Here is a 144,179-nt window from a genome sequence, read left to right as displayed (position 1 = left end):
CAGCTCACACTGCCACTCAGTTTAGTGTCATCTGCAAACTTGGGGATATTACACTCAATTCCATCATCTAAATCATTAATATATATTGAAAAAAGCTGGGGTCCCAGCACTGAACCCTGCGGCACTCCACTAGTCACTGCCTGACATTCTGAAAAGGACCTGTTAATCCCAACTCTCTGCTTCCTGTCTGCCAACCAGTTCTCTATCCACGTCAGTACATTACCCCCAATACCATGTGCTTTGATTTTGCACACCAATCTCTTGTGTGGGACGTTGTAAAAAGCCTTTTGAAAGTCCAAATACACCACATCCACTGGTTCTCCCTCGTCCACTCTATTAGTTACATCCTCAAAAAATTCCAGAAGATTTGTCAAGCATGATTTCCCCTTCATAAATCCATGCTGACTTGGACCAATCCTATCACTGCTTTCCAAATGTGCTGCTATTTCATCCTTCATGATTGACTCCAACATTTACCCCATCACTGATGTCAGGCTAACCAGTCTATAATTACCCATTTTCTCCTTCCCACCTTTTTAAAAAAGTTGTGTTACATTAGCAACCCTCCAGTCCATAGGAACTGATCCAGAGTCGATAGACTGTTGGAAAATTATCACCAATGCATCCACTATTTCTAGGGCCACTTCCTTAAGTACTCTGGGATGCAGGATAACTTCTTTCTCGACAGAACTTTCCAAACTTGGTGTTGAACTTAGACTCATTCTAGGCTGAGCCTGAGGAGAGTTTTTCTCCTAGGGCAACCCTTGATCTACATTTGGACTGTCTATAACTTCAGACTATTTGTCTGCCTGACATGGACTCAGATTAAATTCTGACTTTCTCTTGGACTTGTTTCTAGTAACTCTGATGTAGGATTTGCAACTAGCATTCTACTTGTAACAGGACTATCTGACTCATTAGAAATAATCGAATCATTCCAACTTTCAACTCCTTCCACATCTGTAGGTAAAATATGATCAATGTGAACAAACCTAACCTGTTCATGATCAAACATCTTGACCAAATATGAGAAAGGGCCACATATCTTCACTATTCTTCATGGTAACCACTTTAAGCATTTATGGTGATGGTTCTTCATTCTAACCTTCTGATTCAATTTAACACTTCTCTCTCTTATTCTACCTCTATCATGATTCTCTTTCTGTCTTAATTGTTTCTCTTCTACTGACTGTGCCAAGTTTGGCTTTAACAACAAGAACCTGGTTTGTGGCTGTTGTTTGAGAAACAACTCTGCTAGTGTTATCCCAGTAGTTGCATGAGGAATATTATGATAATAATTAGAAAGTTTGCCAGTTTGTGCCCAACGACAGATGCTATTTCTTTCAATTTGTATCCAACTTTTGCTTGATGAGAACACGTTTTACAATTTGTACTGTGCACTCTGCTGCACCATTTTAATAGGGAGGTACAGTGGAACTTTGGTATGTTTCACACCATTTCTGCTCATGAACTGTGCAAATTCTTCTGAACAAAATTGCAGCCCATTATCAGACACAATTTCTTCTGGGAGGCCATATGAAGAAAACGATCTTCTCAATTTGTCTCGTGTTTAAGTTGTTGTTATTTTCCATATTAGAAACATCTCTACCTACTTCAAATGACTATCAATCACAATGAACAATTGTAGGTTTTCTAGCTTAGCAAAATCTACGTGTAGCTTTTGTCACAAGTTGGGAGTCCACTTCCATGTTTATAATGGTTCTGATGGTGGTTTCTTGCTTATCATTTGACATGTTGTACACTGACCAACACCATCTTCAGTGTGCAAGTGCAACCTTCGGCCGAGTTAGGAAAAGAGTGTTCGATGACGAGGATCTCAAACCCTGCACTAAGCTCAAGGTCTACAGTGCAGTAGTGATGCCCGCCCTCCTATATGCTTCAGAAACAAGGACTATATACAGTCGGCAACTCAAAGCACTAGACAAATACCACCAACGCTACCGCCGCACAATCCTGCAAATTCATTGGCAGGATAGGCACCCCTACATCAGCATTCTCTCTCAGGCCAATATCCCCAGCAACGAAACATTGACCATGCTTGACCAGCTCTGCTTTGCAGGCCACATTGTCCACATGCCCGATGCTAGACTCCCAAAACAAACATTTTACTCTGAGCTACGTCATGGCAGGAGAGTCCCAGGAGGGCAGAGAAAATGCTTCAAGGGCACCATAAAGCTTTTTGAAAAAATGCAACATCCCCACTGACCCTTGGGAATTCCTGACCCAAGACTGCTTAAAGTGAAGAAGGAGCATTCGAGATAGCACCGAAAACTTTGAGTCTCTTCATCAGGAGTTCACGGCAGCTAAATAGAAACAGTGGAAAGAACGTATGACAAATCAAGCACCCCACCCACTCATTCCTCCAACCACCGTTGGCCTCACTTGTGACAGTGACTCTAGATCCTGCATTGGTCACATCAGTCACTGTAGAACTCATTTCAGTGTGGAAGCAAGTCATCCTCGATGCCGGGGAACTGCCTGAGAAGAGAAGAAGACTCTAAGGCCCCAAGTTTCATCGAAAACGGCGCACCTCCGGTGCACCTCCGAGCTGGACGCCTGTTCTTCGTGCCTAAAAGTGCGCTAGAAAAAAACGTTGATATTCTCCGGCTCCTCGGAGCTTGAACTCAGCTTGGCACGGCGCGCTCTTCACAGCGGGTGGCGGAGCCAAACACTCGCGCTGATTCTGTAAGTAGTGGGGGGGCGGGTCCAATTTAAATGAGCCAACGTGGTGCCGGCAAACCTGCACGTGCGCGTTGGAGCGTGCGCGCATGCGCAGTGTCAAACAAACATTGGCACTCGGCCATTTTTAAAAGGACTCGGCTGCCATCGAGCCACTGATGCCGCCCCTTAAGCGTGGCCGAATGGCTTCAAACCCTTTGAAAAGCTGCGCGCGTCTGGTGTTGATCCTTCGGCTGCCGGCCAGCCACTGACGCCGCTCCTATCCCATGGCCGAATGGCCTCAGACCCCTTGAAAAGCTGCGTGCGTCCGGGGTTGATCCTTCGGCTGCCGGCCAGCCACTAACAGAATGAAGGCCTGCCTGCAGCACAGCAGCTAAGCTCGAAGGCTGCTTGCTGCCACTGTTGGGGCTGCTGTCGAGACACTGACGCCACACCCCTGCCTGTCTCCAACATGAAAGACCTGCCTGAAGCACAGCAGCTCAAAGGCTGCTGATGTTTCACACAGGTAGGAACAGGATTTATTTAATCTTTTCTTTGCTTATAAATTTTTATTCAGGTTGGATTTATTTGTATAATATTTCTATAAGTATAACTAAGGATTGATTGTAGAATTTAATGACTTCCCTTCCGCCCCCCCTCCCCCCCCACCTCGTTCCCTACGCCTAATTTGTAACCTAGGCCTAATTTTCTAAAGTGTAAACAAGGCTTTTTCGAGCGTACAAAAATCTTCACTTACTCCATTCTAAATTAGTTTGGAGTAAGTTTTCACTGCATAAAATTTGAAAAAAGACGTAAGTGGCCGGACACACCCACTTTTGAAAAAAAAATTCTGTTCCAAAGTGAAACTGTTCTAACTGACGAGAACTGGAGCAAACTAAATGCCGAGAATTTGAATTTCTAAGATATTCCGTTCTACACCAGTTGCTCCAAAAAATCAGGAGCAATTGAGGCCGAAACTTGGGCCCTATATCTTTATCTAAATCTGGGCTGCATAAGTAGCTGTGTGCAAAACTCTTATTCAAGCACATTTCCAGGTGCTGGTCATGAAGATCTCCTAACAATTTTGACCTGAACTTATTTAGAATAATTAATCTTGTACCCCACATGATACAATCTTTATCCACAGACAATTCATTCCTATGAACAAAGTATGCTTGAATATCTTTCTCTGATACCTGGTTTGGCTAACTATTTGCTATGTAATCATACACCTTTGACATAACTGGGTCACACTTGGTTGATCTACCAATCTCTTCAGCTGTGACTGGCAGTTCATCAATGTATGAAAAATAGAACACTTCTTCCCTATTGGGTGTAACTTGTGATGGGGATTGCAAACTGCACATAGCATCAGCTTCACCATCTGACTTATGTACAACAACAACGGGTGTAGCCCAATTAATTAGATCTACCCTAGAGATAATGTTCCCAGTCTTTAGTCTTTTGAGTTCTTGCTCAACTTTCTCCTTGAGAATGTTTGGCACAGGACGTGGCTTGCAGTAAACTGGTCTAGCATCCTTCTGCACTCTGGCACTCACCTTGAGGCCTTGGATCATGATGTGTCCTTTGGCTTAATGGGAACAAGCAATTTTTTCAGGGTTTCATACACCTCAGAGCCTGCTTCAGTCAGGAAAATAACCCATTTGCGACGATACTATTAGTGGTGAAAAACATTTCTAGCTGGTCCACATACGCTCTCTTGGTCAGGATAGAATTCACCCAAGCGCCCTATTATTCCTATAGGCACAACCATCTGGACTCTGGCAGTTCAGTGTTCTTGAAAGTTTCCACAGATTTTTGAAGCTATGCTGCTAAACAAAGAACTTCTCAAAATCTCTCTATTGTTTGGCTGGATGATACACCCACAAAAAATTAGGCTAGGGAATCCGATTATCCCATCCTACATCACCAATGTGATATATTCTTTGCAACATCACAAATACACAGATACACAAGATGGCTCTACAGGAACTTGTCATGTGAGCTTATCACATGATCGTTTTATTATATACACCAGTAGTTGCATTAACACAGTAGTCCACTAGGTGGAGCAGCAGTCCACTAGGAGAGCTCTATATTACACAGATATTTGTCATGTTTTTCTGTAGGACTTTTCTATAAGGAATATTCAGAGACATATAAGGGCTGATCTTAACCCCAATGCACCTTTTGGGAAGGCGTGTGTGTGGAGGAGGGTGTTAAGATGATGGGAGATGGAGTTTACTCTGCATTCTCAATGCGTCCTGCACCACACCATTTTTAGTTACTTGTCATCAGTCACGGGAAGGCTGTCTGCCACAGAGGAGCAGGAGCTCAATGGCAGTGTTGCATTCTGATGATATCATAGGGACGTGCATGCCATATTTAGCACCAGTCCGACTACTGCCCATTCAATCTCTGCTGGCAGCAGCAAGGATCCAGGCCTAGGTAAGGCCTTTAAAAAAATGTGAAGAAGCAGGAGTGCTCCTCCTCGGCCCCACAAGGGTACCTTGTGCCTGCCCTGAGCTGGACTTCCTTCTCCTCCTCCACTAGTGGACTTGCCGACCCACACCAATCCCTACTTACATTGCTGGAGATTGTTTCCGTTGGTAACCTACGGCTGCTTGCCACCACGTTCCAACTCCTCCACCCCCCACCAAGTTTGAGTCCCGCCTGCCAGCGATGACATCATTCCTGACAGCTCTGGGCGGGAGTCAGGCTCGGAATATGCAACTCAGGCCCTGGAGTTAAAATCGCCCGGGTCTTACATTTCGGCCCCCGCACCCCTGAATTTAAAATCTTATAAATACTTTCCTAATCTTATAAATTACCACGGTGAGCTCACAGACTGTAAAATTATTGATCAGGTTCATAAATGAGTTGTTTTGGGATGAACACACACCTGAACCATTGATGCCGATGATCAAATTGAGATTTGAATGTGATCTGCCTATTGTTTGCAGCATTGACGGATGTTAACACTAGCCATGTGCCTAGCTATCTGGAATTAGCTAACGCATAGTTTTAGACAGATCACGCAGAAGAAAATCGTTAGGGATTCAAATCATGCATTCGTTTGATTCCAATGTATTTAAATTAATGATGAATATCATAACCTGCTTTCATGAATTCGGACTTCTAATGTGAATCAGAATAATTCAGATAGGTTCAACAGTTCTATGAATCCAGAAAAACAAACTCAAAATAAAAATCAATACAAGTCCCAAAATATAATTATAGTGACAATTGACGTTCAGCTTGGGCAAGGACATAAAATGTAAATCTTCACATATCAATGTAATTTCATTTTTACCTGGTTTGTTACTGATGTTCAGCTTTTTCATTCTCACAACTATGCACAGCAGAGTGGAGGATAGTGGCAGAGCGAGATGTGAAGTGCTTTCAAAAAAGTAGTGTCTGCAGACAAATAGCAATGGCTTTGTCTTCAAAATGACAGAAGCTGCTAATCGCATTTTGAGGCTACTTCCAATGTATTTCCAATGTGGTGACCATCCCAACTGGAACTGAGATGTGTACTGAGTATCTCAGTACTCAGTGCAGCCAACTATTCATAGCAGTCACAGCTTCCTCTTACTCTGTGTTTAACTGACAAAGAACAAGCAAGATATGAGATTGATATATAACTCAACTCAGAAGATTTGGCTCCAAACGTTAGACATTATCAAGTCATGGCCAATTCAGTAATCACCTCTTTGGTTCCCAGAGCCAGAGAAAAAAAGTTGGCTCATGAACTCTTCTTTGTCCATCTCAATGTCACTATATTTACTGTAGTCAATTCAATATGAAGTGTGGAGCTTAAATGTGTGACTTTCAAAGGGGATATATAATAAAATTGACCACAGTTAACAATCCTAAAGGTTAAAAAAGTATCAAGCACTTGTAAAAACACACAAAATATATATTTTTTATTTGAAATAGAGCTGCTCACTGAATTGTTTAAGCTTATCAAACAAAATTGTATTTAGACAAAAGCAAAATACTGTGGATGCTGGAAATCTGAAATAAAAACAGAAAATGCTGGAAATACTCAGCAGGTCAGGCAGCATCTGTGGAGAGAGAAACAGAATTAACGTTTCACGTCAATGATGATTCTGCCATTCCCATTTACACCACATCTAGACTTATCTCTTGTTTCTTAACTTGTCCCAAACCATCTCCTTTTGCCTTACACCATCATCGGATTATGGGGAAAGTGCGTGGGAGTGGGACTAGCTGGAGCTCTCTTGCAGCGAGCCAGCATGGTCTTGACAGATCAAATGATTTTTTTCTGTGCTGTAAGCATTCTATGATTCTATGATCCCTTTTGTCTTTTAATCTCTCCTGCCTTCCATCCTATCACAGACCTTCCCTTTTATTCTTTCCTCCCCTCCTCCTTTCCCTGCCCCTACACTTGCTTAAAATCTGTTACATCTCTATCTTTTTCCAGTTCTGAAGAAGGGTCATCGACCTGAAACGTTAACACTGTTTCTCTCTTCACAGCTACTGCCTGACCTGCAGAGAATTTCCAGCATTTCCTGTTTTTATTATATTTAGACAGTTAAGCTAAACAACTGCTAAACTGGACATAAAGTTCAAATGTTTAATTCAGTATTACATAGGAATACATGGGATATATGGCACAGAAACATTCCATTCAGCCCAACCAGTCCATTTATGCTCCCCAAGAGCCTCCTCCCGGCTTTCCTCATCTAAATCGATCCACATACCCCTCTATTCCCTTCTTCCTCATATGCTTGTATAGCCTCCCCTTAAATGCATCTACACTATTCACTTCAACCACTCCCTGTGGAGGCGAGTTACACATTCTCACCAGTCTTTGGGTAAAGAATTTTCTTCTGAATTCCCTATTGGATTTCTTGGTGACTATCTTATATTGATGGCCTCTAGTTATGCTCTTCCCCACAAATGGAAACATCCTCTCTGTATCCACTCTATCAAAACCTTTCATAATTTTGAAGACCTCTCTTAGATCATACCTCAGCCTTCTTTTTTCAAGAGAAAAGAGACCCAGCCTGTTCATACTTTCCTGATATGTATATCCTCGCATTTCTGGTATCATCCTTGGAAATCTTCTCTGCACCCTCTCCAGAGCCTCTATATCCTTTTTATAATATGGCGACCAGATGGGCCAGCCGAGCCAAGCTCACAAAGTCTCCTGCAGCTGCCATTGTTGAGGCCCGGCGATGCTGCAGGGGGCAGAAGCGAATTTAAGATCCAGAGCAATAACGGGCTGATAATGGGGCGCAGCGCATCGGAAGACATCGCGATCTCCGGGGCGCAGGAAATTGAGGCATTAAGGTTTACTGGCAACAGGCGTCAGTACTTTTGCCATGTCTGGTTGTTCAGCCATTAGCACCCAATTATCGACCCCCAGAGGTGCTAACGGGAGGTGCAAATGAGGCCAATTTCTTGTGTCTTATCTCTAAAGTGATGATTTATATGAAATTCGGACCTACATGATTTTCATATGTCACATAGGGAATATTGAATAGTTCGGAGTGACTAGCAGGGAATGATACCATTGAGGAGTTAATAGAAACATAGAAACATAGAAAATAGGTGCAGGAGCAGGCCATTCAGCCCTTCTAGCCTGCACCGCCATTCAATGAGTTCATGGCTGAACATGAAACTTCAGTACCCCCTTCCTGCTTTCTCGCCATACCCCTTGATCCCCCGAGTAGTAAGGACTTCATCTAACTCCCTTTTGAATATATTTAGTGAATTGGCCTCAACTACTTGCTGTGGTAGAGAATTCCACAGGTTCACCACTCTCTGGGTGAAGAAGTTTCTCCTCATCTCGGTCCTAAATGGCTTACCCCTTATCCTCAGACTGTGACCCCTGGTTCTGGACTTCCCCAACATTGGGAACATTCTTTCTGCATCTAACCTGTCTAAACCCGTCAGAATTTTAAACGTTTCTATGAGGTCCCCTCTCATTCTTCTGAACTCCAGTGAATACAAGCCCAGTTGATCCAATCTTTCTTGATAGGTCAGTCCCGCCATCCCGGGAATCAGTCTGGTGAACCTTCGCTGCACTCCCTCAATAGCAAGAATGTCCTTCCTCAAGTTAGGAGACCAAAACTGTACACAATACTCCAGGTGTGGCCTCACCAAGGCCCTGTACAACTGTAGCAACACCTCCCTGCCCCTGTATTCAAATCCCCTCGCTATGAAGGCCAACATGCCATTTGCTTTCTTAACCGCCTGCTGTACCTGCATGCTAACCTTCAATGACTGATGTACCATGACACCCAGGTCTCGTTGCACCTTTCCTTTTCCTAATCTGTCACCATTCAGATAATAGTCTGTCTCTCTGTTTTTACCACCAAAGTGGACAACCTCACATTTATCCACATTATACTTCATCTGCCATGCATTTGCCCACTCACCTAACCTATCCAAGTCACTCTGCAGCCTAATAGCATCCTCCTCGCAGCTCACACTACCACCCAACTTAGTATCATCCGCAAATTTGGAGATACTGCATTTAATCCCCTCGTCTAAATCATTAATGTACAATGTAAACAGCTGGGGCCCCAGCACAGAACCTTGCGGCACTCCACTAGTCACTGCCTGCCATTCTGAAAAGTACCCGTTTACTCCTACTCTTTGCTTCCTGTCTGACAACCAGTTCTCAATCCACGTCAGCACACTACCCCCAATCCCATGTGCTTTAACTTTGCACATTAATCTCTTGTGTGGGACCTTGTCGAAAGCCTTCTGAAAGTCCAAATATACCACATCAACTGGTTCTCCTTTGTACTGGAAACATCCTCAAAAAATTCCAGAAGATTTGTCAAGCATGATTTCCCTTTCACAAATCCATGCTGACTTGGACCTATCATGTCACCATTTTCCAGATGCACTGCTATGACATCCTTAATAATTGATTCCATCATTTTACCCACTACTGAGGTCAGGCTGACCGGTCTATAATTCCCTGTTTTCTCTCTCCCTCCTTTTTTAAAAAGTGGGGTTACATTGGCTACCCTCCACTCCATAGGAACTGATCCAGAGTCAATGGAATGTTGGAAAATGACTGTCAATGCATCCGCTATTTCCAAGGCCACCTCCTTAAGTACTCTAGGATGCAGTCCATCAGGCCCTGGGGATTTATCGGCCTTCAATCCCATCAATTTCCCCAACACAATTTCCCGACTAATAAAGATTTCCCTCAGTTCCCCCTCCTTACTGGACCCTCTGACCCCTTTTATATAAGATGATATCATAAACTATCATATTAAATCTTGAAGGGTTTAGAACTGTCAGTTGTACTCAGATATAAGAGAAATGCCTCAGAATTACACAAATGGAGCCGTTGGGCTATATTTGTTGTGGCAGGGCATGTAACATTGTCTGCCATTAGTTAGACTTGCCCATGCACGTTAAGTTTGTACATTTTTTGTTTGGGAAGTTGTTGAAAGTGCGAGCTGATTATGGAAAAATGAGGGAAACCGAGCATCTGGGAGCTCAGTGAAGAGCAAGCAAGTCTCCTTAAGAGTTCTGAATACACAGCAGGGATGCTAGTGAGTCAATGTAATTTAAATTCACTCTCCCGAACACAAGGTGTAAATTGCAAGGAAATCAGCATTAGATATTTGCATGGGCTGGATTTTTGGTCTTCTGCTGCCCCTGTTAGCTCCCCGGAGGGATGGCAATGGCAGAAGTAAGCACTTCTGGGCAGGCGGCCAGCTTTCAACGCCCTGCTGGGACATACAGTGCCGGTTTCGAGAGGGCGCAGATCATTACTGCCCAGAAGAAGACAGCCAGTGTGCAACGCCCCTCGTTGCGACACCGGCTCGATATTTGCTTCAAACCCGATCCGTAGCACACTGTAGCATGCCCTAGTGGGACCGCCTGTGAAATCTGGCATTCCAAGCTGTAGCAGTCACACAGAGGTAAGTAATGTTGACATGAGGTAAGTGTGATTGTTTTTTTTTGGGGGGGGGGATTTAAGTTGTGGTGACATGAGTATAATGTACTGGAAGTCTTTTTGGTGGGTTTTTCTTCAGATTTTTTCCCCCCCAAGGCCTCTTTTAGAGCATTTCGAGGCCAGCTGTTTAGCTCAGAATTTTCAGTTGCTCAGCCAGCAGAGCGTGCTAAAAGAGGTATGTGTGATATCTTCTTACGGCATCAGTAAATCACACAAACTCAGGATGGCTTCAATCTGGAACTTGCTTTATTGTAAACATGAGCCGTGGCTGCATTACCACAGTAGGCTACTTAGTGGAACAGTAGTTAATGAAGAAGTAATCAGAACAAAATAATCATCATAGATAACTTGCAGAGTTATACATATCAAAAGATATGGACTTATTTTGACATATTAACAAATCAAACTTAACCACTTGTTTTCTGTTTCGAAAAGGATACCTTCGCTCTCGACCAGAACTTTCCAAACTTGGTGTCAACATTAGACTGATTCTAGGCTGAGCCTGAGGAGAGATTTCCTCCAAGGGTGGCCCTTGATCTAGATTTTAACTCTCCAGAACTTCAAATTGTTTGTCTGCCTGACTCGTACTCAGACTTAAATTCTGACTTTCCCTTGGACTTGTTGCTGGAACATCTGATGTAGGATTTGCTACTGGTACTCTACTTGTAACAAGACTATCTGAATCATTAGAAATAATTGAATTATTCCAGTTTTCAACTCCTTCCACATCTGTAGATAAATTATGATCTATGTGAACAAACCTAACCGTTCCATGATCAAACATCTTGACCAATTATGTGCGAGGACCACATATCTTCACTATTCTTTCTGGTAACCACTTTAACAATGTAGGGTTCTTCACTCTAACCTTATGACTCAATTTAACACTTCTCTCTCTTATCCTACCTCTATATGATTCTATTTCTGTCTTCATTGTTTCTCTTATACTGACTGTGCCAAGTTTGGCTTCAACAACGATAACCTGGTTCATGGCTGTCATTTGAGAAACATCTCTGCTGGTGTTCTACCAGTCGTCTTATGAGGAGTATAATGATAAGTAATGAGAAAATTTGCTAGCTTGTGATCCAACTAGAAGCACTGTTTCATTGGATTTGATTCCAACAATTGCTTGATGAGGGCACGTTTTACAATTTGCAATGTGCGCTCTGCTGCACCATTTGAAGCTGGGTGATACGGTCGAACTTTCGTATGTTTCACACCGTTTCTGCTCAAATTCTGTGCAAATTCTTCTGAACAAAATTGTGGCCCATTATCAGACACAATTTATTCTCGGCGGCCATATGAAGAAAATAACCTTCTCAAATTATCTAGTGTTTTATTGTTATTTTATTTTTTCGGAAACACCTCTAACCACTTCGAATGGTTATCAATCACAATGAACAATTGTTGTCCTTCTAGCTCAACAAAATCTACATGTAACCGTTGCCACATTCTGGGAAGCCATTTCCATGGCTGTAATGGTACTCATGATGGTTTCCTTGCTTACTGATTTACATGTTGTACACTGATTAATAATGTACTCTCTTTCTTTATCTAGACCTGGCTGCCATAAGTAACTGCATGCAAAACTCTTGGTCAAGCACATTTCCAGGTGCTGGTCATGAAGATTCCTAATAATTTTGACCTGAACTTATTTGGAATAATGACTCTTGCATCCAACATGATACAATCTTTATCCACTGATAATTCATTCTTACGAACGAAGTATGGACGAATATCTATCTCTGATACCTGGTTTGGTCAGCCATTTTCTATGTAATCATACACCTTTGACATAATTGGGTCACGTTTGATTGCTCTATCAATCTCTTCAGCTGTGACTAGCATGAAAAATAGACCACCAGTACGCTCGCGGCCTTCCGTGAGAGGTGGGCACCAGAGGGGCTGGAGTGCATTATTACCCCTGCAACCAAATTTTAATTTGATTTTATATGTTTTAAAGTTTAATTTGTTTTAAATGCCGGTTTTAGTGTTCCCCTCCCCTTTTATAGGGGACAATTGTAAATTATGGGTTTTAGAGCCCCAAAAAAACACAAAAAAAACCTACAAAAATACAAAAAAAAAAGGGGGCCTTGGGAAATGTTTGGAGTGTCCCCCAGATCGGGGGACACTTGATCTAATGTTTATTTTGTTTACTCTAAAAGAGTTGTATGAAAAATAGACCACCGGTACGCTCGCGGCCTTCCGTGAGAGGTGGGCGCCAGAGGGACTGGAGTGCATCGTCACCCCCGGCAACCAAATTTTAATTTGATTATTTATGTTTTAAAGTTTAATTTGTTTTAATTGCCGGGTTTTAGTGTCCCCCTCCCCTTTTATAGGGGGCACTTGTAAAATTTATGATTTTAAAGCCCCAAAAAAAGGGCATTTGAAAAGTATCTGGAGTGTCTCCCAGATTGGGGGGCACTTGATCTAACTGTCTATTTTGTCACCCCCAAAAGAGTTGTATGAAAAATAGAACAGTGCGAGCAGCGGGGAGTCTGGGAATGTCGGAGCAGCTGCAGCAGGGAGGCAAAAAGAAGTAGAAATAAATCGAAAGGTGACGTCACAGCCAAGTGGGTAAGTAATTAGCTGGTGATTGGTGAGTAGTTTTTCTTTTTCTTTTCTATATCAGTAGGTAACCTTTAGCATTGTTGTTGCCAATTTAAGTGTATCTAAGGGTTAAGTCATGTCAGGGGAGCTCGGACACGTATTATGCTCCTCCTGTACTATGTGGGAAGTCAGGGACGCTTCCGGTGTCCCTGACGACTACGTGTACGGGAAGTACATCCGCCTGCAGCTCATGACGGACCGCATTGCGAAACTGGAGCTGAGGGTGGATTCACTCTGGAGCATGCCCGATGCTGAGAATGACGTGAATAGCACGTTTAGCGAGTTGGTCTCCCCGTAGGTAAAGGGTATACAGCCAGATAGTAAATGGGTGACCAACAGGAAGAGCAGTGCAAGGAAGGTAGTGCAGGGGTCCCCTGCGGTCATCCCCCTGCAAAACAGATAGACCGCTTTGGGTACTGTTGAGGGGGATGACTCATCAGGGGAGGGCAGCAGCAGCCAAGTTCATGGCACCATGGGTGGCTCTGCTGCACAGGAGGGCAGGAAAAAGAGTGGGAGAGCAATAGTGATAGGGGATTCAATTATAAGGGGAATAGATTGGCGTTTCTGCGACCGTAACCGAGACTCCAGGATGGTATGTTGCCTCCCTGGTGCAAGGGTCAAGGATGTCTCGGAGTGGGTGCAGGACATTCTAAAAAGGGAGGGTGAACAGCCAGTTGTTGTGGTGCATATAGGTACCAACGATATAGGTAAAAAAACGGGATGAGGTCCGACGAAACGAATTTAGGGAGCTCGGAGCTAAATTAAAAAGTAGGACCTCAAAAGAAGTAATCTCAGGATGGCTACCAGTGCCATGTGCTAGTCAGAGTAGGAATCGCAGGATAGCTCAGATGAATTTGTGGCTTGAGGAGTGGTGAAAAAGGGAGGGATTCAAATTCCTGGGACATTGGAACCGGTTCTGGGAGAGGTGGGATCAGTACAAACTGGACGGTCTGCACCTGGGCAGGACCGGAACCAATGTCCTCGGGGGAGTGTTTGCTAGTGCTTTTGGGGAGGAGTTAAACTAACATGGCAGGGAGATGGGAACCTATGCAGGGAGACAGAGGGAAATAAAATGGAGGCAGAAGCAAAAGATAGAAAGGAGAATAGTAAAATTGAAGGGCAGAGTAACCCAAGGCAAAAGACAAAAAGGGCCACATTACAGCAAAATTCTAAAGGGGCAAAGTGTATTAAAAAGACAAGCCTGAAGGCTCTGTGCCTCAATGCGAGGAGTATTCGGGATAAGGTGAACGAATTAAATGCGCAGACAGCAGTTAATGGATATGATGTAATTGGTATACGGGGACATGGCTCCAGGTTGACCAAGGCTGGGAACTCAACATCCAGGGGTATTCAACATTTTGGAAAAATAGGCAGAGAGGAAAAGGAGGAGGGGTGGCGTTGCTGGTTCAAGAGGAAATTAATGCAATAGCAAGGAGAGACATTAGCCTAGATGATGTGAAATCGGTATGGTTGGAGCTGCGGAATACTAAAGGACAGAAAACACTAGTGGGGGTTGTGTACAGACCTCCAAACAGTAATTGTGAGGTTGGGGACAGCATCAAACAAGAAATAAGGGATGTGTGCAATAAAGGTACAGCAGTTATCATGGGCGACTTTAATCTACATATTGATTGGGATAACCAAACTGGTAGCAATGCGGTGGAGGAGGATTTCCTGGAGTGTATTAGGGATGGTTTTCTAGACCAATATGTCGAGGAACCAACTCGAGAGCTGGCCATCCTAGACTGGGTGATGTGTAATGAGAAGGGACTAATTAGCAATCTTATTGTGCGAAGCCCTTTGGGGAAGAGTGACCATAATATGGTAGAATTCTTTATTAAGATGGAGAGTGACACAGTTAATTCAGAAACTAGGGTCCTTAACTTAAGAAAAGGTAACTTCGTCGGTATGAGACGCAAATTGGCTGGAATAGATTGGCAAAGGATACTTAAAGGGTTGACGGTGGGTATGCAATGGAAAACATTTAAAGATCACATGGATGAACTTCAGCAATTGTACATCCCTGTCTGGAGTAAAAATAAAGCGGGGAAGGTGGCTCAACCAAGGCTAACAAAGGAAATTAAGGATAGTGTTAAAACCAAGGAGGAGGTATATAAATTGAACATAAAAAGTAACAAACCTGAGGACTGGGAGAAATTTAGAATTCAACAGAGGAGGACTAAGGGTTTAATTAAGAGGGGGAAAATAGAGTACGAGAGGAAGCTTGCAGGGAACATAAAAACGGACTGCAAAAGCTTCTATAAATATGTGGAGAGAAAAAGATTAGTGATGACAAATGTAGGTCCCTTGCAGTCAGATTCAGGTGAATCTATAATGGGGAACAAAGAAATGGCAGACTAATTGAACAAATACTTTGGCTCTGTCTTCACGAAGGAAGACACGAATAACCTTCCGAATGTACTATGGGACAATGGGTTTAGTGAGAAGGAGGAACTGAAGGATATCCTTATTAGGCAGGAAATTGTGTTTGGGAAATTGATGGGATTAAAGGCTGATAAATCCCCGGGCCCTGATAGCCTGCATCCCAGATTACTTAAGGAAGTGGCACGAGAAATAGTGGATGCATTGGTGATTATTTTCCAACAGTCTATCGACTCTGGATCAGTTCCTATGGACTGGAGGGTAGCGAATGTAACACTCCTTTTTAAAAAAGGAGGGAGAGAGAAAACGGGTAATTATAGATCGGTTAGCCTGACATCAGTAGTGGGGAAAATGTTGGAATCAATCATTAAGGATGAAATAACAGTGCATTTGGAAAGCAGTCACAGGATCAGTCCAATTCAGCATGGGTTTATGAAAGGGAAATTATGCTTGGCGAATCTTCTGGAATTTTTTGAAGATGTAACTAGCAGAGTGGACAAGGGAGAACCAGTGGATGTGGTGTATTTGGATTTTCAAAAGGCTTTTGACAAGGTCCCGCACAAGAGATTGGTGTGCAAAGTCAAAGCGCATGCTATTGGGGGTAATGTACTGACGTGGATAGAGAACTGGTTGGCAGACAGGAAGCAGAGAGTTGGGATAAATGGGTCCTTTTCAGAATGGCAGGCAGTGACTAGTGGAGTGCCGCAGGGCTCAGTGCTGGGACCCCAACTCTTTACAATATACATTAGCGATTTGGATGAAGGAATTGAGTGTAATAGCTCCAAGTTTGCAGATGACACTAAACTGGGTGGCGGTGTGAGCTGTGAGTGGGACGCTAAGAGACTGCAGGGTGACTTGGACTGATTAGTTGAGTGGGAAAATGCATCGCAGATGCAGTATAATGTGGATAAATGTGAGGTTATCCATTTTGGGGGCAAAAACACGAAGGCAGTATATTATCTGAATGGCGGCAGATTAGGAAAATGGGAGTTGCAACGAGACCTGGGTGTCAGGATTCATCAGTCATTGAAGGTTGGCTTGCAGGTACAGCAGACGGTGAATAAGGCAAATGGTAGGTTGGCCTTCATAGCTAGGGGATTTGAGTGTAGGAGCAGGGAGGTCTTACTGCAGTTGTACAGGGCCTTAGTGAGGCCTCACCTGGAATATTGTGTTCAGTTTTCGTCTCTTAATCTGAGGAAGGACGTTCTTGCTATTGAGGGATTACAGCGAAGGTTCACCAGACTAATTCTAGGGATGGCTGGGCTGTCATATGAGGAGTGACTGGATCAACTGGGCCTTGATTCACTGGAGTTTAGAAGGATGAGAGGGGATCTCATAGAAACGTATAAGACTCTGATGGGACTGGACAGGTTAGATGCGGGAAGAATGTTCCCGATGTTGGGGAAGTCCAGATCCAGGGCCCATAGTCTTAGGATAAAGGGGTAGGCCATTTAAGACTGAGATGAGGAGAAACTTCTTCACTCAGAGAGGTGTTAACCTGTGGAATGCTCTGTCGCAGAGAGTTGTTGATGCCAGTTCATTGGATATATTCAAGAGAGAGTTAGATATGGCCCTTCTGGCTAAGGGGATCAAGGGGTATGGAGAGAAAGCAGGAAAGAGGTACTAAGGGAATGATCAGCCATGATCTTATTGAATGGCGGTGCAGGCTCGAAGGACCGAATACCCTATCCTGCACCTATTTTCTATGTTTCTATGTTTCTACCTTAGAGATAGTGTCCTCACCTTCTAGTATTTTGCATTCTAGCTCAAATTTCTCCCTGAGTGCGTATGGTATGGGATGTGGCTTGCAGTAAACTGGTCTAGCATCCTTCTGTACTCTGACAATCGCTTTGAAGCCTTGGATCAGACTGCCTGTTTCACAGAACACTGTTGGATATTGTTTGTTGACATTATCCTTTGATGCAAATCTTATTTCAACAGAAAAATCTAATTCCAATCTGGCTTCCGTGATCCTAACTAATTTCTACCTATTAAGGCTGGCTGGTCTCCTATCATTACTAAACAAGGCAAGCTCTGAAATTGATCTTTGTATTTTATTGGTACAGTGATACATCCTACCACAGGAAATTTCTCTCCTTAGCAGCCTTGCAACTCTACCTTTGACTTTTCCAGTTGAAAATTGTCGAGATATAGCGATTCCGGTATTGCACTCACAGATGCACCAGTGTCGATTTTCATGGGTATCCTGGTTCCTGCAAAGTCTGCTTGTATGAGCATACTTCATGAATCACTGTTAAATGCTCTTGTGCTCCTGATGACATGTATCTCCAGAACCTCCTCATCCTGTTGCTTCTATTTCATGCTATGTATTCTTGGCATGCCTTCGCAAGATGCCCAGTTTTCTTGCAGAAGAAACATTCTGCCTTCACATATCGATAGTTTTGAGCAATGTCTTGTCCCAGACATCGATAGCATGACTTCAATGTATTGTTACCTTGGCCAGTTGCTGAGGCCTTGAGGCCCAACTGCCATTTTCTTTTAACCTGCAGGCGATTCACCTCGGTTGTCTGACATCTGGAAATGGCACGAAATTCTCAGGAATATTGGTCGGCCATATGCATTGCTATAGCTCGCTGATAAGCTAAATCAAAAGTCAAGTTAAGGGTTGTCAACAACTTTCTTCTGATTGCTTAATTTTTCATCCCATATACAAAGCGGTTATGCAAAGCTCGGTACTGAAGCTTTCCTAAATGACAGTGAATGGATTGCTTTTTTAATGCTACAATATACTCACTGATACTCTCATCAATTAATTGATTTTGTATTCCGAAATGATAACTTTCAGCAATTTCCATGGGCTCAGGACTGTAGTGCTGTTCTAACTTGTTTAAAATATCTGTCAGTGGCGTGGCCTTTGGCTTGATGGGAACAAGCACATTTTTTAGGGTTTCATACACCTCGGGGCCTGCTATAATCATGAAAATAGCCCATTTTCTTTCAAATACTACCCAGTTACGGTTTTCATCATCGGGGACTTCGATGATACTATTTACGTTGAAAATTTTTTCTAGCCACTCCACATAGACTCCGAAAGTGTCTCGGTCGTGATGGAACTCACCCAAGTGCCCTATTATTCCCATAAGCCACCTGGACTCTTCAGTTCAGTGAAGTGTGCTTGTAATTTACTTTGGATATTTAGCTGTGCTGCAAAACAAAGAATCTCTCAAAGTCACTCTGTTGGCAGAAACATCCACCAACGAAAATTTCAGCTAGGGAATCTGATTATCCTATCCTATGTCACCAATGTGATATCTTCTGATGGCATCACTAAAGAACACACCCTGGAGATAGCTTCAACCTGGAACTTGTTTTATCGTAAACATCAGCAGTGGCTGCATTACCACTGTAGTCCTCTAGATGGAGCAGTAGTCCACGAGGTGAATCTATACTACAGTGTGCAATGCCTCCCTTAGCATTCCACTCCATACTCAGGGCCCAGCTGATGAATTTTGTGGCGGCAGACGGAAACTATTTGCCGGCGCAAAATTTACCGCTCCACCTGGATTAACGTCGCAACAGAGGCTCGAGCAAATTGTCACCCCAATTTATTTAAAAGAGAAACAATGTACTTAGTACAAATAAACAGAGGCACTCTAAACATCATAGCAAAATATCACTTTTTCAAACATTTTTCCAGACACTCATCAATTCCTTTTGTCAACAAAATGCAGCAGGATGTAAAATCTGTATACATTATATACAGCATTAAGATTTGTATATTGCGATCAACATAACAAATAAAGACTCTTCATGAAAAATAGAGGAGGTGAAATTTGGTACATTGCGCCTCCCGTTAGCGCCCGTGGGGCGCGGGGTGGGGGGGCACTAATGGGATGCAAATGAGTTTTCCTCGGGCGCAGTAAGAACAGCGCCTTCCACAAAATTGGGCAGGGGATTTGAGGCAGTGCTAACAGGTAGTACCCCGCTTGGCTGCGCCAGGCAATTATGTCATTGCCGTGCGCAGCGCCATGTTACTGCCCCAGAAGATAAATTCGGTCGCGCCCCCTGACTTATTGCCTAACACTGTCAATGACAGCTTCAGCTTTGAGTTTCCATTGGAAGTTGGCTGGAGTAGTACTATTTAAAGGCACCATCTTTAGAAAAAAATGTTGTCGGCCATTACTGTTTGCAGCTTACTAACACATCGGCAGACAGACTGTTTGACAGATTTTTGCAATTTTCAGTTGAAGGTGTATTCTGCCTCTTGTTATTTCAAATCTGCCCTCGATGAAACAACACTTATATCAAATCATGGGTGCTGTGTTGGCACTTGACCTCCTTCTCCGACATCACCAGCGGAGGCAACTTAGGCAGGTAGAAAGACAGAGAGAAAGACAGGGAGAAAGAAAGGGAGAACAACAGGGAAAAAGGCAGAGGGAAAGGCAGGGAGAAAGACAGCAAAATGAAACCAGATTATGGAGGCCCAACAGGACTGGCAACAGGAGACCTTACACTTCCAGAGTATTCCTGCAACAATTTTTCTACATCAATTTCACTGAGAAACAGTGTGTTCGAAGGCTGTGCTTCAGCGAGGATGTGGTCGAAGAGCTCTGCCATGTCCTGCAACCAGACCTCGAGCCTCAGACCAGGGTGAGGACGGCTCTCTCAATGGTAGTCAAGGTCACCACCGCGCTCAATTTCTACGCCAATGGATCCTTCCAGTGTGCAACAGGAGACATCCCCAACATCTCCCAGTTTGGCATCCATTGCTGCATCCCCAAAGTCACAGATGCTCTGTAGAGATGGAGAAAGGAGTACATTTCCATCCCATGACCAGAGAGAAGCAGCTGGAGGGTGCAGGTGGCTTTACCTGGATTGCCAGCTTCCCCATAGTGCAGAGCCCAATTGACTGCAACCATGTCGTTTCTCGACCACCGCATAACAATCGTGATTGTGCAGCTGCTACGTGGCCATACACATAGAATCCTCACTGTCAATGCCCGCTAACCTGGCAGCAGAAACAATGCATTAATTCTGCAGCAGACCGGTGTGCCAGCACTCTTCCAGCCACCACATCAAGCTCGCTCTCCACCTGGCTCATAATTCCCTTCCGCAATCCCAACACTCCTGCCCAGCACTCATACAATGAGAGCCATGCTGTCACCAGGATCATCTTTGACCAGACTATTGGAGTGCTCAAGCAATGGTTCCGCTGCCTTGACTGCACCGGCGGAGTCCTCCAGTACTCATCTGAATGGGTGTCCCTATTCGTCGTCGTCTGTTGCATGCTGCACAACTTGGCCATCATTAGGGTGCAGCCATTGCCACCACGCTTGACTCCATCACCTCAGGTGGAGGAGGAGGAGGAGGAGCAGGAGCAGCAGGAGGAAGATGAAGAGGAGGAGGACGAGGAGAAGAACGAAGAGGAGGAGGACGAGGAGGAGGACGAGGAGCAGGAGCAACACCACCAGCGGTGGAGGAGGCAGGCAAACAATTGCGATTCTACTGGGGCAGTCCACGACCGGCTCATCGACTGCGGTTCCAGTGAATTCCATCTCACTTCCCGGTTCCTCTGGATGTCCTCATCACCACATCAATTCGCCCTTCCATACCAAAGCTCCAATACTGAAATAAGAGACATCAGCAAAAATGAAACATTCCAATTAAAATTTATGTCATAACATTTAAGAGTATCATAAAAAACAAAGGTATTTAAGAATCACCCTTGTGCATTTCCTTATATCCCATCTTAACACTCGGTTTAATTATTCTACAGTTCCTCTGCAGTGGCTCCAGCACGGCTGGTGGAAGGCTGCTGTGTGTCAAGGCTAGACACTACAGATGGCCTTGCAGGACACCTTCAACCGGCTCTGGGCCTGGAAGGCACGGTTATAGACTGTACCACCTCAGATTGGGCGGCGGCAGTCTGGGCTGGCTGGATGACAGATAGTGACAAATGCAATGGCGGAGTGGCAATGGTGGGATCAGGAATGCTGTCATCCTGAGAGAGGACAACAGGTTCCTGCTCCATTGACCCACTGCCATACCCCCGGGCAGCACCTCAGCATCCCCACCAATCTGTTGGAGCACAGATTGATGGGCTGCTGCGATACCGTGAGATGCCCGGTGGACTGTGGTGGACCTAGTGGTGATGGCAGCAGTCACAGCATGCTTGGCATCCAGCTGAGCCAGCAGGAGAGCAGTCTGAGACCTGATGCCAGCAGTCATTGACTGCATGACAGCACCAAGATGTTACGAGGCTTCCAGCTGAGAATGCATGAGAGCAGTCTGATATTCGATGCCACCAAGCATTGTCTGCATTACAGCACTAAGACGTTGAGTTGCTTCCGCCTGTGCTGCAATGGAAGCTGCCACATCGCCCATAACAAGCTTCATGACGTCTGGATCTGCACGGTCTCTCTGGGAGTCCACCATTGTCTGCAGACTAGAAACGATGGGCTCCATGGTGTGTGCAGAGCTCTGTGCAATGTTGGAGGGGGACTCCGCCGCATTCCTTACAATAGCGGAGAGGCTCTCAGGCACGCTTGCCATTGCATCTATCATGTCAGAGTGCATGGCCATCACCCTTCTTATGAATGCCTCCCCATCGAGGTCTGCATCTGAGTCTTGTGCAGCAGAAATAGTGTGCGAATTCTTGCTCCAGGGAGTTGGCTCCCGAGGTACCCTTTCCCCTAACCTTGCTGCAGCCCGCTCGGCCCTGGTGCATCACCCAGTGCAGACCCCTCTGCTAAGCTAACTTCTAAGGACCATGTAGTGCGAGTCTCTGAGCTGGTGCCTGCGGGTGAGAGATACAATGACACAGTGCTTGGGTCCTCCTCCTCCTCCTCTTTTCTCTCCTGTGTGTGCTGTGGGGGAGAGGCTCAGGTACAGGCTGCACATCTGCTTGCTGATTATTTGAAAGCATTAATGGCACTCGACTCATTTTAAGGTGATGGCAGGGGAGTAGGAATGGAGCAAGGAATGCAGAAACTATCAGGAGCTGGAAAGTGATAAAGCCTTCTGGTGTGACGAGGAAGTGGGATGAGAAAAGGATTGGGGATAAAGATACAGTTGTTGCCCCCGTGGAGTCGATGTCTTCGCCAGGCACGGTGCCCACCACCACAGCACTCGATCGTCCAGGTCAGTGAGCTCCTGCAGTTGAGGTTCATCTCACCAGTCCTCTGCTACTCCCTCTTATTATGTGCCATCTTGGCCTGCAAAAGAAAGGAACTTTTGTGAGTAAGAGTCCAACTATGTAGATGTGAGATATGCCTGTCATAGTTGAATAGTTGTGAATGTAGGCAATGCGTGAGATGAGGATGTGAGTCTGAGTAGCATGCAGATGTTTGGTGGTTGTGTGATGGGGGAGTGGTGGTTTGCTCCGTGTGCACAGACAGAGGTTCAGAGGCTGGTAAGTAGGAGGTGCGGAAGCTTGTACTCACTTTGACCACCAACTGAGGTCATTGAACTTCTTGCGGCACTGTGTCAGGGTTCGATTAGCAACAGTGCTGGATGACACCTCCTCGGCCACTTCTCTCCACATGGTCCTGAAGACCTTTCGCGGTGGCCTCCTTCTATATGCAGGGAACAGCGAATCCCTCCTTCTCTCCACTGCCCCACTGATATCTCCAATGCCTCATCGTTGAAACACCTGGCCCTCTCCCTTGCAGCAGGATTTCCAGTAGCCTGCTTACAAAGATCTCTTAGTAGCTCAGAGGTCTCATAAAAGTGTAGCAATGCTGAAAATGAGCAGCTACTGTGTAATATTACCTCACCTTTAAAAGCTGGAATCAACCAGTGTGAAGGATTGAAGGATGATTGCTGAATACAAGTCTGCTGAAATTGGGTAGCGCTCTGCAATTAGCACCCATGCAGCACCCCACTGAAGTCATTAGTGCCTCGTTTACTGCCCCCTTCCTTCCAGGGGCGCTCAAGTCCAATTTAGCAGAAATCAGCAAACGTTTGCGCCTGTCGCTAACTTTTCAAATGTTTTTAATTTAATGCCCTAAATGGGGTGCTACCAAATATCGACCCCAGAAACTCAAATACAGCTGACATGCATTATTATATGAATTCCTCCATAAACGTTTGTACTTGGTTCTGCATTCCTCTGATTCTGGCCTCTTATGCATCTCCCCTTCCCTTCATACCATGAGTGGTGGCTGTACGTTCAGCCACCTAGGCCCCATGCTTTGAAATTCCCTCCCTAAACCCCTCTGTTTCTCCCCTCACTTTCTCCTTTTTGACCTTTTTGACAAAGCTTTTGATCGTGCATCCTTATATCCGATTCTTTAGTTCTCCTTTTATTTTTATATTATGCCTCTTTGAAGCATTTTGAAACAAGTTTCTGCATTAAAGTTGCTGTATGAATGCAAGTTATTGTTGTATTATTTAACACATCTATTGCAAAAATGATTTATGTGTAGAATTAATTTGTTCACTAATAATCAATATAATTAAATTTTTTTCTCTGTAATGTAAAATTTATGATTAATGAAATGAGAAGCAAAAATAAAAAACAGTTAAAAAATCTTCATTACAGCTTAATTACGTTCAGGCTAAATTTAAACCTTGCAACTTCAGCTGTAAATTGCAACAGTATTGTGCAAGAAATATCAAATTCATGCATTGAAACAAGGTTTTTTGAATATTAGTTTACTCTTTGTATGAAATGCACTCGGCTACTATTTTGATCGTGACTTTAAATCCCTCATTTTCAAATGAGTTAATGCTTCTGTTTAAATAGTGGACAAAGACATTTTATACCAAAACGTTAAGTGGTTACATATCAATATTCAAAGAGCCTCATTTCAAGACATTGCTTCCCAAAAAATAGATTGCAATTTCCAGGATAGCCTATCACTCGAGAAGCTGTTTACATCTGTTTGCTGTGGGAACTTGCAGAGAGGAAAATGTGATGGTGAGGTCTTGTGGTGCGTCCCGCAACCCTAGTTATGGTGACTAATTAGATGTTGTCTATCATTCCGGTTTGCGTACTTCAATTGGGTGACTGTTCCTGTCATGTATGTAACCATCATCTTCATGTAACTGTAACCTTCATGCAACTCCTGTACACTATACTTATAACCTAGAAATGCACATCCAGACCACAGGGGGTGAACTTGTGGGAGACACTCCTCACCTGGGTTTCCAGGTATAAAAGGGGAGGTCCCACCCAGGGTCAGCACTCCTTGGCCCTGGGAACAAAGGTTAAGGTCCACAGAGTGACTGTGTCGGCAATACATGCCTCTTGTGAATTTGTAGTAAGGTGCAGGGACTCCACATTTGGTGACGAGAAACGGGAATCACCGAACCACGAGGATGGCCACCGGTAGCACAGAGGAACGTTACTGTATGGTGAGGACTGGGACGACTTCGTGGAAAGACTCCAGCAGAGCTTTGTCACGAAGGACTGGCTGGGAGCGACAGTGGCTGACAAGCGGAGGGCGCATCTACTGACCAGCTGTGGTCCACAGATGTATGCGCTGATGAAAGACCTGCTCGCACCCCAAAAGCCAGCAGACAAGTCCTTTGAAGAACTCAGCCAGCTGATCAGTGAGCATTTCAAGCCGGCGACTAGCGTACACATGGCCCGGCACCGATTCTGCACACAGCGGCGTCGGGAGGGACAAAACATCATGGACTTCGTTGCGGACCTGCGGCGCTTGGCCAGTCTCTGTAAGTTCACAGATGCCTGCAGGGGGGAGATGTTAAGGGATTTCTTCACTGAGGGCATAAATCATGCTGGGATTTTCAGGAAGCTCATAAAGACCAAGAACTTGACTTTAGAAGGGGCGGCGTTGATAGCTCAGACCTTCATGGCAGGGGAAGAGGAGACCAAGCTAATTTACGCGCGCAGCCCTGGTCCCAACATGGCGATGGACCAGGGAGTTAACATGGTGAACGCAGCTCGGGACCTGCAGGCAGGCAAGGGCATTTCAAAACCACCCAGGCAGCAACAGGCTCTAGGGTGGGCCCACAACAGGGACAATGGAAAGGGGATCGCAATTCACACCATCACAAGGAACAATGCGTCCCACGATGGGACCATTAACACCCACCATCAGAGTGCTTAGAAACAACCAAATGGGCAATAAGAGAGGAATGCCTGGTAACAGTCCCTTTGTTAACAACAATCTCAGCTCATGCTGGAGGTGCGGGGGTAGACATACTGCGAAAAGCTGCAGGTTTCAGCAATATACCTGTAGGATTTGTAATGTCAGTGGACACTTGGCCAGGATTTGCAAAAAAACTGTAGCGAGGCTAATCTGCAAGAGAGAGGAACCAGATGAGGGGTCTGCAATGCAGGATGATGCCTGGGGTAAAGCCATGGATGCTGAAGTTCAGCGGGTTCATGTGGCTGACATCCACAGCTCATACACTAAAACGCCACCCATGATGATGAAAGTTTTATTGAATGGCATCCCGGTGCACATGGAGCTGGATACGGGAGCTAGGCAGTCACTTATGAGCACCCAACAATTTGAGAGACTATGGCCACACAGAGCTAGCAGGCCCAAACTGGAACGCATTGAGACGCAGCTATGGACATACATCAAAGAGATCATCCCAGTGCTGGGCAGTGCATACTTGGTGGTAACACATAATGGATTACAGAATTGGCTGCCACACTGGATCATCCCGGGAAATTGCCCCGCTCTTGGGGAGGAGTTGGCTAGCTGAGATGAATTGGAAATTGGGGGATGTGCACGCCATTTCATCTGTGGAGCGAAGTTCATGCTCGCAGGTCCTACAAAAATTCGCGTCATTGTTTCAACCCTGTGTCAGAATGTTCAAGGGCACTGAAGTAGTGATACGCATCACTCCGGACGCCAGACCAGTGCACCACAAAGCCAGAGCGGTGCCGTATGTGATGCGTGAGAAAATTGAAAGTGAACTGGACAGGCTGCTCAGAAAGGGCATAATTTCGGCCATTGAATTGAGCGACTGGGCAAGTCCCATCGTTCCTGTCCTTAAAGCAGATGGCTCGGTCAGGATCTGTGGCGACTACAAAGCCACCATCAACCGAGTGTCGCTGCAAGATCAATACTCGCTCCCAAGAGCGGAGGACCTTTTTTCCACGCTGGCAGGTGGCATGCTGTTCACGAAGCTGGACCTCACTACATGACTCAGGAACTGGCTGAAGAATGCAAGCTTCTGACCACCATCACGACGCACAAAGGATTATTTATCTACAACAGGTGTCCGCTTGGCATTCGTTCAGCGGCAGCCATCTTTCAGAGAAACATGGAAAGCTTACTCACATCCATTCCTGGAATAATCATTTTCCAAGACGACATCATTATAACGAGTCGAGACACCGAGGAACACCTCCACAACCTAGAGGAGGTGCTACGCCGACTGGACCAGGTAGGCTTGCTGCTGAAAAAGGCCAAGTGTGTGTTTTTGGCCCCAGAGGTCGAGTTTTTGGGCAGGAGTGTTGCCTCAGACGGGATCCAGACCACTGAATCAAAAACGGAGGCGATCCGCCGGGCGCCCAGGCCTGGCAACACGTCAGAGTTGCGAACATTCCTGGGATTTTTGAACTATTTTGGTCACTTTCTGCCGAACTTAAGCACATTGTTGGAGCCGTTACATATACTCCTGTGTAAAGGTTGTGAATGGCATCGTGTTAATGAAGGCCATTGCCCGGCCACATGTATGGTGGCCGGGGATTGACTCAGTCCTGGAACACTGGGTTAGCAGGTGCACGACGTGTGCCCAGCTGGGCAATGCCCCCAGGGAGGCCCCACTCAGCCCACCAGGCCATGGTCACGTATTCATGTTGACTGTGTGGGCCTGATCGTTGTCGATGCATACTCAAAATGGATGGAGTGCATCATATTAAACTCGTGCACGACATCCATCACCGTGGAGAGTCTGTGTACGGTTTTTGCGACCCACGGCTTTCCGGACATCCTGCTCAGCGACAATGGACCGTGTTTCACCAGCCATGAATTCCAGGAGTTTATGTCGGTCAATGGTGTCAAACACGTCCGGACAGCGCTGTTCAAGCCGGCTTCCAATGGCCAGGTGAAACGTGCGGTCCAAGTCATAAAACAGGGCACGCTACGCATCCAAGGACCCTCCCTTCAGTACCGCCTATCGCGCCTCCTGCTGGCCTACACGTCTCGCACGCACTCGCTCATGGGAGTCCCGCCAGCGGAAGTCCTCATGAAACGCACGCTTAAAACGCGGCTGTCCCTCATCCACCCAGTCCTGGCAGACATTGTTGAGGGCAAGCACCAATCCCAAACCGAGTTCCACGATCGAAACTCAAGGGGGTGGTGCATAGAAATGGATGACTGGTATTTGTTCTTAACCAGGCTTGAGGGCACTGTAATTGGCAAAGAAGGGAATAGGGTCACAGTGGTCAGACTAAAAAATGGGCAGATATGCCGCAAACACTTGGACCAGGTAAAGAAAAGGTTCAGCAAAGACACGGAGGAACCTGAAGAAGAACATGAGGTGTCACCCACACCACTGCCAGTGGACGAGCAACAAGGACAGTCCACAGCATGCACAGACGCTGCGGCCAGCCCGGACAGGCCGGAATCACCTCAGGTGACAGAGACACATGCCGAGGCTCAGACACCAGAGCCACAACTGCGGCGCTCCATGAGAGAGCGTCGACCACCTGAAAGACTTAACCTTTGACACAAAAAGACATAAGGGAGGAGGTGATGTCATGTATGTAACCATCATCTTCATGTAACTGTAACCTTCATGCAACTCCTGTACACTGTACTTATACCCTAGAAATACACACCCTGACCACAGGGGATGAACTTGTGGGAGACACTCCTCACCTGGGTTTCCAGGTATAAAAGGGGAGGTCCCACCCAGAGTCAGCACTCCTTGGCCCTGGGAATAAAGGTTAAGGTCACAGAGTAACTGTGTCTGCAATACATGCCTCGTGTGAATTTGTAGTAAGGTGCAGGGACACCACAGTTCCTACTAGCACATTGGAGCGAGCACTGCACAAAAGAATAGTGAACCATTGTAGGTGCTGGCCGAGGGGAAGATTGAATATTGTCTTCTCACAGAAAATGACACATCTGTAATGTATTTGCTTCATGAGTTCTTTGCTTAAGAATTCATGACAACTATTCACAGCAAATATTAAGAACTAGTTGGTTTATTAACAAAGATTTAACAATCACACTACAAATTACCACTTCATCCACCAGGCTCACAACTGCATACCACATCATGGATGACCTAGACCCAACTGACTGGGGTTTAATTGAGTCTTGTGAACATCATGTGACTGGTTAGGCCACTGAAAATGCAACAGCTCTACAACTATTTTGTTGTGAACAATTAAATCATTAAATCAAGTGCCCCTGATTCAGAGTGGGGGGGTGGGGGGCACTAAAACAAAAGCTTTCAAACAAGTGCCCCCTTGTTTTTTTTTAGGGCACCAAAACACAAATTATGCAAGTGCCCCCTGATTAAAAGGTGGGTGTGGAGGGGGCTAAAACTGCCAAATTAAACAAATTGAACTTTAAACTTTAATGATCAAATTAAAATTTGGTTGCCGGGGGTGATAATGCACTTTCTTGCGGCGCCCACCTCTCGCCAACAGCTCTACAAACCTGTGAGCGCCATCACAGATGTATACATTACAACATCCGATGGTCAATGATGAAGGTTAGTCAGGAGTGACTCAAACTATCCAATTCTCATACCAGGGAAGAATGAATAATTATTAAGTGTTCATTAATAGAGGTAAAGGTGCAAACATAGGGAAATAGAGATAAAAGATATAGGGCTAAAAATTCAATTTTTGGTCATAACGGTATTTTTCCGCCAACAATAGTACTATGACTCTGTTATGATTCCAGGGCCTAACATTCGGTAAAAAATGCGCCCAGCAGTAAAAATCAACATTGCACGAGGATTCGTGGCGCAAACCGCAAATTTTCTGCAACTTTTCTCTGAGGCCGATACCGCTGCGAGTTGGGCCGAGGGAGGGGGGAAACACCAAAAATAAAATTCCAAAAAACAAAAAGTAAAAAATCACAAAACATTCACAAGACCCTTTTCTATTGAATCATTGCAAAAGAATTAACAGATAAAAAATGTAACTTACCTTTTTTGCAGGTCTTCATAACTACCACCGTTCCAAGGGTTGCAATACAGGTTTTAGCCGCGGTGTTTTTTTGGTCCTATCCAGGGGTGCACTGCAAGCAAAATATCAGGCGAAAGCAGTTTTTCCTGTCATGCACGCCGGCGGTCCGTTCCCCAGCAATATTTAAAAACCGCCGGCAGAAGACTTCAGGGAATTTCCCGCCGCACCATTTTCTGCCAAAAATGCTAAATATCGTCAAAAATACCGGCGCAAGGTCGGGGAATTTCCAGCCCTTAGAAATCTTTCATTACCATATTGCAATCCTGATCTTACTGTTGTTGTGTTTTTTGATGTAATCTAGCTTCTTCACATTAAGTTCTCTTTTCTGGCTAATATTTTATCCTTCCCTCAATAGTAATATTTACACTCAATAACACTACTGCAGTGTACACCCAAGGGCTTTCTAAAGGATATAGGGGGAGAAATTCGGTCGCGTCTTTTTTGCATTGTTGTCCCGGGCGGAGCGGTAAATTTTGCACCAGCAAAGGGATTGCATCTACCATTGCAAAATTCATTAGTCGGGCCTGGAATTTGGAGTGGAGCGCTAAGGGAGGTGTTGCACACCTCTTTTAGGGTGCTCAGCCGGCTTAGCAAGTAAAAACCCCGAGCTAAACAGCCGGCCTTGAAACGCCATCAGGGCAAAAAGAACCTGAAAAAAATCCACCAAAAACATTCCCAATATATAACTCATGCCACCACAACATAAATCGCAAAAAAAAGATCAAACTTAGCTGAAGTCGACATTACTTACCTCATTTCGGCCGCTATAATTTGGAACACCAGCTTCCACAGGCATTATCAACAGGACGCTCTACGGAGCGCTATGGGTCGGGCGGCTGCCAAAATGTGAGCCGGTGTCGCACCAGGAGCGTTGCATACTGGCTCGCCACTTCCAGACAGCAATGCTCCGCGTCCCCTCGAAACTGGCACCAAGTGTCTTGGCAAGGCGCTGCAAATGGCAAGAGAAAAGAAAAAAGCAAAAAGCAAGAAAACAATATTGGTAAAAATAATGGAACTAAAGTCTGACAGATTTCCAGGCCCTGATGGTTTCCACCCCAAGGTTTTGAAGGAAGTAGATCAGGAAATTTCAGATGCCTTAGCCATAATCTTCTAAAACTCTCTTGATTCAGGAATTATCCCTTTAGATTGAAAAATTGCAAATGTAACTCCATTATTTAAGAAAGGTGTGAGAGAGAGAGAGAGAGAGACTAGGAAATTATAGACCTGTTAATCTAACATCTGTTGTGAGGAAGTTAAAGGAATAATGGGCTAGAAATTCGGGTATCAGTGATTTCGCCTGTTTTCGGGCGATAATCGTGGAGTTATTTTTTTTTAGTGCCAGGTTAGCATTATCGCTCAAAGTCGCAAAATTCACCAAATGGTGACCAGCAATAGCGATAGTGCTAAATCCGAACTTGCACCATGGAATTTGTGTGCCGGACCCAAATTTTGCAAAAAAAATCCGACCTTCTGTGCATGTGCACATTTTCCGATTTTTTCTTCTCTGACTTTTTTCTTCTTCCCGCGATTCTGGTCAGCTGCCAGGGTGCGCCCGTGCATGTGAAGTACATTTAGGGCTGAAGCAGGTATTTTTCACAGACCAAGCAGTCAGGATGGAAGGGGACTCCAGCAGACAGAGAGCTCAAAAATTTAGCTATGAAGCAAACGAGGCCCTCATTGCAGCTGTGCAAACCAAATGGGGGGAATTTAATAGCGGGGGTGCTGGTAAACCCATCCCAGCTGTGCGAAGGTGATTGTGAACCAGTGTGGCTGAGAATGTCGATAATACCAGAGGGATCATCAACAATGTCAGAAAAATTGACATTGGTGGTGGGGCCAAGGCAATCGAAACCTCTTTTAACTGCGGCCAGTAACTCTGACCAGGAAGACACATTCTCTGGCTTTGCCCAATCCGAGGCCCTTGCTTCAAGTGGCGTACAGCCATGCAGTCCCAGGGTTGAATCCCGTATGCCATCTCTCCGGTGGGTGAGTCAGCATAGCCGGTCTGCTGACAGACAGGTAGACGCACACCTGGACATGGTTGGACTGTCCAGGGAGAACATCCAGCTCTGAGGACAGCTTCTGGAGGTCTTTGTTACTTTTCCCACAAGCATTGTGATGGCACTATCGGCGGACACGAGGGAGGGCATGTCTCAGATTGTCGCGGCTGACAATGACCATGCCCAATTGATGGTATCGACATTTGGCACTTCAGTCCCGAATGTCACAGCACCCAGACCTACATCACATGTGAGTAGCGAGGCCTAGCAAGAGACTCGCCACTCAGAAGCTGGGCCTATCATACCCCGAGCTTCACCAGGGGATACACACATGCCATTGTCTATCCCCCTTTTAGAGGAGGACTCTATCCATGTTGCTCGACGACATCTTGGTAAGAACATAAGAACATAAGAATTAGGAACAGGAGTAGGCAACTAGCCCCTCGAGCCTGCTCCGCCATTCAACAAGATCATGGCTGATCTGGCCGTGGACTCAGCTCCACTTACCCGCCCGCTCCCCGTAACCCTTAAATCCCTTATTGGTTAAAAATCTATCTATCTGTGATTTGAATACATTCAATGAGCTAGCCTTAACTGTTTCCTTGGGCAGAGAATTCCACAGATTCACAACCCTCTGGGAGAAGAAATTCCTTCTCAACTCAGTTTTAAATTGGCTCCCCCGTATTTTGAGACTGTGGCCCCTGGTTCTAGTCTCCCCGACCAGTGGAAACAACCTCTCTGCCTCTCTCTTGTCGACCCCTTTCATTATTTTAAATGTTTCTATAAGATCACCCCTCATCCTTCTGAACTCCAACGAGTAAAGACCCAATGTACTCAATCTATCATCATAAGGTAACCCCCTCATCTCCGGAATCAGTTTAGTGAATCGTCTCTGTACCCCCTCCAAAGCTAGTATAACGTTCCTTAAGTAAGGTGACCAAAACTGCATGCAGTACTCCAGGTGCGGCCTCACCAATACCTTATACAGTTGCAGCACGACCTTCCTGCTTTTGTACTCCATCACTCTCGCAATGAAGGCCAACATTCCATTTGCCTTCCTGATTATCTGCTGCACCTGCAAACTAACTTTTTGGGATTCATGCACAAGGACCCCGAGGCCCCTCTGCACCGCAGCATGTTGTAATTTCTCCCCATTCAAATAATATTCCCTTTTACTAATTTTTTTCCAAGGTGGATGACCTCACATTTTCTGACATTGTATTCCATCTGCCAAACCTTAGCCCATTCGCTTAACCTATCTAAATCTCTTTTCAGCCTCTCTGTGTCCTCTACACAACCTGCTTTCCCACTAATCTTTGTGTCATCTGCAAATTTTGTTACACTACACTCTGTCCCCTCTTCCAGGTCATCTATGTACATTGTAAACAGATGTGGTCACAGCACCGATCCCTGTGGCACACCACTCAACACCGATTTCCAACCTGAAAAGGACCCATTTATCCCGACTCTCTGCTTTCTGTTAGCCCCAGCCAATTCTTTATCCATGCTAATACATTTCCTCTGACTCCGCGTACCTTTATCTTCTGCAGTAATCTTTTGTGTGGCACCTTATCTAACGCCTTTTGGAAATCTAAATACACCACATCCATTGGTACTCCTCTATCCACCATGCTCGTTATATCCTCAAAGAATTCCAGTAAATTAGTTAAACATGATTTGCCCTTCATGAATCCATGTTGCGTCTGCTTGATTGCACTATTCCTATCTAGATGTTCCGCTATTTCTTTCTTAATGATAGCTTCAAGCATTTTCCCCACTACAGATGTTAAACCAACCGGCCTATAGTTACCTGCCTTTTGTCTGCCCCCTTTTTTAAACAGAGGCGTTACATTAGCTGCTTTCCAATCCGCTGGTACCTCCTCAGAGTCCAGAGAATTTTGGTAGATTATAACGAATGTATCTCATATTACTTCCGCCATCTCTTTTAATACCCTGGGATGCATTTCATCAGGACCAGGGGACTTGTCTACCTTGAGTCCCATTAGCCTGTCCAGCACTACCCCCTTAGTGATAGCGATTTTCTCAAGGTCCTCCCTTCCCACATTCCCGTGACCAGCAATTTTTGGCATGGTTTTTGTGCCTTCCACTATGAAGACCGAAGCAAAATAATTGTTTAAGGTCTCAGCCATTTCCACATTTCCCATTATTAAATCCCCCTTCTCATCTTCTAAGGGACCAACATTTACTTTAGTCACTATTTTCCGTTTTATATGTCGGTAAAAGCTTTTACTATCTATTTTTATGTTTTGCGCAAGTTTACTTTCGTAATTTATCTTTCCTTTCTTTATTGCTTTCTTATTCATTCTTTGCTGACTTTGGTAACACCATTGGTACGGTCATGGCACGAGGGAATGGCATTAGGATGAAGGGGGTGGCGGGAGGTGGTGAAGAGGGGCCGCAGGTAAAAGATGTTCGGTGCAGTGGTTGTTTGTCCATTATTCTTTTGTTGTTTTGTTGTTGTTTTGTTGCTGTTGCTATTTTATAAAAGTTTTCAAAGTTTCCCAATTCTGTTCAGTTATTAGAAATTCACAATAATGTTTAATAAATTTGATTCCAGTTTACAAATTAAGTTTACAATGTTTAATAACTCTTATTCAAGTTACTGTATGTAAAATAGATTCTTTTGTTCACCTTAACCATTCCTATGTAGTGTCTCATTTGCAGAATAAGAGGGGGAATAGTCAACATGATGGGATAGAGTGGGCAGGCAAAGGTGAAATGTGCCGTTCACTATTCAAGCAATGCGATTAATTATGAGCTGCTGAGGTAAGGAATTTGCAGTAGTGAAAGCTCCAAGACGCCTCCCCTGTGGTGGTGGTAGGGGTGATTGGGATGGGTTCATCGCCAGGCTCCTCATCCTCCTCCTCTTCCTCCTCTTCCTTGTCCTCCACATGGTCCGCCTCCTCCTCCTCGTGTTCCTCCTCCTCCTTCCAGCACCTCCCTCTCTGCCCCTCTCTCCCGAGCTGGTCCTGCAGTCCGCCGTGGCAAATCCTGTCCCCTCATGATGGCTAAGTTGTGTAGCATGCAGCACACCACAATGAACTCAGAGACATGCTGAGAGGAATATTGCAGGGAGCCTCCAGCGTGGTCCAGGCATCGGAAGTGCTGCTTGAGCACTGCAATTGTCTTTTCGATGAAGTTTTATGTGGCTATATGGCTGTCATTATAGCGATGCTCGGCTTGTGTCTCAGGGTTCCGGAGCGGGGTCATGAGCCAGGTGGCAAGGCAGTAACCTTTGTCCCTCAGCATCCAGCTCTAGCCTTGTGGCTGACGCTCGAACCGGTATGAGACAGTGCTATCATGCAAGATGAAAGCATCATGGATGCTCTCTGGATACTGCCACAATGCGCTGAGTATGGTCGCAGATGATCTGTGCGTTCAGGGAGTTGAATCCCTTTCGGTTTCAGTAAACTTCTGGATCCTCCAAAGGTGCTCACAGGGTGATGTGCGTACAATCAATGGCAACCTGAACCTTGGAGAAGCCAGAAATGTATGCAAAACCTATAGCCCTCTCATTCGTGCCTCCTTGGTCATTGGGAACTTAATAAAGTACATTCTGCATGCGTACAATGCAGTAATCACCTGGCGAATGCAGCGATCTGTAGCGTGCTGCGAGATGGAACGTATGTCCCCTGCTGAAGCCTAAAAGGAGCCAGAGGCATAGAAGGCAAGTATCGCAGTCACCTTCACCTCGACGGGCAGTACAGTCCTGAAGCTGATGGTATGCTGTTGGCCTGCTTTTATGAGCTGGCATATCTCTGTGACCACCTCTTTTCGGAGGTGCAGACTTCGAACACACTGTGCCTCAGACAACTGCAGGTGTGAGCGATGTTCCCTGTAAAGTTGTGGGGGGTAAGGCCTCCTCCTCATATGTCTGCGAGCTCCTCGACTATGCGCAAAATGCTCTTGAATAAGCCTTCTTCCAGCTCGATGCTGCATAGAAAAAGCAGCCAGGAATAATGGCAGAGGTATTATAGCCCCCATTCTTTTAAATGTCCATAAATATTCTTAAAAATGAACTATGAAATAACATAAAGCTAACTGTGTAAAATGCAGCCTTCCCTCCAAATCCTTTTATGCAATGATCTTCTGCTCCGTTTTTCAAGATGGCGCCGTTAGCATCGAGTGGCCCCTGGATCCGACCAGGTAAGACTTCGGGCGTGTTTTTAGGCCGGCGATAAAAATGGAAATATCAGTAAATTTTCCATCCCCGGCAATAGCACAGTGTTGCACACCAATTGACGTCATGAAAATGGCAAAAAAAACAGCCGGGTGCTAATTTTTAGCATCGGTGCAAAACCGCTGCCGAATTTTTTGATGGGGCGCTAACTTTTGTGCGACTCATTTAGCGCCCAAAAAAATTACTTTTTCAGCTTCGTCATGGCGCTAAACAGGCGCAAACCTGCTGAATTTCTAGCCCAAAGTTTCTGAGTACTTAGAGTAATTTGAGCTAATTAGAGAGAGCCAACATGGATTTGTAAAGCATAGGTCATGTCTTACAAATCTGATTGAAATTTTTAAGAAAGTAACTAAAGTAGTAGACAGTGGGAATATCTATGGATGTCATTTATATGGACTTCAGAAGGCATTCAATTGGTTCCACAAAAGAGATCATTAGCTAAAATTAAAGCTCATGGAATTGAAGGTAAATTATTGAACTGATTAGGAGATTGGTTACATGGTAGAAGACATGGTAAGGCTATAAAGCATGTACTCAATAAGGAAGGAAGTGATCAGTGGTGTCCCACAGGATCTGTGCTGGGGCCTCAACTATTCAAAATATTTATTAATGATGTAGAATCACAATAGAGAGACATGTATCCAAGTTTGTCGATGACACAAAGCTAGGTAGCATAGTAAGTGGTGTGAACGGGAGCATAAAATTAAAAAGAGACATTGATAGATTAAGTGAATGAGCAAAACTGTGCCAGATAGATTTCAATACAGGTAAATGGCTCTATTTTGGATAAAAAAAATGATAGCTCCGAGTATTCTTTCAAATGGTGAAAAGCTAGGAACGTTGGAGGTCCAAATAGATTTAGGCGTCCGTGCACACAGATCACAAAAATGTAGTGGTCAAGTACAAAAAATAATCAAAGGCTAATGAAATTTTAGCCTTGATATCAATAGACCACATCTGGATGACTATACACAGTTCTAGGACCGCACCTTAGAAAGAATATATTGACCTTGGAAGGAGTGCAGTGCAGATTTACCATGTTCCAAAGTTCCTATGTTCATATGGCTGACAGTCACTCTGTGCTTCTGAGTTTAAACAACACCAATCTCCCGACCGCTGTCAGGCTTCACTTCCTGGTCATTACCAAATCTGGGCTTCATGTACATGTATGTGCCCTCTCCTCCCATCCAATTCCTGTGTCTTGACCTCCCCCTCCAAGTGCTGGCAATTACCAACTTGCCCTGAAAAGACAGAACTCAGAGCTTAAATTCTGCCAACCCCAAACCCCTCTTGCCTGATTCAAATAAAGCCAGGCACTACGTCCCAACATCACAAACTGCTAGGCTTTAACCCTTCCAAATTTAAGTACTGCCAAGCGCTAGATCACTTGCGCCACTTACAAACTCCAGCCTCAGCCAATAGTTTCCCACTCCCTCCCAGGTCCCTATGCTAAGCACATGCCCCAGCATCCATAGTCCTGCCTCAGACCCCAACCCAATTCCACATTTCCTGTTCCACCTGTACATGTTGCATCAGCTCCCAGACATCCATGTCAATCCTTCGACCCACACATTATACATTGGTTGCCATTTTCCTGTGTACCCTGAACTTTAGCAATGGTAAGATACAATAAATCAGTACATCATTAAACTAATATATGTGAGAGCCTTGAGACACTGAAAGAGCAAAACCAGAAATTAAACAGAGCAGAGAGACTTACAGAAAGGCTTATAGAGAAAGGTGAGAAAAAGAATGAGAGCAGAGATACATTGGCTGAAATTCCTCAGGGGTTCCACTTGTCTGTCAGCAAGATTCTAGTGAAAGACCGATGGAATATCCAAGCAAAGGGCAGAGATCCAATGGCGATCCATCTCCATCATTAACGGTGATTTCATGATTGTCTTGTAACGGGCAGAGCCTCCATCCACTCTTTACAAGACAAAGGACAACAAAGGGGCGGAACCAGGGATAGAGAATCCCTACACCAGGAATTCCCACTTCTTTGATGTGTATAAAATTAAATGGGGCCTAGATAGAGTGGATAGGAAGGACCTATTTCCCTTAGCACAGGGGTCAATAACCAGGAGGCATAGATTTAAAGTAATTGGTAGGAGGTTTAGAGGGGATTTGAGGAGGATTTTTTCACCCAGAGGGTGCTGGGTGTCTGGAACTCACTGCCTGAAAGGATGGTAGAGGCAGAAACCTTCATCACATTTAAAAATTACTTGGATGTGCATTTGAAGAGTCATAACCTACAAGGCTACGGACCAAGAGCTGGAAAGTGGTATTAAGCTGGATAGCTCTTTTTCGGCCGGCACGGAAACGATGAACATAAGAACATAAGAACAAAAGAAATAGGAATAGGAGTAGGCCATATGGCCCCTCGAGCCTGCTCCGCCATTCAATATGATCATGGCTGATCTGATCATGGACTCAGCTTGTAGGTATGAATCCCAATAACCCATATATCAGCCCCACGATGCCTTATACCAGCCCTGTAACCCTGTATGGCTCCCAATAACCCCATACATCAACCCTATAATGCAATATGACCCCCGTTAACCCATACATCAGTCCATAACCCTGTATGGCCCCTATAACCCCATACATCAGCCCTATAACCCTATATGACCCCCAATATCCACATACATCAGTCCATGACTGTATAGGATCCCCAATAACCCATATATCAGCCCCACGAGCCCTAAAAGCAGCCCTATAAACCTGTATGACCCCGAATAACCCCATACATCAGCCCTATAACCCTGTTTGACCCCCAAAACCCCCATACATCAGTCCATAACTCTGTATTGCCCCAATAACCCCATACATTAGTCCATGACCCTATATGACACCGAATAATCCATATATCAGCCCAACAACCCCTTTACCAGACCTATAACCCTGTATGACCACAATAACCCCATATATCAGCTGTATAAGCCTCTATGATCCCAATAACTCCATACATCAGCCCTATAACCCTATATGACGCCACTAACCCATATATCAGTCCCATGACCCTTTATACCAGCCCTATAACGATGTGTGAACCCCAATAACCCCTTATACCAGCCCCATAACCCTGTATGACCCCCCAATAACCCCTTATACCAGCCCTATAACCCTATATTACCCCTCAATAACCCCATACATCAGTCCCCACTCCCCCCAGCACCCTCTCACCAGCCAGCTTGGCCCTGTCCCGCCTGCTCCGGTGGGGAGCGGCCGCTGTGGGGTGGTGGTTGCGCTCCCTGTCGCGGTGGTCGCGCTGGTGCCGACGGCCGCTGCTGCCTCCTCCTCCTCCCTCGGCCGCCGCCGCTTCACCCTCCCACTCGCGGCTGGCCGCCCGCCGCTGCTCCTTGTTGAACCTAATAGCATCCTTCTGTGCTCCTCGTAGAGGCGGTGATGAACCTTAAAGAGGGGTGCAATTTTGTGCCCAAGCTCATTTGTCCCCTTTTGGACCAAGACTGTAATGAGGTCTGGAGCCGAGTTGTCCTGGTGGAACCCAAACTGAGTATTGGTGAGCAGATTATTGGTGAGTAAGTGCCGCTTGATAGCACTGTTGATGACACATTCCATTACATTGCTGATGATTGAGAGTAGACTGATGGGGCAGAAATTGGCCGGATTGGATTTGTCCTGCTTTTTGTGGACAGGATATATATGGACAATTTTCCACTTTATCGAGTAGATGCTAGCATTGTAGCTGTGCTGAAACAGCTTGGCTAGAGGCACAGCTAGTTCTGGAGCACAAGTCTTCAGCACTACAGCTGGAAGGTTATCGGGACCCATCACCTTTGCTGTATCCAATGCATTCAGTTATTGCTTGGTTAAAGAGTTAGATTTAAAGGAGGGTCTTAAAGGAGGAAAGGGAGGTGGAGAGGTGGAGGTGCTGAGGAAGGGAATTCGAGAGCACTGGTCAGCTGATGAAACAGCCACAGGTGGACGACTTGAGAGGAGGATTCACAAAATGCCACTGCTAAAGGGACAGAGAGTTTCTGGGGAGGCTGGGGGAGGGGAGGGAGTTGGAGGTTGTTGGTCTGGAGGGCGTAAAAGAAATAGGGAGGGGTGAGTCCGTGAGAAGATTTAGACGTAAGTATGATCATTTTAAATTGGAGGCATTTGATGACCGGAAGCCAATGTATGTCAGCAAGGACAGAGTTGATGGGTTAGCGGAACTTGTTGCAGAGTATAATATGGATAGCATAGTTTTGGATGAGCTGAAGGTTACAGAGGGTGGAGGGTGAAAGATCAGCCAGGAGAGCATTGGGATAATTGAGTTTGGAGGTGACAAAGGCATGGATGAGAGTTTTAGTAGCAGATAGGCTGAGGTAAGGGTAGAAGTTTGTGAAGTCAAAGCAGAGGAAGTAGGTGGTCCTTGTGATGAAACTCCAGTGGAATCGGCCCTGCAGAGAACAATCAGACACAATCCCAACATAACTACCAAGACCGCAACCCAAGAAATATCAGGGCCTTTGTATATATAATAAGGGAAGAAATTACTAAACGCTTGGAGAAATATGAACACCGTCAGCACTGATTTCTAAAAGGCAGTTTATGCTTGGCCAATCTTACAGGATTCTTTGCATAACAAAAAGTAGATAAAGGAAACAGAGTTGATGCAGTTTATTTGGATTTCCAAAAAGCATTTCATAAGGCATCACATAAGAGATTTTTGGTAAAGATAATGGCATTACAGAAAATGGTGATGAAGATTGTAAAAGACAGCAGGAGGACATAGCGAGATAAGTAACAAGAGTCCAGAAATTTAAGAAAATTTTCAAAAAGAATTAAAGGTGATTTTACAAAAATGTTGTTTACAAAGAGGGTGATGTATAATGTGAAATGCTCTGTCACAAAATGTTTGAATCATACAGCACAGAAGGAGGCCATTCAGCCAATCGTGCCTGTGCCGACTCTTTGAGCTTTCCAATTAGTCCCACCTCTCTTTCCCCATTGCCCTGCAACTGTTGTTGGAGCAGAGTACAGAATTTTAAAAAAGGGAATTTGATAGCTGCTTGTTAAAGTGGGATATTATAGGATATAGGGAACAAACAGGAGAGTAGGATTAGAAGAGGTAGTTTATATTGATACAAATACCAGAGCAGACTTGATTAACCTATTTCTGTGCTACGATTCTATGATTACTTGTAGGTAATGACTGAAGAGTCATAAGAAGTGTAAGGACAGATAGGAGAGTAAGAAGTGAAACATGGAGAGAAACGCCAAGGCTTTGCATGTGGCTGATTTAATATTGAAAATGAGAGGATGTTTAAAACATTTTTATATGCATCACTTCAGTCCTTCTCTCTCGTCAGTGCTTTGGAACAAATCAAGTGCTTCACAGTGAGCAGTAGTGCATGGCATTTTAAAAGGAGTTCAGACAAATAACTTAAAAGCAATGGTTTGATAAGTTTCTAATAGTGGCATGAAACATGTTTTCAAAGTTGATTACACTGAAGCATCAGATTGTAGATGGTGGGTTCAGAATGATTCACCGCCTTTATCTTTTCTTGGGTATTTTAATGTGCATGAGAGTTTAAAGAACCTGAGTGAGTTGCGACCTTCAAGTCTGTTGCATTTATAAAGATTTATTTCCCAAATGTAAATGTTTTCCATGGCCATACATTGTGTGATAATATACAGTATACAATAAAGTGTATGGCCCTGGTATTAATGCAAAGGTGGAAAGGTGGTTTCTGAGCGGGAGTGGGGGGTGGGGGGGTCGGACGGGGATTGCATGCGTGAAACCAAGAAGTGAAGTCAGTGGGTGTGATTCTCCAATTTCGACTTGATTGAATCCATAAATTTTTCCACCTGGATTTTGCATCTCCAACCTATGCAGTGGGCATGATGGACACCCACAGGGTGCGATCTGAAGACCACTATTCATAGGGTCAATGCAGAAATGGAATTTGGAGGAGCCAGGAGGTCTTTAGAGCAAGGGATGCACCTATACTCAATTATGTTTACATTGAATTATTGCTGGGTGGAGTTGTTATATATGTGGACTTGTATTTACTCTGTACAGCCACCAGAGGGCTCATCCCCTGGAGTCCCAAGGGATCCCATAATCCCTTGGGAGCACAGATATTTAAGGAGGCTTCACAGGTTGGAGAGGCACTCTGGACCTGCAATAAAAGACTAAGGTCACACTTTACTTCGTTCAATCTGACTCTTTCTCTACACACAACAACTGGTGACGAGATACAGATAGTGAACTCAAAGATGCAGAGAACAGTGGGCATCCTGGAGAAATTTTCGGAGGGAGATGATTGGGAAACTTTTGTGGAGCGACTCGACCAATACTTCGTGGCCAATGAGCTAGATGGGGAAGAGAACGCTGCCAAACGAAGGGCGATCCTCCTCATCGTCTGTGGGACACCAATGTATGGCCTCATGAAGCATCTGCTCACTCCAGCGAAACCCACGGAGAAATCGTACGATGATTTGTGCACACTGGTCCGACAGCATTTGAACCCGAAGGAAATCTGATGGCGAGTTCTGATGGCAAGGTACCGGTTCTACACCTACAAAAGGTCTGAAGGTCAGGAAGTGGTGATTTATGTTGCCGAACTAAGACACCTTGCAGGACATTGTGAATTTGAAGGACATTTTGAGCACATGCTCAGAGATTTTTTCGTACTTGGCATTGGCCACGAAACCATAATTCGCAAACTTTTGACTGTAGAGTCACCAACCCTGAGTAAGGCCATAGCAATAGCCCACACTGAAGCAAATCTCTCAGCACACAAGTGCTGCTACAAGTATTGTGAACAAAGTGATGTTGTTTGCGAATCATAACGTACAGGGCAGGTCACACATACCTGCAGCTGCATTTCCGCAGATGACTCAGAGTCCACCATCAAGGGTGATGAATGCAAGGCCATTAACACCTTGTTGGCGCTGCGGGGGTGATCATCGTTTCCATTCAAGCCGATTCAAAGAGTACATTTGCAAGGGCTGTGGAACACTGGGACACCTCCAACGAGTGTGCAGGCAAGCTGCAAAGCCTGTTAAATCTGCAAACCACCATGTTGCAGAGGAGGACAGATCCACAGAGGATCACGATGAACCAGAGCCTCAGATAGAGGAGGCAGAGGTACATGGGGTGCACACATTCACCATGAATTGTCCCCCAATAATGCTGAATGTTGAACTAAATGGACTCCCGGTGTCAATGGAGCTGAACACGGGTGCGAGCCAGTCCATCATGGGCAAAAAGACTTTTGCAAGGTTATGGTGCAACAAGGCCTCAATGCCAGTCCTAACTCCAGTTCGCATGAAACTAAGAACTTACACGAAAGAACTGATTCCTGTAATTGGCAGTGCTACCGTAAAGGTCTCCTACGATGGAGCGGTGCACAAGCTACCACTCTTAGTGGTACCGGGCGATGGTCCCACGCTGCTCGGCAGTAGCTGGCTGGGAAAGATACGCTGGAACTGGGATGATGTCCAAGTGCTATCATTCGCTGACGACACTTTGTGTGCCCAGATCTTAAACAAATTTCCTTCGCTGTTTGAACCAGGCATCGGGAAATTCCAAGGAGCAAAAGTGCAGATCCACCTAATTCCGGGGGCACGACCCATCCATCACAAGGCTAGAGCAGTAACGTACATGATGAGAGAACAGATAGGGATCGAGCTAGACCGGCTGCAAAGAGAGGGCATCATTTCACCGATCGAGTTCAGCGAATGGGCCAGTCCTATTGTCCCAGTAACTCAAGGGAGATGGCACCGTCAGAATCTGTGCCGATTATAAAGTAACTAGCAATCGTTTCTCCCTGCAGGACCAATACCCACTACCAAAGGCCGACGACCTCTTGCAACGCTGGCGGGAGGAAAGATGTTCAAGAAGCTGGATCTGACTTCAGCCTCCATGACACAGGAACTGGAGGAATCATCGAAGGCCCTCACCTGCATCAACACGCACAAAGGTCTTTTTGTTTATAACAGATGCCCGATTGGAATCCGATCAGTGGTGGCGATATTCCATAGCAACATGGAAAGTTTACTGAAGTCAGTCCCGCACACCGTGGGCCTCCAGGACGACATCTTGGACACAGGTCGGAACACACTCGAGCATCTGCAGAACCTGGAGGAGGTTCTTAGTTGACTCAACCGCGTGGGGCTCAGGTTAAGATGCTCAAAGTGCATTTTCCTGGTGCTTGAAGTGGAGTTCTTGGGAAGGAGGATTGCGGCGGACGGCATCAGGCCCACCAACGTGAAGACAGAGGCAATCGAGAATGCACCGAGGCCACAGACATGACGGAGCTGCGATCATTTCTGGGACTCTTGAACTACTTTGGTACCTTATTACCGGGTGTCAGCACACTGCTAGAACCACTGCATGTCTTACTATGAAAAGGGGGCGAATGTGTTTGGGGCAAAAGCCAAGAAAATGCCCTTGTAAAAGCGAGAAAATTGTTATGCTCAAACAAATTGCTTGTGTTGTATGATCCATGTAAGCGTTTGGTACTAGCATGCGATGTGTCATCATATGGCATTGGGTGTGTATTGTAGCAAGCTAATGATTTCGGGAAACTGCAACTGATTGCTTATGCATCCAGGAGTCTGTCGAAGGCTGAGAGAGCCTACATCATGATTGAAAAAGAAGCGTTAGGGTGTGTCTATGGGGTAAAGAAAATGCATCAATACCTATTTGGGCTAATATTCGAATTGGAAACTGATCATAAGCCACTGATATCCATGTTTTCCGAGAGCAACGGGATAAATACCAACATATCAGCCCGCATCCAGAGATGGGCGCTCACGTTGTCCGCATACAACTATGCCATCGCCACAGGCCAGGCACAGAAAACTGCGCCGATGCTCTCAGTAGGCTACCATTGCCCACCACGGGGGTGGAAATGATGCAGCCCACAGATCTAGCCATGTTTATGGAAGCATTTGAGAGTGAGCAATCACCCGTCACTGCCCAGCTGATCAAATTCTGGACAAGGCAAGACGCCTTATTACTAATCAAAAGCTGTGTGCTTCACAAGAGTTGGCCCAGTGTCCCAGTGGAAATGCAGGAAGTGATAAAGCCATAAAGCCATTCCAGCGGCGCAAAAATGAAATGTCTATTCAGGCAGACTGCCTTCTGTAGGGCAATCGAGTAGTAGTCCCCAAGAAGGGCAGAGACACCTTCATTAATGACCTCCACAGTACCCACCCAGGCATCGTAATGATGAAAGCGATAGCCAGATCCCACATGTGGTGGACTGGTATCGATGCGGACTTCGAGTCCTACGTTCACAGATGTAATACATGCTCGCAGTTATGCAATGTACCCAGGGAGGCGCCGCTAAGTTTATGGTCTTGACCCTCCAAACCGTGGGCTAGGGTACACGTCGACTATGCAGGCCCGTTCTTGGGTAAAATGTTTCTTGTGGTTGTAGTCGCGTACTCCAAGGTGGATTGAATGTGAGATAATGTCGGCTAGCACGTCCGCTGCCACTACTGAAAGCCTGTGGGCCATGTTTGCCACTCACAGCTTACCTGATGTCCTGGTGAGCAACAACGGGCCATGTTTTACCAGTGCTGAGTTCAAAAAATTCATGACCCGTAACGGGATCAAACATGTCACATCTGCTCCATTTAAACCAGTGTCCAATGGTCAGGCATTTACCTCTGCTGAAGCCACACAGGGTGCACCACATAGAAACAGTCGGAAACGTAAAGTAAACCAATTGTAATTCACTAAAGAAATGCAAATTAGTGTTTGACAAAATGTTATGCTGTTAAGTTTTTTTATAACACCACATAAAATGTATTGGTTGCTTCACTTTCACATTTTCCCATTATTGTGTCCCAAGTGGCAACTCGCTCTTTCACTTACTTCATAATAAATGTCAATACATGACGGGAGCAATTAGGCAGATGTACAGTGGGAGTCTGCATGGTTGAAGGACTGTTTTATGCAAAGGGAAAGGAGGGGAGTTGGGGACGGTAGTGTTAGCTTTCATTTGTTATTTCTTCCTGTTGGAATAACTAACTGAAGCTTCAAGCTATGAGGGCATCCCTAGCCTCTGATGGTTGGCCTGGTGATGGATGCCCTATCTTCATATTCCTCTTTCTCCCCCTTGGTGCCAGTGAGTATAAAAATAGGAGGATAGAGCTAAATGCATGGCTGGAAATATGTTGCAGAAGGGAAGGCTTTAGATTCTTGAGGCATTGGGACCATTTCTGGGGGAGGTGGGACCTGTACAAGCCAGACAAATTGCACCTCAACAAAGCCAGGACCAATATCCTCATGTGGGAATTTGCTAGTGCTGTTGGGGAACATTTAAACTAGCTTGGCAGGAGGATGGGAACCTGAGAAGAGATTCAGAAGGGAGAGAAGCAAAGCTGAAATTGGAAAGCAGAAAAGTTGAAATTGAATTTAGGTGACAGAGGAAACAAGGGCTAGAAAATAGACAACAAGGGAGTTTGGCAGTGCTAAATTGTACATACTTCAATGCATCATCATCATCATCATAGGCAGTCCCTCAGAATCGAGGAAGACTTGCTTCCACTCTTAATATGAGTTCTTAGGTGGCTGAACAGTCCAATATGAGAACCATAGTCTATGTCACAGGTGGGGCAGATAGTCGTGGTGGGTGGGTGGGACTGGTTTGCCGCACGCTCTTTCTGCTGCCTGCGCTTGATTTCTGCATGCTCTTGGCGATGATTCTCGAGGTGCTCAGCGCCTTCCCGGATGCACTTCCTCCACTTAGGGCAGGGTCTCCCAGGTGTCAGGGGGATGTTGCACTTTATCAGGGAGGCTTTGAGGGTGTCCTTGTAACGAGTCCACTGCCCACCTTTGGCTCGTTTGCCGTGGAAATATAGGAAATAAGATGAGCTGAGAGCACAATTAGACACTTGAGAGTATGATATTTATAACTATTACTGAGAAATGGCTGAAAGATGGGCAGGTATGGCAGCTCAACATTCCTGGTTAGAGGGTTTACAGATGGGATAGAGAGGGGGTAAAAAAGAAGGGAGGGTCGCAGTATTGATTGAAGAAACAATAACAACTATGAGGAGGGATGATATGTTAGAAGGATCATCAAATGAGGCCATATGGGTTGAATTGAAGAACAAAAAAGGGGTGATCACACTACTAGGCGTATATACAGACCCCAAAATATTCAGAGGGAGATAGAAGAGCAAATATGTGGGCAAATTTCTGAGAAGTGCAAAAACTATAAGGCAGTAATAGTGAGGGCTTTCAACTACCCTAATATTAACTGGGATAAAATTAGTGTGAAGGGTATAGAGGGTGCGGAATTCCTAAAATGCATTCAGGATAACTTTTTTAGACAGTATGTAGCAAGCCCAACAAGTGAATATACGGTTCTGGACTTAATTTTAGGGAATGAAGCTGGGCAGGTGGAAGGCAGTGGGAGAGCATTTTGGTGATAATGATCATAATCCAGTTAGATTTAAGGTAGTTATGGAAAAGGACAAAGATAGACCAGGAATAAAAGTTCTGAAATGTGGAACAGCCAATTTTGCAAAGCTGAGATTGGATTTAGTCAAAGTGAATGGAATCAGCTACTTGAATGTAAATCAGTGTCAGAGCAATGGGAGACATTCAAGGACATGATCCTGAGGGTTTAGAGCAAGTATGTTCCCTTAAAGAAAAAGGGGGGGGCTAACAAGTCTAAAGCTCCTTGGGTGTCAAGGGACATTCAGAGTAAGATAAAAAAAAAAGGAGGCTTATTACATATAAAGATGGCTCAATACTGCAGAAACTCGAGAGGAATATCGAAAGTCCATTGTTGCAATTAAAAAAGAAATTAGGAAATCAAAGAGGGAATATGAAAAAATATTGGCAACTAAAATCAAGGAAACCCAAAGCTGATTTATAAATACATTAAGAGCAAGAGAATAACTAAAGAAAGAGTAGGACCCATGAGAGACCAGAAAGGTAACCTGTGTGTGGAGGTGGAAGATGTAGGTTTAGTTCTGAACGAATACTTTGCATCTGTTTTTACAAAAGAGAGGGGCTATGCAGACATTGCAACCAGGGAGGAGGATTGTGAAATATTAGATGTAATAAACATAGTAAGAGAGGCAGTATTAAGGAGCTTAGCAGCTTTGAAAGTGGATAAATCAGATGAAATGTATCCCATGCTGTTAAGAAAAGCAAAAGAGGAAATAGCGGAGGCCTTGACCATCATTTTCCAATCCTCTCTGGCTACAGATGTGGTACCGGAGGACTGGAGAACTGCTAATGTACCTTTGTTTAAAAAGGGAGAAAGGGATAGACCGAGTACTTACAGGCCAGTCAGCCTAACCTCGGTGGTAGGAAATTATTGAAAGAAATTCTGAGGGACAAGATAAATCTTCATTTGGAAAGATACTTATTAATCAAGGACAGTCAGCATGGATTTTTTGGGAAGATCGTGTCTGACTAACTTGATTGAGTTTTTTGAGGAAGTAACAAGGAGGGTCGATGAGGCTAGTACATTTGATGTAATGTATCAGGATTTTAGCAACGCTTTTGATAACGTCTCACATGGCAGACTGGTCACAAAATTAAAAGCTCATGGGATCCAGGGCAAAGTGGCAAGTTGGATCCAAAATTGGCTCAGAGGCAGGAAGCAAAGGGTAATGGTTGGTGGGTGTTTTGTGACTTGAATGCTGTTTACTGTGGGGTTCTGCTAGTCTCAGTACTAGATCCCTTGCTTTTTGTGGGTATTTTTCAATGATTTAGATTTGAATGTAGGGTTATGATTAAGAAATTTGCAGATGATACTAAAATCAGCTGTGTGGTTCATAATGAAGAAGAAAGCTGTCGACTGCAGGAATATATCAATGAACTGGTCTGGTGGGCAGAACAGTGGCAAATGGAATTCAATCCGGAGAAGTGTGAGGTAATGTATTTGGGGAGGGCTAACAAGGAAAGGGAATACACATTAAATGGTAGGATACTGAGAAGTGTAAAGAAATGAAGGAGTGCACGTCCACAGATCCCTGAAGGTAGCAGGCCAGGTAGATAAGGTGGTTAAGAAGGCATACGGAATACTTGCCTTTATTAGTCAAGGCATGGAAAACCAGAGAAAGGAGGTTATACTTGAACTGTATAAAACACTAGTTAGGCCACAGCGAGAGTATTGCGTGCAGTTCTGGTCATCACATTACAGGAATGATGTGATTGCACTAGAGAGGGTGCAGAGGAGATTTATGATGATGTTGCATGGGCTGGAGAAATTTAGCTATGTGGAAAGATTGGATGGGCTGGGTTTGTTTTCTTTGGTACAGAGGAGGCTGAGGGGAGATCTCATTGAGGTATATAAAATTATGAGGGGCAGAGATAGAGTGAATAGGAAGGACCTATTTCCCTTCGCAGAGGGTCAACAACCAGGGGGCATAGATTTAAAATAATTGGTAGGAGGCTTAGAGGGGATTTTAAGAGAAATTTCTTCATCCAGGGGGTTGTGGGGGTCTAGAACTCACTGCCTGAAAGGGTGGTAGAGGCAGAAACCCTCACCACATTAAAAAAGTACTTGGATGTGCACCTGAAGTGCCGTAACCTACATGTCTATGGACCAAGAGCTTGAAAGTGGGTTTATGCTGGATAGTTCTTTGTCGGCCAGCGTGGATACGATGGCCTGAAATGGCCTCCTTCAGTGGTGTTAATTTCTATGATTCTATGATTCTTCTTCAATGTTCTCCTCATTAGAAGATGCCTGATGAGCACTTTCATCTTTCTCCAGCTGCAATCCTCTCTGCTTTAATGTTGTGTAAGACACAGCACATCACCATCATTCTGGGCAACCTGGCTGGCGAGTACTGCTGACCCCTCCAGACCTATCTAGGCACCTGAAGCGCATCATGCCGATGGCTTGCTTACTAGCACAGTTGGTTGTCATGTAGCTCTCATGCAATTGTCCTGCTCCTCATTGGTGGGGCTCCCCACAAGTGTCATGAGCCAAGTATGAACGGGGTACCCCTTGTCTCCTATGAGCCAGCACTTAAGTCTGCTTCTTGGAAACAAAAGGTCTGAAATATGCTGCGGTATAAAGGCATCATGACAGCTCCCAGGGAATCTGGTGCACACCTGCATGAAACCCTTCTTGTGGTTGCACACCAACTGCATATTGATGGAATAAAATCCCTTGCGGTTGATAAAACATCCTGGCTGATCTGGTGGTGCTCAGATTGCGACGTGCATGCAATCAGTGGTACCCTATACCTGTGAGAAGCCATCCAGAGAGGCTAATGCAAGTACCCACTCATTCTGGCTATTTTCATCGCAGGGAAAGTTGATATAAATTGGCACCTTGGCAAACAGCCATCTGTGACTTGCCTTATACATTTATGGACAGTCAACTGAGAGACCCTTGAGGTGTCTCTGATGGCACACTGGAAGAAGCCAGAGGCAAAGAAAATGAGGACGGTACTGAATTTAACAGCAACGGGCAATGCGTACCCATCAGGTCCAGCAGGGAGCAGCTCTTCTTGAATGAAGCTGCAGATGTCTGCAAACACCTGTCATGTCAATCTTATCCTGTGGATGCACTGCTCTTCAGATAAGTCAAGGAAGCTGAGCCTCTGTCTTTGGACCCTCTCATATGGATGGTGACTCCTGCGACCTCAGCCCCTCTGTTGCTCTTCTCTCTGCTGTTCTCCACTCTGTATTCCTCTCTGCTCTTCTCCACCTCTCTCCTGTGCACTTTTCTCCTTTGCACCTGCTGATCCCACTGCAGCACAACATCACTACAATGGATGCTGACTGCGTTCCTCATCCGAAGTTCTCTCGAAAACATCCACGGCGCCCTCCGTGACAAACCCCACCCCACACCCCAAATCCTGCTAATGTCCGTTTGAAAGCTTCTAAACTTCTCAAAAACCTTTATGCTGAAAATAACTCTCTGTGAAATGTTTGCCAGAGAGAACCGACAAAGCAGTTTTAAACATTGAGCCTTTGTTGAGATTGGACAATCTGAACTTTAAACACCCCCAAGAAGTGCAGCTCAAACATGCATCCTTTTCAATGGTGAGATTCCCAAGGCCCAGGGAACCCGTGCTGGAGGCATTAAATTCAAATGCCTGCTTAATTCAATTAAAAATCGCCTCATTGCCATGTCCTAATAAAAACAACTGTGCTAATTACCGACCTGTCTGTCCTAATTATCGTGCTGACTCCAGCGAGCAAGTTAGTTGCCACAGCCAAACTCACCTCTGTTAAACCCGGAAGTTGGTGTGTCAAAGCCAGGGCGCGGTTGCGCTTCAATTGTCTATGATTTTTACTTCCCACCCGCCCCCAATCCACCCATTCTTGGGGTTTAAAATCCTCCCCCGCCTATGTATTTGCATTTATATAGCACCATACAGGACGTCCTGCAGCGTTTCATAGCCAATTTGGAACTTTACTTTTTGAACTTTAGTCACCATTGTTATGTTAAGAGAGGTGGCAGAAAATTTGTGCACAACAATGTCTCACAACAGCATGGAAATAAATAACAAGTTAATCTTTGTCTTGTGGTTTTGGTTGAGGAATGTATATTGGCTAAGACAGCTCTCTTGCTCTTCTTCAAATACTGCCATCTGATCCTTTACATCCAGGGCCTCAGTCTAGAATCTCAGCAAGAAAACAGTACAACACTAAAGTGTCAGCCTAGATTATATAGCGAAGTCCTGGAATGTGGCTTAAACTCATGGGGATAGAGTTTCCACTTTGGGCGCAATCGTAAATGTACCTTCATTCAATACTCAAAATTCACATAGGTAGGCGTATTATTTGATGCACTGTAATAATTCACCTCAATCAAGACTCTGCCTTTTGACTCGAATGTTCCCGACTCCATCCCGCAGCATGCTACCCGGCACCACCTCAGTGAGACCCCAACACTGCACGAGGTAGAAAAAGCCATAAGGCAGCTTAAAAACAACAAGGCTACGGGTGCGGACGGAATCTCTGCTGAGGCATTGAAGTATGACGGAGAGGCACTGCTGGAGCGAATACACAACCTCATCTCTCTCATCTGCAGGAGGGGAGCATGCCGGGGGATCTCAGAAATGCGGTAATCATGACCATCTTTAAAAAAGGGGACAAGTCTGATGCGGCAACTACAAAGGAATCTTCCTGCTATCAGCCACTGTGAAGGTCGTCGCTGGAGTCCTCCTCAACTGACTTCTTCCCGTGGCCGAAGAGCTCCTCCCAGAGTCGCAGTGAGGATTTTGTCCCCTTTGGGGCACAATGGACATGATTTTTGCAGCGCGACAGCTAAGGGAAAAATGCAGGGAACAGCGCCAGCCCTTATACATGGCCACCTTCGACCTTACGAAGGCCTTTGACACTGTCAACCGCGAGGGTCTATGGAGCATCCCCCTCCGTTTCGGATGCCCCCAAAAGTTCGTCACTATCCTCCGCCTGCTCCACGGCGACATGCAGGCCGTGATCCTTAGCAACGGATCCATCACAGACACAATCCACGTCCAGACCGGGGACAAGCAGAGCTGCGGCATCGCCTCAACCCTCTTCTCAATCTTTCTCGCCGCCATGCTCCACCTCACAGTCAACAAGCTCCCCGCTGGAGTGGAACTAAGCTACAGAACAAGTGGGAACCTGTTCAAACTTCGCCGTCTCCAGGCCAGATCCAAGACTACCTCAACCTCTGTCATCGAGCTACAGTACGAGGACGATGTCTGCATCTGCGCGCATACAGAGGCACAGAGGCTGCACTCCAGGACATAGTCGACGTATTTACTGAGGCGTACAAAAGCATGGGCCTTACGATAAACATCCGTAAGAGAAAGGTTCTCCACTAGCCTGTCCTTGCCGCACAGCACTGCCCCCCAGTCATCATGATCCACGGCGCGGCCCTGGACAACGTAGACCACTTCCCATATCTCGGGAGCCTCCTATCAACAAGAGCAGGCATCGATGACGAGATCCAACACCGCCTCCAGTGCACCAGTGCAGCCTTTGGCTGCTGAGGAAAAGAGTGTTTGAAGACCAGGACCTCAAAACTGCCACCAAGCTTATGGTCTACAGGGCTGCAGTAAAAACTGCCCTCTTGTATGGCTCTGAGACATGGACCATGTATAGTAGACACCTCAAGTTGCTGGAGAAATAGCACCAGCGATGTCTCCACAAGATCCTACAAATCCCCTTGGAGGACATCAGCGCCCTCATTCAGGCTAACATCCCCAGCATTGAAGCACTGACCACATTCGATCAGCTCTGCTGGGCAGGGCACATAGTTCGCTTGCCAGACACGAGTCCCAAAGCAAGTGCTCTACTCGGAGCTCCTTCACGTCATACGAGCCAAAGGTGGGCAGCGGAAACGCTACAAGGACACCCTTAAAACCTCCCTGATAAAGTGCAACATCCCCACTGATACCTGGGAGTCCCTGGCCCAAGACCGCCCTAAGTGGAGGCAGTGCATCTGAGAGGGCGCTGAGCACCTCAAGTCTCAATGCCGAGAGCATGCAGAAATCAAGCACTGGCAGCCGAAGGAGCGTGCGGCAAACCAGTCCCACCCACCCTTTCCCTCAACGACTATCTGTCCCACCTGTGACAGAGTCTCTGGCTCTCGTATTGGACTGTACAGCCACCAAAGAACTCACTTCAGGAGTGGAAGCAAGTCTTCCTCGTTTCCTCGGGACTGCCTATGATGATGAATAATTCACCTCAGTATTTATAAATGACAATACTGATTAGCACCAACTTCTGATGCACCCCCACAGTTTATTATGACTGGCTAATTGACCATTGTAAATTAAGCTAATCCATTGATTTTAAATCCAATCAGACATTTGGCAAAGTTGTGTCACCAGTACATTACTAGAAAAGATCTGTGCCATATTGGTGAAAAAACATTATTTTCAAATATAATTCTGTTAGTGGCAATCCCTATGTTTCTATTTTGGAAATATGCACGCCCTCACTCTTGTTGCAATGACTGAGCAATAAACTATTGGGCTACTGCAGAAAATTGACAAAGGAACTGACTTTACCAATGTAATACTGCCTGTTCAGCTTCTATTTAGATGCAAAATCAATTTAGTGCGACTGCACAATTACATAGAATCATGCCCTTGGAGGCTCCTGTACTAGATGGCAAAAAATTGTGTCCTGAATGGAGTGAGCAATAGATGTGTTTGCACTGCCTATATTCAAGCACACATATTTCCATAGCAGTCTTGTCACTGTCAAGAGTCTGTAAATATCCACCATGCATCCACCAAACATCAAAGCTGCATTACATTTGATACCTATGAATCAAACTGCCAGATCTGTTAGGGTGTAAAAGACTCCGCAGTGTTGTTACTTACAAAATTGCTCATGAATACTCAAAGCTTGATATAGTATAAAAATGTTGAAACTTAGATACATAGAGCTCAATTTCCCTGGGTCATTTGTGTTGTTTTTTTGGCGTGCGCCATTTTTTCGGCGTAATTATTTAATTCAAAGTTTCCCCCTGGAATCTGCGCCAGCATAACTGCTTTAGTTACGATTTTTCTAGGTTAGGTTTTTTAGATGTCATAGTTCCCTCATGTCTGTGCCAGTTTTCAGCATTTTTCGCAATTTGCCCAAAAATGTTTTATCCTAGGTCGGCATCTGGCCACTCCCGAAAAACCTTCTGGTGAGTTAACAGAAAGCAGTGCACATTGAAAAATTGGCGCTGAAAGACACCATTGTTTCTCATCAAAGTTTTTGGAGGGAGTCTCTAACATTTGAAATATCCATAATAAAGTTCAACTTTTTTTATCTTTCAACGGAGTACATGGAAGTTTCTTGAATTTCTGAAGTTTTTTTTTTACACTCACATGCCACCACCGAACGTCTTCAAGCAGGGTTGGAGGGAGGTCGTAGCGTCGGTCGTCAAAATCGTCCCGTGCCCAGACACAGGGGCTTGGGGCTCGGCTGTAAAACAAGCCCGGGTGAGGGCAGGGCATTGGCGGGATGGAAGTGCCGATTGAAAGGTTTTTGCACTGAGCCCGGGGAGGGAGGTGGCGATTTGTAGGCTACTGCACTAGGCACAAGACTGCAATGAGTTTGGGGGAGCGGGGGAGAAGGAGAGAAGTCATAAGACTGCAATTAGTTTGGGGGTGGGGAGAGGGAGGAGAAGGCACAAAACCTGGGTGTGGTCCATCCATACAGACCTTGGGGAAAGAGAACAAAGCACCTGTCCTGCTTACCTTCCTGCCATTTTGAGCTTCTTGCAAAGGTAAAATTTAACTATGGAGGCAATACTGACAATGTCATTCCTTGTACGAGCCTTCTGCATGATGGTGCTACGTAGGAGACAATTGATTCGACGTCATCGCATGAGGAACATCAGAGTCCGTAGAGTGCTGGGCAGGAGGCCTTACCTACATCGGGTATATCGAGACAGTTGTTCCTACCTGCACCCGAGTGATGCAAACTGTGTTAGAAGGCTGCGTTTCCACAAAGAAGTTGTAACTGAGATCTGTGAATTGGTCAAAGCAGATCTGCAACCTAAAAGCATCAGGAGGACGGCTTTGTCAGTTGAAGTGAAGATTACAGCTGCCCTTTCATTCTATGCCTCCGGATCATTTCAAGCTACAATTGTGGATGTGTGCACCATCTCGCAACATGCAACACAAGTCTGCATTCAGCAGATGACTGCTGCACTATATGCCCGGAGAAATGACTACATAAAATTCCCCATGACTGCCCAAGCAATGCATGACAGGTCTGTGGGCTTCTCCAGGATTGCTGGCTTCCCAAAGGTACAGGGCTGCATTGAATATACCCACATTGCCTTGCGAGCACCTTTGGAGGATTCCGAGATGTACAGGAACAGAAAAGGCTTCCAGTCCATTAATGTACAGCTCGTGTGTGATGACATGTATCGCATCATGTCAGTCAATGCAAGATACCCTGGGAGCACCGATGATGCGTTCATCCTACGCGAGAGCATTATATCTGACATGTTTCAGCAGCAGCCAGAGGGGCAGAGCTCGATACTTGGAAACAAAGGTTATGGCCTTGCCACCTGGCTCATGACACCCCTACGTGTAGCCCGGACGGAAGCTGACCGGGAATACAACATGCGACGTGCAGCATAATAGAGAGGTCCATTGACATCTTGAAACAGTGTTTCCGATGCCTGGACCATTCTGGAGGCTACTTGCTATACTGAGATTGGTCAGTTCACTGTTGTGTGCTGCATGCTACATAGCTTAGCCATCATGAGGCAGCAGCAGCTGATCGGAGAAGACCCACCTGTGGTGAGCGTGGCTGATGATAATGATGAGGAAAATGCAGATGATGAGCAGGAGGACAAGGACGAGGAAGCCATGCAAGTACCTGAACCACGACAGCGGAGGAGGGCGGGCCATCATGCCCCTTTAACAATTGCTCGAGCCTTGCGCCAGCAGCTCATCCATGAACGCTTTGCTGCCTGAAGGCTCAGCGACAACTATTCCACATGGACCGTGTTTACACTTTGGACCTGTTTCGTAATGTTGTGTTGTGTTCATGGAACAAGTGATGAAAATGATTCTTGATAATTTCAAAAGTTGTGTAAATATTTGAACAAATAATGGAAATGATTCTTCTTGAGTTCCAAAGTTGTGTTAATAATGGAACAAATAATGAAAATGATTTAGATTTAATATAATATATATTTTATTCAAAAGTTTAACGAACAGTTCTATGTGCTCAATTTTCCCCAGTGATTTGCGCAGTTTTATTGGAGCTGGTAGCTTTTTTAGGCCTCAGTTAAAAAAACACAGGGCCAGACTTTCTACTGGGTGGCTCAGGCCCCAAAAAATGGGCCTTATTCCAGCGATGTCAAATGGGCGATTTGATTTCTCAGCGATCTCATGATCGCCCCAAAAAAGAGGGAGTCAAACAGAAGTCTAAAAAAAAGGCTTCCCGAGCAACGTTATTGCGCGCATGTGGGGTTTTTTTTTTGGGGATGATTTTTTTTGCCTTGTTTGCAGGGTTCATGGGTCATCGCACATGCTCAGAAGAACAGGGAGGTTCAGAGAGAGCTGGAGAGAGAGGAGAGAAGGAGAGAGGCATCGAGGAAGCAGTGAGGAAGTAGTTTGTATTTTGATAATTTGATTTAAAATTCAACAATGGAAACACCAAAAAGAAGGGAGATCGAGAGGCAAAGCCTTTAGTGAGGAGGCGAACGAGGCCTTTGTAAATGTTGTTTCCACAAGGTGGGAGGACTTGACACGGGGTGGCCTTGGGAAACCTCCACCCTGTGCCTATAGATAGATCTGACTGGAGATTGCCAATGTGGTCACATCGGCATCCAATGAGGTGCGGACGGCTGACTAGTACTGCAAGAGATGAAACAGCCTGCCGGCAGCTGCCAGAGTAAGTTGGATTTTATATGTCTTTAAAACATATTTAAAAGTCATATTTAAAAGCACACATACGTATTATTTACTTGATGTTTATAAATTGCAAACAAAATCCTCAATGTTATTTATTTATAATGTGAAGTAATAATATTCATTTAAAAACTACATTAAATTTTTAAAAATTACATCACGAATTACATTTATTCACCCTATTACTAAGTTGCATGTTATAATATTAAAAATTATTCATCTGCAGCTACCAGAGTAAGTTGCATTGTAATATTTAAAAGATATTTAAAGGTCATATTTAAAATCATACATATGTATTATTTACTTACTGTATATAATTAGAATAATATTAAAAATTATTGATATGCACTAAGATGTTATGTAATAATTGAACATTTAAATCACTCTTCAATGTTTATTGTCAAGTACAGTAGCTTATTCCGTGCAATGTTAAATTATCATTTGCAGAAAAAGATCAGTATGAACCACGCGGAGGAAAGAAGGACAGGTAGTGGCTCTGCGACCGTGCATACACTTAATTTGTACGAGGAGCTTGTGGTGGCCTTGGTGGGGCCTGAAAGCCGTTCGGTCACGATTCGTGGCGTGGCCGAGCCCACCCTTGAGTCTGGTGAGTAATGCGAAATGTGCATGTATCAAACATTACAATTACATACGAGAAATATCGTAGTTATGCATTTGTTATGTAATTATAATTCATTAATTTAGATGTAGTCTGATCGACGAATGAGGCCACGTTAACCCTGATGAACCCTTGTGCATATGTGATTTTGCAAAGTATTGCAATGTTTTGGATTATATTGAAATATTGATATTGATATTGAAATATTGAAATATATTGATATGTATTGTTATGAATTGTTTAGAAATTCCATTCATCTTTCTAAGGTGATGTGTCCGTTGAGCAGTGCTCGGTGCCAGAGACATCTCAAAATGTAATGGACCCCTCTTCAAACAGCTCGCAGGAGGGTGAAATGGCGGAGGACGAGGAGGAGGAGCAGGAGGAGGAGGAGGAGGATGATGAGATTTTTTTTTGTGGGGGGGAACAACCTATGGCCATCTCGATTGAACATAACATAAGAACATAAGAATTAGGAACAGGAGTAGGCCATCTAGCCCCTCGAACCTGCTCTGCCATTCAACAAGATCATGGCTGATCTGGCTGTGGACTCAGCTCCACTTTCCCGCCTGTTCCCGTAACCCTTAATTCCCTTATTGGTTAAAGATGGAAGAAGCACCGGGACCAAGCGATGTGCAGGGAGCGACGCCAAGGCGCGTCATTTTGCAAACACCGACCCCACGGATGTCCGGTCAGCGTGGTGTGCAATCACCTAGCATGCAGGGCCAAACAGAGAGCTTGATTTCCCGATGCAGAGAGACGGTCGCGAGGGAGCCAGTTCTCCGCGAATTGGAGCCACTTTCCAGCATCCTGGAGTGAGTTCTGCATGAACTTCTCCAATTGGTCTTCCGAATAGACACAGACTGCAAGTAAGGCCTTGGAGGCCATTCTGCAGCAGACAGCTGCAACCAATGCCCTACGGCATGTATTGCTGGCTGAACATGGTGCTGCACCCCAAGGTGTCGTGTCTGCTCGCAGTGAGACACCGAGCACGCAAATGAGTACGGAGGACACAGTTCCTCCTGACTTGGAAGTGGAGATTCAGGCTTCCGCTTCCGCTCCGTCACCTTCACCACGGCAGGAAGTCTTGCCGTCCCACTCTGCACGACGTCTTGGTGTCGGTTTGCGTAGACCAAAATGGGCGGGTGAGGTACGAACACGGGGTGGGACTGGACCTGGAGGGAAACGTGGCTGCAGGTAAGGAGGGGGGCGTTTTTTCACAAAGTTTGTTCACTTGTTCAATTGTTCTTGTTCCTGTTTTGTTACTTTTGTTAGTTATTAAAGGTTAATTGTAAATTGTTAATTGTTAACTGTTAATATTTTTGTGTATTTGAGGAAAGGATGGGTTGGTCCGGGGGATGGGGGCGGGGGGTTGGAGGGATAGTTTTTCAATTTTTATTTGCATTTTTGTTAATAAAAAAAATGTTCTTTAATTCAATAAATTGTGTGTGACTTCTCTCTTATTTACATTCGTTATCAACTACACAGATGTTATTCTATATCTGTTCATTTTATTAATATACGAGTACTTTAGTAACACTTCAGTAACACTAAACTTTGTAAAATAAGCATAAGTTCTAATGATAGGCCATTGCAGGCAAGACCTAAAGGACACCCATGCAATTGAAAGTATTGATTCACCCTAACTGTAAATCAACATCTGAAATGTCCACATTTAGCGAGTGGAACTCCTTTCTGTTATGAAAGATCTCCGCGTTATTTCATGGGTGCTTTGAGGGCAATGTGCAGACAGTATATTGCTCCCTGCACCTTGGGGAAGTCGGCTATTCTATAGAAACCGAAAAGTACTCACGGTCTTTGCCTCCCTGGTCATTGTGAAGCTCATGAAGTCCCTCCACGAGTGTAAAGAGCTTCAGTGACCTGGCAAATGCAGCTCTGTGTAGCGTGCTGATTTGTGATTTTAATAATCTCTCAACAATATCTAATCACTCTACTCTCCACTCTCTGTACTCTATACGCTGTTTATCAGTCAGTTTGATAGGCACCAACAATATCAGTAAATAACTTCACTATGTAAAAGCTTTTTAATAAATTCAATATATAAAATATATATAAAACCATCTAATAATTTCTATTATATAAAACCTATTCACTAAAAACAACGTAATAATACCTATGAAAATTTACAGCTCTCATTAAATTCTGTTATATAAAATGTATTTACTAAAAAGAACGTAATAATACCGATATGAAAACTTACAGCTCTCAGTAAATTATACTATATAAAACCTATTTACTAAAAATAACTTAATAATACCTACTTATATTCCCTGTCCCAATATTCTGAGTACAACTAGCTCTCTAATTAAATCACAACTAATCCTCTACACTTCCATTGAAGTCAAAATGGCGTCCGTAGTGCCCATTTTGCTTCTCTTAGGCCCAGAAAAAGCAACTATTTCTCAGCAATGTTTTGGGCCTTACATCGGCCCAGCGAAGTGTATGCTAGGTGTTGAAACTTGTGATGGGCCTTGTGTGGGCTATAATTTCGGCGATCTTCTTGGCGATCAAAGTGGAAATTTAGGCACCTATTTTTCGGGCGATATTTTGGGCCAAGTTTACACTTTTTGCTCAAAATGGGCGATAGAGGTCCGTTTTGGGCCATATATGGACCATAAATGGGCAATGTGAAGTGGAAAATCTAGCACACAGTTTCCCCAATCAATTTGCACCAGCATAACTCAGTTAGCTACGATTTAGTTAGCTAAGTTTTTTTTTCAGCCAAAGGAGGCGTAACTTGCCACCCGTGCCAATTCTGGCCATTTATGCAAGTTTGGCCAGCTGAGAGTTACTCCAATTCTGCTTAGGCCAGCGTATGTGGCCTTTGTAGAAAAACCTTCTGGAGAGTTAAAAAAATTGGTGCAGGTAAGGAAATCAGCACAGTTAAGTGCAGCAGATGCCCAGACAGCAGCAGCAGGAAAGGTAAGAGAGAGGGGAAGAGAGAGGTGGCGATGTGTGGTGGGGGGGGAGAGAGAGAGGTGGGGGAAGGGAGAGGGGGTGGGGGGAACTCCTTTGGGTGTAGTTAGGTGCGGGGGGGGGTACACCGGGAGGTGAGTCGGCCTGGGCTAGGGGCGGGGAAGTGGACCGGGAGGGAACTCAGCCTGGGCTAAGGTTGAGGGAGCGTACCGGCAAGCCCTTCGGCCTAGGATAGGGGTGGAAGAGCGCACTGGCAAGCCCGTGGCCAGGACTAGGGGCAGGGGAACAGACTGGGAGACCACTCGGCCAGGGCTTGGGTCAGGAGAGTGCACCAGCAAGCCCTTCAGCCTGGGCTGGGGGCAGGGGAATGGGACCGGCTTTAATGATTGGAGGTAAGTTGCTGCAATATATTTTAATGTGTTTTTAAGTTGATGCAATGTGCTTTAATGTGTTTTTAAGTTGATTCAATGTGTTTTAATGTGTTGGGTGCTGGCTGTATGTTTCACTTTTCAGACTCAGCTCGCATTGTGTCCCTGGTTACCATGGCAACCCGACCTTTTTGGTGCAGATCAAGGCTCCACTCCTAAATTTAAGGACATTTTAGGCCACGGCAAAATGAAGAAATCCAACGGGGAAACTTAGAATATTTTTTTTTGGCGCACTTGGGCCCCAAAAAAACGGGCGTAACTCTTCACGTATGCCAAAAAAAAGCATTGGAGAAAATTGAGCCCATTGTACTTGTTATATCTTCAGTACAATTCACAACATACTCAAGCCTTAAGATGGCAGAAACTCCGGAACTCTAGTCATTTGACCTGTTCCCTCTTTTTTTGTGCACAACACCAACCGCAGTGCCACAGTACTCCACAGGTGGTGCTATATATATTACACTTCTCCTTTCTTAATGAAGAAGTAATTATAACAAAATAATCATCATACAAACTTGGATGGCTATATATAAAAGAAGATATGGACTTAATTTGCCATATTTACAAATCAAGCTTAACCACTTGTTTTCTGTTTCGAAGAGGCTAGCTTCGCTCTCAAACAGAAACTTCTAAACACGTTGTTGAATTTAAACTAATTCGAGGCTGATCCTGAGGAAAGTTTTCCTCCAAAGGATGTACTTGATTTGCATTTGAACTCTCTCTAACTTCAAACTGTTTGTCTGCCTGACTCGGACTGAGACTTAAATTCTGACCTTTACTTGGATTTGTTTCCAGTACATTGGATGTAGGATATACTACTGGTACTTTACTTGTACCAAAACTATCTAGTGAGTCAGAAATAATTGAATCATTCCCACCTTCAACTACTGTCACTTCTGTATGTAAAATATGATCAACGTGAACAAACCTAACTTGTCCATGATCAAACATCTTGACCAAATATGTGCGAGGACCACATATGTTAACCACTATTCCTGGTAACCACTTTAACCATTTATGGTGATAGTTCTTCACTCTCACTTTCTGATTTAATTTCACACTTGTCTCTTTTACTCTATCTCTATCATGATTCTCTTTCTATTTTAATTGTTTCTCTTCTATGGACTGTGCCAAGTTTGGTTTTAACAACGGGAATCTGGTTCGTGGCTGTCGTTTGAGAAACAACTCTGTTGGTGTTCTACCAGTAGTTTATGAGGAGTATTACGATACGTAATTAGAAAATTAGCCAATATGTGGTCCAATGACAATTGTCATTTCTTTGGATTTGGATCCAGCATCTGTTTGATGAGGGCATGTTTTACAATTTGTACAGTGCGCTCTGCTGCACCATTTGGTATGGTGGAACCTTGATATTTTTCATACCATTTTTGCTCCTGAACTGTGCAAATTCTTCTGATTGAAATTGTGGTCCATTATCAGAAACAATGTCTTCTGGGAGGCCAAATGAAAAAAACAATCTTCAAAAAATGTCTAATTTTTTACTTGTTATTTTCCACATTGGAAACACCTCAACCCAATTCGAATGGCTATCAATCACAATGAACAATTAAGTCCTTCTAGCTCAGCAAAAGTGATATGGCAGGGGGATGGGAACCTGAGAACGAATTCAAAAGGGGGGGAAATAAAGCAGAAGTTGGATAGCAAGAATCTAGAAAGTAAATCTGTAAGACAGAGGAAACAGGGCTTATGTAGTAAGCAAGGAGGTCTTCCTGTGCTGAATGGTATATACTTTAATGCAAGGAGTATAGCGAATAAGGCGGATGAGCTAAGAGCACAGGTAGATATTTGGGAGTATGACATTATAACCATTACAGAAACATGGCTGAAAGAGGGGCAGGTTTGGCAGATCAATATTCCTGGCTACAGGATTTTTCGACACGATAGAGGGAGGGGGTAAAAAGGGGGGGGCGGGTTTGCGATACTGATTAAAGAAACTATTACAGCGGTGAGGAGAGATGATATGTTAGAAGGATCATTAAATGAGGACATATGGGTCGAATTGAAAAATAAAAAAGGGGCGATCACACTGCTGGGTGTGTATTATAGACCCACAAACAGTGGGAGGGAGATAGAGGAGTAATTATGTAGGCAAATTGCTGTGAAGGCTAAAAACCATAGGGTAGTAATAGCAGGGGATTTTAACTATCCAAATATTGATTGGGACAAATTTAGTGTGAAGGGTATAGAGGGTACGGAATTCTTGAGATGCATTCAAGAGAATTTTTTTAGTCAGTATGTAGTAAGCCCAAAACTAGAGGGGCGGTCTTGGATTTAGGGACTGAAGCTGTGCAGGTTGAAGGGGTATTAGTGGGGGAGCATTTGGGTGCCAGTGACCATAATTCAGTCAGATTCAAGTTGGTTATGGATAAGGACAAGAATAGGCCTGGAATAAAAGTTCCGAATTGGGGAAAAGCAAATGTTGCTAAGTTAAGGAATGATTTGGCCATGGTGGGCTGGAAACAGCTACTTGTGGGTAAATCAGTGTTGGAACAGTGGAAGGCACTCAAGGAGGAGATCCGGAATGCTCAGGCCAATCATGTGCCCTTAAAGAATAAGGCTGGGAAAACTAATTCTGGAGCCCCCTGGATTACTAGGAACTTACAGGAGAGGATTAAGAAAAAAAGGGACGCTTATGTCATGTATCAACGGCTAAATACTTTAAAATGTTTAGAGGAATATAGAAAGTTAAGAGGAAAAATTAAAAAGGATATTAGGAATGCTAAGAGAGAGCACAAGAAATTCTTGGCCAGTAAAATTAAGGAAAACCCCAAGATGTTCTATATATATATTACGTGTAAGAGGGTAACTAAAGAAAGGGTAGGGCCTATTCGAGACCATGAGGGTAATCTTTGTGTGGAGGCAGAAGATGTTGGGAGGGTTCTTAACGAATATTTTGCATCTGTTTTCACAAAGGAAAGAGGTAATGCAGATACTGCTATAGAGGAGGAGTGTAATATTCTGGATGAAATAAATATAGTGAGAAAGGAAGTATTAAGGGGTTTAGCAGCTTTGAAAATAGTTAACTCCCCAGGCCCAGATGAAATGCATCCCAGACTGTTGAGCGAAGTAAAAGAGGAAATAGCAGAGGCCTTGACCATCATTTTCCAGTCCTCTTTGGATCTGGGCATGGTGCCGGAGGATTGGAGGACTGCTAATGTAGTACCCTTGTTTAAGAAGGGAGAAAGGGATAGGCTGAGTAATTACAGGCCTGTCAGCCTAACCTCAGTGATAGGAAAACTATTGGAAAAAATCCTGAAAGACAGGATAAATCGGCATTTGGATAGGCAAGGATTAATTAGGGACAGTCAGCACAGATTTGTTAAGGGAAGATCGTGTTTGACTAACTTGATTGAATTTTTGGAGAAGGTAACCAAGAGGGTTGATGTGGGTAATGCGTACGATATATTATATATGGACTTCAGTAAGACTTTTGATAAGGTACCGCATGGTAGACTGGTCATGAAGTTTAAAGCCCATGGGATCCAGGGCAAAGTGGCAAGTTGGACCCAAAATTGGCTCGGAGATAGGCAGCAAAGGGTAATGATTGATGGATGTTTTTGTGACTGGAAGGATGTTTCCAGTGGGGTTCTGCAGGGCTCAGTATTGGTTCCCTTGCTTTTTGTGGTATATATCAACAATTTAGATTTGAATATATGGAGTATGATTAAGAAGTTTGCAGATGACACTAAAATTGGCTGTGTGATTGATAATGAAGAGGAAAGTCAAGGGCTGCAGGAGGATATCAATCTACTGGTGAGGTGGGCAGAGCAGTGGCAAATGGAATTTAATTCAGAGAAGTGTGAGGTGATGCACTTTGGGAGGGCTAATAAAGAAAGGGTATACACATTAAGCGGTAGGCCACTTAATAGTGTAGATGAAAAAAGGGACCTTGGAGTGCTTGTCCACAGATCCCTGAAAGTAGCAGGCCAGATGGATAAAGTGGTTAAGAAGGCTTACGAAATGCTTGCCTTTATTGGCCAAGGTATAGAATATAAGAGCAGTGAGGTTATGCTTAAATTGTATAATACTTTGGTTAGGCCACAGCTGGAGTACTGCGTGCAGTTCTGGTCGCCGTATTATAGGAAGGACGTGATTGCACTAGAGAGGGTGCAGAGGAGATTTACCAGGATGCTGCCTGGAATGGAGAATCTTAGTTATGAGGACAGATTGGATAGACTGGCTTTGTCCTCATTAGAACAGAGGAGGTTGAGAGGAGACCTCATTGAGGTATACAAAATACAAAATATTGAGGGGCCTGGACACAGTGGATAGTAAGGGTCTATTGCCATTGGTGGAGGGGTCTATTACGAGGGGGCATTGTTTATAGTTTTAAGGTGGTTGGTGAAAGATTTAGAGGGGATTTGAGGGGGGACTTCTTTACGCAGAGGGTTTTGGGGATCTGGAACTCGCTGCCTGAAAGAGTAGTGGATGCAGAAACCATCACCACTTTTAAGAGATGGTTGGATGGGCACTTGAAGTGCCGTAACCTGCAGAGTTACGACCTAGAGCTTGTAATTGGGATTAGAATGGATGACCTTTTGTTGGATGGCGCAGATATAATGGTAAGTACTGCAGGGAATAGAATGCAGCCAGGGTGATCTCCTGGACTAGTTTTGATTGCCTGGATGGGTCAGAGAGGAATTTTCCCAGATTTTTTTCTCCCTAAATTGACCTGGGTTTTTATCTGGTTTTTGCTTCTCCCAGGAGATCACATGGCTCCGGTTGGGGTGGAGTGTAGATGTTTTCAGTATCAGCGAGGTGGCAGTTATGTGAGGTGGACTGGTTGGGCTGTGTGCTCTTTGCCTTTCCGTTATTGTTCATAGGTTTATATGTATCTTTTAGGGCTGCTGATCAAGGGCCGTGCGGCAATTTGTCGGCCGGCACAGACACGATGGGCCGAAATGGCCTCCTTCTGCGCTGTAAATTTCTATGTTTCTATGTTTCTATGTAGCCTTTGCTACACACTGGAAGGCCATTTCCATGGCTGTAATGATACTGATGGTGGTTGCTTGCGTACCATGTCATACACTGACTGACGATATACTCTATATCTTTATCTAGGACTGGCCACCATAAGTAAATGCCAGCAAAACACTTGGTCAAGCACATTCTCAGGTGCTGGTCATGGACGTCTCCTAATAATTTGGACATGAATTTATTTGTTATAACCACTCATGCATGCCACATCGTACAATCGTTATCGATTCATAATTCATTCCTACGAATGAAGAATGGATGAATATCTTTGTCTTTTGGCCATCCATTTGCAATATAATCATACACCTTTGACAGAACTGGGTCACGTTTGGTTGCTCTACCAATCCCTTCAGCTGTGGCTGACAGTTCATCAATGTATGAATAGTAGAAAACTTCTTCCCTATCGGATGTAACTTGTGATGGGGAAGGCAATCTAGAAATTGCATCAGATTACTGTGATCAGCTGATCATCTGTATTCAATATCATATGTATATGCTGACAAAATCAAAGCCCATCTCTGCATTCGGGCTGCAGCTCATGTTGGAACTGGGGATTTTGGATGGAGGATTTCTGTCAGGGGCTTATGGTCCATAATGATGGTAAACTTATGACTGACCATACAAGTATTTGTTGAACTTCTTGACCCCAAAAGTTAATGCCAAATCTTCACTTTCGATTTGCGCATAATTACTCTCACTGGCACTGAGAGTGCGTGAAGTAAAAGCAATTGGTCTCTCCTCCTTACCACATAGTACATGAGAGATCACTGCCCCAACTCCATACGGAGAGGCATCACATGCTAGCTTGATCTCCTTAGAGACGTCATAGTGGACTAACATGGTGCTCTCTACCAATTTGCTTTTACACTCCTTGAATGCTGTATCACATTCTTCTGATCACTTCCAATGGACCTGTTTTTTCAATAGTTCATTCAGTGGAAGTAATACTGTAGCCAAATTTGGTAGGAACTTCCCATAATAGTTCAAAAGACCCAAAAATGATCGAAGTTCAGTGACATTCTTGGGAGTGGGTGCATTTCTGATTGCATCCAGCTTTCCCTTGTCTACTTTGTACCCTAAATATTCCACAGAGTTTTGAAATAACTCACACACTTGCGAGAAGACATTCTGTGCTTCTCTAGCTGTTTGAGGACTTCATTCAACATGTTATTATGAATTTGCCTATTTGGTGCTGAAATTAGTATGACATCTAAATAATATACTAATCCTTCAATACGTTGCAAAACCTGGTTCATCACACCTTGGAATATGGCAGGGGCGGAAGACACTATTAAATTGATACAGGCCTAGATGAGTATTTATAGTCAAACATAGAAACATAGAAAATAGGTGCAGGAGCAGGCCATTCAGCCCTTCAAGCCTGAACCACCATTCAATATGATCATGGCTGATCATTCAACCTCAGTACTCCACCCCAGCCTTCTCTCCAAAGCCCCCTGATCCCTTTAGCCATTAGGGCCACATCTAACTCCCTTTTGAATATGTCCAACGAACTGGACTCAACAACTTTCTGTGGCAGAGAATTCCACAGGTTCACAACTCTCTGGATGAAAAAGTTTCTTCTCACCTCAGTCCTATATGCCTTACCCCTTATCCTTAGACTGAATCCCCTGGTTCTGTACTTCCCCAACCGGGAACGTTCTTCCTGCATCTAACCTGTCCAGTCCCGTCAGAATTTTATATGTTTCTATGAGATCCACTCTCATTCTTCTAAATTTCAGTGAGTATAAGTCTAGCCGATCCAGTCTTTCCTCGTATGTCAGTCCTGCCATCCCGGGAATCAGTCTGGTGAATCTTCGCTTCACTCCCTCAATAGCAAGCACGTCCTTCCTCAGATTAGGAGACCAAAACTGCACACAATACTCAAGGTGTGGTCTCACCAAGGCCCTGTACAACTGCAGCAAGATCTCCCTGCTCCTATATTCAAATCCCCTCGCTATGAAGGCCAGCATGCATTTGCTTTCTTTACTGCCTGTTCTACCTGCATGGCGACCTTCAATGACTGATGTACCATGACACCCAAGTCTCGTTACCTCTCCCCTTTTAATAATCTTTCAACATTCAGATAATAATCTGCCTTCCTGTTTTTGCCACCAAAGTGGATAACCTCACAGTCAAGTGTGACTTGGACTCCTCATCTAGTTCAATTTGTAAGTAGGCATTCGTAAGATCCAACTTTGAGAAGATCTGACCATCTGTCAGTGTTGTGAACAAATCTTCTACATTTGCCAATGTATTGGGGAGATTACCCTCGAGAACCTGGTTTACGGTTACTTTATAATCACCACACAATCTTACCTTACCATCGGACTTAGGTACAACAACAATGGGTGTAGCCCAATTACATAGATCTAGCTTAGAAATAATGTTCTCAGTCTCTAGTCTTTTGAGTTCTTGCTCAACTTTCTCCTTGAATGCATATGGTACGGGATGTGGCTTGCAGTAAACTGATCTAGCGTCCTCCTGTACCCTGACACTCGTCTTGAATCCTTGAATCGGACCGCCTGTTTTGCAGAACACCTTTCGATACTTCTTGATGACATCGTCCTTTGATGCAAATTTTGTTTCAACACGAAAAGTCTCACTCCAATCCAGCTTCAGTGATCCCAACCAATTTCTTCCGAGTAATGCAGGCTTGTCTCCTGCTACTACTAATAGAGGCAAGCACTGAAATTGATCCTACTATTTCACCAGTATGGCGATACGACCTACCACAGGAATGTTTTCTCTCCCGAGTAGCCTCGCAGCTCTATCTTGGATTTCTCCAATAGGTAATTATGCAATTTGTATAGCGACTCCGGTACGACACTCACGGGCGCACCAGTGTCGATTTCCATGGGAATCTTGAATCCTGCAACATCTATGTGGATGATGATACATTGTGAATCACTGTTAGTTAACCTCATGCTCCTGATGAGGTGTAGTTCTAAAATCTTCTCATCCTGTTGTTTTTCTTCCATGCGATGTAGTCTCTGGGGATTTCTACTTATAGCTTTGAAAGCTGGTTTACTCTTCAGTCGGCATGTCTTCACAAGATGCCCAATTTTCCTGCACATGAAACACTCTGCCTTCACATATGGACAACTTTGAGCAATGTGTTGTCCCAGACACCAATAGCAGGACTTCAATGCTCTGTTACCATTGCCAGTTTCTGAGACCTTGGCGCCCAACTTCCTTTCACTTTTAACCTGCAGGCGATTCACCTCAGTTGTCTGGCGACTGGAAATAGTATGAAATTCTCGGGAATATTTGTCGACCATGTTCATTGGCATAACTGTCTGACAAGCTAAATCAATAGTCAAATTAGGAGTTGTCAGTAACTTTCTTCTGATTGCATCATTTTTCATCCCACAAACAAAGCGGTCACGCAATGCACGATCCTGAAAGTTTCCGAAATTATAGTGAATAGATAGCTTTTTTAATGCTACAATGCACTCGCTGATATTTTCTTTGGTTGACTGATCTCGTATTCCGAAAAATGATAACTTTCAGCTATTTCCAGAGGCTCAGGACTATAGTGCTGTTCTAACTTAGTTAGAATCTGCTTAAGAGTTGTGTCCTTTGGCTTGACGGCCACAAGCACATTTTTCAGGGTGTCATTCAACTCGGGCCCTGCTTCAGTTAAGAAAACTGCCCATTTTCTTTCCAACACCACCAAGTTATGCTTTTCATCATTGGGGAATTCAATAATACTATTTGCAGTGTAAAACATTTCTAGCTGCTCCACATATGCGCCAAAACTTTCATGGTCATGTTGAAACTCCCCTAAACATCCTATTATTTCCATCTGGACTCTTGCAATTCAAACAAGTGTGCTTGCAATTTACCTTGGTTTTGTAGCTGGTAATCGAAACAGAGCTCTCAAAGTCTCTCTGTCGGTTGGCTGAATCATCCACCAACAAAAATTGCAGCTTTTTTTCCCCGATTATCCCATCCTCATCGCCATTGTTATATCTTCAGTACAACTCACAAACACACACAAGCCTTAAGATGGAAGGACACTCCGGAACTCTAGTCAGGTGACCTGTTCCCTCTTTATTTGTACACAGCACTGGCTGCAGTGCCATAGTATTCCACAGGTGGACTATATATATATATATTGCAGTACTTAACTTAATGTTTTCTCCCGACAGTCCCGCTACCTCTCACCCACCCCACTGATAGTGTTCAGGAGTGTTCGTGTAAGGTCAATGCTCTCCCCACTCATTGCCATCATCTGAACAACATCTGTTAGATCCTGCACCTCAGGAGAGTGCGGTTGAGCTCTCCTTCCCCTCCTCCCCACGGCTGTGGCTCACACCCCACCACTGGGACATGCAGCCTCGGACATTGGGGCCCTGGGTGTGTCTCGCTGCACCACATCACTGGAACCTGCAGCCTCGGATGTTAGGAAACCATGGAATGTCCCAGCAACACTGAAATCACTTGTCACGGAAGGAGCTGGCACCTCAATGGGTGGCACCTGCACCTTCACCAAAATCAGTAAAACATTGGGGGCTTCATCCATCTCCATGCACTCCACCACCCCCTCCACCTCACCCCCGTGCTCTTGGTCTGGAGGGTGGGATTGGAAGATGTTCTCCTCTTCAGGCTCATCCTCTTCTGAATCTTCTTCTGCATCGTCAGGGCTGGCCTCAAGTTCTGCAAATTATAACAGAACACAGACAAATGGTCAGCAGCAGATGAGGGAGCAGGGTTGGTGGCATGAGTAGGCTCGCATAGCACAGGCAGCAGGCTGATTTGAAGGACCATGATGAAAGTTAGCACATTGCACCAACCAAAGCATAGCTGATGGAGACATCCCCTGGAACCAAAGCATGGCTAGCCCTCGGAGTATTTAACAATTAGCAAAGCCAGACTGTGGAATTTGCAGGACTTACCCTCTCCCTCAAGTGTGGGCCTAGCTTGTGCAGTGGTGATTGCTTTCCTTGAGGCAGGACCCATCAAAGCAGCGGCCCTCTCTTTCAAGGGTGTCTGTGGCTGCAGATTTGCCGGGCCTCCCCCTGTTCAAGTTCTTCCCCTTTTATTACGTGCCACCTTCTTCTGCAAAGATGAAAATGCAACATTTTAGAGAGGTTGTCTTTCTGCTGGGTGGGACATATACAGATGGTCACATTTACAATTGCAATTCCATTGAATAAATGAAAATATTATTTACACTAACTACTTTTCCAAGGTCCTGTCAATTTTTACACTGGCGTCCAGATCTTGTGGTGGTCACCATTGTGCAGTAATCTTCTGCAACTTGGTTCCAGCATTTCTTCATTTCTTTGGGTGGAAATTTTATGTGACTTCTGCTGGTGTCCAGCTCCTGCCATCTGTTGTCAATCATAGAAATTAGTGTCTCCACTTCTTCCTGTAAGAAATTCTTGGTCCTTGCACGGCATTGCATCTTGTATTGCTGTAGATTTTTCCAATGCTCCACAGTACTCCTTCTCACACAACTGGCTCTTTAAAAATGGCCAATTGCCAACCCAGAGCTGTACTGCGCATATGTGTCCATTAAAATAACATCAAAAACATCACTTTTTTTTTCCGTGCATGTGCAGAAGGTGCGGCATTATTTTTCGGTGCAGGCAGCAGGCTCCACCCCCCGAGATGACTGGACATGCTGCGTGGCACCAAACTTGAATTATACATCAGGGAAACTTTGGCGAAATATTTCTGGCGCATTTCTGGCCTAGAAAAATGGCCGTAACTCAGGCAAAATTGAGCCCTTTGTTCAATGGAAGATTTCACCTATAAATTGACACTTTTCTGTCCAAAAATGAATCAAAAAGCTCAAAATGATAAGTAACAGACCGCAGTCTCTGACTTAAAGTGCCACAGAAATCAATGTATTCTGTCATTATTTCATTCAAAAGTCTTATGCTAATTGTGCTCATATCTTGACACCTCTTCACTATTGTATCAGAACAATTTTCCGATCCCTCATTGTTTCAGGTCTGTGTACAATTCCATGCTCTGGTCACTAGGTGAGACTATGGAGCACTAGATTCATCTCAGCTTTGAAGCATCGCCATCGAAATATACATAAAACAACAACAACAACAATTTGTATTTATATAGCGCCTTTAAAGTAGTGAAACGTCCCAAGGCGCTGCACCGGAGTATTATGCGATAAAAATTTGACACTGAGCCACATAAGTAGAAATTAGTGCAGGTGATCAAAAGCTTGGTATAAGAGGTATGTTTAAAAGAGTGCCTTGAAGGTGGAAAAAGAGGTAGAGAGGTGGAGAGGTTTAGGTTGGGAGTTCCAGAGCTTGGGGCCTAGGCAACAAAAGGCACGGCTATCAATGGTTGAGCGATTACAATCAGGGATGCTCATGAGGGCAGAATTCGAAAAACGCAGATATCTCGGGGGGGTTGTGAGGCTGGAGGAAATTACAGAGATAGGGAGGGACGAGGCCATGGAGGAATTTGAAAATAAGGATGAGAATTTTGAAATCGAGGCGTTGCTTAACCAAAAGCCAATATAGGTTAATGAGCACAGGGATGATGGATGACGGAGCTTGGTGCGAATTAAGACATGGGCAGCCAAGTTTTGGATCACCTCTAGTTTACGTAGGGTAGAATGTGGGAGGCCAGCCAGCAGTGCATTGGAATAGTCAAGTCTAGAGGTCACAAAGGCATGGATGAGGGCTTCAGCAGTGGATGAGCTGAGGCAAGGGCAGAGACGGGCTATGTTACGGAGGTGGAAATAGGCGGTCTTAGTTATGCTGCGGATATGTGGTCGAAAGCTCACTTCAGAGTCAAATATGACACCAAGGTTGTGAACAGTCTGGTTCAGCCTCAGACAGGAGTTGGGGAGCGGGATAGAGTCAGTCGCTAGGGAACGGAGTTTGTGGCGGGGACCGAAAACAATGACTTCGGTCTTCCCAATATTCAATTGGACAAAATTTCTGCTCATCCAGAATTGAATTTCAGACAAATAGTCTGACAATTTAGAGACTGTGGAGGGGTCAAGAAAAGTGGGATTGAGGTAATCATCAGTGTACATGTGGAAACCGATGCGCTTTCGGATGATGTCGCCAAGGGGCAACATGTAGATGAGAAATAAGAGGGGGCCAAGGATAGATCCTTTGGACACACAAACACACACAGACAAACACACAAACACATACCTACCTCAACTTCAGGCTCACCACTGACTCTCCCAGCACATAACTTCCAGCATTGTCCCTCAAGTCATGCCCGCATTCAGGCTGATTAGGGTAATTTTATGAACCGCTGTGACCCACCTATTTATACATTCTATACTGGTATAGAAGTTCTGCAGGAGTTCTCTTGATCTTCTCCTACAACTTATTATGGGAGAGGTGATAAGTGGCCATTTTGAGTTGATTATGTGGTTTCTTTGAGGCTTCTGTCAATCTTCAACTAAAGCTATGGCCTGAAATTGGGAAAATCCCTGTGGCATTTCAGGGCCATTGTTTCTGCTGCTGAGGCTGCAGCCGATATATAGCCTCTCCCCTACTCAGCTGGGTGTCTTTGCCCCTTTTCAAATTTCCTTCACTCTTACTGGTGCACTAAGATGTGGACTGGTCGGTCACTCTGTGTTGCAACCCCTGCTTTCCCCCGCCTCCCCCCCCACCACCCGCACCTACTACATGAATAACTTTCCCCACTGCAGAACCCAAAAATATGGATACCAACAAATGGGAAATCACAAAACTAAGCCCCACACCCCTCCCCACTGAGAAGAAAAAAAGGCTCTACCAAACGGAAGGCAATAAGGATCTCCTGATAAAACCCCACTTCTGAAAGCAGCCAATGAAATTTTCCTCCTCTTCCACCCATTGTCCACCAGCAATAGGTGGGGTGTTGGTCTCCATGGAATTTGTTACATTTTCACTAAAGCTTTGTCTTCCAGGAAGACTGCCGGTATTGAAGAGGTATTGATAGTCTTTTGGCACCAGGAGCCAGGTGTTATGAAAGCTGAAGACTTTTAAGAGGTTCTTTTTCGCTTTTCTACTTCCAGCCTCTGCCCATCACAATTTATGCAGCTCAGTTTTTCCCAGATGTTAGGCAGGCCATTTAAAAAGTTGCCATGAATGAAACATTGAAGCAGTTCTTGATTTCACTCGGCCTCATAGTGGAGTCCAAATTCGTAGCACTATTGGTGCTGGGAATCCACTCTTAACCCTGGTCCAGGAAAATGGATTCACAGTGAGGCGAGACTGGAGGCTGTAAATCACACTTCCAGCTGAAATCTCGAACGACAAGGAAAGTGTATGTTGTGGAATTCAATCGTAAAAGCACAATTAAAAAAACACTAGAATTTGGTACTTACTTTATCCTGGATGCAGTGACCAAAGCGTTTTCTTTTGCTTAAAGAAAAGTAGAGAACTTGAGTAAATAAACATAAGCCCTGTGCAGACTTTGTTGATGCTAAATAAATGCTGGATTGTAAGAAATAAGATGCCTCTGCAGCAATATCCCTTGAACTTTAAATAAAAAGCAATATAGTATATTGGATTGATTGGCAGCACAATTATACTTAGTACTCATATAACATTAGCGACCTCCTCTCCTGTGTCCAAATGACACATTGATTTAACCTTCCTGTCCTATGCTCCATCCATGCTTGATAAAGAGAGAAAGCTTGTGGTGACTGTGAAGATGAGCAATGTGATGCAGGATTGTGCCTAAACAATCCTCATTACAGTCAGGTCTAAGTCCTTAACATGCATTTTTGTGGACCAGCTCCCATGCTGTTTAAAATACCACCAGAATTGATTTTTTTACTAAAATGGGAAGAGTATGAAGCAGAGTGCTTTCCCTGAATTCAGCATCAACTAAAGCAAATTTTCTGCTCAGCCAAGCGCAAACGGTTTCAACACAACTGCCTTCCCACCCTCGAGACACACACACAATCCGAGACACACACACAAACTAAAGAAAAAAACTGCATGCAGAGGAGATTGCCTCAAAAAGCAATGTAATCGCATAAGTTAAAAAAGATTATCTGTCGGATACAGATCAACACCACCTGCAGCCATTAGAACGAGAGGCTCACAATCCCGTGAAGAGCTTTGAGGAAAACCTAGGTGAACACCACCACACCAACCCAGCCCCATTGTTCCTGAAAATAGAATGGTTTCTTGTCTCCTCTGAAGTCGTGGCCTCTGGGATATAATAGTTATCAGCAAAGAGATCAGTCATGCTATGTTTCATTTAAACATGCACAAAGTCAGTTCTGTGAAAAATACATGTAATCAAATTCAAGAATATTCTAATATATGTTGGGTAAACCTATTAAAGTGTAATGTCTGTAGCTCCACACTGCAGATGTATTGTATTATTGCAACGAGAGGGTTTAATAAAAGATAAGTCACCTGACAAGAAGCAGGAAGTTTCACAAGCTTCCACAAATTGTTCTGGAAGATCTGCCATTTTAAAAACTTGTGTGCAGTGTGTGCTTCTGTGGATTTATCACAAATGGCGACGACGTAGGGGATAATCGGATAAAACAAAGCTGAAATTTTTGTTGGTGAAGTATTCAGCCAACCGACAGAGAGACATTGGAAGCTTCTCTGTTTTTGGAAGCAGCTACAAAATCTGAGGTAAATTACAAGCACACTGGCTGAACTAGAGTCTAAATGGCTTCACCCATAGGAGTTATGGGGCATTTAGGTGAATTTAGACATGACCAGGAAAGGTTCAAAGCGGATGTGGATCGGCTAGAAATGTATTTCACTGCAAATAACATAATCGAAGTTATAGACAATGTTGACCAGAACCAAACAGTGTTTTGGATGAAGGAATTGAGTGTAATATCTACAAGTTTGCAGATGACACTAAACTGGGTGGCGGTGTGAGCTGTGAGGGGGACGCTAAGAGGCTTCAGGGTGACTTGGACAGGTTAGGTGAGTGGGCAAATGCATGGCAGATGCAGTATAATGTGGATAAATGTGAGGTTATCCATTTTGGGGCAAAAACGCGAGGACAGAATATTATCTGAATGGTGGCAGATTAGGAAAAGGGGAGGTGCAACAAGCTCAGGGTGTCATGGTTCACCAGTCTTTGAAAGTTGGCATACAGGTACAGCAGGCGGTGAAGAAGGCAAATGGTATGTTGGCCTTCATAGCTAGGGGATTTGAGTATAGGAGTAGGGAGGTCTTACTGCAGAAGTACAGGGTCTTGGTGAGGCCTCACCTGGCATATTGTGTTCAGTTTTGTTCTCCTAATCTGAGGAAGGACATTCTTGCTATTGAGGGAGTGCAGCGAAGGTTCACCAGACTGATTCCTGGGATGACAGGACTGACCTATGAGGAGAGACTGGATCAACTGGGCCTTTATACATTGGAGTTTAGAAGGATCAATGGGGATCTCATGGAAACATACAAAATTCTGACGGGATGGGACAGGTTAGATGCGGGGAGAATGTTCCCGATGCTGGGGAAGTCCAGAACCAGGGGACACAGTCTTAGAATAAGGGGTAGGCCATTTAGGACTGAGATGAGGAGAAACACTCAGAGAGTTGTTAACCTGTAGAATTCCCTGCCGCAGAGAGTTGTTGATGCCAGTTCATTGGATATATTCAAAAGCGAGTTAGATATGGCCCTATGGCTAAGGGGATCAAGGGGTATAGAGAGAAAGCAGGAAAGGGGTTCTGAGGGAATGAGCAGCCATGATCTTATTGAATGGTGGTGCAGGTTCGAAGGGCTGAATGGCTTACTACTGCACCTATTTTCTTTGTTTCTATGTTTCTATGGAACGAAAAAGAACGATTTTCTTATCTGAAGCTGGCCCTGAGTTGTACGAAACACTGACAAATTTGTTTGTGCCTGCCGAGATAAAGGACACAACGCTTAAGGAGATTTTAACTAAGCTGGAGCAGCATTACAAACCCGCACCCTTAGAAATTGCTGAAAGCTATCATTTCGGTATACGAAATCAAAATGCTGATGAAATTATCAGTGAATACATTGTAGCATTAAAAAAGCTATCTATTCACTGTAATTTCGGAACTTTTCAAAACCGAGCATTGTGGGACCGTTTTCTCTGTGGGATGAAAAATGATGCAATCAGAAGAAAGTTATTGACAGCGTCTGACTTGAATTTTGATATTGCTTGTCAGACAGCTAGGTAGATGGGTATGGACGACCAATATTGCTGAGAATTTCATACTAATTATAGTCGGCAGACAACCAAGGTGAATCGCCTGCAGGTTAAAAGTAAAAGGCGGTGGGGGCCCAAAGTCTCAGAAACTGGAAATTGTAACAAAGCATTGAAGTTGTGCTATCGGTACCTGGGACAACACATTGCTCAAAATTGTCCATATGTGAAGGCAGAATATTTTTTCTGCAGGAAAACTGAACATCTTGCAAAGACAAATAACATCTCCTTATCCAGCTTTTAAAGCTATGAGTAGAAATCCCCAGAGACTACATAGCATGGAAGACCAACAACAGAATAAGGAGATGTTAGAGTTAAATGTCATCAGGAGCACGAGGTTAACGGACAGCGATTCGAAAAGTATCAAACTCCACATAGATGTTGCGGGATTCAAGATACCAATGGAAATCGACATTGGTGCATCCATGAGTGTAATACCGGAGTCGCTATACCTCGACAAATTGCGTAATTTCCCATTGCAGAAATCCAAGATGGAGCAACGAGGCTACTCAGGAGAGAACAGTCCTGTGGTAGGTCGTATCACCGTACCGGTGAAATACAAGTATCAATTTCAGAACTTGCCTCTAATAGTAGTGAAAGGAGACAAGCCTGCCTTACTAGGAAGAAATTGGTTGCGATCACTAAAGCTAAATTGGAATGAGATTTTCCATGTTGAAACGAGATTTGCATCATTGGATGATGTTATCAAGAATTATCCGAAGGTGTTCTGCGAAACGGGCAGTCGGATCCAAGGCTTCAAGGCGAGTGTCAGGGTACAGAAGGACGCTAGATCGGTTTACATCAAGCCACGTTCCGTGCCATGTGCACTCAAAGAGAAAGTTGAGCAATAACTCAAAAGACTTGAGACGGAGAACATTATTTCTAAGATAGATCGATGTAATTGGGCTACACCCATTGTAGTCGTACCTACGTCCGATGGTAAGGTAAGATTTTGTGGTGATTATAAAGTAACCATAAACCAGGTTCTAGAGGGTAATCTCCCCAATATATTGCCAAATATAGAAGATCTGTCCACAACACTGACAGGTGGTCAGATCTTTTCAAAGTTGGATCTTACGAATGCCGCCTTACAGCTTGAACTAGATGAGGAGTCCAAGTCATGCTTGAACATAAATACTCATCTAGGCTTATGTCAATTTAATAGGCTACAGTTTGGAGTGTCTTCCGCCTCTGCCATATTCCAAGGGGTAATGAACCAGATTTTGCAAGGTATTGAAGGGGTAGTATGTTATTTAGATGACACACTAATTTTAGCATCAAATAAGCAAATTCATAATAACATAATGAATGAAGTCCTCAAACAGCTAGAGAAGCACAGAGTACGAGTGTCTGCTCGCAAGCGTGAGTTATTTCAAAACTCAGTTGAGTAATTAGAGTACAGAGTAGACAAAGATGGTTCACATCTAACAAAGCGAAAGCTGGATGCAATCAGAAATGCACTCACTCCCAGGAATGTCACTGAACTTCGTTCATTCTTGAGTCTTTTGAACTATCATGGGAAGTTCCAACAAATTTGGCTACAGTATTACATCCACTGAATATACTATTGAAAAAATAGGTCCATTGGAAGTGGTTAAAAGAATGCGATACAGCATTCATGGAGTGTAAAAGCAAATTGGTAGAGAGCACTATGTTAGTTCACTATGACATATCTAAGGAGATTAAGCTAGCATGTGATGCCTCGCCATATGGAGTTGGGGCAGTGATCTCTCATGTATTACGTGGTGGGGAGGAGAGACCAATTGCTTTTGCTTCACGCACTCTCAGTGCCAGTGAGAGTAATTATGCGCAAATCGAAAGGGAAACTTTGGCATTAATTTTTGGGGTCAAGAATTTCCACAAAAATTTGTATGGTCATAAGTTTACCATCGTTACGGACCATAAACCCCTGACATCGATCCTCCAGCCAAAATCCCCAGTTCCAACATTAGCTGCAGCCCGAATGGGCTTTGATTTTGTCAGCATATACATATGATATTGAATAAAGACAATCAGCTGATCACAGTAATGCTGATGCAATGTCTAGATTGCCTTCCCCATCTCAAGTTACACCCGATAGGGAAGTATTCTATTTTTCATACAATGATGAACTGCCAGTCACAGATGAAGAGATTGGTAGAGCAACCAAACATGACCCAGTGATGTCAATGGTGTATGAGTATATTGCAAATGGATGGCCAAACCAGGTAACAGACAAAGATATTCATCCATTCTTCATTCGTAGGAATGAATAATCAGTCGATAAAGATTGTATCATGTGGGGTGCAAGAGTGGTTATACAAATAAATTCAGGTCCAACTTATTAGGAGATCTCCATGACCAGCACCTGGGAATATGCTTGACCAAAACTTTTGCATGCAGTTACTTATGGTGGCCAGGTCTTGATAAAGATATAGAGTACATCATTAGTCATTATATGACATGTCAATCGGTAAGCAAGCAACCACCTCAGTATCATTACAACCATGGAAATGGCCTCCCAGGGTGTGATAAAGGCTACATATCGATTTTGCTGAGCTAGAAGGACAACAATTGTTCATTGTGATTGATAGCCATTCGAAGTAGCTCGAGGTGTTTCCAATGTGGAAAATAACAACAAGTAAAACATTAGACATAGAAACATAGAAACATAGAAAATAGGTGCAGGAGTAGGCCATTCGGCCCTTCTAGCCTGCACCGCCATTCAATGAGTTCATGGCTGAACATGCAACTTCAGTATCCCATTCCTGCTTTCTCACCATACCCCTTGATTCCCCGAGTAGTAAGGACTTCATCTAACTCCTTTTTGAATATATTTAGTGAATTGGCCTCAACAACTTTCTGTGGTAGAGAATTCCACAGGTTCACCACTCTCTGGGTGAAGAAATTCCTCCTCATCTCGGTCCTAAATGGCTTCCCCCTTATCCTTAGACTGTGTCCCCTGGTTCTGGACTTCCCCAACATTGGGAACATTCTTCCTGCATCTAACCTGTCTAACCCCGTCAGAATTTTAAACGTTTCTATGAGGTCCCCTCTCATTCTTCTGAACTCCAGTGAATACAAGCCCAGTTGATCCAGTCTTTCTTGATAGGTCAGTCCCGCCATCCCGGGAATCAGTCTGGTGAACCTTCGCTGCACTCCCTCAATAGCAAGAATGTCCTTCCTCAGGTTAGGAGACCAAAACTGTACACAATACTCCAGGTGTGGCCTCACCAAGGCCCTGTACAATTGTAGCAACACCTCCCTGCCCTTGTACTCAAATCCCCTCACTATGAAGGCCAACATGCCATTTGCTTTCTTAACCGCCTGCTGTACCTGCATGCCAACCTTCAATGACTGATGTACCTTGACACCCAGGTCTCTTTGCACCTGCCCTTTTCCTAATCTGTCACCATTCAGATAATAGTCTGTCTCTCTGTTTTTACCACCAAAGTGGATAACCTCACATTTATCCACATTATACTTCATCTGCCATGCATTTGCCCACTCACCTAACCTATCCAAGTCGCTCTGCAGCCTCATAGAATCCTCCTTGCAGCTCACACTGCCACCCAACTTAGTGTCATCCGCAAATTTGGAGATACTACATTTAATCCCCTCGTCTAAATCATTAATGTACAGTGTAAACAGCTGGGGCCCCAGCACAGAACCTTGCGGTACCCCACTAGTCACTGCCTGCCATTCTGAAAAGTCCCCATTTACTCCTACTCTTTGCTTCCTGTCTGACAACCAGTTCTCAATCCATGTCAGCACACTACCCCCAATCCCATGTGCTTTAACTTTGCACATTAATCTCTTGTGTGGGACCTTGTCGAAAGCCTTCTGAAAGTCCAAATATACCACATCAACTGGTTCTCCCTTGTCCACTCTACTGGAAACATCCTCAAAAAATTCCAGAAGATTTGTCAAGCATGATTTCCCTTTCACAAATCCATGCTGACTTGGACCTATCATATTACCTCTTTCCAAATTTGTGATTCTCTTCATTTGGCCTCCCAGAAGAAATTGTTTCGGATAATGGACCACAATTTCATTGAGAAGAATTCGCACAGTTCACCGAGCAAAAATGGTGTGAAACATACCAAGGTTCCACCGTACCACCCTGCTTCGAGCGCACTCTACAAATTATAAAACGTGGCCTTATAAAACAAATGTTAGATCCAAATCCAAAGAAATGACTGTTGTCATTGAATCACAAATTGGCTAATTTTCTAATTACGTATCATAATACTCCTCATACAACTATTGGTAGAACACCAGCAGGGTTGTTTCTCAAACGACAGCCACAAACCAGATTCTCGATGTTAAAATAAATCTTGGCACAGTCCATAAAAGAGAGACAATTAAGACAGAAAGAGAATCATGATAGAGGTAGAGTAAAAGAGAGAAGTGTTAAATTAAATCAGAAGGTGAGAGTGAAGAACCATCACCATAAATTGGTAAAGTGGTTACTAGGAAGGGTGGTGAAGATATGTGGTCCTCACACATATTTGGTCAAGATGTTTGATAATGGACAGGTTAGGTTTGTTCACATTGATCATATTTTACCTACAGACATGGAAGGAGTTGAAGGTGGGAACGCTTCAATTATTTCTACTCATCAGATAGTTTTGATACACCAGTGTCATATACTACATCTAATGTACTGGAAACAAATCCAAGAGAAAATCAGAGTTTAAGTCCAAGTCTGAGTCAGGAAAACAACAGAATGAAGTTAGAGAGAGTTCAAATGAAAATTAAGTGCATCTGTTGGAGGAAAACTTTCCTCAGGATCAGCCTCGATTGAGTTTAAATTCAACACCATGTTTGGAAAGTTCTGTTTGAGTGTGAAGGTATCCTCTTCAAAACAGAAAACAAGTGGTTAAGATTAATTTGTAAATATGGCAAAATAAGTCCATATCCTTTGTTATGTATAACCATGCAAGTTATGTATGATGATTGTTTGTTATAATAACTTCTTCATTCAGGAGGGAGAAGTGTAATGTCTGTAGCTCCACACTGTGGACGTATTGTATTACTGCAAATAAAGGGTTTAATAAAAGATAGGTCACCTGACAAGAAGCAGGAAGTTCCACAAGCTTCCACAGATTGTTCTGGAAGATCTGCCATTTTAAATACTTGTGTGCAGTGTGTGCTTCTCTGGATTTATCACATAAAGCAAGTTACTTAGTGCTTCTAAATTTGCTTAAAAGAGCACCATTATTTTCGTGGACTTGTGGCGGAAGAGTCGGGATTTGGGACAGAACTCATATCAGCTGGGTTCAGCCCCATTTAAACTCAATAGAAATCATGATCTGGGAGGTAGAGGTGTGTTGGTTAATTTGCAGCAATTTGGAGGAATATGTGTGGGGGAATTCCCAAGCTACACCAGCAACTCCATCAGAAGTGCCTTGAAAGGCCTAGATGAACCCATGTCTCCTGAGAATACCATGTGCAGTCATTAGAATGAGAGGCTCACTATCAAGTGAGGAAAACCTGGGTGAATCCAGCCCCACCAATTCAACCCTATTGTTCTTGAAGTTTGGACTGTTTCTTGTCTACAGGGAAATAGAGGTGTCCAATATATAAATATTACTCAGAAAAGAGAATGGTCTCATTACCATTACAGAGTGGCCTTTCTGTTCTCACAGATCAGCAGAAATATCTATTTTTTCCTTTATTTTGCGTCCGATTCAGGTCAGTGGCTATCCCTCTCAGAATGGCAAGGATTTATAAGAACATAAGAACATAAGAAATAGGAGCAGGAGTAGGTCATATGGCCCTTTGAGCCGACTCCGCCATTTAATACGATCATGGCTGATCCGATCATGGACTCAGGTCCACTTCCCTGCCCGCTTCCCATAACCCCTTAATCCCTTATCAGTTAAGAAGCAGTCTATCTCTGACAAATATATTCAATGTCCCGGCTTCCACAGCTCTCTGAGGCAGCGAATTGCACACATTTACAACCCTGTGAGAGAAGGAATTCTTCCTCATCTCAGTTTAAATGGCTACGTTACACTCGGTCCCTTCTTCCAAGTCATTAATATAGATTATAAATAGTTGGAGTCCCAGCACTGATCCCTGCGGCACCCCACTAGTTACTGGTTGCCAACCAGAGAATGAACCATTTATCCCAACTCTCTGTTTTCTGTTAGTTAGTCAATCCTCTATCCATGCTAATATATTACCCCCAATCCTGTGAACTTTTATCTTGTGCAGTAACCTTTTGGGTGGCACCTTGTCAAATGCCTTCTGGAAGTCCAAATACACCACATCCACTGGTTCCCCTTTATCCACCCTGTTCGTTACATCCTCAAAGAATTCCAGAAAATTTGTCAAACATGACTTCCCCTTCATAAATCCATGCTGACTCTGCCTGACCAAATTGTGCTTTTCCAAATGTCCTGCTACTGCTTTTTTAATAATGGACTCCAACATTTTCCCAACCACAGATGTTAGGCTAACTGGTCTATAGTTTCCTGCTTTTTGTCTGTCTCCTTTTTTAAATAGGGACGTTACATTTGCAGTTTTCCAATCTGCTAGGATCGCCCCAGAATCCAGGGAATTTTGATAAATTACAACCAATGCATCCACTATCCCTGCTGTTACTTCTCTTAAGGCCCTAGGATGCAAGCCATCAGGTCTAGGGGATTTATCTGACTTTAGTCCCATTATCTTACTGAGTACCACTTCCTTCATGATTTTGATTGTGTACTCCACCCCCATACCCCCTTGATTATCCACTGTTGTGATATTGTTTGTGTACTCTACCGTAAAGACTGATACAAAATATTTGTTCAGAGTTTCTGCCATCTCCATGTTCCCCATTACTACTTCCCCGGTCTCGTCCTCTAAGGGACCAACTTTTACTTTAGCCACTCTTTTCCTTTTTATATACCTATAGAAACTCTTGCAATCTGTTTTTATATTTTGTGCTAGTTTACTTTCATAGTCTATCTTCCCTTTCTTATTCATTCTTTTAGCCATTCTTTGCTGGCTTTTAAAAGCTTCCCAATCTTCTGTCCTTCCACTAGTTTTGACCACTTTGTATGCCCTTGTTTTTAATTGGATACTCTCCTTAATTTCTTTAGTTATCCATCGATGACTATTTTTTCTTTTACACCTTTTCTCCTCACTGGAATATATTTTTCTTGCGAGTTGTGAAATATCTCCTATAATGTATGCCACGAGTCATCAACCTTCCTACACTTTAATCTATTTTTCCAGTCCACTTTAGCCTACTCTTCCCACATACCTTCATAGTCTCCTTTATTTAAGCTTAGTACGCTGATTTGAGATCCAACTTTCTCACCCTCCATCTGAATTTGAAATTCAACCATGCTATGATCACTCATTCCAAGGGAATCCTTTACAAGGAGATTGTTTATTAATCCTGTCTCATTACACAGGACTAGATCTAAGATAGCCTGCCCCCTGGTTGGTTTCGTTACCTACTGCTCAAGGAACCCATCCCTTATGTACTCTATGAATTCTTCCTCAAGGCTACCCTGACCAATTTGATTTTTCCAATCAATATGGAGGTTAAAATCACCCATGATTATTGCTGTTCCCTTTTTACACGATTTCCTGGTTTATACTCTGACCAACAGAGTTGCTACTGTTAGGGGGCCTACAGACTATGCCACCTGTGACTTTTTCTCCTTATTATTTCTTATCTCCACCCAAACTGTTTCAACATCCTGATCCTTGGAGCATAGATCAGTTCTCAATATTACAGTGATTCCATCCTTTATCAATAGAGCTACCCAACCTCCTTTTCCTTTCTGTCTGTCCTTCTGGATTGTCAAATACCCCCTGAATATTTAATTCCCAGTCCTGGTCATCTTGCAGCCATGTCTCTGTGATGGCTATCAGATCATATCCATGTGTATCTATTTTGTTATGAATGCTACATCCATTTAGACAAAGTGCCTTTAAATTTGTTATTTCACCCTTTTTTCCTGCTTGTTTCCTCTCTCCTTCAAACTTACTTTCTTTATTTTTGCTTTCTAATTCCAGCTTTACCCCCCTCCCTACTGAATCTATTTTCAGGTTCCCATTCCCCTGCCAAGCTAGTTTAAATCCTCCCCAACAGCACTAGCAACCTCCCCCCACACCCCCTGAGGATATTGGTCTCGGCTCTGTTGAGGTGCAACTCGTCCGGCTTGTATAGGTCCCACCTCGCCCAGAAGCGGTCCCAATGCCTCAGGAAACTAAAGCCCTCCTGCCTACACCATTTCTCCAGCCACGTATTCATCTGCTCTATCCTCCTATTTTTGTACTCACTAGCTCGTGGCACCGGGAATAATCCGGAGATTACTACTTTTGAGGTTTTTAATCTCTCTCCTAGCTCCCTAAACTCTGCCTTCAGGACATCATCCCTCTTTCTACCTATGTCATTGGTCCCGATATGGACCACGACCTCTGGCTGTTCACGATCTCCCCTCAGAATACCCTGCAGCCGCTCAGTGACATCCTTGACCCTGGCACCAGGCAGGCAACATTCCATCCTGGAGTCAGGTCTGTGGCTGCAGAAACGCCTGTCTGCTCCCCTGACTATTCAATCCCCTACCACTATAGCTCTTCCATTCTTCTTCCTCCCTCCCATGCAGCTGCGCCACCCATGGTGCCATGGATTTAGCTCTGGCTGCACTCTCCAGAGCCACCATCGCCCTCACCAATACTCAGAACAGAGTACCAGTTAGAGAGCGAGATGGACTCAGTGGACTCTTGCACTATATGCCTCGTCCTCCTTTCTGTCCAGGGTCACCTAATCCCAATCTGCCTGCACACTCTTCAGCTGCGAGGTGACCACCTCTAGAAATGTGCTATCTACATTGCTCTCAGTCTCATGGATGCATTGTGGTGACTCCAGCCGCCGCTCAAGCTCCAAAACACGGAGCTCGAGTTGGTGCAGCTGGAGACACCTCCTGATCATGTGATCGTCCTGTCTGCACGAAGCATCCAGGATTTCCCACACGCCACAGGATATGCAATCCATGGGACTGAGCTGCTCTGCCATCCCTCTAGTTACACTCGGAACTATCAAGTAGAACTAAACTCTAAACCTTAGCAAATCACACCCAGCAACTACTCAGCAATCAGCTGATTTAACTAACCTTTATTTAAAGACTAAGTACTAACTTAACAGAGGGAAAAAAAATACTCACCAATCAGCTACTTCCCTTGGGCCAACGTCAATTTAAACTCTGACGTCCCTTTCGAATGTTGGCTGTTGAGCCTAGCCTTTTAAGGCTCTATCTCAGTTCCCGCTGCTGCTCCCACGCAGGTCCGCTGCCTCTGTGAAATATCACTTACCGATTTGTAATTTTTAAATTAATCTTATGAGGGGCTCACCGTTGAGGCCCGCCTCATTTCCAGTGGTGCAATGGCACCACAGCATTTCTTCCTTCTATAACCTTGCATTCTCTATGGACCAGGCGTATCCTTATCTGCACAAGATCGCGGTAAGTGTTGCGAGACTTAGTCATCAAATGGAAAACACCTGCCACTGCATTTCGTTTGTCATCTTCGGTGGTCAGAATTTTATCAGACTGAGGATCAGGCTATGAAGCAAAATATTTTATTTTTATTTTAGACAGATAAATCAACAGCATTCAGTACAAAGCATGTATTTCTACTCAGTTACAAACTTTACTAACCACCTTGAAATGACAAACAAAAAACACCCTGGTCTTGTGCTACCTCCTAATGTAAAATTGATACTTGGAACATGCTTCCTTACTTCTCACGTGACAAAACATTACCAGGGAGCCAGATCTAGTTTGCTACATCTGATGGCTTCTAACTGGCTGAATTACTGAGCTCATTTGGTGAAATTTAAGCCTACAATCGGAAGCTTCTGGCTACAGCAATATGTCAAGGGGACTATAAAATCACTGGCCCTGTCCCCAAGATAGCTGTCAATCTAAAACATTGCTCAAGAAGAGCTGGATGTCAATAGCACAGAATGCTTGTCCCAATTCACTTTTTTGATCTGCAAGGGGTGAACATTAATATGTTGTCCAGCCAGCTATCAATCACGCCATTTGAAAGATTATTGTCAATGATTATATTCAATCAATATTAGCATGTTAAACTCTTTTGTTTGACAGCAACCAAGTCCCAGACAAATATTAACACCTTTGGCCTACCAGTCCATGATGTATATTCCTGAATTTGAAGGAATAGTTAGCAAAAAACAATACTAATTCTGTACATGCCATGAGCAGCAAGAAACAATCTGAAATATAATCTTATCAAATCTATATTGCAAAATGTTTGTCACAATCAGGGAAGTGATGACAGAGTTGTGCCACAAGCTTCATGAGGCAGTCCATGGTAGGCACATAATTGGGAGTAGCAGTGAAAGACCCATCACAGGAGCCTTGAAATGTTTTGGATGCAGCTCTTTCTAGGCTGCTGTGCAGTAGATACCAGCAACATCAGTCTGCAATGCAATGATGCATAAAGCATGTGCTAGAGCAAGCAATCATATCAAAAGTCTGAATCAGATTAGCTTTGACGAGCTTAGATAGAATACTGAGCGTACATTCAGAAACTAAGCTGCAGGTTTATTATTTCTCATAGCCTAGAGGCGGAGGAAATTCTTTGTTCCCAATATGAAAATGGAAATCTGCTCATTCATGTGTTTTATGTAAAATATACACCAGTTAATGGTTTTCAGCTGTGCTTCGTCTAGGCTGGCTTCTTTTTCTACTTCAGTTATCTTCTGTAAAGTCAGGATAACTCACGTAGCGGCACGTGATACAATTCAGTAGTTGACATACGGTACTAGGGTTATTTATTATGATTCCTGGGTCATGCTATTGTTTACCTAGATAGTGGGCAGAAAGAAGTGCATTCCAGATCAAAAAGGATTTGAGACCCACTTATGGGAGTGATCAGTGATGCTGAATCCAAGAGAATATCTAGCACCAAAAACTGAAAACTGTGTCAGTGATATTTGGATTTTCAATAGAACAACCAGACTATCACTTATCCAAAGGTACCTCAGTTGTCATTCTTTCATGTCCAAATATCCCACCATCCCCGAATATATTCAAGGCAGAGATAGACAGATTCTTGAACTATAACGGAGTCAAGGATTATGGGGAACAGGCAGGAAAGTGGAGTTGAGGCCAAGATCAGATCAGCCATGATCTTTTTAAATAGTGGAGCAGGCTCGAGAGGCCGTATGGCCGACTCCTGCTCCTGTTTCTTATATTCTTATGTTCTTTACAAAGACACACTGGGGTAGAAATTGGCATTTGTTGCGCCTATTCTTCAGGCTTAAAATGAGCGCAAAGAATATCAATTTAGCAGTGGGCTAAAGCCTGTGCTCAATCTGCCTAGGCGTTGGTCCCACTGCTAAATTCGTGAGGTCCTTTCTTTCGGCATTACAGGTGTAAATTAAGTGCCTAATGCCTGTTGAAGAACCCCATTGAGAAATTAGTCAGTGTTGAGCGAGGCATGCGTAAGTCTACCCTGCACAGGATTCGTCTCTGGCCCATGCGGCCACTAACGATAGGTAATTTAATTTTATTTATCTTAAAAAAAATTCCAAGGAGCCAGAGAAGCAGGAGTGCTCCTTTGAGTCCACAGGAGCTGTAATCAGGCACTCGCCACCTGTACCCTGCTCTATTCAGCTCTCCCGGGTGAGCCCTGAAGGCCACTGCTGACAAGGCAGGCAGCCCAACATTGATATATTTGCTTGAGTGAGTTATCTATGCAGGAGTGACCAGTTCCAACAGCTCACGCCAAGTATGCTGATGAGGCCCAAGGATCAATTTCCATCGATCTTTGGGTCTCTTGGTTTGGGTGTGCTGAGAACAGGCCCAGACCAAGATCTACTCCTCTAAATTTTCTGGACTAGTTTAAAGAGACACTGCACCCTATTCAACCTTCTATCCTTATGCAGTGCCACTTTTTTACTCTGTAACCATATCAGCAATTTGACTACAAGAGCAGAACACAGGCTTGGTATTCTGCAATGAATGAGTCATCTCCTGATCCCTCAAAGTCTCTCCTCCCTCTAAAGATTACAGTCAAGATGTGATGGAATACTCACAACTTGCTTGGATAGCTGGAGCTGCAACAACACTAATGAAGCTCAACATGATCCAGAGCAAAGCAGTTCATTTGATTGGTTCTCCAATCACCAGGCTCAATACCAGACAATTGAGCTAAATGTAAACTCACTCCACCACTGCTGCACTGTGGCTACACTGGAGCAATTTACCTAACTTATTTCGACAGCACTTGCCAGCCCTGCAATCTATATCACTAAGAAAGCTAAGAGAAACTCCGAGTTCCCCTCAAATTCAAATAACATCTTGACTTGGAATGATACCACTGTTTCTTCAGCATCACTGGATCAAAATCAGAGAGGTAGTGACAAAGTTCTGCCACAGGCTCCATATTGGCATATCACTGAAGGCATGATCACCACAAGGATTTCATAGTCCAAGGAGAACGCATGCCGCCTCCCTCTCAGGGTAACTCAGGATGGGCAGTAAAAGTATAGCCTTTTCAGTGTCACCTTCATCCCGAGAACAAATTAATTTAAAAATTCATGTGTGATTCTTGTATCAGAGACATCCTGTTGATTCGTCACTTTACTAAAAGCTCACCAAAGGAAAACCAATGTAAGCAGTACAATTAATGGGATCAATTTTCAGCAAGCCCGTTTTCTGACGTATTGCCAGAGTTACGCCCGTTTTTCTAGGGTCAGAATTTTCAGAAATGCAGCAGAAATATTTTGCCAAAGTTACCCTGATGTATAATTCAAATTTGGTGCCGTGCGGTGCGTCCAGTCGCCTCCGGGGGGTGGAGCCTGCTGCCTGCGCCGAAAAAATGATGCCGCACCGTCTGCGCATGCGCAACAAAAAAAATGATGTTTGTGATGTTATATCAATGGACACACATGTGCAGTACAGCACCGGGTTGGCAATCGGCCATTTTTAAAGAGCCAGTTGTGTGAGAAGCAGTGCTGTGTGAGAGTATTGGAAAAATCAGATCTGCAGCAATGCAATGTGGTGTGAGGACCAAGAATTTCTTACAGGGTGAAGTGGAGGCACAAGTTACTGTGATTGAGATCAGATGGCAGGAGCTGGACACCAGCAGAGGTCACATAAAAGTTCCACCCAAAGAAATGAAGAAACGCTGAAACCAAGTTGCAGACGTTTATTGTGCAATGGGTGAACACCATGAGATCTGGAGGCCGGTGTAAAAAGAAGTGGCAGGACCTTGGTCAAGTAGTTCGTGTAAGTAATATTTTCATTAATTCAATGGAATTGCAATTGTAAATGTGACCAGCTGTATATGTCCCACCCAGCAGAAAGGCACCCTCTCTAAAAAGTTGCATTTTCATCTTTGCAGAGGAAGGTGACACATAATAAACGGGGAAGAACTCGAACAGGAGGAGGCCCGGCAAATCTGCAGCCACTGACACAGTTGGAAGAGAGGGTCACTACTGTGATGGGTCCTGCCTGGAGAAAAGCAATCACCTCTGCACAAGCTGGGCCCACACTCGAGGGAGAGGGTAATCCCACAAATTCCACAGTCTGGCTTTGCTAAATGTTAAGTACTTTCGATTCATGGGGATGTCTCCGTCAGCTACACTTCGGATGCAATGTACTATCATTCATCATAAGAACATAAGAAATAAGAGCAGGAGTAGGCCATGCGGCCCCTCAAGCCTGCTCTGCAATTCAAATAAGATCATGGCTGATCTGATTTGTAAGGTTCAAAAATCCATGGCCGCATTTTATTGAAACAACCTAAGGACAAGAAAATTAACATGGGATCGTTCTATTCATTTTAAGTGAACATTTTCTGGCCACCAAACCCTCAGACCAGGCAGGCTGGGAAACGTGTGGGCGGTTACAGACATTGTGGAGTCTGGCTCACACGCGAGACAGAGGCACTGGCCAATGGGGGAAAAGTGCATTCTGGCAGGCCAATCAGGTGTTGAGTCGGGCTGAAGTGGGGAAATCCTCAACCAATAGGGACCACCCGGCCCAGTTTGAAAATATGACTCACCACTAATGAATGTGGACCATCATCTACTTAATTAACATGGACAGTGGACAATCACTGCAGCAATGGCCCATCAAAGGGGAGGCCCAAACCAATTGACTCCCAGGACTGTAACAAAGGATCAGCAGACTTTTAGGCACCAATGTGCACTGAAAAAATACCCCTGTCCTCACACCTATCTGTACCTGTGACATCTTCTGATTAAATATTCAAAGCTATCCCCGTCCAAACTTACACAATGGACCACCAACTGAGTTTGAGCGTGAAAAAGCCAGAACTAAATTGGTTATAGGACCTACAGAACCACCTGGGGTGTAGAAGCAGCAGGGTGTGGAAGCAGCTGGAGAGGTTGGAGGTTTTAGAAGTTGGGGGAGGTTTTGGAACTTGGAGAGCTTGGAGTTTGCAGCTTGCAGCTTGTATCTAGAGAGCGCTCTCTCTCCCTCTCGATCTCGCTCCACCAGAGGGATGAAGCAGCAGTTCCGCAGACGAAGCCACCGAGACTGAAAACCAGCAGGCAGTGGCAGTGACTTCCCACAGCTGAGCTGAGCAAGGAAACCAACGAGAGATTGGAGGTTGGAGTCTGCTTTTGGGAGTTGAATCAGTTTTTCACAGGCCCTCGCTTTGGGGAAGGTGTGCTTAACTCCAGCAGCTTTTTGCTTAGGAGCCAACTGAAAGGCAAAGAGAAGAAAGCAATGCAACATTGAGGAGGAAAACCGAACCAGCCAACAATGTAAAACCCACCCCAGATGGACCTCGAACTGAAATAAGTGCTACAGAACCCCGGAGTGATAGGATTGTGAGTATAACCCTAACCCCCTCACAGACTCAATTTAGGATAGGAATTGGTAGGAAGGGTGGGAGTGGGAGGTGTGGTTGTGTGTGAGTGGAATGTTTTAACCTCTTATTTTCCCCTTCCCTGTTGCGAGATTTTTCATGTTGTTGAGTGAGATTGTGTCATTACTGCTACTTATGACCTCTTCCTATGTCCTCTATCTTGGTGTTTACTATTCTAAATAAACAACATTAGCCATTTTGTACTCTTACCCACTGTGTCTGGTGCCTCGTTACTCACCCATCCTCATAAATCACACGTACAGAACCCCAGGGGAGTGCGGATTCGAACCCACACCCCAAGCTCCCCTTACAATGGCGACCACGAAGGGACGTGCATTGAGTGAGGGTGAAGAGACGGTTAGTCTTGGTGGAGAGGAGTATAAAATGGAGGGTAGGATTGCTAGGTATGTAACAGCAAGGATAAACTGCTCAAGGAAGTGGGTGCAGGTGCTGCTGAGGGCTGAACGGCCTGAGAACGCAGCAGCCAGGTGGACCCATAGTAAAGATTATGAAAGATCAGTGGAAAAGGCAGTGTGGCTGATTTGCTTTCGGAAGCAAATACAGGTCTTGGACAGGCAGGTAGATGTCCTGCAGACAGAGTTAGATGAGCAGAGAGAGGAGCTCGTAAAGACCAGCAAAGAAAGGGAAAAGCTGGATCAGGATCTAAAGTGGGAGAGGCAGGAACGAGAGAGGGATGGAGAAAGCTATTGCAACCACAGGGAATACCTTCAGTCCCAGGTAACTGAGGGAAAAGGTTACGTCAGGGGACTGCAGGAGGAACTTGCCCAGGCTCAGAACCAGGGAAGGTTGGGAGAGGGTAAGACTCTCCAGCTACAGGCTGCGCTTCAGGCGTGCCACAGCAGGGCAGAGGCGGATCATCATTCCTTTCAGGAACAAATTGATCGGCTCACCCTGGCTCTGGCTGAAGCCAAAGCAGCCCTTGTTCTAGCCGGAGCAAAAGCTCTGGAAGTGCCCGAGACTCGAATCCCCACCCGGCCCGACACCAAAGCTCTGGCCCTAGCTGAGGCAAAAGCTCTTGGCTAGGCTGAAAGCAAGGCACCAAGTAAAAGAGTGGTGTGCCTTATCAGCCCAGCCGAGGTGCGGAAGGGGGAGCATAGTGAAACAGGCTGTGAGGAGGAGGATGGGGAGGAAGAATCCTACAGGCCTTCTCCCACAGCCCCATTGGGGATCCCGGAGGAGAGGCAGGGTGAAATGCTGGAATCTAAACCTCTGGGACCAGCACCAATGTGCCCCATCAGGCAGAGTAGATTCGGACCACCCACAGTGGGTCAGGCTGAGGGTCCCCTACAGAACCAGTACGTGGTTCCCCACAGTGCGACCCAGCTGCGGCAGATGGTGGCCCATGTGAATAAACTTACCCGAAAAGGAGACACCTCTGTCCACTTTATGGAAGTAGAGCAGGTAGGAGGAATAAATTACTGCGATGAGGCCGAACGGAGCAAACTGTTCCTGTTCTCACTGGACCCAGCTCTGTGTCAGGTTCTCTTTGCTGAGAGCAAGAGGGGTCAGCGAACAGTGGCCACTCTCCAGGAGGATATCCTGGAGGCCATGGGGTTGAATGACGGCTGTCCGTACGACTGGATACAGGCCACTGTCCAGAGACCCGGGGAGACCCCCCAGGCGTTCGCTGATCGAATGTGGCTCGTGTATGAGGAAGCCAGTGGGGGGAATTTGGACCGAACCCAGCTGGATGCACACCGACGTGGTCGCTGGCTGCGTGCACTGGTGGTAAACAGCCTACCTGAGTTGCGCGCCCAGGCCAACCTGTGGTTCGATTTCAGAGACCCCCAAACCACAGAGGAGACGGTGCTGAGGCAGCTGACCCTCTCTTTTCGCAATGGCAGAATCGGGGTGGAGAAACCCACCAAGGGGAAGGTATGTGAGATCCGCCCCGGCTCTGATAAGAGAGAGTGGAGGCAAGAAGGGAATTGGCAGGCAGGCAAAGAGGTGGTTTGCTACGGGTGCGGGAAGACGGGGCACATGAGGAGGGAATGCCGGGGTCCGAGGCAGGAAAAGAGAGGTCCACAGCTCCCAACCTCAGCCCCAGTCCCCGAGGCCGCAATCCCTCCAAAACCAGCTGTGCCCAGCCCTGCCGCCCCACTCGAGGGTCTCCTCGCGCTCTACAAGCACTCTTTACCCAGACTGGGAAGGTCGCAGCTGTGACCGGGGGAGAAGTCCCTCAGGCCCAGACCAACACCCCCCAATGACTAGACCCCGAGGAACCCATGTACCTCTGCCCGGTCAGCTATGATGCGTGGAACAGAACACGTCTCATGATGGGGGTTGAGGGGGTCCGGGGGGAGTATCTGCTGGACACAGGGGCCTCGTGCACCCTGGTTCATGTAGACGACCCGACCACCTCACCCCGATCCAGTGGGATCCCCTACTGCCTAACCAGTTTCACTGGAGAAGAATGCGAGGGCTTCTTCTCCAAACCACTGCAGATACACATAGGCACCTTCCACACCATGTGGAAGTGTGTCCTTCTGCCGTGGGAGGAAGTGGGTAAAGGCATCCTAGGGGCAGATTTCCTCAGCGGCCAGAAAATTCTGGTCGACCTGAGGAACCACTGTCTGTGGGGCACAGCTGACACTGGGGAGGGGGAAGGTACAGCAGTCATCCAGGGGAAGCAGGGGAAGGGTTCCCTCTGCACTGTAAAGCCAAAGGAGGGATATGACCTCGAAGCTCTGGTAGATGGCACCCCGATGATCTATCAGGCTTTTGTGCGGGCTAACCTGGCGGCATTTGCCAGACATAAGCACGACTGTGGACGGGTAAATGGGGTCAAGGTCAGAGTAGATGGGGACCCCATGTCTAAGCCCCAGAAGCAGTATAATTTTCCCAGGGAGGCTGAGGCAGACCTAGAGGTCGCATTGGGATCTCTCGTCAGACAGGGAGTGTTAAGACCAATAGCCACACACAGAACTCTCCACTTTGGCCAGTTAGGAAACCAGACAATTCTTGGAGGGCCACAGTGGACTACCGAGTCCTCAATAACAATATCCCTGCCTGTGCGCCCACAGTGGCAGCCATGGCCGACCTAGTCGCAGCCATTCCTGCGTCCGCAGCCGTCCTTACGGTGCTGGACATCTCGAATGAGTTCTGGTCCATCCCGCCGCGGTGGGAGGACCAGTACAAATTCGCCTTCACATTCAAAGGACAGCAGTATACCTGGAACTGTCTTCCCCAGGGCTTCCACAACAGTCCGAGCATTTTTCATCAGTGTATGACCAACTGCCTGAAAGAGCTCAGCAGACCCAGACAGCTAGTCCAGTATGTGGACGACCTCCTGCTATTCTCCGATTCGGAGGAAGAGCACAGTCCCCTGCTGGCAGAGCTGTTGGGACTGCTGCACGAGGAGGGTTTTAAAGTAAACCCGAACAAGGCACAGATCGGCCAGACAGAGGTAAAATTCCTGGGGCTGACTGTGCGAGCAGGGGAGAGAACCATTGATGAGGCTAAGAGGAGGGCAGTTCAGGAGTTACTGGCCCCGACTACAGTTACAGGGGTGAGGTCATTCCTGCATCTGACCGGTTACTGCAGGGACTTCATTGAGGATTACGCAGCCATTGCAGCCCCCCTACTCCAGCTCCTGCGCAAAGGCGTGGAGTGGGAGTGGGATGAGGACTGTGATGCAGCGTTTACCCGCCTCAAGGGAGTCCTGCAGGGAGCTCCGGCCTTGGGAGCGGTAGATGAGGGCGAGGAATTTTTCCTGGAGGTAGCAGCCAGCGGGGATAGCTTTAGTGCTGTGCTGATGCAACAGCGGCACGACCTGCTGAGACCGGTGGTCGACTCCTCCAGGGTCCTCACTGAGGTTGAGAGGGGTTACTCAAACTGTGAAAGGCATCTGCTGGACACCCACTGGGCTGTGAAGCAGTCGCAGGTGTTTACAGGAGTGTCCCCAATCACCCTCCTCACTCATCACATCCCCACTCAGATGCTGCTGGATGGGAGAATTAAGGATGGGACAGTGAGCAGCACACGCATTACGCGCTGGACCCTCCTGCTCTCACAGATGGATTTGAGAGTAAAAGGGATGTGTGAGCCCCGACTGGCAGCCAACATGCTGTACCCCGGGAAAGCCCACCGTTGCTCCGTTGAGGGGGTCTGGGACGTGGACATAGAGTTCCGGGTGGGGATCCATCCCCACGGCCGGGAGATCTATGTTGACGGGTCCAGCACGGTGGTGGCGGGGGAAAGGCTCACAGGGTGTGGGATTTATGATCCCCAGGCAGGCATTGCCAGGGCCATAAAGCTTCCAAACACCATGAGCGCCCAGCATGCTGAACTGTCGGCAGTCATAGAAAATAGGTGCAGGAGTAGGCCATTCGGCCCTTCTAGCCTGCACCGCCATTCAATGAGTTCATGGCTGAACATTCAACTTCAGTACCCCATTCCTGCTTTCTCGCCATACCCCTTGATCCCCCTAGTAGTAAGGACCTCATCGAACTCCTTTTTGAATATACTCCCACTCCGACAAATTCCCACGGCCCTATACTATCTTTTCAGATAGTATGTTCACCTGCAATGCCTGCACGGAGTACCTAGCCATCTGTTCCCGTCGCAGGTATACATCTGCAGACGGTAAGCCCCTGGCCATAAAACCCCTACTGCAGCACATTATGCAGGCAGTAGGGACCGGGGCAGACATTTGCATTCACAAAGTAAAGGCCCATAACAAACATGAGCCCAGGGCTGCAGGGAATCAAAAGACAGATCAGCTGGCCAAAGAGGGAGCCCGAACGGGAACCAAGTGGAACCCACTCGAGGCAGGCCCCATAGCAGCTATCCGGGGTGGACAGAGGACACAAGGGAGCGCAGGGGTGGCTTTGGCCCCGGACCTCCAGCAGGTACAGGCACGAGATCCCGTCCTCAAGTCCGTTATGGACAAGCTGACTGCGGGAGAAAAGGTCGAAGGACCATACGGAGGCACAGGCATCCATGTTAGGGAGAAGATGTTGTTTAAAGGAGAGCAGTGGATAGTGACCCAGCAGCACCAGAGGGAGTTCCTTCAGCTGGCCCACGCAGGCCCTGGAGCTGGACACCTCGGACCGGAGGTCACCTGGCAACGGGTGGAACAGGTCGGGTGGTGGCCCTAGCTCCGGCAAGACACACGTGAATTTTGCACGAACTGTCTTGTCTGTGCAACCAATAATCCAGATCCCCAGAAAAGAAAGGTGTCTCTAGGACACGCAAGGAGGGTAGAGGGACCATGGCAATCGATACAAATCGATTACATTGGGCCCCTACCTGTGGCTAAGGGAGGGTACCGGTACTGCCTGGTTTTGGTGGACACTTTCACAAAGTGGGTTGAAGCCTTCCCTTGCCGAACAGCCACAGCAGCGGGGACCGCCAGGATATTGGTTAGGGAGGTGTTCTCCAGGTGGGAACTTCCACAGTATGTGGAGTCCGACCGGGGGAGCCACTTCACGGGACAGGTCATGCAGGCAACCCGAAAGGTGCTGGGGATTGAGGGGAAGTGGCACGTCGCCTATATCCCCCAGTCCTCGCGGCTAGTGGAGCGTATGAATAGGACCGCGAAAGAAAAACTCAGGAAGGAGACTGGGGATTCCCCGCAGAGGTGGGTGGAGAGATTGCCCCTGATTTTGATGGGAATCCGGGCCAGCCAGTTGAAAAGCACGGGGTATTCCCCATAGGTGCTCATGACTGGAAGCCATGCGAACCCCCACCCATGTACTTGCCCCGGTCCTGACGGAAGTTCAGGTAATCGAGGTGAATAGGGACCGCTTTACCAAGAGTCTGTTGGAGCACCTTAAGCAGATTCACTGGCAGGCGGCCACTAACATAGGGAAGCAGGATCAGACCAACCGATTGCTGCTGCAAACACCACGAGTGGCAGGTGAGGAACCAGGTCATGGTCCGCAACTTTGCCAGGGTGGGAGTCTTTGACCACTATACATGGGGTCTTACAGCATTGTCGACAAGGCAAGCCCCATGGTATAGGCGGTCAAGGTGCCCCGCCGGGTTAAATGGTTTCACATTAACCAATGTAAACTGTTTAACCCCAACAAGGCAAAACCTTGTGGGAAAGGGCAGCCCGGAGGGATAATCCCAATGGGAAGTCCAGGCCCCCAGCCCACCACTGCAGCCCTACCAATCCCACCACAAGAAGCACTGAGTTGCTTCACAGGTACAAACTACCCACAGATTTGGGACCCACAGGAAGGGGGATTCCCACCTTACATATGGGACGAGGACTCACCTCCACCCGTTAGGAGATCCGCTTGGACTCCGCAGCCAAAGGTGCCACCGTCCCTAGCAGCCTGTTTTATTTTCCCAAGAGGCACTAGGGGAAAAGGGCCACGCAGGGCAGGCAGCCAGTCACTGGACGTGACCCCGCAGCTAAGGTCTCCTGACGGGGAAGGGGTTGTACCAGAGGAAAGGGTCGCCGACAGTGAGGAGCCTGTCGGGGATATCCTAGCTTTCGGTACAGACAGCCCAGAGCCTGCAGGAGAGAGGGTGGCGGCGGGTCCCAGTAGTGAGGGGTCCCAGGAAGAACTGAGGAAATGCTGTGAGAGTATCAGCTGCGAGTGGTTTCGGGTGGAACCCTTGTACAACCCAAAGCCCCTAAAGGATACGGGAGTCCCCGTCAGTGAGGAGCCTGCCGGGGGAATTTTTGTTGCTCCCGAGGGCAGTGAGCCATCCTTGGAGGGGGTGAGGGGCTGCACCAGTCCAGTAAGCACCACCCGAAGCTCGGGGGACACCTTGGCAGGGGAGACTTAGGGGCCGTGGAGGTCGGTCCGGCCCAAGAGGCCAAAGGAGAGGTGGTCTCCCCCCTACATTCCCCCGCATAAAAGGAAAACCAAGGAGCGTCCCAGAGATTAGCACAGCCACTCGGGAAGGGTGGCAAGCAAGTTAAAAAGGAGAGCAGTAGGTGTGTATATTATATATATATATATATATATATAAAGCTTTCTCTCGTGTAGTGGGGCTCAGGTGGCCTCTGCAATATAGAGAGTATAACAGTGAGGCTTTTGAGCCAATAGGATAGGGAGCCTGGACTTCTTTTTTTCTCTCTCAATTCTTCTTTTGTGTAATGTTTATTTGTTGTTTCAAGTGTTTATTCGTTGAAACCCCTTGACTTCCACAGTAGAATAGGCACACACAGTTTAAACCCATGCAGGGGTACTGTGAGGTGTAGACAGAGTGGAAAATGGGGAGGGATGAGCCAGGGGGCTCAGGGTTTTGAACCAAATGAGGTTTTGTCTTTCAGAAGAGGAACCAGAGATGAGGAAAATCCTGCTCCTGTTCACCTACATCAGAATGTGTATCGGCTAGCGGGGAGAGACTGAAGAAGCCATTATTTTTGGATGCTCAGGGAGGCAGGCACCGACTGTCACCACAGGAGAAGGGACACCAGGTGTAGAGGGGACCACAATATATACCCACAGGGGAAGGTGGCCAGGGTGGGTGGGGTCCAATTCCACTCGATACTTCAGCCACCCCGGGCTCACGTATGGGGAAGCATCAGTCTCCTGCCCCAGCATTGAGGTGACCGCTTCCCGGGTTAGGGTTGTGGTTGGGAAGAGGGTTCGCCTGACCTGTAAGGGGCACATCCCGGTGGGAAGGTGGTGGTGGCTCAGGAAGCTGAGCAAGCACATGGGAAACACGACAGAAGATTGGGAGAGACAGGACAACAGCACCTACCGGACCATCACAGGCACCCAGGGGGGAGTGAGTGTGTGTTGGGATAAATGGTGGGAGGCGGAGTTAGGAGTGTATGTTTGCATGTGGGGATCAGAGAAGATATGCCCGGCAGGCATCTCCATAGCGTTCTCCCGACAGTGGCGGGATGAAGGGGAGGGGATGGGATGGGACCGGAGCATGGTCGCATGCATAGTAAGCTACCCCAGCTCTATCCACGCCACCGAGTTAAGCGCACACCCCAGACAGCCCCTGCCAACAGCCCCGACCGAACCAACTGACACGGATAGATGCCCTACCACCACCCAGGGACCAGAGAACGCTTTGATTTTGGTTCCCACGGACAAGCTGCTATACCAGGGGGTCCACTACGCCATGGCCTCCGTCAACCTAAACCTTACCGAGGTGCACCTACCTGAGTGGTGCCCAAAAGAGACAGAACGCCTCCACCAGGCTCTCCTTCGAGAAATGTTCAGGACAGGATTTTGGCTATTTGAATAAGACTTTGCTGTACTGTCTACAACCCAAAGACAACGTCAAACCGAAAAGATACAGAAGAGGGATCTGGAATGATGTTTTTACCGGTTTCAACACCAGGGCATCAATGATTAATAGCATGGACAATTATGTAGCACACTTCGGATACCACATTCCATTTTTACCACAGCACCTGACAGATCTGTTCAAAGCGGCACAAAAATCCCAGAAACATTATTTCACCCTACAACAAAAAAACAGTAAAATTGGGAGCCCAGATAGCTGACTTAAATTCTAGGCCCTGGTGTGATTGAGGGTTGGACGTAGAGGTCCAGGCCTGGGACCACATCCTCTCTCACGCCCTGGTAGTGGCACAGCTGATCATCGTAGCCGATTTGCTGATGATCCACTGCCAGCTGAGGAGAAAGGGCCATCGTTTAAAAATTTAAGACAGCTATGTGGCAGACCAAGTCAAAGGCCAAACGAAAAGGGAGGGCTAACAAAGTCTATGCAGTATGACGGGACTGATTGTACGAGCCGAATGTATTGCATTGTAAAGAAAAGTCTGTACCTTGTAAAAGGTCCGTACCTCCCTATCTGTAATACTATGATGTGTGATACTATGTACTGTTATGATTTTGGTGAAGGGGATTGATTGAGAAGCATTTTTACATTTTCAGTATTTACTGATTCCAAATGTATGAATACCATTGGTGTATTTTAAAGTTTTATCGTGGGTTTAGGTAAGATTTGGGGAAGATTGGCTCTGTGAGAGGGAAAAGGTTTTGCTTCACATTTTGAAAACACCCTGAGACAGAATGTTTTAATGGGGGAGTGTAAGGTTCGAAAATCCACGGCCGTATTTTATTGAAACACCCAAGGACAAGAAACTAACATGGGATCGTTCTATTCATTTTGATATGTAATGATGTGTGTATCGTCCCAGTACCTTAAATGTAATGTAAGTACTATGCCACACCACAGAGGCCACTGCGGTGGGAAACCCTGGTAGTACCTGTAACAAGGACTATATAAGGCTGACCACCACACCTGGGAGGCACTCTGGAGCTGAACAATAAAGGACGAAGGTCACAGCAGTTAGACTTACACCAGACCGTGTGGAGTCAGTGATTTGTGTGCTACATACACCACATTGGCCACGAGGGCCTCCTTCACAAGCTGCTGGCCATGGAACCCTCGGTCACTCTGACAAAGGCCATCGCCATCAGCCGGGCACATATGATCTCGACTTGCTGCACCAAGCAAATAATCCACACAGTCTTGAACCCGGCAGGCACTGTCCACAAGATTGCGCCCACCACGGACAAAACTGCAGAACGTGGCTCTGCCCGGGGCAGAGAGCACGGACCTCGGGATCCTGGAGCTCAGAGTCCGCCGAGGGGGGCCAATCAAGCAGCACCATGCTGGTGTTGTGGAGGAAGCCATGGGGCTCACCGCTGCAGGTTTGTGGAGTACACATGCAATACCTGCCACGTTAAAGGCCACCTTCAGTGTATGTGTAAAAGAAATCAGACTCACCATGTGGCTGAGGAGATGGGGGATGATCCACTGTTCAGCGAGGAGCAGGTAGAAGAAGATGAGGTGCTTGGATTGTATACGTGCACTGACGATTCACCCCCAGTGATAAGGGAAGTAAAAATCAACGGAGTCCCAGTGAGTATGGAAGTGGACACAGACTCGGGTCCGTCGTTGATGAGTCAGAGAATTTTTGATAAACTGTGGATTAAACCAGCTGCACGACCCAAGCTGGTCCCGGTTACCGTGAAGCTGCGTACCTACACCAGGGAACTAATACCTGTTCTTGGCAGAGCGATGGTGCAGGTATCTCACGGGGACGAGATGCACGCTTTACCTTTGTGGGTCATTGCAGGCGATGGGCCGACGTTCCTTGGCCGGAGGTGGATGGGGACGGTCCGTGGGAGCTGGGAAGACTTCATCACTCCACAGGCTGCTGCTCCCCGGGGTGCTGCCGTGCCCCGGGTCCACAGAGGGCAGCGCCGAGTGAGCTGGAACTGCAACCTCAATCCACCCACAGGCAAGCCCCAGGCCCGGACCTCACACAGAGACCCTGCAGCCCCAACCCCCACAGGCAAGCAGCCCTGCACAGAGGGGCCTAGTGGGGGGGGGGGTGAGCCAGCGGGGCACTGCGGGTGGGGTGCTGAGGGATCCAGGGGCCGGCGGTTCGGAAGGGCCCCGCAGAGGAAGAGGCCGTTGGGCGGGCCCTGCAGAGGAGCTGGTAGCGTTGGGCGGCGGCAGCAGCTGGAGGTCGGCAGCCATGGCAGCTGCAGGGGAGGCCGCTACGGAGGACGCGGCAAGTGCAGCCGCTGGAGAGGCCACAATGGCCGCAGGAGAGGCGGCAAGTCAGGTGGCAGCGGAGGGGAGCAGAGGCTGCGACGGCGGAGGACATCCGGAGCGGCGGAGATGAAGATGGCGGCGTCATCGTGTCGGAGCTGCAGAGCATCAAAGATGGCGGCGCCCAAGGAGAAGCCTTGTGGAATTCTCCTGCATCAAAGATGGCGCCTTAAAAAGGAAATGCACCCGGGAGTCTTAAAAGGGCCTTGCAAAGAGGTGGTCCCCACAAAGGACTTCTGTTCGGCAGAGCGAGTCTAAAATGAGCAATGTTAATGTGAGATAGTGAATTTATAATAAGAATTACTTTTTTATGCTGAATGGCCACTGTATTTGTGCAAAATAATGGATGAAGTACAATTAATGATAACGGCTAACAAGGAAATCAAGGATCCGCTACCAGTCAATAACCATTTAATGTACCAGATAATATGTACCATACTAACGCACTGTCTGTGCCCACCTGCCTTCCGTTGGACAAGTGTGATGTTATGTAATGATGTGTGTATCATTGTTCTGCGTCCAGGTAGGCGGGGGGGGGGAAGGTGATGTTCTGTAATGATTTGTGTATCGTCCCAGTACCTTAAATGTAATGTAAGTACTATGCCACACCATAGAGGGCGCTGCGGTGGGAAACCCTGGTAGTACCTGTAATAAGAACTATATACGGCTGACCACCACATCTGGGAGGCATTCTGGAGCTGAACAATAAAGGACGAAGGTCACAGCAGTTAGACTTACACCAGACCGTGTGGAGTCAGTGATTTGTGTGCTACATACACCACACATTTTAAGTGAACATTTTTTGGCCACCAAAACCTCAGACTAGGCATGCTGGGAAACGTGTGGGCGGATACAGACATTGTGGAGTCTGGCTCACAAGTGAGACAGAGGCATTGGCCAATGAGGGAAAAGTGCATTCTGGCAGGCCAATCAGGGGTCGAGTCAGGCCTGAAGCGGGGAAATCCTCAACCAATAGGGACTACCCGGCCCAGTTTGAAAATATGAATGTGGACCATCATCTACCTAATTAATATGGACAGTGGACAATCACTGCAGTAATGGCCCATCAAAGGGGTGGCTCAAATCAATTGACTCCCAGGACTGTAACAAAGGACCAGCAGACTTTTAGGCACCAATGTGCACTGAAACAATACCCCTGTCCTCACACCTATCTGTACCTGTGACATCTTCTGATTAAATATTCAAAGCTATCTCCCCGCCCAAACTTACACAATGGACCACCAACTGAGTTTGAGCGCGAAAAGGCCAGAACTAAATTGGTTATACGACCTACAGAACCACCTGGGGTGTGGAAGCAGCTGGAGAGGTTGGAGATTTTGGAAGGTCGGGGAGGTTTTGTAGAGGAGGGAGGTTTTGGAAGTTGGAGATCTTGAAGCTTGCAGCTTACAGCTTGCAGCTTGTATCCAGAGAGAGCTCTCTCTCCCTCTCGCTCTCGCTCCACCAGAGGAAGAAGCAGCAGTTCCGCAGACGAAGCCACCGAGACTGAAAACCAGCAGGCAGCGGCAGTGACTTCCCACAGCTGAGCTGAGCAAGGAAACAAACCAGAGGTTGGAGGTTGGAGTCAGCTTTTGGGAGTTGAGTCAGTTTTTCACAGGCCCTCGCTCTGGGGAAGGTGTGCTTAACTCCAGCAGCTTTTTGCTTAGAAGCCAACTGAAAGGCAAAGAGAAGAAACCGACGCAACATCGAGGAGGAAAACCAAACCACCAACAACATAAAACCCACCCCAGAGGGACTCTGAGCTGAAATAAATGCCCCCCGAACCCTGGAGTTGATAGGATTGTGAGTAAAGCCCAAACCCCCTCACAGACTCAATTTAGGATAGGAATTGGTAGGAAGAATGGGAGTGGGAGGTGTGGTTGTGTGTGAGTGGAATGTTTTAACCTCTTGTTTTCCCCTTCTCTGTTGTGAGATTTTTCGTGTTGTTGAATGAGATTGTGCCATTACTGCTGTTTATGACCTCTTCCTATGCCCTCTATCTTGGTGTTTACTATTCCAAATAAACAACATTAGCTTTTTGTACTCTTACCCACTGTGTCTGGTGCCTCATTACTCACCCATCCTCATAAATCGCACGTACAGAACCCCAGGGGAGTGTGGATTCGAACCCACACCCCAAGCTTCCCTTACAGATCATGGACTCAGCTCCACTTATCTGCCTGCTCCTCATAACCCCTTATCCCATTATTGTTCAGAAAATGTCTATTTCTGTCAAATTTATTCAAAGTCCCAGCTTCCACAGCTCTCTGAGGCAGCGAATTCCACAGATTTACAACCCTCTGAGAGAAGAAATTTCTCCTCATTTCAGTTTTAAATGGGCAGCCCCTTATTCTAAGATCATGCCCTCTAGTTCTAGTCTCCCCCAACAGTGGAAAAATCCTCTCTGTCTCCACCTTGTCAAGCCCCCTCATAATCTTATACGTTTCGATAAGATCACCTCTCATTCTTCTGAATTCCAATGAGTAGAAACCCAACCCACTCAACTTTTCCTCATAACTCAACCCCCTCATCTCCGGAATCAACCTAGTGAACCTTCTCTGAACTGCCTCCAAAGCAAGTATATCCTTTTGTATATATGGAAACCAAAAACTGCACTCAGTATTCCAGGTGTGGCATCACCAAAATCTTGTACAGCTGTAGCAAGAATTCCCTGACTTCATACTCCATCCCCTTTGCAATAAAGGCAAGATTCCATTGGCCTTCTTGATCACTTGCTGTATCAGCATACTATCCTTTTGTGTTTCATGTACAAGTAGCCCCAGGTCTGCTGTACTGCAGCACTTTGCAATCTTTCTCCATTCAAATAATAACTTGCTCTTTGATTATTTTTCTGCCAAAGTGCATGACCTCAGACTTTCCTACATTATACTCCATCTGCCAAATTTTTGCCCACTCACTTAGCCTGTCTATGTCTTTTTGCATATTTTTTGTGTCCTCCTCACACATTGCTTTTCCTCCCATCTTTGTATCATCAGCAAACTTGGCTACGTTACACTTAGTCCCTTCTTCCAAGTCATTAATATAGATTGTAAATAGTTGGAGTCCCAGCACCGATCCCTGCGGCACCCCACTAGTTTCTGATTGTCAACCAGAGAATGAACCATTTATCCCAACTCTCTGTTTTCTATTAGTTAGCTAATGCTCTATCCATGCAAATATATTACTCCCAACCCCGTGAACTTTTATCTTGTGCAGTAATCTTTTATGTGGCACTTTGTCATCTGTCTTCTGAAAGTCCAAATGCACCACATCCACTGCTTCCCCTTTATCCACCCTGTCTGTTACATCCTCAAAAAATTCCAGCAAATTTGTCAAACATTTTCAGAAATCCATGCTGACTCTGCCTGATCGAATTTTGCTTTTCCGAATGTCCTGCTACTGCTTCTTTAATAATGGACTCCAACATTTTCCCAACCACAGATGTTCGGCTAACTGGTCGATAATTTTCTGCTTTTTGTCTGCCTCCTTTTTTAAATAGGGACGTTATATTTGCAGTTGTCGAATCTGCTGGGATCTCCCCAGAATCCAGGGAATTTTGGTAAATTACAACCAATGCATCCACAATCACTGCCGTTACTTCTTTTAAGACCCAAGGATGCAAGCCATCAGGTCCAGGGGATTTATCTGCCTTTAGTCCCATTATCTTACTGAGTACCACCTCCTTAGTGATTGTGATTATATTAAGTTCACTCCCCCCCCCCGCCCCTCTATAGCCCCTTGACTATCCACTGTTGGAATATTGTTTGTGTCCTCTACTGGAGAGACCGATATAAAATATTTGTTCAGAGTTTCTGCCATCTACATGTTCCCCATTACAAATTCCCCGGTCTCGTCCTCTTTGGGACCAACAGTTACTTTACAGCTACTCTTTTCCTTTTTATATACTAAGAGAAACTCTTGCTATCATGGTCCTTCAAAATCAGCCTGCTGCCTGCACTGTGTGAGCCTGCTCATGCTACCCACCTTGTCCCCTCCTCTGCTGCCAATCATTTGTCTGTGATTTGATATATTTTGCAGAAATTGAGGCCAACCCTGACGATGCAGAAGAAGATTTAGAGTAGGACGAGCCTGAAGAGGAGAACATCTTCCAATCACACCCTCCAGACCAAGAGCGTGGGAGTGAGTGGGAGGGGGAGGTAAAGGGGATGGAGATGGATGAAGCCCCCACTCTTTTACTGACTTTGGCGTAGGTGCAGATGCCGCCCATTGAGAAGCCAGCCCCTTCCGTGACTAGTCATTTGAGTGTTGGTAGGACATTCCATGGCTTCCTAACGTCTGAGGCTGTGGGTCCCAGTGCTGGGGTGCAGCAATCCTGGAGATGCCGACAGCACTGTCACGCATTGCTTCGGCAATCATGGGAAACTTTATGTAGTCATTTCTCCTTGCATACATTGCAGCTTTCACCTGCCGAATGCAGACATGTGTTGCATGTTGACAGATGGCACATATATCCCCAGTTGTAGCTTGATCCAGAGGCATAGAATGAAAGTGCAGCTGTAACCTTCACTTCAACTGAAAAAGCAGTCCTCCTGACACATCTAGGTTGCAGGTCTGCTTTCATCAACTCACAGATCTCAATTACAACTTCTTTGCGGAAACACAGCCTTCTGACACAGTCTGCATCACACAGGTGCAGATACAAATGCCTGCCTCGATATGACCAACGTGAGTAAGGCCTCCTGCCCAGCACTCTAAGGGCTCTGATGTTCCTCATGCGATGATATAGAATCAATTGGCACCGTTGTAACTCCATTATGCAGAAGGCTTGTACAAGGTATGACATTGTCAGTATTGCCCCCATAGTTAAATTTTACCTTTGCTCAAAATGGCAGGAAGGCAGGCAGGACAGGTGCTTTATTCTCTTTCGCCAAGGCCTGTATGGATGAACTACACCCAGGTTTGGTGATTTCTCCAACCTCTCCCCCCACCCCCAAACTCATTGCAGTCTTGTACCCAATGCAGCAGCCTTCCAATCACCATCTCCCTCCCCGACCTCAGTGCAGAAGCCTTCCGATCGCCACCTCCCTCCCTGCCCCACCCCTGGGCTTGTTTTCCAGCCGAGCCCCTGTGTCTGGGTGCGGGGCCAATTCTGACGACCGACGCTACGACCTCCTTCCAACCCTGCTTGAATCCATTCGGTGGTGGTATGTGAGTAAAAAAAAAATGAAAACTTCAGAAATCCAAGAAACTTCCATGTACTCCGTTGAAAGGTAAAAAAAGTTGAACTTTATTATGGATATTTCAAGTGTTAGAGACTCCCTCCAAAAATTTTGATGAGAAACAATGGCATCTTTCAGCGCCAATTTTTCAATGTGCGCTGCTTTCTGTTAACTCACCAGAAGGTTTTTCGGGAGTGGCCAGGTACACCGACCTTGTATAAAACATTTTTGGGCAAACTGCGAAAAATGCTGAAAACTGGCGCAGACATGAGGGAACTATGATGTCAAAAAAAACTACCGTAGAAAACTCATAACTATAGCAGTTACGCTGGCGCAGATTCCAGGGGGAAACTTTGAATTAAATAATTAGGCCAGAAAGAACTGCGAGTGCAAAAACAACAGTGCAAATGACCTGGGAAAATGGAGCCCAATATCTTTATGACATTCAATTCCCCTTCTCAAGAGATATCAAAACAACAACCTTTCAAAGACACCAATTGACCGTAAATCAATCATCTTCTCTAGGAATCTGTTTCACATGTCTACTGCCCTATCAATAAAAATGTTTTTTTCTAATTACTAACCTTGCTTGAGGCTTATTGATTTGGTGTTGCATTGTTTTGTCCAATATTCAGTGCCCAAGTTAAACCGCTTGCTCAATGCAAACTTACCTATAGCTTTCATTATTTAAAGACATGAATCATGTGTCTCCTCACCTATTCGTCAGCAAAAATATGTTTAGTTGCTTCGATCTATTTTCGTACCTTAGTTCCTTTAGCCATCATCAAACTTCTGTTAACTCTTTCTAAAGCATCCATAGCCGAGAATGACTGGCGACAGTACCATAGAAACATAGAAACATAGAAAATAGGTGAAGGAGTAGGCCATTCGGCCCTTCGAGCCTGCACCACCATTCAATATGATCATGGCTGATCATGCACTTCAGCACCCCATTCCTGCTTTCACTCCATACCCCTTGATCCCTTTAGCCGTAAGGGCCACATCCAACTCCCTTTTGAATATATCTAATGAACTGGGATCAACAACTTTCTGTGGTAGAGAATTCCATATGCTCACAACTCTCTGAGTGAAGAAGTTTCTCCTCATCTCGGTCCTAAATGGCTTACCCCTTATCCTTAGACTGTGACCCCTGGTTTTGGACTTCCCCAACATCGGGAACATTCTTCCTGCATCTAACCTGTCCAATCCCGTCAGAATTTGAAATGTTTCTGTGAGATCCCCAATAGTCACTGCCTGCCATTCTGAAAATAATTTGTTTATTCCCACTCTTTGCTTCCTGTCTGCCAACCAATTCTCTATCCACATCAGTACATTACCCCCAATACCATGTGCTTTAATTTTGCACACTAATCTCTCGTGTGGGATCTTGTCAAAAGCCTGTTGAAAGTCTAAATACACAACAACCACTGGCTCCCCCATGTCCACTCTACTAGTTACATCCTCAAAAAATACTAGAAGGTTTGTCAAGCATGATTTCCCTTTCAGAAATCCATGCTGACTTTGACTGATTCTGTTACTGCTTTCCAAGTGCGCTGGAAACTTATTACATCTTTAATAATTGATTCCAACATTTTCCCCACCACCGATGTCAGGCTAACCATCTATAATTCCCTATTTTCTCTTTCCCTCCTTTTTTAAAAAGAGGGCTTACATGAGCTACTCTCCAATCCGTAGGAACTGATCCAGATTCTATAGAAGGTTGGAAAATGGACACAATGCATCCACTATTTCTAGGGCCACTTCCTTAAGTACTCTGGGATACAGACTATCAGGCCCTGGGGATTTATCGGCCTTCAATCCCATCAATTTTCCTAACACAATTTGCTGACTAGTAAGGATTTCCTTCAGTTCCTTCTTTTCACTAGACCCTTGGTCTCCTAGTATTTCCGGATGGTTATTTGTGTCTTCTTCAGTGAAGACAGGACCAAAGTATTTGTTCAATTGATCTGCCATTTCTTTGATCCCTATTATAAATTCGCCTGATTCTGACTGGAAGGGACCCACATTTGTCTTCACTAATCTTTTTCTCTTCATGTATCTGGAGAAGCTTTTCAGTCAGTTTTTATGTTCCCTGCAAGCTTAATCTCATGTTCTATTTTCCCCCTCCTAATTAAACCCTTTGTCCTCCTTTGCTGAATTCTAAATGTCTCCCAGTCCTCAGGTTTCCTGCTTTTTCTGGCCAATTTATATGCCGCTTCCTTGGATTTAACACTATCCCTAATTTACCTTTAAAGCCACAGTTGCGCCACCTTCCCCGTTTTATTTTTACGCCAGTGGTCACACAGTTAACACACTTGTGTAACATGCCTTGACCCATGAATGAACAAAGGAATGCTAAAAATTGCATCAAGCATTCATTAAGTTATATTGCTGACAATTATTTCTAGTTTTATATTCTTTTTGTCGTACAGTGACCAAATTATCACATCATACTCCAGAATTGGCCTCAGAATGAATATGTATAATGACAGTAGCCCTGAAATTGGGGGCTATGTTACGCCACTCATTTGCGCCACAATCCTGGAAAAAAATGGTGGCTGCCACTCTAACATCTGCGTCTAGCATGGGAATAGGTGAGGGCCATAGCACTGCAAGTATAAGTGCCGGCCCTGGACAAGCAAATATGGAGAGCATGATGTTAGTTGATGCGTAGATCCCCTTTAAAGGACCGAAGCTGCGTTCGAAAATGACAGGCTAATTTTAAGGCAGCGCTGCACTTGCTCCAGGGTCGCTGTGGTCACGCTACATTAGGTCTCCTGCTGAGACTACTGGAGATCAGGAGGAGGACAAGCGGTGGCCACCAGCGGCCTATAGTTTCAATATAGTCGACGTATTTACTGAGGCATATGAAAACATGGACCTTACGTTAAACATCCATAAGACAAATATCCTCCACCAGCCTGTCCTCACCGCACAGCACTGTCCCCCAGTCATCAAAATCTACAGCGCGGCCCTGGACACTGTGGACCACTTCCCACATCTCGGGAGCCTCCTATCAACCAGAGCAGGCATCGAGGATGAGATCCAACACTGCCTCCAGTACACCAGTGCAGCCTTCAGCCACCTGAGGAAGAGTGTTTGAAGACCAGGCCCTCAAAACTGCCACCAAGCTCATGGTCTACAGGGCTGCAGTAATATCCTCCCTCCTGCATGGCTCAGGAACATGGACCATGTACAGCATACACCACAAGTCGCTTGAGAAATATCACCAGCGATGTCTCCACAAGATCCTACAAATCCCCTGGGAGGACAGGCGCATCAACATCAGCGTCCTCATCCAGGCCAACATTCCTAGCATTGAAACACTGACCACATAGTTCGCATGCCAGACTTGAGACTCCCAAAGCAAGTGCTCTACTCAGAGCTCCTTCATGGCAAATGAGCCAAAGGTGGGCAGTGGAAATGTTACAAGGACACCCTCAGAGCCTCCCTGATAAAGTGCGACATCCCCACTGACACTTGGGAGTCCCTGGCCCAAGACCGCCCTAAGTGGAGGAAGTGCATCTGAGAGGGCGCTGAGCACCTCGAGTCTCAATGCCGAGAGCATGCAGAAATCAAGCGCAGGCAGCAGAAAGAGCGTGCAGCAAACTAGTCCCACCCACCCCTTCCCTCAACGACTGTTTGTCCCACCTGTGACAGAGTCTGTGGCTCTCGTATTGGACTGTTCAGCCACTAAAGAACTCATTTCAGGAGTGGAAGCAAGTCTTCCTCGATTCCGAGGGGCTGCCTATGATGATGAAGATGATGATGATAATTTCAATGTGGAGCCAAGAGGAGCTCTCCTGATTCACCTCCCATCCCCCTTCCTGGCCCAATATACAGCCTGGCTTGGCATCAGAGCCAGCCGATTTTCCGAAGGCCCCAACTGGCATGTTGCATCAGAATGCCCAATTGGCATCCGCAGCTTGCTGCATTTATGCAATAAGGTCCAATATGCAATGAGTCTTGGGCTGATGCTTCAGATGCCTTTTTTGGTGCCACACAATATTTTTGGCCTACATTTTAAACACGAGACACAAATTTTCCTACAATTTCTGTTGGTGTTGGTTTAGTCATGAATATTAGCTGGAGCACTGGGGGAATTCCTTATTCTTCGGCAATAAGCGCCATGGCATCAGTTATCTCCGACTGAACAAACAGACTGTACCTAAATTTAAGAACTCATCTGAAAGACAATACATTCAACAATGCAGCACTCCCTTAGTGTTGTATTGAAGTGTCAGCTTACGTGCTTAGTGGGACGTGTTGGTGTGGGACATGAACCCACAACTTTCCTGTCCAGATGCAAAATTGCTATCCCCGGAGCCAAGTTAACTAAGTTAGGTACTATGTTTAAATTCCACAGTGAAGTTACTGATTAATGAAAGACATCACCTTTTTCATTTTTCTAGTAAATTGTGGTGTCAAGAAGAATTCTCTGATTTAGTTCTTCTCAATAAAGGAAACAAACTTTGTGGTTTCTGTTCTGTGAACTCTGACCAAATAGGTTTACATCCCAGTTTGGATGGTTTTATAATTTGAAAATGTCAAGCATTCGGATCTTCCTCTTTAATTATGCACCTCAAGGCAAATCCTTTCCACTTGGTATAATGGATTTTCTGGATGGATGAGCTTCAAGATGCAATTATAGTATTAATGACCTCTTACTGTCTCTTCCTCGTGACAACCAGGATGTCAATAATTAACACTGCCATGGTCAAATTTATATATAAATATATATACAATCCTGTGGGGTCTCCGGAATTGAGCGGTGGGGCTTGATTGTGGCAGGGGAACCCCCACAAGGAAATAAAATAAAATTTATCTCTTCTGGGTTGGACTGGCAGAAAATTTGCTTCCATTTCCCGCTCATGCCTACTAGTAAGAATTGCAGTTGGGTCCCAAATGTTTCATCAGAATCTAACATGCACCTTTGAACATTGGAATAAAAAGGACTCCAATGTTTTTGGGCAGGTATCCTTCCTAGCTGCAGTGATAATCTTGGCGGGTCAGATCCCAGTTGGGGATTTTATATTCCCATCAGTTTCCACTGGGTGAGTCGGGTTAAAATCAATTCTTCTCTCTCTCCCTCAGACATACACTCAACCTTTTAAGAAAAAAAACTTAGTATACATTTTACCTTACGAATGCTTTTGGCATTTATTATCTTGTTTTTCAAGACTATTTTTTAAAAATGCTACAGAGCAGAAAGTGCAAGAAGCTTAGAAAAATATTCAATCAGTACAGCTGAGTGAATGGTGCTGACGTATCCTGTGAAATTAGGTTTACTGCACATGCTTAGACTGCACAATCTAAATTGAAGAGAATTACTGCTCAGAGCAAAATTATTGGCCTAGAAATTCAATAATGCTGTGCCAATTTTACAGGCATAAAATGGGTGCAAAAGCATCCAATATAGCAGGTGCACATACATTCAGACCCGGAACTGTGCTGCCATTATATTGGTATAGGCATAATGTCCAGTGACTGCACCTGAAACAGGCGTTAGGTCCTTTGCATAAGCAAATAGAGGACCTAACACCTGATGGAGGCCCTTTTTGTAAAAGTTGGCTGCAATAAACGAAGCCAGAACCAGGCCGGCTGCATTCAGGAAAATATGGTCTAAATGTGGCCTAATCAGTGGTCCTTATAGGGACTGCTGCAGAACACCACCAAAACATACGTTTAAAAAGAAATACAGACCTGAATATGGAGCCAGGAGTGCTTTTCCCAGTTCAACAACAAAAACTTGCATTTATATAGCAACTTTAACAGAGTAAAACATTCCAAGGCACTTCACAGGAGCGTTAGCAAACAAAATTTGACACCGAGCCGCATACAGAGATTATGGAAAAATAAATAGGTTTTAAGGAGCGAGTTAAAGGATGAAAGAGAGGTAGCGAGGGGGAAAGGATTAGGGAGGGAATTCTAGAGCTTAGGGCCTAGACAGCTAAAGGCACAGCGGCCAATGGTGGGGGGGTGATTAAAATCAGGGATGTGCAAGAGGCCAGAATTGGAAGAGCGCGGAGTTCTGAGAGCAGTGTAGGACTGGAGGAAATTACAGATATAGGGAGGAGCAAGGCTGTAGAGGGATTTGAAAACAAGGATCAGAATTTTAAAATGGAGGCGTTGCTCAATTGGGAGCCAATAGTATGAGCACAGAAGTGATGGGTAAATGGGACTTAGTGCGAGTTAGGATACGGACGACAGAGTTTTGGATGTGTTTAAGTTTATAAAGGGTGGAGTGCATTGGAATATTCAAGTCTAGAGGTAACAAAGGCATGGATGAGAGTTTCAGCAGCAGATGAGCTGAGGTAGGGGTGGAGACAGGTGATGTTACAGAGGTGTAAATAGGAGGAATAGTGATGGCATGTGGTCGGAAGCTCATCTTGGGGCCAAATACAACCAAAATTTCGAACAGTGTAGCTCAGCTTCAGACAGTTGCCATGGAGAGGGATGGATTTTGGAAAGGAGTTTGTAGCAGGGACTGAAGACAATGGCTTCATAGTTAGTTGGAGGAAATGGCTTCTCAGTCAGCACTGGATGTCAGAAAATTAGAGACAGTGGGATGTCGGGGGCGGGGGAGTGGGGAGGGGGGATACGTGGTGCATTGAGAAAGGTGGTGCTGACATAGAGCTAGGTGTTGTCAGTGTACAGGTGGAACATCCACATTAAAACTGCTGGCCACTGCTAGCCACCACTCACCGCCTATCTCGGTCACACCCTCTCTCCCGATCAGTTTCCCTCCTCTTCTAAGACCTACACGTGGCCTAAAATCCAAATAGTCTTTGTCAATGAGCTGCCTGGGGATGCCCAGCAGGATCTGTAGCTCGCCAGCTTCAGGTAAATGAGGCCCAAGGTCCAATATTGAGTGAGCCTTGGGGCTACCCGCACTGGTGCAGGGATTGCTCCTTGCACCCATTTCACGTGGCAGGCTGGCATGAACCATGTCTCGGCTATTAATTCAAAGTCCAAGCTTTTGGGAGAGGTTGAAGCTTTTAAGTAAAAATGTTAATGAAAGCATTAAAAAACAGTAAAGACAATTCAATGTATAAATGTAATCATGACATTCTGAAATATGTAGTTTTTCTGAATTTTTATTTTCTTTAAATGCATATTTTGGACAGTAGAAATTTCAGTTACTGGAGAAAAAATAGGATTTAAAAAAACAGAAAGCATTTTCAGTGAGGAGTTGCAACCGAGTTGCCAATTTGCATAATAAAAGTTATGAATTCAGCGATGTTGTGAGCAGCGCGTTGTTCAGTGCGACTTTTACTGAATGGCAGCAATTAAACCAGTCATGTGTGTAATAGAGCTCCGCCTAGTGGACTAATGATGTAATGTAACTACTGATGTATTAACAATTAAAGGTCACGTGGCAAAGTCACAGGATGACAGTTTCTGTTAAGGAACCATTGTGTAGTGTGTGCTGTTCGTGGTTTCTGCAAAGATATCACAGATGATGATGAGGATAGGATCTTTGGATTTCCTAGATTACATTTTTGTTGGTAGATAATCCTGCAAGCTGACAGAGATTTTCAGAGGTTCTTCATTTTGCAGAACAGTTAAAAATCCAAGGTAAATTTCAAGCACACTTGGCTGAACTGTTTGACGTTGCCAGAGTCCAGATGGCCATACCTATGGGAATAATAGGGCACTTGGGTGAGTTCCATCATGACCGAGACACTTACGGACCATATGTGAAATGGCTAGAAATGTTTTTCACTGCGAATAGTATCGTCGAAGTCCCCGATGATGAAAACCGTAACCAGATGGTTTTAGAAAGAAAACGGGCTATTTTCCTGACTGAAGCAGGCCCCGGCGTGTATGAAAGCCTGAAAAATGTGCTTGTTCCCATCAAGCCAAAGGACATGCCACTGCAGCACTACAGTTCTGAGCCCCTGGAAATCGCTGAAAGTTACATTTTGGAACACAAAATCAATTAACTGATAAGGGTAGCAGTGAGTACATTATAGCTTTAAAAACGCTATCCATTCACTGTCATTACTGAAACTTTCAGGACCGAGCATTGCGAGGCCGCTTTGTTTGTGGGTTGAACAATGAAGCAAGTAGAAGGAAGTTGTTGACAACCCCTAATTTGACTTTTGATTTAGCTTGTCAGACAGCTATGTCAATGGATATGGCCGACCAATACTCCGGAGAAATTCACGCCACTTCCAGTCATCAGACAACCGAGGTGAATCACCTGGAAGTTAAAAGTAAAAGGTAGTTGGGGCCCAGGGCCTCAGCAACTGGCCAAGGTAACAGTGCATTGAAATCATGTAACGGTGCCTTGGATAACACATCGCTCAAAGCTGTCCATATGCCTAGGCAGGGTGTTTCTGCTACAAGAAAACTGGGCATCTTGTGAAGGCATGCCGACTGAAGAGTAAACCGACTTTCTGTGCTAGAAGTAGAAATCACCAGACACTACATAGCATTGAAGAGAAGCAACAGGACGAGGAGGTTCTGGAGATACACAACTTCAGGAGCACGAGGGTACCTAACAGCGATTCACAAAGTATCATCATCCAAATAGACATTGCAAGAGCCAGCATATCCACGGAAATCGACACTGGTGCATCCTTGAGTATAGTACCGGAATCACTATATCTTGACAAGTTGCATGATTTTCGACAGGAGAAATCGAAGAAAGAGCTGCGAGGCTACTCAGGAGAGCAAATCCCAGTTGTAGAAAGTATCACCATACTGGTCAAATCATAGAATCATAGAATCATAGAAGTTTACAGCATGGGAGAAGGCCATTTCGGCCCATTGTGTCTGCACTAGCCAACAAGAGCCTATCCAGCCTAATCTCACTTTCCAGCTGTAGGTCCATAACCCTGCAGGTCACGGAACTTCAAGTGCACATCCAACTACTTTTTAAATGTGGTGAGGGTTTCTGCCTTTCAAAGATGCTAAACCCGTAAATACCTCCTCTCTCACTATGTTTATTTAATCTACTATTTCACACTCCTCCTCCTCGATAGCAGTGTCTGCATCGCCCCTCTCTTTTGTGAAAACAGACGCAAAGTATTCAGTAAGAACAATACCCACATCTACACACAAGTTACCCTCATGGTATCTAATGGCCCTACCCTTTCTTCAGTTATCCTTTTGCTCTTCATATATTTATAGAACATCTTTGGGTTTTCGTTGAAATCCAAGGATCAGTTTCAGAGCGTACCTCCCATGGTAGTGGCAGGAGACAAGCCTGCCTTGATAGGTAAAAATTGTTTGGGATCACTGAAGCTCGATTCGAATTAGATTTCTCATCTGGAAACAAATTTGCATCGAAAGATTTTGTCATCAAGCAGTATCCAAAGGTGGTCCATAAAACAGGGTCATTGAATATATTTAAGGTGGAGATAGACAGATTTTTGAGCGATAAGGGAGTGAAGGATTATGGGGAGCAGGCAGGGAAGTGGATTTGAGCCTAAGATCAGATCAGCCATGATCTTATTGAATGGCGGAGCAGGCTCGAGGGGCTAAACAATCTACTCCTGCTCCTATTTCTTGTGTTCTTTTGTTCTTATTATATAACAAATGGCTGGCCAAACCAGGTATCAGTGGAAGATGTTCATCCATATTTCATTTGTAGCAATGAATTATCAGTCGATAAAGATTGTATCCTGTGGGGTGCGAGAGTAATTATGGCCCTTATGGCTAAAGGGATCAAGGGGTATTGAGAGAAAGCAGGAAAGGGTTACTGAGGGAATGATTAGCCATGATCTTATTGAATGGTGGTGCAGACTCGAAGGGCCGAATGGCCATTCCTGCACCTATTTTCTATGTTCTATGAAACCCTCCCTGGTGGCCCAGTGGTCTGAACTTTAAGAATCGCACAGGCTCTCCCCTTTAAGCGATGACCTCATCAGTGCTACGCTGATGACTGACAGCGGCGGACACTCCGTCCGGCCCCAACTTCCGCTGTTCTAGTGTGCGAACTTTCGCTCACTGCCGCACTTGCACCCCCATTATGACCGACTTCCAGTCTGCTGGAAAAAAGATTTGAATTTCGCTCAAGAGGCCACCACATCTGAAACAGGGTAGGTGCGCCGCATTTCTGGTGGTGGGCCATTTCGGCCCCATAGAGTACATCATCAGTCAGTATACAACATGTCAATTGGTAAGCAAGAAACCAAGGTGTGGCAAAGTTTACATGTAGATTTTGCTGAGTTAGAAGGCAACAATTGTTCATTGTGATTGATAGTCATTTGAAGTGGGTAGAGCTGCTTCCAATGCATAAAATAACAACAAGTAAAATACTAGACAATTTGGAAGATTGTTTTCTTCATATGGCCTCCTGAAGAAATTATGTCTGATAATGGGCTGCAATTTTGTTCAGAAGAATTTGCACAGTTCATAAGCAGAAACGGTGTGAAACATACCAAAATTCTACCATATCACCCTGATTCAAATGGTGCAGCAGAGCACACAATATAAATTGTAAAACATGCTCTCATCAAGCAAATGTTGGATCCAAATCCGAAGAAACGGTAGTTATTGTTGGACCCCAAACTGGCAAATTTTCTAATTACTTATCGTAACACTCCTCATACAACCACTGGTAGAACACCAGCAGAGTTGTTTCTCAAACAACAGCCACAAACCAGGTTATCATTGTTAAAGACAAACTTGGCACAGTCAGTAGAAAAGAAACAATTAAGACAGAAAGAGGATCATGATAGAGGTAGAGTAAGAGAGAGAAGTGTGAAATTGAATCAGAAGGTGAGAGTGAAGAACCATCATCATAAATGGTTGAAGTGTTTACCAGGAAGAATAGTGAAGATATGTGGTACTCGCACATATCTGATCAATGTTTGATCATGGAAAGGTTAGGTTTGTTCACATTGATCATATTTTACCTGCAGATGTGGAAGGAGTTGAAAGTTGGAATGATTTGATTATTTCTGATGAGTCAGATAGTCTTGTTACAAGTGGAGTACCAGCAGCAAATCCTACATCAAATGTACTTGAAACAAGTCCAAAAGAAAGTCAGAATTTAAGTCTGAGTTTGAGTCAGGCAGACAAACATTCTGAAGTCGTAGAGATTCCAAATGTAGAGATTCCAAATGTAGATCAAGGGTTGCCCTGGGAGAAAAACTCTTCTCAAGCTCAGCTTAGAGTGATTCTAATTTCTAAAACAAAATTGTAAAGTTCAAGAACAAAGGTATGCTCTTCAAAACAGAAAACCAGTGGTTAAGTTTGATTTGTAAATATGGAAACATTAGTCCATATCTTTTGTTGTGTATACCATGCAAGTTATGTATAATGATTATTTTGTTATAATTATTTCTTCAGTAAGGAGGGAGAAGTGTAATAGAGCTCCACCTAGTGGAATACTGGTGTAATGCTACTACTGATGTATTAACAATAAAAAGTCATGTGGCAAAATCACATGATGACAGTTTCTGTTGAGGAACCATCTTGTAGTATGTGCTGATAGTGATCTCTGTAAAGATATCACAATGTGCATTTCGTGGCCCAATTAAATGGAGCGGGTCTGATGACATAATCGATGACATTTCCAGTACCAATATTTAAGGCAGCCTTGCACACATCTTATTTGAAAGTTGATGAAGGAGTGTGCCATGTCATTTCCAATGGTCTGACTACTGTTACAAAGCTGATAAAAGTGTCAATCAATGATATACAAAGGCAGAGGGCCACACCAAGATTTAACAATAATTCCCTTGATGTTCTGGTGCAAGCAGTGAGAGCACGCAGGGAGGTCCTCTTCCAAGCAGATGGGTGCAAAAGACCACCCAAAAACACCAAAAGGGCATGGTTGGAGATCGCAGAAGAGGTCAGCAACAGGAATGTGGTCAGGAGGACATGGATCCTGTGCAGAAACGATTCAATTATCTCATGAGGTCAGGAAAGGAGAGTACAATGCCATGTTTTCCTTCATCCTGATATGCCTGTCACCACATCACCATCACACTGCCTTTTTAAGCCTATCCTACACATGATTCCTCATACCAACATATCTTGCAGGTCCACCCATCCCTCTCTGTCTATGCATTTACTCACATCCCCATCTGACACACCACCCCTGTCACACACTCTCATCCTAATGCAAGTAACACCACAGAAGGAGGCCATTTGGCAATGCCATGCCACTCCCTCATAATCACCCTGTACAGATGTAGTCCATCCATTCCTTACACTCATTCCATCTCTCAAAGTTCTCTTTTTTCCCTCCTGGCAGGAGAAGAGAGCCCAGAAAAATAGGGAGAGTCAAAGAGCAGGAGGTGACCCTCCAATATTCACACAATTGACTCCAGCTGAGGAGGAGGCTCTGGAGATATCTGGAGTTGCAGAGCCACTGGCAGTGGTGGACGAAGACTTGGGGGACATCACAGCAACCCAGTGACAGAATTACATCTCATGCAGGCATACAACAGTCACTCATATGGTGACTGATGGCAGCAGCCAGTGAATTTTCACCATGTGCATAATGTTAATGTTACCTATTCTTAATATAACACTTCTAAGTCATCTTTTTACTCTCCCACGGATCCATCAATTGCCCCACTCCAGCCGGAGGAGGAAGAAAATTCCTCAGAGGAAGCTCCAAGTTCCAAGAGTGTGCACCGTCAGTAGACGCATGCGCACCCAGCACCAGTGCAGCTACAGACACCTTGGTGGGTCCTCTCCCAGATAGAGTAGTGTTGTCACCTGGTGTCCCACACTTCACAAGTGAGCAAGAGCAGATGATGTTGACAGGGACAGCATTTGAGACTCCTCGCCGGAGGGGACAGGATGCTGCAAGCTCTGCTGAGCTGCATGCAGATGCTGAATCTCGGGGACCATCAAGAAAGAGGGTGATCTTGGAGTGGCAGCAACAATTGCAGGAGGCTCTGGCAGCATTTTCAGCTGCGATGTTTGCAACTTCTTGGAGAATGGAAGAGTCCAGAGTCCATCTTGAACATGAGCACCACCATGTCACAGGCGATGGTGACGTTGCTCAATGGAAAGGATGACCACCTGCATGCGGCAGTAAATGCTACAGTCAACAGACAACAGATGGCAGTCACTCATAGATCTCATCTCTTGGAGAGGTATAAATGTAAACATGGGGCTAGACTTTCCACCTTTTTTGCATCGCCACCACCCATTTCGCATCCATTTTAACGCTGAGATGAGATATATAAGTCCCAGATATCGCCCATTTAGGCACAAAATGGAAACTAACGCCCGCTTATATCTTACTTGTCACCCAGCGTTACTTTCGGCATGAAATTAACGCTGAGAAATAATAATACCGCTCGCCCACTTTTTTTTGTTGTAAAGATCAGAATGGCCAAAACTAACGCCCATAATATCAGCGAGCATTACTTTCAGCACCTCGCCCACATATCACCGAAAATATCGCTTGCCGAAAAACACGCTGAGAAAAAGTTGCTCTCACCTGAACTAAACCCAGCGGTATGGATGTCATTTTGTAAATCGGAGGTTGGTTCATATAAAAGGCTGCTTCAACTTATGGGGAGTTTTAATGTACTCTGGAGGTCTTTTAAGGTGATTTTAACATTTAAACAAACATCTTATCATACTGTGTATAATTTGAAGTTATTTTAGGTGTCTTAGTAGGTACACTTATTGTTTGTGAACAATAGGTAGAATACTGATTGTTATTGTAATGGGTTCTGTAATTTCTCAGCATGTCTTGATGACCATGCACATGTTGCAGACTAGAGATGGCAGAAGGTATATTCAACAGCATTATGTGCCCAATCAAAGATGTGCCAGACTGATGAGGAGGACGAGACCTTACACCCTATGCACTTACAGGGAGAAGCAGTCTTACCTGAACTTGTCCGATAACACATGCCTTCGGGGACTGCACTTCCACAAAGAGGTTATCAGTGAGATATGCCAGCTCATCAAGGGAGATGTGCAGCCTGACAGCACCATCAGGACCGCACTATCCGTCGAGGTCAAGGTCACTGCGGTACTTGCCTTCTACGCAACGGGTTCCTTTCAGGCCTCAGCTGGCGACATTTGCGCTATATCTCAGCATGCCACACATTGCTGCATTCGGCAGGTCACTGATGCCCTTTACACACGGAGGGTGGACTTCATCAGCTTTCCTATGACCAGGGAGGCACAGACTGAGAGAGCTCTAGGATTCTCCAGAATTACAAACTTCCCCAAGGTATAGGGAGCAATAGACTGTACGCACATTGCCATGCGGGCACCTTTTCAGGATGCAGAGATTTTTTGGAACCAAAAGGGATTCCACTCCCTGAATGTGCAACTCACTGTCGACCACCAGCAAATTATAATGGCAGTAAATTCAAAATTTCCGGGCAGCATTCATGATGCGTGAGAGCGCTGTATCTGACATGTTTACCAGTCAACCACAAAGTCAATGCTGGATGCTTGGTGACAAATGATATGTCCTCGTCACCTGGTTGATGAACCCCCTGCATAACGCCCACACAGAAACTGAGAAGCGATAAAACAAGAGGCACAGAGCCACACACAATATCGTTGATAATAACATTGGAGTGCTTAAGCAGGTGAGCTACAATACCACCCTGAACAGGTAGCTCAATTCATGGTGGTGTGCTGCATGCTGCACAACTTGGCTATCAGGAGGGGACAAGAATTGCCAGAAGGGATTGCCGGTCCATCTCAGGAGAGAAAGGAAGAGGACGAGAAGGTGGACGCTGACCTCGGAGCAGACAATCAGGGTGTCGGTGAAACCATGCCCCCATCCCCCTCTATATCGCAGAAAAGGGCCCGTTGTGGTTACATAGCTGCAAGACTCCTATGTCAGCAGCGCATAAATGAGCGCTTTGTTTGAAATAACGTTGTTCATATTACAAAGCTGCAACACTGCTGTGTCTGCAGCTTGGACATGAATGCTGTGCATCACCTTGGTGACAGTTAAAGTTTAAGTTGATTCAAGTTAAGTTTAATTATCCCCTTTCATGTTAAGGAATCACCAGTTTGTAACGGTGCAGCTATCTGAGACAATGCGCAACAAGACTTTGTAAATAAAAAACATTTAATGAGAACATTTGTATGAAATCATAATTATAACTGTAAAAAACACCCCACCCCACAACAAATTTATAACATTTATATCATTCAGTCAATGTTTAACATTTCCAACAACACTTCATAAGGATAGAGCACAATGTAAAAAAACAAGGCAACCCCCTCCCCACTTCCCCCAAACCTCCCAACAAAATAGCAGCAACAACATAAAAATACTGTGACCAGGACAACACCTGCGGCCATGCACCTCACTTTCCTTTCTCCGCTCCCCCCGCCCCCACTTCCACTTCTCCTTCCCAGCTCCACCCCTTCACCTTCCCCTCCTGATTCCAAGCCACCTGGCTGAGGAGCTCCTCAGGCACTGCTTCATTGGGGAGGATGATGGCAGAACCACTGCTTGGATGGATATGGGAGAAGATGGTCCCTAGGTGGGAACATGCTCCGAGCCAGAAGCAAGATCGTCCTCCTGACTCTCATGTGTCATTGACAATGGGGTGCGGCACCTTAGGGTCCAGTGCCTTGCTCCGGGACAACTGGGAGACCACTGCCATCAGTATTCCCAGCTATCACCTCCAGGGCCTCCGCCATCCATAGCACGTACTCGCTCATGGTGGCGGATATGCTGGCCAGCTGGTGGGATATGCCCCCTATTGTCTGTAGGATCGGCTGACCTATGTCAACACTCCTCCTGGACAAGTGTACCATGTTGCCGCACAGATCTGCCGCTCGTGGAGCAGACCTGCTGCATCGAATCAACCTCCACGTGGTCGGCGCCTTCCTGGAGACACCTCAGGTGCCCTGCGGCAAGCTGCGACAACCGTACTTCAACGGTGGAGGAGGGAATGGCCACAGGAGCACTAAATGTCATGGGTATCGACTGCATTATGGAGCTTGGCGATACAGGCTCCTCGAAGTCCACACTCTGTTCTGTGGAGAAGGTACCCAGCAGCTCCATGGGCGAGAATCGGTGCTCCTCAGCATGAGATGCATGATCGTCCGGCAACCCTGGCCCCGCACCCCCAGCTTCTGGGCTCAGTGATGTTGCATGGAGCCGCGCTGCTGGCTGAGCTACAAAACATAAATGAGATTTGTTGTGTATCTGTAAAGCATGCACTCCCATGTTCCAGCGCCAGGGAGCTCATCCCCTGAAGTCCCAAGAGAGCCCAGCATCCCTTGGGAATACAGTATATAAGCCTGCCCCTAAGGCCTGTTCCTCACTCTGGAGGGTTTTATTAAAGACTGAGGTCACTGTTACTTTAACCTCCCTTTGTGCAGCCTCATCTGTGTTAGGAACACAACAACTGTCAACGAGTATATAGATCCAATGCAAAGATGCAGCAAACTGTGGGCATCCTGGAGAAGTTCTCGGAGGCTGAGGACGAGAAGCCTATGTCGAACGGCTAGACTAGTACTTTGTAGCCAACGAGCTGGACAGGGAAGGAAGCGCTGCAAAAAGGAGAGCAGTCCTCCTCATGGTCTGCGGGGCACCGACCTACAGCCTCATGAAGAATCTTCTGGCTCCAGTGAAACCCACAGATAAGTCGTATGATGAGCTGTGTACACTGGTTCGGGAGCATCTTAGACCAAGGGAGAGCGTGCTGATGGCGAGGTATTGGTTCTACACGTGCCAGCGATCTGAAGGTCAGGAAGTACCGAGCTAAGGCGACTTGTAGGACAATGTGAGTTTGATGGCTACCTGGAGCAAATGCTATGAGACTTTTTTGTACTGTGCATTGGCCACGCGGCCATCCAATGAAAACTTTTGACTGTAGAGACACCGACCCTCAGTAAGGCCATTGCGATAGTACATGCATTTAGGTCCACCAGTGACAACACCAAACAAATCTCTCAGCACACAAGTGCTAGCAATGTTGATAAATTAACTAGAACTGTGTGTGTGAGCAGAAATGTACAGGGCAGAAACCACGAATCTGCAACTGCCAGCAGGCTTCAGGTGACCCAGATGACTCAGAGTCCCCAACAAAGGATGAATGCAAGGCAATTCACACCTTGTTGGCGTTGTGGAGGCTTCCATTCAGCTTATTCATGCCGCTTCAAAGGGTATGTTTGCAAGAGCAGTGGAACAATGGGGCACCTCCAACAAGCTTGCAGATGAGCTGCAAGCTCTGCAAAACCTGCTAACTACTACATGGCAGACCAAGATGGGTCCATGGTGGATCAAAGCAATTTCAAGCCTCAGAGAGAGGAGGCAGATGCTGAAGTACACGGGGTACACACATTTTCGAAGAAATGTCCACCTATAATGCTAAATGTAAAATTGAATAGCTTACCCATGGAACTGGACACTGGCGCTAGCCAATCCATCATGAGTAAAAAGATGTTTGAGAGGCTGTGGTGCAACAAGGCATTCAGGCCAGCCCTGAGCCCCATCCTCATGAATCTGACAACGTACACCAAAGTGCTTATCACTGTCCTGGGCAGTGCCATGATCAAGGTCACCTACGAGGGCATGGTGCACGAACTGCCACTCTGGAATATCTCAGCCGATGGCCCCACACTGCTGGAAGGAGCTGGCTGGGCAAAATCCGCTGGAACTGGGATGACATCCGAACACTGTCACATGTCGATGAGGCCTCATGTACCCAGATTCTTAACAAGTTGCTTTCCCTTTTTGAGCCAGGCATTGGAAACTTTTCCGGGGTGAAGGTGTGGATCCACTCGGTTCCAGAGGCACGACCCATTCACCACAAGGCGTGGGTAGTACCTCACATGATGAGGAAGAGAGTGGAAATCGAGCTGGACAGGCTGCAACACGAGGGCATCATCGCCCCAGTGGAATTCAGTGAGTGGGCCAGCCCGATTGTTCCAGCACTCAATAGTGATGGCACGGACAGGATTTGCAGTGATTATAAAGTAACTATTAATCATTTCTCGCTATAGAACCAATACCCGCTACCTAAGGCAGACGACCTATTTGCGACGCTGGCAGGAGGCAAGACATTCACCAAGCTCGACCTGACTTCGACCTACATGACGCAGGAGCTGGAGGAGTCTTCGAAGGGCCTCACCTGCTTCAACACGCACAAGGGACTGTTCATCCACAACAGATGCCCATTTGGAATTCGGTCGGCTGCAGCTATCTTCCAGAGAATCATGGAGAGCCTATTCAAGTCGGTATCACACATGATAGTCTTTCAGGGCAACATATTGGTCACGGGTCGGGACACCACTGAGCACCAACAAAACCTGGAGGAGATCCTCCAGCGACTGCATTGTGTAGGGCTGCAGCTGAAGAGGTCGAAATGCGTCTTCATGGCAACAGAAGTCGAGTTTCTGGGGAGAAAGATCGCGGCAGACGGCATTCGGCCCACAGACGCCAAGGCAGAGGCCATCAGGCCACAAAAGGTCACGGAGCTGCAGTCGTTCCTGGGACTCCTCAACTATTTTGGTAACTTCCTACTGGGGTTAAGCACCCTCTTAGAGCCCCTACATGTGTTATTGCGCAAAGGTGAGAACTAGTTATGGTGAAAAAAAAACAAGCAATTGCTTTTGAGAAAGCCAGAATCATTTTATGCTCCAACAAGCTGCTTGTATTCTATAATCCATGTAAAAGACTTGTGCTAGCATGTGACGCGTCGTCGTACGGAATCGGGTGTGTATTACAACAAGCTTACTTTGCGGGGAAGTTGCAACCCATCGCCTATGCTCCCAGGAGCTTGTCAAAGGCAGAGAGGGCCGACAGCATGATTGAGAAGCGGCATTAGCATGTGTGTTCGGGGTAAAGAAAATGCATCAGTACCAGTTTGGCCTCAAATTTGAGCTGGAAATCGATCACAAGCCCCTCACATCCCTGTTCGCTGAAAACAAGGGGATAAATACTAATGCCTCAGCCCGCATACAAAGGTGGGCACTCGCGCTATCAGTGTATAACTATAACATCCACCACAGGCCAGGCACCGAGAACTGTGCGGATGCTCTCAGTCGGCTACCATTGCCCACCAAGGAGGTGGAAATGGCGCAGCCTGAAAACTTGTTGATGGTGGCGCAGCCCGCAGACTTGTTGATGCTCATGGAAGCGTTTGAAAATGATAAATCACCTGTCACGGCCCGCCAGATTAGGACTTGGACCAGCCAAGATCCTCTGCTGTCCCGAGTAAAAAACTGTTTAATGCATGGGAGTTGGGCCGGCATCCCCGTTGAAATGCAAGAGCCAATCAAGCCGTTCCAGCGGCGAAAGGATGAGCTGTCCATTCAGGCAGATTGCCTGTTGTGGGGTAAGCGCGTAGTGCTACCAAAAAAGGGCAGGGAGACGTTTATCTCGGATCTCCACAGCACACACCCGGGTATAGTAATGATGAAAGCGATAGCCAGATCACACAGTCCTGTGTACGGCAATGCAGCGTATGTGCTCAGTTGAGCAACTCACCCAGAGAGGCACCACTAAGAATGTGGTCCTGGCCCTCCAGACCATGGTCGAGGATCCATGTCGACTATGCGGGCCCGTTTCTCGGTAAAATGTTCCTGGTTGTGGTGGATGCTTTTTCAAAATGGATTGATTGTGAAATAATGTCGGGAAGCACCGCCACCGCCACCATTGAAAGCCTGAGGGCCATGTTTGCCACCCACGGCCTGCCTGACATATTGGTCAGTGACAACGGGCCATGTTTCACCAGTGCCGAATTTAAAGAAGTCATCACCCGCAATGGGATCAAATATGTCACCTCGGCCCCGTTTAAACCAGCCTCCAATGGGCAGGCAGAGCGAGCAGTACAAACCATCAAACAGAGCCTGAAACGATTTACAGAAGGCTAACTCGAAATCCTCCTGTCCCGAGTACTGCTCAGCTACCGCACAAGACCCCACTCGCTCACAGGGGTGCCCCCGGCTGAGCTACTCATGAAAAGGGCACTTAAAACCAGACTCTCGCTGGTTCACCCCAACCTGCATGATCAGTAGAGAGCAGGCGGCAGCAACAAAATGTAAACGATGGTCGCACCACTGCGTCACGGGAAATTGATCTGAATGACCCAGTGTATGTGCTAAACTATGGACATGGTCCCAAGTGGATTGCAGGTACAGTGATAGCTAAAGAAGGGAATAGGGTGTTTGTAGTCAAAATAGACAATGGACAAATTTGCAGAAAGCACCTGGACCAAACGAGACCGTGGTTCACAGACTGCCCTGAACAACCCACAGCAGACACCACCTTTTTCGAGCCCACAACACACACCCAAAGGATCAACGACACCACGCCGGACCAGGAAATCAAACCCATCACGCCCATCAGCCTAGCAATGCCAGGGTCACCCAGCAGTCCTGCAGGGCCAACAACACGCCAGCCCAGCGAGGGCACAGCCAACACACCAGAACAGACATTTGTACCGAGGCGGTCCACCAGGGAAAGAAAGGCTCCCGACCGCCTCACCTTATAAATAGTTTTCACTTTGACTGTGGGGGGGAGTGTTGTTGTGTATCTGTAAAGCATGCACTCCCATGTTTCGCCACCAGGGAGCTCATCCCCTGAAGTCCCAAGGGATCCCAGCATCTCTTGGGAGCACTGTATATAACCCAGCCCCGAAAGCCTGTTCCTCACTCTGGAGTGTCTTATTAAAGACTGAGGTCACTGTTACTCCAACCTCCCTGTGTGTAGCCTCATCTGTGTTCGGAACACAATAAGATTATTCGAGGAGAAGGGGGTTCTAGGGTCTCAAGGTGATTCCAATGCTACACACAGCATATGCACGACAAAAGCACCACTGCCAACAAAATCATCACAGACATCACATTTCATGAGCATCAACAAATTCTGCATTGCAATGATTCTCATGAGGCCATCATTATTTTGAGAACACTTTTATCAATTATCTATCATAATTGGTCAGATATGAGTGGGTCTGGCATTTATTGACTTTATATCATGCAATAGTTTACACTTTACTCACATGGCTTCACATCAGGTTCTGCAGCTGCATGCATGGCCGACCGGGGTTGGCTCCTCACTAGTGCCAGCACCCGATCCTCGATGTCGGTGAGCTCGATGATGACTGGTGACCCGCCACCCATTCACCTCTGCTTGGCCCTATTCTTCGAAAGCTTCTTCTGTAAAAGGCAACACCAGCACGACATGGCATGAGATCATTGCGTGAGATCATTGCTAGGTACTGTCACAAAGGCTGATACAACACATAACCGACAGATGTAATCATGATTATTATGAAAATTATCATTCTTTACCTAAAGACCTACACCGTAAACGTAGGCTTTGAGTAAAACGTTCCCGGTATAAGTGCAAGACATCACATCTGATTTTTGTCAATCATTACACTTACAAATCAAATTATATAAGTACATGTAAATAAATGTAATATTTACTCTGGCAGATCTGACAAGGTCGTTCCAGCGCTTGTGGGATTGGTTGCCCTCATGCACCTCGTTGGTCGCCAACGAGACCATCTCGGCTATGTCGGCCCATATCCTCTGGTAGACCTTTAGGGTGGGCTTCCCACACCCACCCTGGGTCAATTGACCCCTGCGTGATTCCACCTCCTACAGAAGGGAGGCATTTGCTTTGTCAGAGCATCTCCTCACTCGTTTGCATCCTCCCAATTGTTCCTCTCCCACCTCAGTGCTTTTGCCAGCGTCCGCAGTCTCCAGAGCACGCTGTATTGCCTCCTTTATCCCTTCCATTTAAAATATTATTTTTTCGACAGAAACTCAGCGGCAACAATGTTATTTGTGCTTGGCAGTCTTTTTTCTGCTGGTAAATCTCCCTCCTGCCTCCCAAAACAGCCAAACAAGCACACAACACACCCACGCACGCTTTCAGTTCCTCTCTGCTCCCCCTCTCTCTCTCCTTTTCTGCGCATGTACTGATGACCCCTGACCTCCTGAAATGAGGGAAACAACCGTTGCCATGCCATTGCTATGGACGGCAACTTTATGGCAGGTCAAAAATATGTAACGCTAACGCCCATTTCAAATTGCTCACGGTAATGCCCATTTTATAAAATGGAAATTGGGGTTTTGAAAATGGGCGATAATCCGGCAACCTCAAAACCATATACCATATTTACTGCCAACACTGGAAATAACGCCTATTTTTGGGTGATCTGCACAAAAGTGGAAAGTCTAGCTCATGGGCCTTCATCGCCCCACTGATGTGCAACAAGGTGCTCTCCAGCTCCTTGCTAGCAGGGATGTGTGGGTGGCCCATGAGAGACATGAAGGTGAGAGGGGACATGGAAGTGGGGACTCTTCTCAAAGCACTCACACTTCTCCTGCATTGCCTCACCCTCAATCAGAGCCCCACATGCTTCCTAAAATCCCAATGGCCGAGTCTGTCCCTGCATTGTTGCAGGAGGAGCAGTCTTTGGCGGACTCCAAACCCCAGAGGATGTCCGCCAAAATTGTTTAATCAGTCACAGCAGGGAAGTGAGCAGCCAGCCTCTACCTCTTCTGAAGCCAGAGGGGTTGCACCTTGTAAAAGCACTCTGGAAAGAAAAATGACACAAAGTAGATGCACAAGGGTATACACATGGGACATGAAAATATGTTAGCATTAAGTTTCAGTTATTTTTATGACACAGATAAATGTATTTCTTTACACCACTTTCCTGTCTTGGTCATTTTTGCCTGCTACCTTTGAAGTGGCTTTGTCACTTGAAGTAAATGGTGAGACATTACGTGACCTTGAGCAATGAGGGTTTGGGTGAAACAAATGGCTTGGTCATTGTAGGGATGCTTTATGATGTTGTTGGGATGATGAGGAAAAGTAGTACAGCCTGTGGCAGCCATATAGGTGCATTGGAGCAAGTTAAGTAAATCTGGCCATTATAAGGCCATCCCTGGCCTCCCAGGCAGCAATGTGTGCTGCTGCTGGTGCCATTTCCACCTTAGGTCCGTCCTCCTCCTCCTCATTGTCTTCCATCTGCTCCTTCTCCTCTGAAGAGGCTGTGCACTCTGCGCCTTGTTCCTCTGATCCTCTCTGCTGCACTATGTTGTGTAGCACGCAGCAAACATCGATGCTTCTGGAGACCCTGCCTGGTGCATACTGAAGGGCCTATTGCTTGCTCTATGACACATCTAGTGGACATGGGGCTCAGGATTGGGAACCCCTGTCTCTCATTCCACGGATGCTACCTGACCTGCTGAGTATTTCCAGCATTTTCTCTTTTTGTTTCAGATTTCCAGCATTTGCAGTATTTTGCTTTTGTTGAAGTAGAGGGGTCTGTAAAATTCAATAGCGTAAGAAGAATATCTGCAGTACAGTTCAATTAAAAAGTACCAAACCACTGCATACTGAAATTAGCATGTAAACTGGGCAATAATGACATATATTTAGACCTGTGCTATTATGGTAATACATATGCTAATAGTCTGTTAGTACATAATTGACATGCTTCAATGAACTCCGAAGCTCTGCAAATGGTTATTTTCATAAGAGGCCGAATATTCATAAAAGATAAAGATTTTTTTCATCAAAAGTGAAATTTCTGTTCCAGCAGTACAATGGCCCTTTTTGTTACTTGCTTATTTTTTTTGCAGAAAAGGAAAGCTGTCAGTAAAATAAAGAATTCTGAGCAAATTCACTAAACATGATGGATTTTCATTATTAATGGGCTTTCTCTTACAATCAGAACAATTATCTACTACTGAGGTTTGTGTTAAAAGCCCAAAAAACTAAATTACAGGCAATTTACAGTAAGTTATGCAGTTGAGAATTTCAGAGATTTCAAATTACATGTAATTCATAAAGGTTTGATTCTGTTACAGCCTAATATACACACCATTAACCATAATAAATAGTTGTGTTTTGGGATCTAGTGTGAAAATATTTAAACCGGATACAAGCTTGTGTATAATATTAGAAACATAAAAACATAGAAACATAGAAAATAGGTGCAGGAGTAGGCTATTCGGCCCTTCGAGCCTGCACCACCATTCAATAAGATCATGGCTGATCATTCACCTCAGTGCCCCTTTCCCGCTTTCTCTCCATACCCCTTGATCCCTTTAGCCATTAAAGCCATATCTAATTCCCTCTTGAATATATCCAATGAACTGGCATCAACAACTCTCTGCGGTAGGGAATTCCACAGGTTAACAACTCTCTGAGTGAAGAAGTTTCTCCTCATATCAGTCCTAAATGGTTTACTCCTGATCCTGAGATCGTGTCCCCTGGTTCTGGAATTCCCCGACATACCCAACATTCTTCCTGCATCTAACCTGTCCAGTCCTGTCAGAATTTTATTTTTCAATGAAATCCCCTCTCATCCTTCTAAACTTAGGTGAATAAAGGCCCAGTCGATCCAGTCTCTCTTCATATGTCAGTCCAGCCATCCCAGGAATCAGTCTGGTGAACTTTCGCTGCACTCTCTCAATAGCAAGAATGTCCTTCCTCAGGTTAGGAGACCAAAACTGAACACAATATTCTAGATGAGGCCTCACCAAGGCCCTGTACAACTGCAGTAAGACCTCCCTGCTCCTATACTCAAATCCCCTAGCTATGAAGGCCAACATACCATTTGCCTTCTTCACTTCCTGCTGTACCTGCATGACAACTTTCAATGACTGATGTACCATGACACCCAGGTCTCGTTGCACCTCCCCTTTTCCAAATCTACCGCCATTTAGATAATATTCTGCCTTCGTGTTTTTGCCCCCAAAGTGGATAACCTCACATTTATCCACAATTTACTGCATCTGCCATGCATTTGCCCATTCACCTAACATGTCCATGTCACTCTGCAACCTCCTAGCGTCCCCCTCACAGCTCATACCGCCACCAGTTTAGTGTCATCTACAAACTTGGAGAAATTACACTCAATTCCTTCATCCAAATCATTAATGTATATTGTAAATAGCTGGGGTCCCACTAGTCACTGCCTGCCATTCTGAAAAGGACCCGTTTATCCCGACTCTCTGTTTCTTGTCTGCCAACCAATTCTCTATCCATGTCAGTACATTAACCCCAATACCATGTGCTTTAATTTTGCACACCAATCTCTTGTGTGGAACCTTGTCACAAGCCTTTTGAACGTCCAAAAGCACCACATCCATTGGTTCTCCCTTGTCCACTATACTAGTTACATCCTCAAAAAATTCTAGAAGGTTTGTCAAGCATGATTTCCCTTTCATAAAACCATGCTGACTTGGACCGATCCTGTCACTGCTTTCCAAATGTGCTGTTATTTCATCTTTAATAATTGATTCCAATATTTTCCCCACTACTGATGTCAGGCTAACCAGTGTACAATTACCTGTTTTTTTTTCTGCCTCCTTTCTTAAAAAGTGGTTTTACATTAACTACTCTCCAGTCCATAGGAACTGATCCAGAATCGATAGACAGTTGGAAAATGATCACCAATGCATCCGCTATTTCTAGGGCCCCTTCCATAAGTACTCTCGGATACAGACTATCAGGCCCTGGGGTTTATCTGCCTTCAATCCCATCAATTTCCCTTACGCAATTTCCCGCCTAATAAGGATATCCTTCAGTACCTCCTTCTCACTAGATCCTTGGTCCCCTAGTATTTCCGGAAGGTTATTTGTGTCTTCCTTCGTGAAGGCAGAACCAAAGTATTTTTCAACTGGTCTGCCATTTCTTTGTTTCCCATTATAAATTCACCTGAATCTGACTGCAAGGGACCTACGTTTGTCTTCACTAATCTTTATCTCTTCGTAATGAGGTGGACGAATCAACTGCAAAGGCAGCAATTAACAAATATGATATAATTTGCAGTCAGTTTTTATGTTCCCGGCAAGCTTCCTCTCATACTTTATTTTCCCCCTCCTAATTAAACCCTTTGTCCTCCTCTGTTGAATTCTAAATTTCTCCCAGTCCTCAGGTTTGCTGCTTTTTCTGGCCAATTTATATGCATCTTCCTTGGATTTAACACTATCCTTAATTTCCCTTGTTAGCCACAGTTGAGCCATCTTCCCTGTTTTAATTTTACTCCAGATAGGGATGTACAATTGTTGAAGTTCATCCATGTGATCTTTAAATGTTTGCCATTGCCTATCCACAGTCAACCCTTTAAGTATCATTTGCCAGTCTATTCTAGCCAATTCACGTCTCATACCATCAAAGTTACCTTTCCTTCAGTTCAGGACCCTAGTCTCTGAATTGACTGTGTCCCTCTCCATCTTAATAAAGAATTCTACCATATTATGGTCACTCTTGCCCAAGGGGCCTTGCACAACAGGATTGCTAATTAGCCCCTACTCATTACACCTCACGCAGTCTATGATGGCCAGCCCTCTATTTGGTTACTCGACATATTGGTCCTGAAAATCATCCCTAATACACTCCAGGAAATCCTCCTCCATCGTATTGCTACCAGTTTGGTTAGCCCAATCTATATGTAGATTAAAGTCACCCATGATAACTGCTGTACCTTTATTGCCCACATCCCTATTTCTTGTTTGATGCTGTCCCCAACCTCACGATTACTGTTTGATGGTCTGTACACAACTCCCACTAGCGTTTTCTGCCCTTTAGTATTCCACAGCTTCACCCATACAGATTCCACATCATCCAAGCTAATGTCCTTCCTTATTATTACATTAATTTCCTCTTTAACCAGCAATGCTACCCCACCTCGTTTTCCTTTCTGTCTATTGTTCCTGAATGTTGAATACCCCTGGATGTTGAGTTCCCAGCCTTGGTCACCCTGGAGCCATGTCTCTGTGATGCCAATTATATCATATTTGTTAATTGCTGCCTTTGCAGTTAATTCGTCCACCTCATTATGAATACTCCTCGCATTGAGGCACAGAGCCTTCAGGCTTGTCTTTTTAACACACTTTGCCCTTTTAGAATTTTGCTGCAATTTGGCCCTTTTTGATTTTTGCCTTGGGTTTCTCTGCCCTCCACTTTTACTTTTCTTCTTTCTATCTTTTTCTTCTGCCACTATTTTACTTCTCTCTGTCTCCCTGCATAGGTTCCCATCTCCCTGTCATATTAGTTTAACCCCTCCCCATCGAACTAGCAAGCACTCCCCCTAGGACTTTGGTTCCAATCCTGCCCAGGTGCAGATTGTCCGGTTTGTACTGGTCCCACCTCCCCCAGAACCGGTTCCAATATCCCAGGAATTTGAATCTCTCCCTTCTGCACCACTCCTCAAGCCACGTATTCATCTGAGCTATCCTGCGATTCCTACTCTGACTAGCATGTGGCACTGGTAGCAATCCTGAGATTACTACTTTTGAGGTCCTACTTTTTAATTTAACTCCGAGCTCCCTAAATTCAGCTTGTAGGACCTCATCCCATTTTTTACCTATATCGTTAGTAAGTATATGCTCCATGACAGCTGGCTGTTCATCCTCCCCCTTCAAAATGTCCTGCACCCGCTCTGAGACATCCTTGACCCTTGCACCAGGGAGGCAACATACCATCCTGGAGTCTCGATTGTGGCCGCAGAAACGTCTAACTATTCCCCTTACAATAGAGTCCCCTACCACTATAGCTCTCCTACTTTTTTTCCTGCCCTCCTGCGCAGCAGAGCCACCCATGGTGCCATGAACTTGGCTGCTGCTGCTCTCCCCTGATGAGTCACCCCCCCCCCAACTGTACCCAAAACGGTGTATCTGTTTTGGAGGGGGATGACCGCAGGGGACCGCTGCACTACCTTCCTTCCACTGCTCTTCCTGTTGGTCACCCATCCCCTACCTGGCTGTGTACCCTTCACCTGCGGTGTGGCCAACTCACTAAACGTGCTATTCACAACATCCTCAGCATCATGGGTGCTTCAGAGTAAATCCACCCACAGCCCCAGTGCCACAATGCGGTCTGTCAGGTGCTGCAGTCGGATACACTTCCCGCACATGTAGTCGTCAGGGACACTGGAAGCATCCCTGACTTCCCACATAGCACAGGAGGAGCATAACATGTGTCCGAGCTCTCCTGCCATGACTTAACCCTTAGATTAACTTAATTTGACAACAACAATGATAAAGTTTACCTACTGTTAAAGGAAAGAAAAGAAAAAACTACTCACCAATCACCAGCCAATCCCTTATTCCCTTGGCTGTGACATCACCTTTCGATTTCTTTCTGCTTTTTTGTTTACCTTCTGCCCCTGCAGCTGCACCGGCTTGCTGCTTGACTACCCAAACTCCTCCTCGACGAGCCTTTTATAGGCCTCCGACCCAAATCGGTAATCTTGTTAAATCATTAGATCATCTATTTCAAAGACTTGAAGCAAGATAGACGTTTTACTATACAATTTACTTACTCTAACAAACTAATATTAATATTACCTCATCACACTTAACAATAACAGACATGACGGGCAGTACATCAATCTAAAGTTATTGAATGGAACAAGATTGATTAATACAAGCTGTCATAACATTTACAGTTAAATAAAGTGGTGACTCTACTTGCTTTGTCAAGATCCATTTCTGTTTGTCCTGATAAACATCACACAAATGACACAGTTGAATGTTTTAGATTAGGTCTGTGTTGTCCTTCTATTGTGATTAGGACTTCTAATAATACAGCACTGAATGATAAAGGAAACAGTTTTATTATGGTTGAAAACAACCTTATGTAGAGCAACACTGAGCAGCTCCCTAATAGCTTCCAAACATAATCTTGCATTCTGATTGACCTAGCTAATCAGTATCCAAATTGTTGCTTCATTATAACATGAATATAGTGCTTGTAGCCGTTAAGAGAACATTGCAAAATTCTCATTCTCAATGCGATATAGCAGTACCATCATAGACAGTCCCTCGGAATTGAGGGAGACTTGCTTCCACTCTTAGCATGAATTCTTAGGTGGCTGAACAGTCCAATACGAAAACCACAGTCTCTGTCACAGTTGGGACAGATGGTCGTTGAGGGAAGGGGTGGGTGGGACTGGTTTGCCGCACGCTCTTTCCACTGCCTGCGCTTGATTTCTGCATGCTCTCAGCGACGAGACTCGAGGTGCTCAGCGCCCTCCCGGATGCACTTCCTCCACTTAGGATGGTCTTTGGCCAGGGACACCCAGGTGTCAGTGGGGATGTTGCACTTTATCAGGGAGGCTTTGAGGGTGTCCGTGTATAAAACTCAGCTAGCTATCTATTGCTGGGAATTTCATCTGAGCTGCTCCTGCTTCACTGTAACTTCACTAGAAACCCTACAGCACTTCTGTCTTAATATCTTACTTATAGCATGTACTTCCTGTAAGAATCACTTATTTCCTGTAACACTAACCTTGTCACATTTTCCATGTTGCACATTGTTGATTGGTTTAACGTGAACCAACAGAAAATCAGAACTAATGAAGTCAAAAGTATATGAATCGCAAGCAAGGAAAGCCAATATAAAACTGCCAAATTATAAATGAATATGTAATTATGAAAAATACTAATCCCGAATGACCAGTCAGTATTGCCTACCAATAAAACAAATAAGATGAACCAATTGAATTACTTAAAATGTTTTTTGAAAAAATAATGCTGATGGGTGCCAATGCCAGTCTGGGAGCAAATTGAGTACTCCCCAGAATAGAGGAAACAGGTAATGCAGCATTGGGCACTTGCTCACATGCCTACCAGCTCCACTGGCCCTACAATAATCGTTTGAATGCCTATCAGAGCCAATTTGACAAAAGAATTGCCTCTTGTCTTTGGGGCTCAGGATTTGAAACCCAGTCAGGCCCCGCAGCCACCAAAAGTAAATGCTGTGGATGCAGGAAATCTGAAATAAAAACAGAAAATGCTGGCAATGCTCAGTAGGTCAGGCAGCATTTGTGGAGAGAGTAACATAGTTAATGTATCAGCGCAATGACCTTACATCAGAATTGAAGAATGCTATAAATGTAACAGTTTTAAGGAAGTACGGAGGCAGGGAAAGGGGGGAGGGGAGGAAAGGACAAAATGGAAGGTCTATGATAGAGTGAAAGGATGGAAAGATTGAATGACAAAAGGGATGATGTTGCGAGGGAAAAGGGGATAGTAATGGAACAAGTAAAGAAACAAAATATGGGTCTAGAAGAGGTGTAAATGGGTGTATCAGAATCAACAGCTGACATCCGAAAATATGGAGCAGAGGTTATGAACTGAAATTGCTGAACTTAATGTTGAGTCCGGAAGGCTGTATAGTGCCGAATCGAAAGATTGCAGACTGAATGGAAGTGTTCCGCAAACTGGTTACGCAATCTACATTTGGTCTCCCCAATGGAGAGGAGACCACACCGTGAGCACCGAATACAGTATAGTAAATTGAAAGAAGCACAAGTTAATTACTGTTTCACCTGGAAGGAATGTTTAGGGCCCTGGATGGCAGGAAGGGAGAATGTAAAAGAGTAGGTGTTGCATTTTCTGTGCTTGCACGGGAAAGTGCCATAGGAATGGAGTGGGTATTGGAGATGATAGAGGAGTGGACCAGGGTGTTACGGAGGGAATGCTGAAAGGGAAGGGGAAGAGAAGATGTGTTTGGTGGTGGGATGAGGCTGGAGGTGGTCTAAATGGCAGATGATGATCTATTGTGAAGGCTGTTGGGGTGGAAGATGAGGAAAAGAGAACCCTATAGTCATTTTGAGAGGGATAAGAAGGGGTGACAGCAAAAGTACGGGAAATGGAACGGACACGGTCGCGGGCCCTGTCAACCACATGGAGTGGAATCCTCGGTTGAAGAAAAGGAAGACATGTAGGAAGCACTGGTATAGAAGTTGGCATCGTCGGAAATGATGCGATGGAAATGGAGAAACTGGAAGAATGGAATAGAGTATTTACAGGAATTGGGGTAGGAGGAAGTGTAATCATGGTAGCTGTGGGAGTCAGTGGGCTTATAGTGGATGTTGCTCGTTAGCCTATCCACAGAAATAAAGTTAGAGAAGTTGAAGAAGGGAAGGGAAGAGATTGAGATGGACCATATGACGGCGAGTGAAGGGTGGAAATTTGAAGCAAAGTTGAAGAAATTTTCCAGTTCAGGGCATGAACAGGAAATGGCACTGATGCCGTCATCAGAAAAAGAGGTGAGGGAGGGGATCTAATAGGACTGGAATAAAGAATTTTCCACATGTCCTATGAAAAGGCAGGCAAAGATAGGACCCATATGGGTTTACAAATATTTGGAGGAAGTAAGTGGAATCAAAGGACAAGTTGATCAATGTGAGAACAAGTTCAGCCAGACGGAGGTTGATGGTGGTGGATGGTGCCTCCATTTAAGGAAGAAATGGAGCATTCTCAAGCTGTCCTTGTGGAGGATGAAGGTGTAATGGGATTGTATGTCGATGGTGAAAAGGAGATTGTTATGTATGAACAAAGAGTCTGACTGGATACTGTGAGCTCAAAGTAAAGTGTGACCATAGTCTTTTATTGCAGGTCTCCAGAGTGCCTCTTCAGCTTGTGAGGCCTCCTTAAGTACCTGTGCTCCCAAGGGATTGTGGGATCCCTTGGGACTCCAGAGGATGAGCCCTCTGCTGGCTGTATAAGTTATATACAAGTTTACATATATAACAACACTCCCTCCTGCCAAAATCAACAGTGTAACTATTTACGAGGTGAGTCGACCTGGGGCCTTTCTTTCCCTGGTTGATCGTCTCGGTGCAAATGCTGGTTTTGGTGAATCATTTGTTGGGCCCTGCTGGGCTGCGATGCAGCTGGCCTTGCTGGGCTGCCTGGTGTGGTGAGTCCTGCTGGGCTCCTGCGGGTGATGGGTTCTGCTTCGTGGACTTGGGATAGGCGAGTCTGTAGTGAGCCTTCAGTCACCTCTTCAAGCCCTGCTTGATAGTTTGCACTGCTCTCTCTGCCTGACCATTGGATGCTGGTTTGAATGGAGCAGATGTAACATGTTTCATCCCGTTGCGGGTCATGAATTCTTTGAACTCGGCACTGGTAAAACATGGCCCGTTGTCGCTCACAAGGACATCAGGTAGTCCGTGCGTGGCAAACATGGCTCGTAGGCTTTCAGTGGTGGCAGCGGACGAGCTTGCGGACATTATCTCACATTCAATCCATTTGGAGAACGCGTCCAGAACCACAAGGAACATTTTATCCAAAAACGGGCCTGCATAGTCGACATGGACCCTGGACCACGGTTTGGAGGGACAAGACCATAAACTTAGTGGCGCCTCCCTGGGTGCATTGGTTAACTGCGAGCATGTGCTACATCTGTGCACGCAGGACTCTAAGTCCGCATCGATACTGGGCCACCACACGTGGGATCTGGCTATCGCTTTCATCATTGTGATGCCTGGGTGGGTACTGTGGAGATCACTGATGAAAGTGTCTCTGTCCTTCTTGGGGACCACTACCCGATTGCCCCACAGAAAGCAGTCTGCCTGTATAGACATTTCATCTTTGCGCTGCTGGTATGGCTTTATCTCTTCCTGCATTTCCACTCGGACACTGGACCAGCTCCCGTGAAGCAAACACTTTTTTACTAGGGACAGTAAGGGGTCCTGGCTCGTCCAGGGTCTAATCTGTTGGGCTATGACGGTTGATTGCTCACTCTCGAATGCTTCCATAACCATGACGAAATCTGCGGGCTGCACCATTTCCACCCCAGTGGTGGGCAATGGCAGCCTAATAAAAGCATCGGCACAGTTTTCTGTGCCTGGCCTGTGGCGGATGGCGTAGTTGTATGCGGACAATGTGAGCACCCATCTCTGGATGCAGGACGATGTATTCGTATTTATCCCCTTACTCTCGGAAAACAGGGATATCAGTGGCTTATGGTCCATTTCCAATTTAAATTTTAGCACAAACAGATATGGATGCATTTTCTTTACCCCATAGACACACGCTAATGCTTCTTTTTCAATCATGCTGTAGGCTCTCTCTGCCTTAGACAGACTTCTGGATGCATAAGCAACCGGTTGCAATTTCCCAGATTCATTAGCTTGTTGCAGTACACACCCAACGCCATACCACGATGCATCACATACTAGTACCAAACGCTTACATGGATCATATAACACAAGCAATTTGTTTAAGCATAACAATTTTCTCGCTTTTACAAAGGCATTTTCTTGGCTTTTCCCCCATACTCATTCATCTCCTTTATGCAGTAAGGCGTGCAGTGGTTCTAACAGTGTGCTGAGACCCGATACGAAGTTACCAAAGTAGTTCAGGAGTACTAGAAATGACCGCAGCTTCGTCACGTTCTGTGGCCTCAGTGCATTCTCGATTGCCTCCGTCTTCGAATCGGTGGGCCTGATGCGATTCGCCGCGATTCTTCTCCCCAGGAACTCCACTTCAGGTGCCAGGAAAACGCACTTCGAGCGTTTCAACCTGAGCCCCATGCAGTTGAGTCGACGAAAACCTCCTCCAGGTTCTGCAGATGCTCAACTATGTCCTGACCTATAACCAAGATGTCGTCCTGGAAGACCACGGTGCACGGGACCGACTTCAGTAGGCTTTCCATGTTTCTCTGGAATATCGCCGCGGCTGATCGAATTCCAAACGAGCATCTGTTATAAATGAAGAGACATTTGTGGGTGTTGATGCAGGTGAGGCCCTTCGATGATTCCTCCAGCTCCTGCGTCATGTAGGCCGAGGTCAAGTCCAGCTTCGTGAATGTCTTTCCTCCCGTCAGCGTAGCAAAAAGGTCGTCAGCCTTTGGTAGTGGGTATTGATCCTGCAGGGAGAAGCGATTGATAGTTATTCTGTAATCACCACTGATTCTGACGGTGCCGTCTCCCTTGTGGACTGGAAAAATCAGACTGGCCCACTCGTTTAATCCGATCGGTGAAATGATGCCTTCTCGTTGCAGCCGGTCCAGCTCGATCTCTACCCTTTCTCTCATCATGTATGGTACTGCTCTCACCTTGTGATGGATGGGTCGCGCCCCCGGAATTAGGTGGATCTGCACTTTTGCTTCTTGGAACTTCCCTATGTATGGTTCGAACATTGAAGGGATCTTGTTTAAGAGCTGGGCACACAAAGAGCGCTCGAACGTCGTCCCAGTTCCAGCGTATCTTTCCCAGTGAGCTCCTACCAAGCATCGTGGGATCATCGCCCGGTACCACCCAGAGTGGTAGCTTGTGCACCGCTCCATCGTGGGAGACCTTTACAGTACCACTGCTGATTACGGGAATCAATTCCTTTGTGTAAGTTCTCAGTTTCGTGCGAATGGGAGTCAAGACTGGCCTTGAGGTTTTGCTGCACCACAATTTTTCGAAAGTCTTTGTGCTCATAATAGACTGGCACGTGCCCATGTCCAGCTCCATTGGCACCGGGAGTCCTTTTAATTCAACCTTCAGTATTATTGGGGGACACTTTGTGGTAAATGTGTGCCCCCCATATACTTCTGCCTCCTCAGTCTGAGGCTCTGGTTCGTCGTGATCCGCCGTGAATCAGTCCTCCTCTGCAACATGGTGGTTTGAAGGTTTAACAGGGTTTGCAGCTCACCTGTACATACCTTTCAAACGTATCTTTTGAATCGGCATGAATGGAAACGATGATCTCCCCCCCCCCCACCCTCAGGGCCAACAAGGTGTTAATGGCCTTGCATTCATCACCCTTGATGGTGGACTCTGAGACATCTGCGGAAGTGCAGCTGCAGGCATGTGGGACCTGCCCTGTACTTTGCGATTTGAAAACAACATCACTTTGTTTACAGTACTTGTAGCAGCACTCATGTGTGGAGAGATTTGCTTAGTATTGTCACTGGTGGCAATGAATGCCTGGGCTATTGCGATGACCTTACTCAAGGTTGGGGTCTCTACAGCCAAAAGTTTGCGAATTATCACTTCATGGCCAATGCCAAGTACAAAAAAGTCTCTGAGCATGTGCTCCAAATGTCCTTGAAATTCGCAATGTCCTGCAAGGCGTATTAGCTTGGCGACATAACTCGCCACTTCCTGGCCTTCAGAACTTTTGTCGGTGCAGAACCGATACCTCGCCATCAGAACATTTTCCTTCAGGTTCAGATGCTCCCGGATCAGTTTGCACAAATCATCGTATGATTTCTCTGTGGGTTTCATTGGAGCAAGCAGAATTTTCATGAGGCCATACGTTGGTGACCCGCAGACGGTGCGGAGGATCGCCCTTTGTTTGGCAGTGTTTGCTTCTCCTTCCAGCTCATTGGCCACGAAGTATTGGTCGAGTCGCTCCACGAAGGTTTCCCAATCATCGCCGTTAAAGAATTTCTCCAGGGTGCCCACTGTTCTCTGCATCATCTGTATCTCATCGCCAGTTGTTATATATGAATAAAGAGTCTGACTGGATACTATGAGCTCAAAGTAAAGTGTGATCTTGGTCTTTTATTGCAGGTCTCCTGTGACGCCTCCTTAAGTACCTGTGCTCCCAAGGGATTGTGGGATCCCTTGGGACTCCAGGGGATGAGCCCTCGGGTGGCTGTACAAGGTATATACAAGTTTACATATATAACAGACCGATAGGGCCAGGAACCTAGAAACTGTTAAAGTGGTGGTGGGCATTGGAAGAGTCGCGGATGTTGGTAGGAAGAGACTGGACAAGGGGGCAAAGAATAAAGTCGAGATAGGAAGAAATAAGTTCTGTAAGGCAAGAACTGCATGAAACGATGAGTTACCAGGGCAGTCCTGTTTCTTGATCTTGGGAAGCAGGTAGAAGCAGGCTGTGTGGGGTTGAGTATTTCCAGCATTTTCTGTTTTTAATCCACAGCCAGCAGTCTCAGCGCCACTGCACTGGTAGAGCCTGGCATGATGACCGCTTAGCCTGGTTCTGGCTGTCGACAATAAAATTCCCAGCCTGGAAAGTTCCTTCTCCTGATCTCATCTTCGCTAACATAAGTGCAATGTCTGGGGCAGATGGAAGTGTATCCGGCTCCGTGCTCAATTTCGGATCTCTCCGTTGCACTCTTTACATTGAATTTACAGCATAGAAAAAGGCCATTCAGCCCAACAGGTCCAGGCCAGTGTTTATGCTCCACACAATCCTCCTCCCACTATTCTTCATCTAACCGCATCAACATATCCTTCTATTCCTTTCTTTCTTATATGCTTATCTAGCTTTTCCTTAAATGCCATTCACCTCAACTCCCCTTTGTGTTAGCGAGTTCCACATACTAACCACTCTCTGGGTAAAACAGTTTCCCTGCGGAATGCATTATTGACTATCTTATATTTTTTAACCCTAGTTCTTGTCTCTCACATAAGTGGAAACATCTTCTCTACGTCTACCCTATCAAACTATTTCATAATCTTAATGATTCTATCAAGTCACCTCTTTGTCTTCTCTTTTCTAAAGAAAAGAGGTCCAAACTGTTCAATCTTTCCTGATAGATATAACCTCTCAGTTTTGGTTTGATTCAAGTAAATCTTTTTTGCACCTCCTCCAGTGTCTCTTTATTATT

Source organism: Pristiophorus japonicus, chromosome 2, assembly GCF_044704955.1.
Source record: "Pristiophorus japonicus isolate sPriJap1 chromosome 2, sPriJap1.hap1, whole genome shotgun sequence".
Taxonomy (NCBI): Eukaryota; Metazoa; Chordata; class Chondrichthyes; family Pristiophoridae; genus Pristiophorus; species Pristiophorus japonicus.
This window is presented reverse-complemented; position numbering follows the sequence as displayed.